A 144,179-nucleotide genomic window follows, 5' to 3' on the forward strand; every position below is an offset into this window, starting at 1 on the left:
ATAAATCAACTCAAACCTTAAATAACTTATAATATTTTGCTCTCCATAAAAATATATCCTCTCTAAATTATACAAGTTAGAAATAAAGTAAATGTTAAAAGAACAAACATTCAAATTTCTTTAATCTTATGTAATTTTATATAAAAAATAAACTTAAATTTTAAATATCCCAAAAGATTTTGCTTTCCATAAAAATATATCCTGTCAAAATTATACAAATTCAAATATGAACATGCTGCATAACAAAACCTGGAAATATAAATAAAATTTGTTCTTTTCAGCAATAACAAATCAAATCATTCAGTTGTCTTTGATCATATGTCATTTTATCAGAGCTGGACGCCTGGCATCTTTTTTTGGCAACAAGTTTGTTTATGTTTGGTGTGAGGTTCTGTGTTGTGGAGATTCTCAGGACGGACTGCAGGTGCTCATCAGTGAGGTGACTCCTTTGTGCTGTTTTGTTAGTCTTTATCACTGAGAAGAGCTTCTCACACAAATATGTGCTACCAAACATGCACAAGGTTCGCGCCGCATGTAGACGGAGCTGGAGCATTTCTGCGGGAATGGAGTGAATAAACTGTGTGGGCCCTGCAGTATCGTACTTTGCCTTCAGTGTGCCATTACACTGCAGCTCAATCACCTCGATCTGAATCTGCACAGGTGCAGTTTCCACATCGACGGCAAATGGGTTGTGAAACAACTCAAAATTCTTTTTTTGTTCTTCAAAGTCACCAAAGCAACGTGCGAATTCAGTTTATCAGCAAAGTGCATATTTGGGAACACCGTTGTGCCGACTTGGTTCAACATTACTTGGCAACAGGGAAAGTGGGGCAAGTTGCACTGGTGCATTTGTGTCTCCCATGAAAGCAGCTTCACTTGAAATCACTTTGTGATTTTGCACGGGTAAAAACATCTGCTGAAGTTTCAGATTCTTCTTTAACTCTTCTGCTTTCTGTATCTTCTGCATTGCATTCAGGTCTTTCAGGTTATCCTGATGTTTTGTCTCATAGTGCCGTCTTAGATTAAATTCTGTAATTACAGCCACATTAGCTCCACAAATGAGACACACGGGTTCAGTAAACATATACTCAGCCTCCCATTGGTTTTTAAAGGCTCTATTTTCAGAATCAACTTTTCTCTTCGGCATCGTGTGGGCTAGCTTCGCAATAACTTGCAGCATCATAAGCTAGACTTGATTAATGCGGTAAGTGTTCGGCAAGGCAGCTGAAGCGCTGCATTATGGGATCTGTAGTTTATTGTGTTACCAGCGCTTCATATCCCCGGGCCATTAATAACAATAATGCAGTATATAAAATGATCTTGCGGGCCGGATATAATTACACGCCGGGCCGGATGTGGCCCGTGGGCCTTGAGTTTGACACATATGGACTAAATAAAACTTGAAAAGATATATTTTTTCGAATGTGATTGCGCAATTCAGATCCAGTTGACGCGCACTACAGTACAGTACATCGAGCCCGCATGCTATTGTGGTTTTGCCTGCGTGCCTCAATAAATCACCCTCCCCTCGCTCTTACTTTTTAATCGTTCATCTAACGAATACACTGAGTATGGCTTTACCAAAACAATCATTGATGGAGAATAAAGTATCCATTATTCATAAAGCTTCAATTGGTGATCTGTCTTTCTGCGTTAACCGCATATTTTTTCATACGTCTCAAACCAAGGGGATGCAAAGGTAAAATGAATCGGGAAACATGCGTACATACTCAGTGCATCCCCTCTCGGGAATCGAACCTCGGTCGTCGGCACTAGAGGCGAAGGCTCTACCATTGCGCAACGGCGTGTTGTTTATCTATTTGAGTGTATGTAGATCGGGGTATATATATACATAGTAGAAGTAGTGTGTTAAAGAAGTTTTGAAAAAGAAAAGGGAACATTTTAAAAATAACGTAACACGAGTGTCAATATACAGTAATTGTTTTGTGAGTGTTAGGAGTGTTGCTGTCATCAAGGATTTGATTATCATTATTTCTTTCAATCAGGTTCGTATTTGTAGGATGTGTTCAAGTTACATTCCATGTTTGTCAATCGTTGTAAAGATAACAGGTTTCATTCATCGATTCGTTTCTTACTGCATCAATAAACAGCTCGTCTTCCTCTTTATCTGAGACGTGACACACTGCATGCACTGTTTTTTTCCTTTAGCGGGACATTGACTTTTTCCACCGTGTGCTTTTTGTTTCCGCAGTAGCTACACTTATGAATATGCTTGTATGTATCACACGCTTCATATTTTTTTGCTGCTTTCTCAATTGTGTAATTCGGTTTTTGTTCAGCACTCTTTGGAACTGTTGCTTTTTGTCTGTGCACTGCGTCATTTCACGTGAGTCGCTTGGTGTACATGCATGGAAGGTTTCCAGTTGTGCTGGTGCCATCTCGTGCGATGTCCACGGCTGTATTTAATGTTAGCTAAGACCCGGCACTTAAAAGTTTCTCTCGCAGTTTCGCAGAGTTTGTGCCAAACACCACCCTGACCATCTCATCTTCCTCTGCATAAGCACAGTCCTTCACCCGTGAATATTAAGCAGCAGTGTTTCTATTGGATTGCCGCTGATGGACGGCCTTATATGGGCAGGCACTAAATTACGATGGTAACTCCGCCTCCCACGGGCATCGAGCAGAAGTCTATTATAGTATACTAGCAGAATACCCGCGCTTCGCAGCGGAGAAGTAGTGTGTTAAAGAAGTTATGAAAAAGAAAAGGAAAAATTTTAAAAATAACGTAACATGATTGTTAATGTAATTGTTTTGTCTTTGATATGAGTGTTGTTGTCATATCTATATATCTATCTATCTCTATATATATATATATATATATATATATATATATATATATATATATATATATATAGCAAACTACCCGCACTTGGCAGCGGAGAAGTAAAAAGAAAAGGAAACATTTTAATAATAATGTAACATGATTGACAATGTAATTGTTTTGTCATTGTCATGAGTGTTGCTGGCATATATATATATATTGTGGTCCCCGGCCAGGACGCCCAGAAGGACCGGAGGAGGGCTTGTGCCTCCTCCAGACCACGAGGGGCATCCGTCCTGGTTATGTTGTGTTTGCACTAGTCTGGGCTATAGCTCAGGGGGAGGAGGAAAAAAATGAAAAGTGCTCACTTTGACTTAAGGCAGAAGCGCAGTCAGCGTATCATAGGCCGGCACAGCTATGCGCGCGCGCCGGGTGCTCGACTTTTGCAGAGCAGGAGACGCCACTTTTTGCAGACACGTTCACGTGATCAGAAGTCTCTGCGCTCTTTGGAGGTCATATATACAGTATATATATGTATGTATGTATGTATGTATGTATGTATATGTGTTAAAGAAGTAACGAAAAAGAAAAAGAAACATTTTAATAATAATGTAATATGATTGACAATGTAATTGTTTTGTCATTGTCATGAGTGTTGCTGGCATATATATATATATTGTGGTCCCCGGCCAGGACGCCCAGAAGGACCGGAGGAGGGCTTGTGCCTCCTCCAGACCACGAGGGGGCATCCGTCCTGGTTATGTTGGGGGCCTCGGGTAAAGGGCTTGGAAGCCCAGCCCTGTAGGGACCTGTGGCCACCGCCAGGCGGAGCCTCAGTGCCTGAATATCTCGGGAGTCCAGCACTTCCGCCACACCAGGAAGTGCTGGGGGGAAGACGACAGGGGACACCCGGATGGCTTCCGGGTGTGCAGCCGGCACTTCTGCCACACAGGGGCGTGGCTACAGGGGAATGCCGGGAAACAGCTGGAGCCCATCCGGGTTCCTATTTAATGGGCCGCCTCCCTCCAGTCATCGGCAGAAGTCGGGTGGAAGAGAACGGAGCTGGAGGGAGGAATAGAGGTGGCCAGGAGAAAGGCACAGAGACTGGAAGTGTGTGGCCTGGACATTGGGGGAATCGGTGCTGGAGGCACTGGGGTTTGCGAGTGCACTGAACTGTGTAAATATTTTGAATAAACGTGTGTTGGGTGAACATAAGATGTCCGTCTGTCTGTGTCCGGGCCAGCATCCACAGTGGCGTAGTCGGCAGGATACTCCGCCTGGTTCAAGGCGGGGACCTGCATTTAAAAATAATTCTGTGGATGGCCCGGCGCAGCAGCGGACCCCACACACTCGCCGCGGGAGCGTTGCGTGAACAACCCCGCGGGAGCGGTTCACCCTATGGACCGCCGCCGGTCCGCATTATGGCCGAGCTTCCTAAGTGCGGTGGAAGGATAATGGCCGTTGCTGGAGTGCAGCGGGCTCCCGCGACGTGCGCCTGGGACGGCAGGCCGCCTAGCGAAGCCATGCCGGGGACGTTTCCCCAGACAGACAGGACCCGGGAGGTAAGTTTCCTGCTTTCCGGCAAAGGGCCATGTGGGCCCGCGTCTGTTTTTTCTTTGACAGGCAGGGGCTGCCCGGATCCTTGTCAGTGGCAGGCGCCTGTCGAACCGCAGCACCTCGTTAACGTAGCAGCAGCTGGGAGAGCTGCTGAGAAGGAGACGCTGCAACCTGAAGAGCCAGCATGCCGCCGCCTTGAGAAGGAAAGAGCCAAGATGGCCGCAGGCTGGATGCCCCGCCCGCTGACAGGCACGGGATTGGCCGGTGTGTCTTGTGTGCCCGCCAATGACGGTACAGAGGCGGGACCAAGGAATGCCAGTCTCGTGCCAAGGAGAGACCCGATTGGGCCAGAGGGAGTGACCCACAGGAGGCAGGCGACGAGTGGAGCTGATCGACAGATAAGCCCACCAGCGTCTGTCTCTCTGTTTTCACCAGCGGCTCAGCGCAAGCCGGAGGGATCCCTTCGGCCCGCCGAGTCGCCTTTGTTACGGTGCTAAGTGGGCTCGCTGTCCAGCTGGAGAAGCTGCAGGGGAAGGCGGTCGCGTCGGAGGAGACGCCGTATGACACAGAGGATCAGCGCAACGCTGGAGCCTGTGGCCCGCAGAGTACTGCGGGGAAGGTAGGTGACGCCATCCCCGTAAAGCATGAGGGGGGATTCGCCGAACACGCCCGTGACTGTGTAAGGGAAGACCGACTTCAAGTAGGCAATTCCCCAATAGCCGACTTGGTGGTGCAGGCTGCCAGCGGAGCGAGGAGAGTGAACACGCATGGGCTGGTAGGACAGGGGCTGATGAGTGCTCTGGGTCCTAGCGCCCTGCGCTCCAAGCCCGCGGCAGTCTCCAGGGACACAGACGGGGCTGGATTTGAGCTGTTGCCATGCTCACACCCAGACCGTCAAGGCATCCAAGAGGAGAAGGAGGAACCGAGGGGTGAATGCCGGTTCCTCTGATAGGAAGGGACGTCTCGCTGGGAGTGAGCGTCCGGAGAAAGGCCATCCTCTGCGGAGGCAGAGGGAATCCCCTGGGCGGCAGGGCGAGCCGCCTGTGAGAGCGTTCCCACTGACATCGAAGGGACGGGCATGGAACCTGCGGCGGAGGAGCTAAACAGGCAAGTCGTGGGCTGTCGGTGGGGGGGAAGAGCACTGCCGGTACAGAGACCGACAGGACGCTCGGGGTGAGTGTCCAGGCAGTGCTTCTGGCCCTCCCTTTTCTCTTTTTACAGGTCCGAAGCCCCGACAAGCGCTGGAGCCGACGTCGTTTGGGACCTGCCCTCCTGGAACGGGCTGCTCCGAGGGAGTGCTCCCTGCCAGGAGGTCAATGGTGCCCCAGCTGGAGGGGACGGCGGGGGCGAGAGCAGTGCAGACCAGATGGGCGCGTTGGCGTCGGAGGGGGTGCCGAAACGAGATGTCCCAGGGTGCCGTGTTGGACCCTGGGGACATAGTAGGACCCTCTCTGGGGACGTGCTGCCCTTTTGGGGAGTGTCGCTCGGACCCATGTGTCTTCGCTAGCGGTGGGGCACTATGGCCCCCGCCGGAACGTCCAGGAGGACCGGAGGAGGGCTTGTGCCTCCTCCAGACCACGAGGGGGCGTCCGTCCTGGTTATGTTGGGGGCCTCGGGTAAAGGGCTTGGAAGCCCAGCCCTGTAGGGACCCGTGGCCACCGCCAGGCGGCGCCCCAGTGCCTGAATATCCCGGGAGCCCAGCACTTCCTCGTGTGGCGGACAGGGGACACCCGGACAGCTTCCAGGTGCACAGCCGGCACTTCCGCCACATAGGGGCGTGGCTACAGGGGAATGCCGGGAAGCAGCTGGAGCCCATCCGGGTTCCTATTTAAGGGGCCGCCTCCCTCCAGTCATCGGCAGAAGTCAGGTGGAAGAGAACGGAGCTGGAGGGAGGAATAGAGGCGGCCAGGAGAAAGGCACAGAGACTGGAAGTGTGTGGCCTGGACATTGGGGGAATCGGTGCTGGAGGCACTGGGGTTTGGGAGTGCACTGAACTGTGTAAATATTTTGAATAAATGTGTGTTGGGTGAACATAAGATGTCCGTCTGTCTGTGTCCGGGCCAGCATCCACAATATATATATATATATATATAGATATACATACATACATGTGTACATATATACACATATACTATGGGGTGCCAAACAGGCAAATAAATTGATTTTGTGAATATATAAAGTCATTCCCGAATATATAAAGTCAAAACTTGAATATATAAAGTCAGCGTCGGTATACATGAAGTCAAAACTTTTTTCTGAATATATAAAGTCAAAACTTGAATATATAAAGTCAGCGCTGGAATATATAAAGTCAAAAGTTGAATATATAAAGTCATCGTCGGAATTTATAAAGTCATTCCTGATTATATAAAATCAACATCGGAGTATATAAACTCACTCCTGAATATATAAAGTGAAAGTCAAAATCTATTGATTGAAACGAGTCTGAACTGAACTAAGTTAACAAAAACGTATTCAGAACAATAAATTAAAAAAACACTGTTCGGTTAATATTTTGAAAATGATGCATGTGCCCTGCCCAGGATTGGTTCCTGCCTTGCGCCCAGTGTTGGCTGGGATTGTCTCCAGCAGACCCCTGTGCACCTGTGGTCGGATTCAACGTGTTGGGAAATGGATGGATATTCCAGCGCTGACTTTGTATATTCCGACACTGACTTTATATATTGAAGTTTTGACTTTATATATTGCAGCATTTACTTTATATATTCCGATGCTGACTTTATATATTTAAGTTTTGATTTTATATATTCCAGTGCTTACTTTATATATTCCGAAATATTCCAACGCCGTCTTTATATACTCAGGTTTTGACTTTATACATTTGGGAATGACTTTAGGCTATATATTCAAGTTTTGACTTTATATATACCGACGCTGACTTTATATATTAAAGTTTTGACTTTATTTATTCCGACAGTGACTTTATATAATCAAGTTTTGACTTTATATATTCGCGAATGACTTTATATATACAAGTTTTGACTTTATATAATTAAATATAGTCATCATTGCATAACTTTTTCTTTACCATAGAAATTTAAAGACTAAATTCAACTTCCATTCCTAACAAAGATATTTCTGGCGACTAAATAGAAGCTACTTATATCCAAATTCGAGCTATTGAGCTGTCGCCTGCCTGCCTGAATAAATCACCCTCGCTGTGCTCTTACTTTTTTACCGTTCATTTAATCATGGCTAGTGGCGGAAAAATTATAAAATGGAAGGAGGATTACACTGAGTATGGCTTTACCAAAACAATTATTGATGGCGAATCAATTATTCATAAAGCTTCAATTGGTGATCTTTTTTCCAGTGTTAACCTCATATTTTTTCATACTTCTTCTCAAACCAAGGGGGTGCGAGGCTAAAATGAATCGTGAAGCTGATCAATGTAATCGGTGTACCAGGAAATCATGCATTGACAGAAGTTCCCCTTTGCTTGTGATTAAATGCGTGATTTTTAACGCGTTATGGAGCACATGCATCGAAGCTTCTCAGCTGTGCTTGTGCAAAGAAAAGGAACTATTTTAAAAATAACATGATTGTTAATGTAACCTTTTGTAAGTAGTGCCTGGAGGATTCAGTGTGGAGAAACTCTAGACACAGCGTGTGTATTAACTTGTGGATTTTTCTGTGAGTATCTGGTGGCAGCGTCACAAAGTCGTAACACTGCGTTAGCTGCGGAGCGCAGCTCAGAGCGAAATGAGATAAATGGGAGGGGAAATGATGACGTGACTCCCCCACCCGCCTTAACTGTCAATCCCCCACTAACACAGTCTCGGAATTTGCATAAGCACAGCCCCTCACCTGCAATTTTAACTTAGTTACAAAGTGATCAAAACTCTCGTTTATATCCTGCGTCCTCTCATTAAACTTGTATTCCGCATTACCCCTGGGCATGACAAATGCCAGCGGCAGCCTGTCTATGAACTTAATTTAAAGTTTAGGTTTACACCGTGCTTTTTTTCCGAAGTAGCAGCACTCATGAATATGGTTGTACATGTCACTCGCTCGCTTATTGTTTCACTGCCTTCTGAATTATATAATGCATGTTTTCTTTAGCGCTTTTTTGAGCTCTTCCTGGTTTTCTACGTACTGCGTTGACAGTCAGTTCACGTGATTACGTGGGAGGCGTGATGATGTCACACGAAACTCCGCCCCACACGGCTTTCGAGCTCAACTCCATTACAGTATATGTAGAAAAATAGCTTCCAGTTATGACCATTACGTGTAGAATTTCGAAATGAAACCTGCCCAACTTTTGTAAGTAAGCTGTAAGGAATGAGCCTGCCAAATTTCAGCCTTCTACCTACACGGGAAGTTAGAGAATTAGTGATAAGTCAGTGAGTGAGTGAGTGAGTGAGTGAGTCAGTGAGGGCTTTGCCTTTTATTAGTATAGATGAGTTTTGAATTTTGCTTTCACTAATGCGGCATAAAGACTTTTAGAAGACATCGCAGAGGCAGATTTGCTGCATTGTCAGGTCACATTATTGTCAACAGCTGCCATTTCTCACTGCAGTGATCTCTATGTGGTCATTCCTCTACTTAATGAATAAGCATTGCATGTTGTGTGATCATAGCACTTTTGACAATAAAAAAATGATTGGCACATGCTGATGCAACACTTGTTGACAGACTGGGAGAAAAATCAAGTTCAAAACATTTTTTAAATAAATTAGCTCTCTTCCCTCATATTTCTACGCCTTTCAATCCAAACATGTGTATCAAGTCTCAGCAGGTGGCAAATCGTCAACAGCCAAGTAAAGATAAACTGTATTTAAAGAGACGCATGTTTTCTTTATGACTGACTCATCTTTTAAAATGACTTCTGTTGTTTACTGATTTTTGCTGTTAAAGCTTTGTCATGTTAAGTCCAATTTTTTATCTATGAGAATTGCTGGACAAAGAAATAATGTTATGTTTCTTCAAGACTTATCTCATAACTCCAAATCTTCTTGCATCATAATTATTATTAGTAGTAATTGATTAGGTTTTTATGTTTTTTTTCCACTATTGATGAAACAAGTGAATTTTCTCTACATCCAGTACTGTACAAAATGACTGTGGAGCTTACATACACCACCTCAAAAAGGTGATTTTTTAAAATATATTTTTGCAGAAAAAGTTTGTTTACTTTATTTGGTGTGAATATAATGAAGCTTCTTTCTCTTACTACTGAATCATTCCAAACTGATGGGATAATTTTGGGTTAGGTATCTGAACACTGTTAATAGTTGGTTTAGGCCTGCCATGCCAAATATAAATTGTGTTATCTTAAGCTCCTACCAGCAGACCAAGGTAGTTAGCAAACAGGTATTACAGGCATATCAGACCACCATTGCAAGGAAAACATTCTTTCAGCGCTACTAGAAAAAGTGTTTTGAATTTTTATAAACTAAGCACCTAGTGCCAGCAGAATATCTACATCTCCTATTTTAAAATTCTTAAACACAGCACTGGTGTCTGTGAGATTATATGTATTTACTTTTTGCACAAACCTGGCAGATATAGTTAACTTACTGCTTCCTTCTTAATATCAGATATTTTACACTATACCTCTCTGAAGTTTTTACTTATTTATTAAATGGGAAAATTTTGTTACTGCTTGCCTTAGCATCCACTGAATTTTTTTCATTTTCTCAACCTTTTAAGATTGTTTTGTTTGTACATCTCAAGTATCCCTCCATGGTTTATGCGCTATAATATTATGTATGACCTCACAAAGAACCTCAGAAAAACTTCTGTGGATCTACATTTCTCCTTCATATTAGCCAAGATCCACTAGACATTTTGGCCCGCCTGCCGTTTGTTTTTTTTTTAAATATGTAGCAGAAGTATGGTGGTTTAATGGAAATTTGCTGCATTAGCACCTGAATGACTTATAATCACCGAAGAAACAATGAATTTTGCTTCATACCAGATGATCTGTCAGAAGAATGTCATGCTAGCTATCTGAGAGCTAAAACTAAAGGGCAACTTAGTCATGTAGGGAAACAATGATTCATACCACTCAATCCAGCTTTAATCAGAATGGTTAAAGAAAATGAGAGTTATTGGTTTAAATTGGCCTGATCCACATCAAAACTTAAAACATATTAATATGCTGCATTAATATGCAGAACCTGAAACAAACTGTTTAGGTTAAAACCTCTCAAAAAGTAATTGTTAGAAAGAAGTCATATATGGAAGAGTGAGCCAGCATTCCTCCATAGCACAGTAGCTCAGTAGCAGCTGATCAATAACTATAAGGAACGTCTGGCTTAAGCATTTGCTGCCAAGGATATGACATCCAAGGGAGCAATTCTTTTTCTCATGTTATGTAAAATAGAGAATATACTGGATGGCACAGAAATACAGTAACTAGAACTGCTTCCTCAGCTCCAGGGAGGATGGTTCAACACCATGTCTTGTCAAATTTGTGTGATGTCTGCATGTTCTTTTCATGTAACAAGTGTTTTATCCAAATGTTCTTATTTCCAACCAGATTATGAGGAAGTCGCTTTCATTGCTGATACCCAGTTGTTCGCTTGTAAATGAGCCTTATGGCATTTCTGCCTGAGATAAAAGCCAGTTCTCCATTGTCTTATAATGGAAAAGGTTGGTTCAGAAAATGGATGAATTAGTCATTACATTTATACAGTATAACTTTTAAGTGCACAAGTGAAAAGGCTGTAGACTACCTTCTGCATAGCCTTATGGTGAGCACCATACCAAGACAAAGCCAAGCGATGATTCTTTTAATGCCAATATAAATCATGGGAGTGAGAGGCATTGCACCATCAAAGAAAAAAACATAGACAGAGTACAAGTTGCATTCTGTATCAAGGTGCCATGCGATTCCTCCTTCCTGCTTACCTTCTGAACTGAAATTGACTCTCCCCCTACAGGTATTGGCTGTACCATAAAAGATTCAAACACAGGTTCTAAAAAGGCAAAGAATATTCTGGTACTGATCAGTCCATGAAAAGATTTATAATTTGTATATACAGCATGTATAGCATGAAGCCAACACAGAGATGATCAATGCAGAGCTTGAGTTCAAACAAAAAGAACAAATTTAATCTAGGAATTTTTTGGTTAGATTTTTATTTCATGATATTTCATCCTAGTAAAAAGGCAGATTGCTCAGGCCACTGCAGCTGAACACCTGATTTATTTTATGACAATATAAAATTGTAATTGACAAAAATAGAAACTAAATGTAAAAAGAGGATGCCAAACATGGCCCTAGTCAGTAGGACCTTGATTATTTGTCCTGAGCTTTTAAATAAAGCGTGTTAAAATTTGCAAATGAGTTGTGGACTGTCCAGCAGTAATTTTTAATTTGATGTTTTGTAATAGGTGCAGGATGCAGTGGTAATTTCAGACACAGAGGAGCCCATGTTAGTTTCCAAATACCTGTCACTTTAAGTAAAATTTGCGGTACAGTACACCCAATATTCCATTTATATTTCTCTTTACAAATCTAAAACTCCAGGACCACAGCTACTGCTGAGCAACTTTTTTTTCCAAGTTACATACATTTTCAGAAAGGCTTCACAAGACCACTGGACTTGTGAATGCGAGTGGGATAAAATATGATCCTGCATTTTTGAAGATTTTTGGATCATTAATAGGCATTTTTATTAGTACAGTACAAGAATACATTAAAGATGCAAAATAGGGAGACAAATATGGCAATTTAATTTTATTAGAAATTGAACTGGATTAGGATTTGTCTTTCTTTGACCACTTTTGCCCTTTGCATGCTTTTCTTACATTAAAATTAAAGATTTTAAGTAAAATGTACTTCTAATTATACATCTTCCTCAATTGTCAGTGCTTATAGAAACATTAATTCAATGAAATTTATACTTAAAATCACTTTGTCATGTTAAAGAGCATGAATATTGAAAGAATACTGTAAGAGATAGGGAAATACACCTATCAAAACATGACTAACTAAAAAACTAACACAAAGAAGTCTGTCAAATAATGACCAACAACAGTTTGGTTTTTTAAGGGAAGAAAAGAGCAGCTTGCATTAATATATTCTGTAAGCAGTTTCATGAAATGAATTGATTGGCCTGATTTATCAAATATGCAATAGCAGTACAAATTCTGTATTAATATAAAATTCTGTATTAAATAAAATGGGTACAATCTACATGCTAATAATTCATTTAAACGTCATATATTCACTAATTATATTAAAAATGCAAAGACAAATAGGTAAAGCTATCCATGTGGGTCTTATTTTTACTGATCACACATGAACACTTGTGTAGTCATACAGATTTACGGTGACCGGGGAACAGTCTGTTAATTGCAAAAAAATATGTTTTGTGGGAATTTCCGTTAAATGATTCACAAATTAACAGTTTTATTATTTTAGATTCATTATATCATGCTAGTTGCGATTCTTTTACGATAGCGATTGATTGCATGGAATACTTACTAATATGTGCAGTTTTTCATGTCTTCTTGCTCCTTTTTTATTCTCTTAAGAGGTTTTTGAAAATGTTACGATTAGTTATTTTCAAAAGAGTATTTTTGAAAGACTTCAGCCTTTTCAAATTCAAAGACAACCCCCGCGGCCACAATTCATTCATTTTTTGTCCATTCATTCAAATGCTGAAAGAACGCAGGGCTGAACTAAGCGCGCCTAAGTACAAGTACGGGCGGGGGTGAAAGGAAGCCGCGCCAAGAATTAAAACCCCTCATCCAGGTCGTAGCTTTGCCAATCGCAGTAGAAGGGCGCCTTCTGTAACTCGGCTTACCAAATCCTGGGCGAGCCTTAAGCACAGAGCCGACAGATAGAAAGCACGAAGTGCTACGTAATCGTTAGCCTCCCCCTCTCCTGGGCGCTTTAAATCTCGACGAACACAAGACTAGCATCTTCTTCCTTCCTTGCACTGAAAAGACGGCGGCACGGTAAAAAAAATCTGCAGCATGCTGGACGGAGCGGCCCGCCGCTGATAGTTCACAGGTAAGGGGAGTGCCTGAAACTTCCGAGTATGTTTTGCAGCTTCCGCAGGTGATACATGTTTGTTTTTCGGGAAGGCAGACGATGTGCATCACCGCCCTTTTTGTATGGGGCAGACGACACGAGTGATCTGGAACATTGCTACGTAGCTTTGTTCATCGTTGTACCGTTTTTTTTTTTTATCCGGGCACTAGAGATTTGCTTTAACAACAAACCTTTTATATCTTTTGCCAAGATACACGAGGAGATGTTTTACGCACACTCAGAACAGACAAGCTAAATGCTAATCTACAGTCATTATCGTAGTATGTCGCCTATGATATTTGTGTAACACTTGTATGCGCTTCGATGCATTCTATATCGCAGTCCGCAGCGCCCCGCCACTGCGCTACCCTACTTAGCGGCTCGTAACCTGACTACCCCATAAGCTGAAAAGCAGAGTGTAAGAAAGGATAATCAACGGGTGCTCCGATAAAACACTGTAAATCGCTGCGAGCAGGTACAAGTGTGTTAAAGATGCGCACGATTTACTCCGCACACATTAACCCGCAGTGAAATAGCCGAACCAGCAAGCGAGAAGCGGCTCTGCCCAAGGGAGAGCCCATACACGAGGCAAGGTTGCACAAAGGGACCTTTAATAGAAGCCTCTTTTTGAGCCGGTGTCTCACGTTATGCTTTGGTTACGAGTATAAAGTTTCAGATGGCAGAGAATATATACACCGTAACTAATTACACATGTCACAAATTTAAGTTAAAACAATCATAACGTTAATTCATACATATTTTTATCAGTTATTCGACAGCAGTTAGTTTCTGCATAGAGTGAAAATAACGAATGCCACTGTTACACTGTTTAAAAACTTTGACTCTAATTTTGCACAAATTCGCAAACGCAGATTTGGTAAAGCCTGAGAAATTATGCAGTACTTCCATCCCACTTCTCGCGCCCGTAGCTGCTAACGGACTGGACTCGACTCATTCCGTTATTAATTTGGTCTGCATCGCAGACTTCATGCTTTTCTCTTAATAGGTGACATGACGTTGAGAGGCTGAATTTGTAAAATATAAAAGACTGGCCAAATAATCAAGCAATTCCATTGTGTTGGTTAATTTTAGATAGTAAATTTCGAATAGTTGTAAACAAGTGAAAACGTAACCATGTTGTGGGTTGTGGCGCTGTACAAGAGTCCAGCGGCTTTCTGCTTGACGGCGCCCACGTGACTTGAGATGGAGCGCGAGCCGTTAGTGGCAACTTCATATGAATGAAATCATATTAGAGAGAGGATGCTGATGGCGAAGGAATAGCGACGCGTCCCTTACAGGATTTCAGCGTCGTCTACATTACACATCCTGTCGCAGTGAACTATTTATGTATTTCCTTTTGGGTGTTTACATGGGAGGCATTCATATCAACAAGTTAATGTACCAACTACAATATAAACATAGGAAAAATAGTTGTGGAAAGTGACGGCAGTGCTTGTGTTATGGAATTATTTGTGCAGCATACAAAAAGGTACTGTATTTTAAAATGATAACGTCTCTATTTTTAAATAACCAAATATAACTAGATATAGTAATATGGATATGATATTCAGAAATAGTTTATCTTTTGTTTTTGAGTGGTGGAATTGTGAGCTAAGATTAAATTCTTTTTTTTTTTTCTTACAAAAATCTTCAGGATTCTTTGTCGTTCTACACATGTGCTTACAATTCAGTTTGCCTAAAATCTGAGCTCATGGTAGACTACAAAATTGTTCATTAGGATTATTTAAGGAGATAAAGGCAATTTTGAGTGAATAGGAGACATTCAAAATTCTGTTTCAGTAGTTACTAAGTTCAGAAATACTTTTCACCTTATTCATTCAGTTCAGTAATTTTTTTGTAGACTATCAGTAAATGTTGATATTTTTCGTTAGTTGTAAAATGAAGCTACCATTAATTTCTAATCAGTAATCCTCATTTATGATGATAATGAAGAAGATCTTAAAGACTACCTCAATTTTAGGCTTTGGTCAAATCATAATAAATTAAATATTAGCACCTTTTGATGTTTTTTGAGTGTAGTACAAATGGCAGGGTGATTAAAAGCTGTTATCCTAACCTGTGGAAGTTTAATGCAGGCTTTTCAGCTTCTCTAAATATGTTAAATAATACAATGTATGATGAGAAAATGCTTTTAGAATTTAGTTTCTTAGTCCTAAAGATTTGCACAGTGTTTCAAATTAACATTCTTAATTGCAATATGATTATCGGTACATTTTAATTTTTGGGACATATAAAATGTAGTTGGCATTAAATGGGACAACAAACGAATGACATGATGACAGCTGAGGATCTGGGAACACTACTCAAAATGCTGAAATATAAGCTCTGGTTGATAGTTTGAATTTAATCCAAGTTCATGGTGTGTGACATTTTAAATGGGTAATTTGTTGAAATTTACAAATAGAATTTAGATTGGTATACAGAAGGCTGTTAATTTTTCTTTGCACTGCAGTTGCACTGAACTTAATTTCATAATTGACGTAACATTTGTTTCTCCCATTAAGTATTCAAATTAACAATGAATAGGCATAGATTGATTTATAAATATATGAGCAGCAGCAAGAGAAGAATCTTTTGAAGTCTACTACATCTGTGTATTTCCTCCAGTAAAGTTGATATCATCAAAAAGTGCACACACAGGCTCTAGCACATTTATTTAGCATTTTGAAATCGGTGGGGCTTTTTTTTTTTTTCCTTTGAGTATTGGAATAATGGCCTTGGTTTATGGGCAGACACTTTTCTAAAATAGTATTCCTCTTCAGAATACCATTTACACTCTCTTGGCTCTTTTGTCTTCTTTGGCTTGTGCAGATGATAAAATATTGTTCTTCTTACACACTACGTTTTTGACACATTAACCATGCAGTTCTTGCTTAATGTGTCCTCAGGATCTGCCTCCTTGTCAGAAGCTATTTACAATTTAACCTGCTCATTTATGGATGTACTTACTTGTTAGTCCTTTTGAACTGTTGTGTGTAATTTGTGTTCCAAGAAGTTTCATTTTCCAATTGTTTGTTTATGTAGACTTAGTAGGTTTCTCGTTCACGCAGTCATTCTCTGTTTTATTTAGTTCTGTTAACAGACTTTGACTTAACATTGCAGTGTAAGGGGCTAAATAAGATTACCATAGGTTATATAATCAAAACACATAATAAACAGAAAATGTCAAATATAAAGTATGTAGTGTTCAGAAAGGCAGGAGTATTCAACCTTGGTTCTAGAGAGCCATTGAAATTTCTGATTTTAACTGAAATCTTTGCACAATTAAATGACCTATGCTCCTCTATCTGTTATCTATTGATGGATGCAGAGTAAATGTGCATCATATAACTTTATTTAGCAGCATGCTGTACATTGAAATTTCTTTGGATGCCACAAGTAGATTTGTCCTCTGATTAGGTTATATACTTTTGATTTTTACTTTAGCAGAAATGGATTTGAGGTGAGCAAGAATAGTTGTGGCCAATAAATCATTTCCTGCTCTTCTGCTGAATGAACCCATTAACCTCTGCTTGTATTCCTCAAAAAATTAACTATTTTGAAAAATATTATATTACACATTTTTTTTTTTATCAATTTTCTGACCTCACTTTTTAAATTGAAGGAAATGCCTGTTTTTATCAGTGTCGGTTACAAATCAGGACATAGTCCTGTACGGGATATAATTGTTACCACATACCACACCCATAATGGGACAATTTAGAGTCTTAATTGAATCTGCACATTTTTAGAATTTTAGTTGGAAACCAAACTACCTGGAGAAACCCCATGTAGACATGGGGAAAACGTGCAAACAGAGCACAGATGGCGGCTGGACTGGAAATTAAATTCAGTGAGGTAACACTTTTAAATACTGTGCCTAGCCCATTAAATATTCAGAAGAAACTACTTTGAACATGAGCTCATTTTTTAAAAATTGTGTTGAAAATAAAATAGATGTCTTTGAACAATTCAATGTGTATAAAAATAGTAAAGAGAAAGTTAACTAAAGCAGAAGTTCTTGACAAGATAGAAACTAGCCTCTGATCAAAAGATTAAATATTAACTGTAGCCATAAAGACTCTACAAGGTGAATCCAGAGTGGCAGTGTATATGGTTGTTGCAACAGGGAGTGTAGCCACTACCTGTGTACCTAATGAATCAGATACTCTAAATATTGGGATGTTTTAAAACAGAAAAGAAATTTTTACTTTTTGAATTGTGCTTGGTTCCTCAGTGCAGAACCATTTTATGTTAAATATTCAATACACATGTATCTATTATGAGGAAAAAAATAAGTCACAAAATTTAAGGAAGAATAACATGTTTTAGGTTTAGTTAAAGAAAGGATGGGTGGAAATATATTTTTGGCTTCCAGGTCACATTATCCGTTAAAACAACCACCATCTTTACTACACTTTTGCAGTCCCACCTTGACTTTAAAATCACTGAAATTTCAATAATCTGTGTATTTTAAACTTTAAAACACAATAGAAACCCAGCCAAGTTGTTAATTGTTTTATGTTTGAAGTCCTTCTGGGCTTACACCCTCAAGTCTCATTTTTGCTATGGAAACCATTGGCAAAATGCATTGGTAGATGGTGCAGGTTTTTCCTCTATGCATTCTGGGTTTATTTTGGAAGGAAGGAGTTAAACTGTTGCTTATCAGTGAAAGTAATATCTGGAAACTATTGTACTAATTGAGGGCAGTCCTCAGATAATGAGCAATCCTGGTGCAATCAGGCCTGTGACAGTGAGACTTTGGGATATAGATACTGTATAGAAAGTTTGTTTTGTATACTGATTTGTTGAAGAGGTAGAAACACTTGTAATAGAGCTATAGTTGTTTTCCATAAGTGCTGTGAAATCACTGTTGTAAAATGTTTGCTTTAAGAAAAGCACTGGTGAGAACTTGGCTAGGTACATGTTGTAAACAGATCACAATATGTAATTTCCTGACACATAACACAATAGGTACTTGGAATAAGCAACTAGACAGAACAGTAGTTTGTGTTATTTTTAGGACCCTCATATCTTACCATAATATTTCTGAAAAAGGTGAAAGGAGATTGACAGTTTGTAAGGCTAAATAGCCTGTTTTAATACACTTTTCTTTGTTCTTATAAAATCACAGATTGCTTCTGGGAAGAGGGAGTAGAAATGGAATTTTAGATTAAAAAGTCTATTAAATAACTGCATCCTTAAAGGGAAGGCAGAGTGGTGCAGCAGTGAGTGTTGTTAGGCCACTGCTTCGTTCCAGGCTGAGGAGTTGTATGTACATAATTTTCCTGCTTTCCTCATACTTCCCCAGAGATGACTTACCAAGTTACCTGGTCTTTTCCTTTGCCATGTGCCAGACTGGTATATACTCTGGCAGTAATTTCTGCCTTGAGAATTTTGCTGCAGAGATAAACTTCTGCATCATTGCAAATCTTAACTGGATAAACAGAAAAAGAAAAGAATGCAGTAGTTTCAGATAAGTAGTTTTCTATGTGGATTTGGTTTAATTTGCACTTGCATTTCAGTCAGTTTTTGTTGCTTTATACAGAAACTACCAAAAGACTCTTATGGCTAGAACTAATTTAGGTTCATACAGTTATGCCTTTGTTTGTATGAAGTGTAATTTCACCTTTTCCTCTAGCTGAGTATCCTCTAACAGTTCCAGAAATATGAAAACGCACTGTGTTTTGTTGATGGATGCTCATCCTACGGTAGTTGTGGGATGTCCCAGCAATTTTAGATTTTTTGCATAATACATGCTATACTGTTTGATTAATTAAATGTTGACATTTTAGTGATTTGTCCATGTTGATAATTAATCCAGCACTTTTATAGTATCTACTGGCATGCGGTGAGGACTGATCCGCTTAATTTCTAGGTAATATCACAAAGCAACTAACATCACCTGTACTTTGATTCCTTCCTAGTGGCAAGTTTAATACAGTGCTTGGGTCTCCTAGCATAATGGAAATAAATACATGTGATGAATCAATCAACTGTACCTAATCCACAAGTGTAGCCATGACATAGGAAACTATGAGTTCCTTGTTCAGTTAATGTATTATTCTACATCCATTTTCCATCCACACCCACTACTTCTGCTGTAGGCTTGTGAAGAACCAGAGCACATCCCTACAGCATCCTACACTGGGACACAACCCCTTCATTGCAGGGAACACTCACACATTTATTCATATTTGCTCATGCCAGGTCAATTTAGAATCATTGAATGTGTATGTATTTGTGATAATAAGAGGAAACTGGAATACATGGATAAAACCCAAACAAACACAGTGACAATTGACAAACTTCATACAATGAAAAGATGGTCTGCAAACTGAAGCCAGGTCTGCAGCTGTTTTTTTATGACAAGAGGTAATTGTAGTGAATGTGACTCCATGGTTGACAGAAGCTGCACCCAAGTGGGATATAGCCCTAGAATATACTGAACAGCGAAGTAAACCGTGATGTATTGTACACTGTTTTCGGGGAGTGTCTCCAGGCCTCATCTCTGCAGCATCTAAACTGCAGATGAAAAAATTTGAACTTGGTAGTAACTTTCAGTTTGCAACTTTGATCAGAGTCTGTTTAGCCCTTGACGTTCTTGAGTACTGCATTATCTCAGTGGCTCTTTCTGTGTGCTGCACACTACTCCTGGCACTGTATTTTGAAAAAGGGTTTAGATAGTTTAATCTTGCTTGTATATCTCTGAGGATAATCTGCTATCATACCTCTTTACAGCCACTAGAGTTTACGTAAGACCAGTGTAGTCTGCCATCCATAGCAAGAGAGAAAGCTCTTACTTGAAAGCTTTTGGTCTAGAGATTTAAGGGTGGTTCAGATCATCACTCTGCCACTGACTTCACATGTGACACGGACTCAAGTCACCTTCCCTCATGTGGTCTGTCCTGCCAGAAGGCCTTGACCCTTAGTGGGGCTAAATTCAGCTGTAAGTTAAAGCTTATCTGTTTGAGTCTCTGGGTGGCATGTAGCAGACCAGAAAACTGATGTCTTGCATTAGGGTGCTTAAGGAAGATATTATGATGTTTATTTTGAATATTTTACTCTGATAATATAGTTCATACTCTTGTGTTCACTACATTCTAGAGTGTGTTTTATGCTTTGTAATATGCAGTAAGTGATTCACAAAGTTAGATTTGAAGTACATATTTTGCAATTTATTTAAGGTTGTTTAATGTAAATATGTCCACCAGTTAATACAATTAGTAGTTTATAAAAATTGAAATGCAACAGTTTTTTTCAGATTGTTTTTCTTCCATTTCTCATTTGTTTCAGTGACTTCACTGTTTAAGTCTTTTTTTGTGGAATCATGGGTGTGTATGTATGATTTAACAATTGACTGATTAAGCAATGCTTCTCTGGGCTTTGACCCACACTGTTTTAAGGAAAAATATTTGCTTATCTGTCAGATAGTATTGGATATACAATTATTCCCAATCTAATAACATTATTTAGATTAACACTAGATGGGTTATGATGATGCTATGAAAAATATGTTGTGATATCCTACACAACATTTTTCCTGTTATTGTTTCAATGTACATGATAAACCATTTTGAAATGGGTTCTCTGATTTATACAGTTCACTGAACTACTGGGTAAGAAAGAGGTATTGGGTATGACTTAATGCTATTTAAAACACTCTTTATCATTCTGCAACAATTGATAGTGTTCATATATGGAAAGAATAGTGTCCTAATGGTTTATGTAACCTAAATAATAGAAGTAAAAGGTGGCATTGTACCTCAGATGGGCCTGAAGGGATCCAATTTACCCAAAGTGCTTGGTATTTGATATATTCTATTTCTGTATAAAGCATAGTTACAGAAATGACTTTTTTCTGAGCTGATTGGCATCTTATCCCCTGGATCACTGCAGCTGTTAAGAGTGCTCCACTTGCCTTGACACTTAGTTTTGCTCAGCTTTCTCTCTTTCCTCCAGCAGCTGATATGTTTTTCATGGGCAGTACCATAAAGTAAACGATTTTGAGAGTCTAGACATTTAGACTTTTATGGCAGTAAGAATGAATTTGGAATATCTAACATTATGTCTAATTCTGAGGCACCAATATCAGAAAAGTCAGAATTTTACTTCTAAAGATAAAGTATGAAAAAAAGACATTTAACAATTGTGCTTTGTCATATTGGTGTCATAACAATAGAACACTGATATGGTGTGCAGATATCTAAAAACAAAGTGATGGTATTAAAAATTAAATCCTTAGTGGCTGTTAAGGAGTGCAGCAGATTGCTGTCTTTGAAAGCAGGGACTGTACTGTTTGGGTGAAATGCAAAATCTGCAGCTCTACAGATCTTTCAGGCTTTTTGAGTCTGATTTGCACTGGTGTCTGTTGTTCCTGAAGCTATATCAGAATTGTTAATCCTGGACAGTCATTTACTTTCAGTATGAACTTTAAAGTTATCCTCTGATATCGTAAAGCAGGAACTTCAGGGAAAGGCTTGCAAAATCCCTGTTACAAAAATACATACCAAATCCTGTAAGCTTGAAAAAGATAAAAACATTTGTATTTTTATACTGTTAAATAATGTGTAATGGTATGTGACTGTGCATAGACTCCTTGCTTTTTGATATAAGAGGGAAATTTTAAAGCTGATTAGTTGAATATAAGTTACAGCCTCATTTTAAAAAGTTACTGTCACATTTTATTTTGTTTCATATTTGGTTTTAATTCCTACAATGTTTACACATATTGATGATATCATTAAGCTTTTTAGAGTTATGACAGCATGTGGCATGATTGACATGTACACATCTGTGTGACATCATGGCACATGGTCATAGCAGTCGTCTTATTTAGGGCTGAGTAGCATATTCAGTCCTCATTTGAACGTTTGTTTTAATAAAGATTTTTTTTTAACATTTCTCTAGCATTGTTTTTCTTTTTTCTATTCAGGGCTGTAATTCAGGGATTTTCACTCTGGGAAACAATGGGGATTAAACTTGAAAAATTGTGGTTTACAGTCAGCAAATGGCCTAGTGGCTATTTCCAAATGATTTGGAACTTTTTTTTTTTTTTTTATGCCTATATTTTTGTGATAATCGGTTGACTGTTTTTTTACATATAAAGATGAAGCCTTGCAGCTGTGTAGTTCCGACTATTTCGTATTCATATGGTGTAGTACTCAATTGGAGACTCTACCCTGTCAGCAGGGTAACTGAAAAATTGTGTTCAGATGGGTATAGTATAGCAACCTTTGGAGCTAACCTGTGGTTATATCTCTGTTCAAGGGTAAGATTGATAACACACTGAGGACTGTCATTTTATTAAAATGTCAGGATGCATTGAATTAGTAATACTAGTATTTTCACATCCTCCTTTCAAAGATCATCTCCCTCACATTAGAGACTCCGGGGTCCAGAAAGAGAATTAGTTAGTTACATTGTATCCTCTGTTTCTTTTATATTTTGCTTGAATTGATTACTTGTCTGTATAAATAAATGATTGCTTTATAGATTATATCCTTGTGTCTCTTTGCATTTTAGCCACGTTTTCTCTTGATAGAAATTGCATGATTTCTGGAGGGTATTAATAAACAATTGGCACAGACTGAGTTTTTTATTTTCTGCAAATTACACATCTGTTTCTTGATGATGTGTTTTTTTTGTTTTTGTTTTGTTTTGTTTTGTTTTGTTTCAAGCCACTTTCACACCTCAGCCAGTTCAGGCACAAATAATAAGCTTGGTCCAGTCCATTCTCGTAAAATGGTGTACTAGAACATAATACATTCTTTTACAGTTATTAATATATTTTGCTTTCTCCATCTCTCCTTGAAGTGCTTACATCTGGACAGAGGTGTCAAACCGCTTAGGATTCCTGGATTGGGCAAGTTGCCACATTTTTACTATAATCTGCAAACCAGTGTCCTTACAATGCTTCTCCTTCACCAATTTAACTGTGCCAAGAAGTAGCTGATCTCTTTAATGTAACAGAATTATCAAACATCCCAGCTAAATCGGGTGCTAATCTGGGCAGTTGCTGTTAAGAGGACACACCCACCTGCTTCATAGACACTTCCTGAAAGCACATGTCGTCTTTGAGCAAATGTATGCACAGATTTTTGATTATGACAAAAGGCAACGCTAAGGTTTTTGACTCTCCATTAATTGGTCTTTGGGAAGTCTGACAAGGCAGCTACTGAAGAACTTGTTAGCTTCCTCTGTTGAGTCTGGGGCTGTGAGTTGGATTTTTAAAGGAAAAAAATTTTGCATGAAGTTGGAACTCGCCAATCTGAACGAAAGCCATCCAGACTGCCTGCTAGCCATTTGACAAGAATCAACGTGACAGTTTGGAGCATCTGTCGTCAAGTGGCCAGGTTGGTGTAGATACAAAAAAAATCAACAGGTTAGTAAAGGAAGATCCAATGCAGAATTCAAAGAGCAGCTTCACCCAGCCAACTTTAGCCTGAAAGTTCCAAAAAGGCTGGGAAATATGGAAAAATAAAAAGGCAAGGAGAATCAAGGGAAGCGATAACTAAGATTTCTGTTTACACCTATTTTTGGGCAACAGAAAGTTCCATTATCTTTAAAGATGCTGTACAGCAGTGATGATTTTCCTGCTTTCCGAAAAAGACAGAGAGTTGGTTACTACGCTTAGGTGAATTAATTTGCATCAGATATGTGTTTTGAGGGTTGTAGTTAATGGTTGTTCAGAACATCAATGTCACTCAGTGAATGGATGGAAAAAATATTGTTTGTGGGACATTGATGTCCTTAATAGAGTAAAGTCATTATCCTCCTTGTTCAAGGCATAGATGCTTTTGGTAAATTAAATCCCATTTTGCCAAGCATTATGGTGCAGTTTTCCACCTTTCATTATTACTAGGTTAAAAATACAGATATAGTGTTGATAGTATGAATTTATGTCACATAATTAAGGAAGCACATAGTTTTCAGTAAAGCCACTCTCAGTTCTTAAGCTAACAGCTGGATATGTAGAGAGTGCATGTGTCTATAAATGCATTGCATGAAGGGTATGCTTCAGTACTGAACATACACACAGATATAATATGTATGCAGTATAGATATAGATTTCTATCATGAATTGGGTACAGAGTAACCTCTTGACACTGAAGCAATTTGTTTTTGCAACTTAATGATACTGCTTCAAGTTATTCTTGATCTGTTCCATCTATCTGTCAGTTCAGGGTCACAAGGGGCTGCTGCTCTTCCAAACAAAATTGTCTGCAAGGTTTGAACCCACCCTAGAATAGGTGACACTAGTGAATTTTATTTTTAAATAACATATTTTTATACTGATCCAATTCAAGATCATAGAGCGTCTGAGAAAGATGTACAAGGATGGTGCTACCCTAGGACAGGTCATCAGTGCATCACAGGTCTTTTTAATTACCAATGCATTTAGTACTAGGGTGTTGTACCGTGTTAGCCATTATGAATGTAGAGAAAAGCCAAGCAAAATGACACCTTTTATTGGCAAACTAAAAAGATTACAATATGCAAGCTTTCGAGGTAACTCAGGCCCCTTCTTCAGGCAAGATAATGGCAATGGATACCACGGAAGGATTCTCACCTTTGCAAGTTTAGGTTGAGGGTTACTCTGTGACACATGGAGGGTCCCAGATGCCTGTAGTCAGTTGAACATATTGATACTGGTGGTTTTGCTTCATGTCTCAAATAGGGCGGTGCAGTATACTGATACTGAAAAAGTACAGAAAATCCTATTTTTTAAAATGATATGGTACCAGGATTTCATTAATTTAGGAACAGGAAGCAAATGTTAGTTCTTAAGCATCTCATGCTCATTTGTTTTTGTTTTAATCTTAATTTCTCATAAATTATATGAGTGATGCATACAAGGGATGCACATGATGCGGGCTTGGGGAACAAAGTAAGACTTGAATACCAATACCAGCCCTTGGACCTCTAAACCAGTACTACAATTTTAATACAGATCCAACACTATTCTGTGATAGTTTTTACTCTGAGCCTGTAAGATTTGTCTCAGCCAGCATGATAGACTTTCTGCAATCATAATTGCTGTCATTGTTGCTGTGACATTAACATGCATTGGTCATACAGCCATCTGTGCTACATCTACCTAATCATCTAGCTTCACAAAGTCCAAAATTACATTATAGACCAACTTGACAGGCACAATCAATATCCATTTGGTGTTTATATGATTGATAGAAGTATTATCAATACATTTTGTGTGCAGTACCAGTAACATTCCAGAACTGACCATTCTTTGACCATGTAAGATCACTGGGGGACCTGATGCATTCTATTCTAGTGGTGCATATGGTCATGTCTATCTGTACATCCTGATTGTTTTGTGTATACTGGACTATTACTGCAAGCTGTTTTTTTTGTTGCACGTACATCCTTTACTATATGTCATAATTGCTTTTGGGATAGCAAAGATGCAATTTTAGAATAAAAACCAAAGAATCTAGGCCATGGCATAATACCTGAGGAAGGGAGAGCTATTAAAAGTCCGTATAAAACACTTTTTTATTTTATTAGAATTTCTTTATTAAGTCATTGATTAGCAATAAAAGCTATGTATTCTTTTATTATGCTTCTATTGTTCATTACAGGATTAGAAGGAGCTTGAGTTATGGCAGCATCCGGTACAAAGCAGAGACCAAACTTTTTTATAGAGCACCAGCTCATTAAAGAACACTTGCATACATACCCATACTTGTCTGTACTGGTTGAATTAAGAATTGTTGGTAAACTATACCTGCAAGTATAAGATGTGAAGGAAAATTGGAATAACTACAAATACCCCATGTCTATGATGTTTAACACTGGAAGCTGCAAGTTGGACCACGCTGGAAATGTTATTGTTGTTGTTGATACTGTGAGTCATCATTTGTACCACGGTGCCACCTTTCTGCCCTTATCTGAATAAAGTCTCTCTTAAATATGGAACTAGTTGATGTAAAACCCTTTGTTGCAAGCACATCTTTTATTTATTTATTTATTTATTTATTTATTTATTTGTTTGTTCGTTTTTTTTGGTTGTCTGATAAAGACTGACACACAACTGTGACATATAATTTATATTTAGATAAGTGGTAACTTTTTTTTTTTTTTAATTTTACTCTCAACAAGTTCCATGAAGTGTCACTGGCTACATAAATACCTGGGGTGACTTAGTACCCCAGCCCTATCATTGACTGTTTCACTGTTAACAGTTACACAAACTTCTTAATTTGTTGTAAATTCCTTTTCTGGTCTTTAGGCTATAAAAGATAGCAGCAGAACATTTTTCTTGCGTGGGAGCAGTGATTTGAAATTGCCCTGCTGGTTGTCCTATATTTAAATAGTTCTGTATGTTTAAAGTGCAGGCTAATTGTGTGTGAGGAGGAGGGAGCTGATGTGTAAAAGATGTTAATTGGAGCCTGTTTCTCATTCACCCTTGATCTCTGCCTTTCCTTTTCCAAATTGCCTCTAATTAGAATAAGATGATGTTCTCAGGGTGCTTTGAGAAGTCTAAGCAGGTAAGCTATTAGAGACTAATTGCGGAAACTAGAGCTTGATGGAATAGAATCCCCAAAAGAGAAGAGACTTGTCTACATCACTATCCCATTGTTTGCTCTAAAGGATTGTGCTGTCCTGCTTCTTTAGGAATATATATTGAGCAGCACTTATGCTTAGTTTTCATGAAATAAAATGAACCTTCTCAGTATTATGTGAACATCTACCCCAGGCCACTAACCTGAAGCTATTTGCTTGAAAGGTTGCTAACCCTTTGTGCTACTGTGTTGCAGGTCCATTCTTCTTCTGCTTTTGCTTCTGTCTGGGTGCTCATTCTGTGCTTTCCATAAAGTAGCAACACCATGGGTAAGCAAAACAGCAAGCTACGGCCAGAGATGTTGCAAGATCTGCGGGAAAACACAGAGTTCACAGACCACGAGCTGCAGGAATGGTACAAGGTGGGCAGTGTATTCCCTCTCCATATCATTTTCTCTATATCATGGCCTACAGTCAAAATGAATCAGTTGTTTAATTTGCATGATATATGAAAGGAAAAAACTAGAAGTGTTTCTCCAAAATACAGTGAAAGATGTTACAGAAGCAGTGTTTTTAAGAGCTGTTCCATTATAGGATGCTTGTTGTCTTAACTAACTCCCATTGTAATGATTTGTTCTTTATCAGTCACTTGTAAAACTGCACATGCTCCCCACATCTATTCACTGTATAATTCAAGGTCATGGGGGTCAACACCTTGCCCAGTAACCCTGAATAAAATTGCTGTTCATCACAAGCCACACCACACTCACTTATGACATTTTAGAGTTGCCAGCTAGCTAACCTGCATGTTTTTGGGTTGTGGGAGGAAAGCCAGGATACCTATAGAAAGCCCACTAAGATATGGGCTGGGGGGGGTGTTCGGGGGCCATGCAAAATGGTTCCTGGACAGGATTTGAACATCATATTCTGGTTCAGTGATTCAGCAGTAACCACTGCACTATGATACCTAAGAACCAAATTATGATGCTGAAATGATGCTCAACATATCCTCGGTGACACCTGAAGAATTTGCATCACTCTCAAAACCTAAGTCAATGAACTGTAAAATTTGAAATGACTAACTTCACAACATATGCAACTGATCAACAACACAAAGGAAACATGCACTGTGATATGCAATTTCGGTACTACCAACCCAACCCTATGTTGGCTTCTATTGACCTGTCCTCTTTACAGTTTTACTTTTGTGTTCTCACACAGGGATTTTTAAAGGACTGCCCTAGTGGAACACTGACAGTTGAGGAGTTCAAGAAGATCTATGCCAACTTTTTTCCCTATGGCGATGCCTCAAAGTTTGCTGAGCATGTCTTCCGTACTTTTGACACAAACAATGATGGGACCATTGATTTCCGGGAGTTCATCATTGCACTAAGTGTAACATCCCGTGGCAAACTGGAACAGAAACTCAAGTGGGCATTCAGCATGTATGACCTGGATGGGAATGGCTATATTAGCAGGGAGGAAATGTTGGAGATTGTGCAGGTATGTATATTACAGAAAAGGTACAAGGATTTGACAACTAATGTTTCTCTGATATGTTAGTCTGCAGTTTGAGATGAATACTGAATAGGGTCAATAGTTAACATTCTATGCTACACATTCCTGTGTTTAATACTCGGCAGTCTCCTTTCAGACAGTTAGAACTGGTGATGCAGCAGTTTCTGGGCTGTCTAAAGCAATAATGAGATATTTTTGGGCTTGCTGTCATCATAAACAAGCACTGTGTATTCGTTGTGGGGGTGAGGCATACCTAGCTTCAAATAGGTCTTTGTTAAAGTGGTTGAGGAATCTTGCAAGTAAGATAACTGATGATAATCTTTTTATTTGTTTGACTGTTGCAGCAATTAGTGGAGAAAATGCAGATGAGATTTTTGGCCATCGATTTTTTTTTTTTTTTATCAGAACTGTTGACCTATTACTAGCGTGACCCCACCTTGCCTAAACTTCTACACTCACTCACACAAGGTCGGTTTAGGCAACTTTCATTCGATGTAAGCGGTAAACCACAGTATCCACAGAAAAGCCCATATAAGCACTGAAAGAATGTGAAAACTCCACAGAGACGGTACCTTGACTGGTATTTAAACTCTAGATCTGTGAGGCAGCAACACTAACACGATCACCAACATTTAGCCCTGTAACATAACTACTGTAGTAAATACATACACTATTATTGTTAAAACAATTTTATGCTCTAGTATAGGTGCATCTAATAAATTTAGACCATAATATATTAAAACAAATAACAGTTAAACTAGAATTTAAATAAGAAAATATCTGCATAACTACTGTATCTTATTACAGATAAACTAGATGAGGCAAAATTATTTGTGTTTATTGCATATATAGCTTCTAGGAGGGCAATAACCTGTTTATCTGATAGTAGTGATAACCAGCCCTGGGGAAAGGAAGAGGAAAGTAGTAAGTCTATTCTTGGAAAACAAGTTTATTTCTGAGTGTTTGTTATGGTGCAGGAAAAGGTCCATCTCTATATCTGATTCTATGCACTTAACTGGTTGACAGCCAACAAATCTGGTAGGTTTATCATTCTCATTGGTCATTGGGGTCATTACTATAGTAATAGCATCATTAAAACTCTATATATTTTTGAGTGTTGACGGTGGTAAACTGTTCTGAAGAATGCAAGCCATGTTTTAAATTAAAATAGCAGTGTTTTATTGAGGGTTGAGATTTCTTCATTCCAGTAGTACATATTAGAGCATTTAACTGAATTTACAAGTTCAAGTACATTACGTGACTTTTAGTCATGGGGTATGTTAGATTTTCCAACCAGAGTTGCTGATCTTGTCAATGTACTGTGTCAATTAAAATGGCTGAAAATCGCTGCCAATGTGAGATTGACCAACTAAGGGCTGATCTTTAAGTGCAGTCTTTCTCGCACCATTTTGTGACAGCCAATAATGTGCTACCTGATGGAGATGGTTATGTTCGAAGGGTCAACAGGTTAATAGGAATGGCGAGTTTAGCTCCAGTCTTGGTCCCTTTTTTTCTTTTTTATCTATTCTATTTTAGCACATAAACATGGGACATCAGACAAATAAACCTTTGTTTTGTGAGGTTCAAAACAAATGTTCCTCATTCTTCGTCAGTACATCATATACAGTGTAATTCTGGATGAACATTCATTGTTTGTCAGCTGTCATGCACATAAAGCCTGCATCATGACTAAAGACAAAATCTAACTTGTCTGTTGCAGACTAATTCTACTGATGTCGCTTTAGGTGTCTGGCTTCATGGAAATGCACCACTGACTTGCTAAGATTATGTAAATGAAAGCAGTTCACTGGAAAGGCACTTAATTTCACATGGGCTTAAGTTGATTTTGGTCCTGTTTTCTGAAATATTTATTATTTACCTGAATATGTGTGTTGTGCTGGTTAGAGCTGTGAGCTTTAGTTTACTAAGCTGTACTTTTGTTTCTGCTGACATATAGTACAAGATGCTTTTAATGTATGCCTTTCAATTTTGATCTAGCAAGACTATGGCCATATTGGAAATTTATGCTGACGTCTGTTATCAAGTCTTCAGTATCGGAGTACTAGAGAAATTGGAGTCCTCTCGATATTCTATTAAATATAATATTCCTGAATCCGCTCTATTTGTTTAAATGCTCAGTTAGTGCCCTACCGTTTAAACTGTCAAGTGATCGCTGAAGTTAATTTGTCTTACAGCAGGAAGATGTAATTGCTGGAAAAAAGTATCTCTGCTAATGGTAGAATTCAATTGAAGGTATTTATTCACATGGGCAACAGGTACGCTATCTTCACAGGTATTTCAGAAATGCAGAACATATTAAGATGACATACTGTAATAGCTCCACCCTGAAGGTGGAAAGATGTTAAAATGCTAGTTTTTACTATTGAGAATCCATAATTTAACTGTGTCTTATGATTAACTGGGCATTTTACAGGTAGCTGGCTGTACTCTTGTAGCAAGATTAGTAAATGTTTTCTATTCCTGATGTAATCTGTTATTTAATCCTTTTTCTTTTCTTGTAACTCTGGCTGTTCCATTAAAACCCGGGGCAGCACGGTCACATAGTGGTAGTGCTGCTGCCTCGCAGAAAGGAGACCTTTGTTTGCGTCCTGGGTCTTCCCTATGTGGAATTTGCATGTTCTCCCTGTGTCTGCATGGGGATAATGTAGTGCTTCTCTGTCTCTGTATTAGTATGGAAATAAGGCATGTACCATGCCTTCTCACAATGGCACATGCAAGACATCAATAGAGCAAAATATACTTAACATCCTTTGCATAAAATATTCACATGTACAACATAGTAAAATGGTTTCAAGTGTATATTTAGAGTCAACCATAGCTGCTAATTATACAGTACATCTCTTTATACTTTCAACATTTATTTAATAACTCTTGCTGCAGGCAGGAGTCAAATCCTGGCCTTCCATGTATTGTTAAAATGTTGGACTCTTGTTTAATAGTTCTGCTCAGAGCACAAACCAGAACATTGATACACCTATTGAAGAACAGGAGAAGTAGAACTACTATCCCTCTTTTGTTTTTTAGGTATAGTTAGAAGCCACGTATAAATTTTAACATTTTATTTATTTATTTTACTGAGGTGTCAGAAAGAAGGGAAAAAACATACACCATAAAGAACATTTTGCCTGGAACCAACATGTACTTTAGGTTGTTCACAGTTCCTGAACCTACCAAAGATGAGAAGTCCTCAAATTTAGGCATTAGCCACATTTTTGCCAAGTAACTAATGGCATCCAGCCCAATTTAGGATTCCCAAAAAGAGGGCAACCATGTGAAGAAGACGTATTGCTAAACAAAATGTGCTCTGCATTTCTGCAAGAATTTGTTTAAATATGATTGCTTCCTGAAGTAGAGAAAAGTGCTAGAGTGATTGAAATATAAGGCAGTTGCTTTTACAGAGGGTGTTTCACAATGTGAAAATGAGCTCCAAAATGAACTCTGTTCTGTTGTTCTCAGGAACTGTGTGTTTTAAATACATATGCAACAACAGGAACACTAGAGTAAAAAACTGAAGAGTGAAAGTGGGAAGAAAAAGACTGGGAGAGAGTAGTTAACTGTCATGGCTGACTCTGGAGAAATTAACTCTAAAATGAGTGTCCATTACTCAGGAATTCCATGTTCTGGAGCACACATGTCTAGTCTAAGCAGAATGTTTTACTCTGGTGTACAGATGGACAGGTGAACCTATGAATATTTATGTCTTTAAAAAATGTTTTTCTTTTTGAATCATTTTAGAATTTGCTGTACATGAATTTACATAATGCATAAAATGTATGAAAAGTTATATCTCAGGTTTACTTTGTAAAATGACACTTATAAACAATGATATTGTAAATGTTTCAACATTTTAAAATGTCATTTTTGATCTCTGAAAAACAGATTTTGCTGATTGACACTGAACAGTGACGGTCCGTATTACTTAAACACAATAACAATTTGAAGATTCTGTACGAAAGTGCAGACTATGATTTTGAGATAGGGTATAAGTGCATAATGGTAGGGTAGCTTGATAGTACACTGGGTATCAATGGCACCATCTCATAGCACCAGAGCCTTAGAATGTAATCCTAACCTGGGAATTCATTGTGGAGTTTACACATTCCTACCTACAGTATATCTATCTGTTGGCTTTCTACCAGATATTCTTATATTTCTTCTGTATTGCAAAGATTTGTGTATTAGGTTAATTGACAACTCTAAATCGACCTAGTTTCAGTGACTTTGTGTGTATGAGTGTGTGTGTGTGCATGTGCACTGCGGTTAACTGGGACTCTGCAAATGGTTGTATCCAACTCTGCACTAAATGTGGCTAGAATAGGCATTGACACCCTTTAACTCTGACCAGGATTAGTTTGTTACATGGATGGATGGATGTATGTTCAGATGAGCTATAACTTTAAAATAGCCCAGTTTAGTTGAATGTTTTTCGACTTTTCACTCTTGAACTGTACTATGTACTGTAGGCTTGCTATGATTTTTCTACTATTATGATAACAAATAAATGTCATCTGTCAGATCACAAGAGCATGTATAATGTAAAATTACTCAAAGACTCTCCAACAAGACTAAATCCAAAAGCAAGATTTTTATCAATACATTTTTGCAACAAATAAATTTAGAATATTTAATGACATATGTTAACGTTGTTTCTCTTTACTTTGATATCCTGAACAAATAAATCACTGTGCGGTAGAATAGCTTGCAATGAATATGAGGACAGTGAGTGACAGTGCTTAAAAGAAGCTCCTCGCCATCTCTAATACCTACAAGATTACATAAGAGAATTTTTTTTGCCTTCTGTCTGGTTAGTACTGGGATGGTTATATACTGCATGCTGCTGGACCAAGCTGGCAATGTTTTGTCAAAGCATACTGTACTCGACAGCTCTTTTCAACAAATGTCTGCTTGAAGACATTTGAAGTACAACACAGTTGGATATTATATTTTACAGAGTACGTTCTACTGGATATTAGTTTTTGACCAGTGAATTCTATTTATCAGTTTTTGACAAATCATGTTAAGGAAACGCAGTGCAATTTGTCAAGCCCAAAAAACAAAATAAAAAAATGACTGTATCAGCAAAATATGAAATATTCTTATTTCATAATAAGAGCAGCATCTATCGTGATCCTAGAAATCCTACTATACTTAAAAGCCCTGCACATGGCCCTGGTATGGAAGCTGGCTGGCTGTGCTGCCTAACATGCTGCCTCTCCATGTGAACACTGACCCCTGGCTGGATGACGAACAGGACTGCGATTATGGATTACAGAGTTAAATTTATCTTGGATTTAGTCTGAGTTTGCAAAATGCAAGGATTATCCTGAGGGCCAGCCAAGGCAACGGTTTGTCTTGACTGTAGGATTTCAGAGTGTTGACATCATGTTAAAGTTTTAAATGTACAAGTGATTAGCAGTTCAGTATCTTAAGTATTTGCCTCCCATTTTATTTAGTTATTGACCCATTGAATTTGCTGTGTTGTACTCTGTGTTGCAAACTTGATTAATTTACTTAAAATTAACTTGCTTATTAATCTCTCTGTGCTGTCCAAGTTTATAGAGCTTAGACTTGGAAAAATGGAGTGTGCTTCTGCCCCAGCTCCTCTCTTCAGTGAAAATCATAAAGCATGAAAGACACACAGTACTAAAAAGCTTTCAGATGCTACATGTACAGTACATTTTGGCAGCTTTCCACTCACTTCACTCAAAATTGAATAAACAGACTAATGTGCCTTTAGATAACTGATTGACTAGACTGTACAGCAAATATGAATAATTTTCATAAATGCCTCCTATGTTAAAAAAAAGACATGATTTTATTTAAGGATTTAATGTTTCTGTAATCCAGTTCATATTAGAAAATGTGTACAGATTAGCCACAAACTGCAAAACAAGTCAATTCACAATTATAAAACGAGGGTCCTTTCTTGACCAACTGGATAGACTGTATCCTTCCTTAAACAAAGTGCCTTTTTCACTTCATGTTTATCAAAGTTTTGTCTTCTAGTATAATCCTCAAGCCTCTTTACACTGATTTAACACAGTTCATATTTGCACACAGCCCATCCTCTCAAATTAAAACATTTTAGAAAGATTTTTTTCATTATCATGGTGACACCGCATATTCTGTGCTATGTTCATTTTCACTACTCTTTTGTTGATCTTTACCATCTACCAGAAATATAAACTCTGAGTTGTTGTACACAAATAAGAATCGAGAAAGGGAGATGTTATATTAAGCAAATATGTAAGTAGTTGAAATGAAATCTCAGCAGCTGTAGAGCATTCCATAGGTAAAGACAAAAAAAAAAAACTATCAAGCATGAAACAGCTTTGTCTGGGAGATGATAAATTTGACAAGATAAATTAATAAACTGGGTGGTAGGAGTGTCGCTTCACAACCCTGAGTCCTAGGTTTAAGTTGTAGTCTGAATAAATGACTCTATTGAGTCTGCACACTCAACATATCCCATGTACTATAGGTTCTTACTGTTTGTAGCCTTGTTTTTCTTCCAGATGCCAAAAGTGAATGTATATGTATATATTTGATGGAATTGTGAATGGACATTTAGCCAGGTAGAGGTAGTATGTGGGTGCAGACCAGTCTATTGCTGGTTATACTCCTGCATATGCAGGGTTAGGTTCTGCCTTATAGTGAATGCTACTAAAATATAATACTGTACATTTGTATACAAAATATAGGTCTTTTAAATATGTTTTGTATGAATGATGTTAATGCATAAAAATGAATGGGCTTGCTCAACAAGGAAATGGATATAATAAATATATAATACACCCAAACACCCTGTCCACAGTATCAGGTTACCACTTTGACAAAAAAAAAAAAGGTAATGGCTGGGTGGAGAACTGTTCCAGAAACTGATGGGTATAGGTCTGGTAAATACCAAGCAGTTTAGGCCCTAGGGATTTTGTTTTGTTATTTTTGGACCCTTATGTTTAGTAGATGAGAAATATTATGGTGTTGAAATTTCCACTTTAAATTTGACTAATATACACATATTAGGCATCCTTACAAAGGATCTGATATGCATGCCACTGACATATATCAAATACATGAAATGTTAACAGACGCCTGCTAGCAATCAAATTTGACAACCATTTTTATTGTTTAACTACTAGACAATTTACAGCGGAAGATGACTAAATCATTTATACTGAAATGACTCTGGTAGTTTCTGAGAATCTCCACATGTGTGTCTATTTACATACAGTAGTAGATGGCTTAAAAACAACCAGTGTGAATAATGTGTCAATTCTCACAGGGCAGAGAAGGCTAGCTATCTTTTGGACTTTCTTGTTAGACCAGCTTCAAGGAGGGAACCATCACATGTGAGCATGTGCTGGACTACTGCATCGTGCCTGATAATAACACTGAAGTTGATGCTTATTGACTGAATAAAATACACATTTTTTTGAATTCTTAATTTGTTCTGAAAACAATCCTGGGGAAGGTATATATATATTCATTATATTTTGCTTGTTTTGCAAGCTTGACTAAGATTTTTTTCTCTCTGTGTGATATACAATTGATTTCAGAAAAAAAAATAGTTCATAAGAACTTGATTTGAACAAATGTTGCAGTATAAATTTTATTAAAAATATAGAATTTAATTTTTAAAACAGTTCTCTAGTAAAAGAAGCATGTGCACAGTTAAGCAGGGGAAGTGGTGTGAGTTGTTTATCGCATGATGAGGAAACCGTTCTTTATCATGCTGTATGTTGCTACATTTAAAATTTTGAAATGAAAAGAAAATGTGGAAAAATAAAATTTGATGGAGTTAAGTTTGTAAAGATTTTATTTCGATCAGAGGGGTCTGCAAACCTTTTCCAAATATTTTTCTACATTCTCCAGTTTCTACTGGAGCAATTATAAGGGATGGTTATCACTTGGAACAGCTGTTACTACTGGTCTATCATTTTATGTTTCTTTGCCTTGTTTGTGGTTGTCACTAAGTTTCTAGGAAGTCTGTTTAAATTGTTGTTTTTATTTATATTTTTGTATTTAAAATTACAGTATATATTCTTTTCCACTTACTGTTTTTTGTGTGTGGGTTTTATTTTTCTGTTTGCTGTGTGAGACCAATACGGAAGTAGTGTTGGTTTTCAGTTTATTTGGTTATTATTGCTGCTGCTGAATGGGTAAAGGAGTGTAACATGCTGATGCAGCAAATTTTGTTTGGTGTGATTACTTTGTAGTGGATTGGATGGTGTATTGATTGTTGGTGTTGAGAATAAATTATAAATTGAAATCCTAATGGGTGTCCCATTTTTTGTATTTGAGAACAGTATTTTAATACAGTACTTTTATTTTCTGGAGATTGTAATATGAATATAGCAGATATTCGTATCATAATCATGCAGTGTCGTTTTAAACCCTTTTGGAACACCTGCTCTATTGCCTGTAGTTTCAGGCCATCATCACGCCTATGTGAAGATTTCCAGTTGAAGACAGGAAGAGTACAAAAAATCTCAGGGAGGTCAGGCCAAGAAAGAGATGACTTCAATAATAGTGTTGTTTGGAATTGGGTTAGTACATGAACTGTATATGAGACCAGGAAGATTATATCTCCAGTAGCTGGTCTAACAGCATGTGTGTAGTGTCTTTCTTTCGTCAACTCTGATTTACTTAAAGGCCAGCCAGGATGCCCCAGAGTCATACCTGATGCTTCAGCTCTTAAAACACTTTGAAGGCTGAGAGTTGTAGGTACTCCAGGTACCTAGGTTATTGAAACTAGACAAGAAAAATAGACAGTGAATATGTGGGAAAAGAAGCTTTCTAAGTTTCCATTTCCAAATGGTTAGTGAGTGTTTACAAAAAGAAAAACTTTTGATTTTTTTAAATAATCTGCCTGAAATGGTTTGGCAAAAAGTAAACCATATCCTAAAAGGAGAAATAAAACTGTTAATTAAGGTAGAGTAAACCCAACGAAATGGTAAATATGTCCATGAATTTAGTTTGATTTGAACATTTTTTTTATCTGAAACTAGGATCTTTTTTCAGTGAAGCTGCTTCAGACTTTGAAGTTACTTTTAAAAAAAGTTTCATGGGCTTGTTGGGTGCTCAGATGCACGGTCTGTTTTCACTAAAGTGCACTGCAGAATCGGTATTTTAAATTTTGGATACTCGAATGTCTTTATTTTTTGTTAAGAGTACACAACAATCACTTGAGTTATCATTTGAATTTTTTTTTTCATTACCAGGCAATTTATAAGATGGTTTCATCTGTGATGAAGATGCCAGAGGATGAATCAACACCAGAAAAACGGACAGACAAAATTTTCAGGCAGATGGACCTGAATAATGATGGTAAGCAAGAATAGTAGTTTGCTCTAGTCAAATTAGACATTTGAGTTTCAAAGGAGTTTTGCGACTTGTTCTGAAATTGGAGAAGATATTTTATTAATTTGATCTGTCTTTTGAGGGGTTCCCTCAGTAGCTATTGGTTCCTCAAAACCGTACATTCCCAATTAATATATTTTTTTAATTTATGAATTTGTACTGGGCTATAAAATTGGTGTTTTAAAGAAAAGGATATTTCTGTATTTTGCGGTTAGGGAAAACACATGTAAATAATAAATGTACTATAAGTGAAGAGATGAAGGGGCAATAGCACAGCGCTTTGAGTAGTGAGAAAAGTGCTGTACAAATGCAAAGAATTATTATTAATAGGCACCCTTTGTTTGAGATTGGGATAAGTGAAAGGGCAAATGGCTATCTACAGAACATAGATACAGTATTTACTATTTACTTGTCTTGCAAAAGGGTCACCTTCTTTGAAAATTAACATTCTGGGGACATTGGTTTCTAATCAGCATACAGTGGTATATGTACTTCTTGATAGCTGACAACAATGCTGTTATTTAATCAAATAATTGTGTTTACAATACTGTTCAGAAAAGGAAATTGATGCATACCATTGTTTAACTGATCATCATGTTCATCTAGAGATTGAAGCAGATATACCTTTGGGTAAATCATAATATAAAAAAACCTTTATGCTTTTGGCATCATATCGCTGTGGCTACTGCCTATAGTAACAGTGGCTTGTACCTGGCCCAGGTTCCCCTAGGCCTGAAACCCATAACAAGCAGGGGCTCGGCTGGGATCATCACCCTATTGTGGAGACAGTCACCACTATGCCTGGGAAATCCCTGTTGTGAATCTTCAGGGAGGACTCCTGTAAGTGTGTCATCCAGAGAGCCCAGTTTCAGGTACAGAAGGGTGATGGCATCATTTAGACCATGCAAGGTACTGATCTAGGATATCCACAGGAAATGAATATTGCTGGATTATAGTCAACTCGGTCTTCTGGCTGATAGTATAGAAGATGATGAAACTGCAGAACTCTCATAAACTAGGCAAATAAGAACTTGCAGGCAAAATTCCATTACAAAAAACTGCCAGGGAACTAAAAAATATTTTGTTGTAATAAAAATTTCATAGTAATGAGATTCTATATTCGTTGCTATAGTGCTTTCTTTAACTTGCGTCAAGGCGTTTGCAATCTTTTCAATAGCTTCTTTCACATTAATTTTAATCTCCTCCTGTCTACAAGTTATGCTGATGAGAATTCTTCTCAGCATTTCCTTGCGATAATACACTTTCAGGATGCGAATGATGCCCAAATCCAATGGCTGAAGCAACGCAAAGATTATCTAAATGTGGAAGCATGCAGTGGGCAGCACAGTCATCAATCAGAAGTCAAATCATCCTTTTCTTCTTGATATTGTGAGGTTTCTGAACTCTTTTGGGATCCCCCCACTCAATGGGGTGACACACCGAAGTGCGTCCCAAAGTGCAATTGAGGCATCTGTCGAAGATTGTTTGTCCGTTGCCAGGGTGGGGCAAAAACAGGCTCACAGCGCTGCAGTGAAGTGTCAGAGAAGCAAATCGTAAAAGATCGTGGTCGCGCAGTAAATCCTTGTCTTGCACCCCAAAACACGAGACTGACTCTCAATACTTTAGCAAAACCAGCATTATTCAGCTTGAAATAGGAACAGCACAGTTATTTATTGTAGCAGGATCTGCCACTGAGCTATACACAAACACAGCAGTCAGGCAGGGCTATGACTAGGTTAGTGGCCAAGTAATCCTGTTACCTGCATTTACAATGTTCCTTCAAATGCAGCAAGTTGCATACATTTGCAACCCGAGATTTTTCTTCTTTTTTTGCTCAGTCTTTTAAGAAAGTTGACAGTGTCGATGGCGAAATTCTGAATTCACTGGCAACATCTGAACAATTACTGCCAACAATATGAACTGTTATTGGTTTTTCATGTCTGTCATTTCTATAGGAGGGTGACAATGAATTAAATTCCAATGAATGTTTTTCAAATGTTGACGAGCAATAAGCAAAAAGTATCACTAAACACCACCGAAGACAAACAGCAACAACAAAAAAAAAAAAAGTACAAGGAAAGTTCGAAGAAAGAAAAAAAAATTACAATGTTTCTGTTTGGGGATCGTTGTGGACAACTGAGCTGCGACCACAGAACTAACTACTCTGTGGATAATTCATTCAGGCATTTCAAGGTCTTTTGGGCACTTCGTTGTAATGAAAGTACCTGCTGAATGTGTTTCGTAGTAACGAGATTTCTATAGACTCGTGTCGTATGGAGAAACTGTTGGGACCATAAAAATACTTTTCATTGTAACGGAATTTTACCTGTATTAACTTTTTGATTATGTTAACGGTGATAATTTGAGAAATGTGAAGGACAAAGGCATGTCACACTTACTTCGCCACCAGGATTTGACATCACAACTCCTAACCATAAGCTAGAAGTGTGGATTGTACAGGTGTCCTCTCCGCATACTGAATCCAGATACTCAGTTGAACAAAGCTAAACACCTTGGCACAAATTTTCAAATTAGGAGCAACTTGGGAAGAGGATGCCTTCCTAATGTGGCTTCATATCAAGTGGTAAGACTTGCTGATGTTGATGACTTTCTGCTTCGCTGGGAGTTCAAAGTCCATGGTAGGCAAATCTATGATGGCGGTTCTGAAATTTCACGCAGTAACCTTAGTAAACAAATAGATGAGGGATTTACTGAGTTTGAAATTAGTAAGTCTGTACTAAGTAGTTAAACCAAGTGTCTTCAACAATTTTCTCATAAGTAGAGATGATCTCGCATTAAATGAACTCAAACAATTTCTTAGGTTACACATTAGGGATAAAAGCAGTACAGAACTGTTTCAGGAACTGAGCAATATGAAACAATATGATTGAAAAACCTAAACAATTTGTATATCAAATAATGGATCATCAAGATGACTGATGATGTAATTATAGAGAAGACAAGTAAATCTACCAGGAAGGATGCAGAAAGAATAGAGCATCTTAATGCTATGAGTAAATATAGGTCAGCCACTGTAAAGTCAGTGGAGGCAAAAGACAGTACACAGGCTGACCAGACTCAGATGAGCCAAGCAAATGACAGGGTGTAAGTGGATAGTGTAGTTATTAAGCAGCTAACAGGTCATGTCTGAACTGGCAAAAAAATTTGAAAAGATTGTGAAACATAAGGATAATAATAATTTGATGGCTATCCAAGCACATAAAGCTCATAGTGCAACTATTGAGAAGCTAACAGCTCAAGTGAGTATGCTAGAAAAATAATTTAAAAGATTGTGAAGAAGGTAACGGCTCAAGTGTCAGAACTAGCAGAAAATTTTGAAAATATTGCGAAATATATGGATAACAATACTCAGTCAGCCGGCCATGCACTTCCACAATTAAACCCTCCGGTATCAAGGGGTAGTCCCAAATGAGATGTAGAGAGTGTGTTGAGCAGGACCCCACTGTTTCCGCTGTGGTCAGATGGGACACGGAGCCGTTGGCTGTATCAAGAGGTGGGAATCTGGAAGCAAAAGTAACAGGTCCCCTCAGACTGAGGTTCCCACAATGTGACAGACCTGTCTAAGGACTATCAATGACTTGCCTTTTGAAAAAGACTTATTTAGAAGATGTGGAATGGAGGCATTAACCCTGCAGACAGGTGGTGATAGCTTGGTTTCCACACCACATGCACTGTCTCTCTCTTGTGTCCCGAAAGTGGCTGTGGATTTTCTTGCCATACTCTTGCTTAACTGCTTTGATGCCCTGGGACCGTTTGCCCTCACTGTCCTGAGGTCTACCATGTGACCTGATCTAAAGGCAGCTTTACAGGGCTTTTAAAAATGCTATTACCTCCATTGTCACCCATGGTTTCTGATTTACACATGGATTGATGATCTTTGAGATAATCACATCATCTATGCAGTTTTTAATGTAGCCAATGAGCGTTGATGCATACTTTAAAATACCTTACAACTATAACCATCAGATAAACTTAAACATGGTCCATCCAGTCTATGAGATAAAAAGAAGAGCCAACTGTTCTTAATATTGACAGGACATGACTATAAAAGGACAGCCCATGGCCAAATGAAAAGTCTCCCTTTTCCTGAGCACATCACTTTGGGTGGTTACCAAAAGTACTGGAAGATATCAAAAACAGATGAAAAGAATAAGGGCATTAGCAAAGTATGGCAATCATAAGAAGGTGATAGAATTAATAAGAAAGGCCAGGGCTTAGAGGGAATCTACAATAAAAGAGTTAATGGAATGTAAGACTGAGTACAGAGTCTGTTACAACTGATAAAATCACTTTGAGAACCATTTAATTTCTACCTTTTTCTCCAACAATCGGAGAGGAAAATTTTATTCAGTAAACTACAATTTTAATATAGTTGAGGAATAAGAAGAGATAGTAGCAATTAACAATTTTATGTAAGAAAATACAAGAATTTGAAGAGGAGTCCTCAAGCTGTGAAGATTCTGATAATGCTTATGATAGAGTAAAGCAGAGTAATCTAAATGGAACACTAAAATAATTTAGTGGTGGAGTAGACAGTCTAACATATAAACAGAAATATGAAAAAGATACTTGGTTTTATCATATTTCTTATACATTAAGAACTGATGTTGGGTGGGGTCAATGAAGGCAGGAGTAGGAGAACTACTGAAGAAATTTAAAATTTGAAGACAGTCAAGGCTTGGTTACATAGATGAAGGGATCTAAAAAAACTGCCTTGATTGTTGTAGGCATGATCTGAAGATAACTTAAGACTTGGTTCTCAACATTGGAGACATAACCTAGTAAAAGCGAGGTTGCCAAATGTCCTGGGGCCTCATGCATGATGCCTTGCGTAGAATTCACACTAAAACATGCTGTAAGGACAAAAGCGGAAATCTGCGTATGCACAAAAAAAAATCCAGATGCATAAATCTGTGCGTTCGCCAACTTCCACATAGTTCCGCTCCATAAATCCCGGTCAGTGTGAAAAGTAACACATGTGCACGCGCTTGCTGCCACTCCTCAAACTCCTCCCAGAATTGCACCTCTTTGAATATGCAAATCCAATATAAATAACCCTTAAGCTCAGCGTTCTGTGAAAAGGCAATGGCAAAAGCACAGGGGGAAATAGAAGAATTTCAACGAATACCAAGTGGAGGCAAGGAAAAACATACTATTTGTTGGTTTAAACTCAAAGTTCAAAGTCGCACAAAAAAAAAAAGTTGTCAGATATCAAAGTCGCCGTGAATAGGCGAGTCGTAACTCACCGTCTGAGTGTCATATGAAAGCTTATTAGGGTACAGAGAAAAAAAAATAGGCACATGGTGGGGAAAAAAGCACGAAATGTCAACTTTAATCTCGAAATTTCCACTTCAATCACGTAGTTTATTTTATCATTAAAGTATAATATCATAAACTTCATCTTAAAATCATTTAATTTACTAGTTTCTCAAATCCCTTCGTAACTAAAGTAGCATGTTAAATGCTTTGTTTTGTATTTGATCTTCTATGTGCTCTATGTGTGTGAATCACTACGTGCTTCTAAAAAGGGCTTTCTCTTCCTCCGACAGGACACAGAATCCATTACATTTGTGATATTACAGCTCTCTGAATAATTAAAATACTGAGATGTATACTTGATATCATTTTCATGATGATAGGAGTTAAAGCATGTTATTAAACATGGGAACACGGTGGCACAGTGATTGCTCCTGCCTCACGCAAGATGCTTGCTGCGCCGTGCGCGACCTTTGATGCAGTAATTTATTTCAGCAGTACTATCTCTTTCAAACGTACTACCCCTAATTCCTGTCCTTACTTTTCTTTCTCCAAATACCCAATCGCCACACAATCAGCTCTGTAATAGACGTTAATCCATCTGTAGGCTTAGAATACCAATTCTTCAAGACTTTTAAGAAACATTTGAAATATCTTTGTAGTACATGTTTAATTATTCTATCCATCTATCCTTCCAGTGTCGCGCCAGCCCCAGCAAGAATACAGCATGAGGCAGGAACAATCCTGCCTCTTGCTAGCGCTACGGCACTGTGTCCTCACGTTTAATTATCAACAATATAGATTATTTAAATGAAGTTAAAGTTTTATCTGTATAATATAATAAACATATATTTTGCTGCATTTCATCTTAAAAATTATATCGTCATCATATGTAAATACACGCTTTATAAAGTGGCTCAGGTTGTGCAATATTATAACTATCGCAAGTTTACAGTGAGGTGATTGTACTAATAAGTACAAAGCGTTCTACAAGGAGCACTTGATGGACTGATTGAGTGCATTTTATAGTACTTCGGATGAAACTGTTTTTGAACCGCGAGGAAAGGCTCTGAAGCGTTTGCCATATGAGAGCAGTTCAATAGACAGCATGGCTGGGGCACCATGTGGTTGATGCTGTTAACTGATAATCTCTTTTCAATCAGCTCTGTAGAGCTGTAATTCCCCACTCAGATACAGTGATAAAAATATTCTGAGTGGTGCAGTGAGAGTAATATGGAAAAAGATGATCTGCTGTGGCAACCCCTAACTGGAGCAGCTGAAAGAAGAAGAAAGTGCAGTCAGAGTAACAACGCTAAAGCAGCTATAGTATTTAGAATAGTTTGACCATTCATGGACCATTATATTGTTACATGTTAATTACAATCAGATGCATTAAACTAATAAACAATATGCGTTTAATTTCAGAGAGAAAGAGAGAGATACATTATTAATCCCAAGGGGAAATTCACATAATCCAGCAGCAGCATTCTGATAAAGATAAAAAAAAACAAAACATTAAAGAGTGATAAAAATGCAGGTAAAACAGACAATAACTTTGTATAATGTTAACGTTTACCCGCGGGGTGGAATTGAAGAGTCGCATAGTGTGAGGGAGGAATGATCTCCTCCATCCGTCAGTGGAACAGGACAATGACCGCAGTCTGTCGCTTCAGCTGCTCCTCTGTCTGGAGATGATACTGTTCAGTGGATGCAGTGGATTCTCCATGATTGACAGAAGCATGCTCAGCGCCCGTCGCTCTGCCACGGATGTCAAACTGTCCAGCTCCATGCCTACAATAGAGCCTGTCTTCCTCACCAGTTTGTCCAGGCATGAGGCATCCTTCTACACGGTGGTGTGCTGGGGAGGCAGCATAAAGAAGAAGAGGGCACTCGCCACAACCGTCTGATAGAACATCTGCAGCATCTTATTGCAGATGTTGAAGGACGCCAGTCTTCTAAGGAAGTATAGTCGGCTCTGTCCTCTCTTGCCATGAGCATCAGTATTGGCAGCCCAGTCCAATTTATCATCCAGCTGCACTACAAGGTATTTATAGGTTTGTACCCTCTGTGCACAGTCACCTCTGATGATCATGGGGTCCAGGAGGGGCCTGGGTCTCCTAAAATCCACAACCAGCTCCTTCATTTTGCTGGTGTTCAGGTGTAGGTTCCGTTCAGTGTATTTATAAAGCCGCGTCAGGGATGTGGATCTAAAAAAGACAGGGAAAGCACACTGGAACAATAGCACTGCTTTGACGCTGGGTGCCGCCAGTTTGCAAAACCGAGCAGAGAACTTGCATACGCCAAACATTTAGCTACCATGAAATGTGCGTGGCTTTATGCCAAGTTTAGGTTTTATACATTGCGATTTGAGCGTGGAAACGGGCTTAAGCAACATTTTTGTGAGTATGCATTGTTTATACATGAGGGCCCCGGTCCAGAGCGTGGTGTCATCCATGAGATTGAACATGACCTATGATCAATGTAACCTAAACATTGGGTGCCATTTGTGCCAAAATGAAATGCATAAAATGACAATTATGAAATAAATAATTGCATGAAAAAGTACCACAATATCTATGAATAAGTCAGAAAATTGTGAAAAAACACAAATAAAAGTCATCTAATTATTATGAAAAATCATCTATTAGAAAATACTTATTATTTTATAATTGCAGGTTTTATTTCATAATGTGACTTTTCCCGAATGGCTCCTTTAATATCAGCACTGTTTATTTCCCAGTGCCTCTGTTCGTGATGATTTTGTCACTTGTCAATCGAGACAAAGATGACCTAGTTTAGCCGGTTCCTATTGGCTAATCCTTTGCTGCCAAATACTTATCCCTGATAATAGGCAAAAGGCTGCCAGAGATCTTTTTTAGCATTACTCACATTCAAACTAGTAGAACAAGCAGAAAAGGTTGGGATGGTTATTTTGAATAGAAAGAGAACATTTAACAGATGATGCTATTTTGAGAGAAACTGGTGATATATTGGAAATGCTCAGAGAAATTCTTCAAAATGCTGACATTGATAAAGAAGTCTTTAATAGTTTAAGAATAGCTGAGCACCGTATTGGCAAGAAAGAATTTACAAAGGCATACATTAATGCTAAACTTCCGAGGCTGGAAATGCCAGATGGCATTCTTCCATATTACCACCTGTGCAGATACTGCATTGAACTTATCTAAACTACCCAGAATCTCTAAATCAACTTGAATAGCATCATGCTGTGGCTGACAGACCGTTCTTTAGATTGGCGGGGGTCCTCCGCGAGGCTAATTGTTTTGCTGATTGTACTCCTTAGAAGGAAACCAGGAGGGAGCTCCTGTATTCCACAAGCCTTAAGAACATATAGGACAATAGATAGTACTTAGGGAGAGTGAAAGAGAGAGCGAGATAGATCGACAGTGAAAGGGTGATCACAGCTACACCGGCAGCAATGACATTAAGGAGGGAGAAACTAACAGTGGGTCTACTTTTACCAGACATTTTCGTAATTGTGGCAGTGAGAACAGAGAGGTTGTTAGGCTTTTATCGGCTAATAAACGTACTCATTGCTTTGTATAGCTTCAGTATGTTATCTGTATACATTTGCAAAACTATCACAACTCTTACTGCATTACACTAAGGTTGTTTTAACAGTGTGAACATGAGAAAAGTGCAAGTAGCACTTAAAGATCTTTGGTAGCATATGCCAGGCAAAAGCAATCAACAGCAAAAGATTAACCAATAGGAAAAGGTTTAGCCCGTTGGTCTTGATTGACAAGTGACTAAACCATCATAGAAGGAGACCTTCTCAAATAAATACCACAGGCATTGTGGAGAGTGCCTTAATCTGAGACTTGTAATATACTTGATGAAAGGAGTGACATCGGCAGGAACAGATCCACCACAGCAACAGCTATTCCCTGAGTATGAAAGCCCTCAGAGAAACCAAACCAATAAAAAGTGTACCCACCTACAGAGATCTGGCCAGTCCCAGGTCTGCACACCTCAGAGGGTACCGCCATTCAAATGTGGAGATTTCCAAAGCTCCTCCAACAGCAGAGGAAGGTAATTATCATGCCACCAAGATGGGCCACCTCAAATTGGGGCTCAAACACTGCCAAACAGCAAGCAGCACCATACCAGTTCCAATCCCCAACAGGCCTGATCCCATTGGCTCTCCTGTGATTTCAACTCTTCTTCATAATGTGAGCTGCCTTCTTGTGGGCAGCTGCAGCAGAACAATTCCCTCGGAGAGCAGAAAGGAGTCGTCTGCCATTTTGAAGCTGCATGAAGTCTTTACGGTGGCTGGAATGCCAACCCTGCCACCAACCCCCAATTTACCCTGCAAATTGGAGGACCGCTTGGAGGGCTGGACTGGGTCTGGTGACTATGGTGAAATTGGTTCCTTGTCTTTGCAAAAGGTCAGGGGCTACAGATTACTGGATCCTGGTTCCAGCGCCTAAAGCCACATTGTTGGATTTGGTACTCGAATATTGGTGGTCCAGTTAAAGAGATCAATCAAATCCTCGTGAGCAGACACTGGAGCCTCCCCTGCCTCCTGCAGGGTCTACAAAAGTGCTGGGTTTATGAATTCTGCTCACAGACTTGTTTCTGTTACTCTGAAGATCCAGCTAAGGTGCAGTAGGCTACCACCTACTAGGAAAATGAGGCTGGACCAGACTGCAAGATCAGGCTGTTTCTTATGAGTTTGCACACAGTTTGTGTGAGGAACTTGCAGAATTGGGTCTGACTGCTGGAATTGGGTAGGAGACCTTCTGTGACAAGACCCTGGAGGTAGCTAAGGGTTGTATTAGTGTAGCTGGTCTTCCCAGAAGGAGTGATTTTATCTTGCACGGTTCCCTAGATATCATTGAGAGAAATTACAGCGTACAGCTTTATGGCAAGCCCGGTCTGTAATAGGAAATGAGAAGCATGGCTGTGAGGGCAGATAAGGGGGTTTTGGTTAGAAGAATCTGTGAGCAAGTGACATACCATCTGTGGTCTAGTGACCTACCTCTTGCTTACAGAGAAATTGAAGTATTACACATATCTGAATCTGTTCCTTAGAGAGTCGCAGTCAGATGACACTGCAGTTGTGATCCACTGGGCTGGCTACTTTGACCAGCTATTTAAAACAGATCCTCCAACTGGAACATTGAACATCTCTGGGTCCTCCAATTACCTGTAAATCATTCGGTCTCTCTGAGATTGCACAGGGTGGTGGTCATTTGTTTTTAATGATACACAGATGTTGCCATAGTACAAATAGGACTACTGGTTGTTGAGAGAAGGACATTCTTTATAAGCTTGTGTACAGCAGAGTGCTTGGGGTAAAATTTTTGATCCTATAGATTTAGAAGTTGCATCTCACCAATTTGTGTTTTGGACTCCACAGCCACCATCGGTCTGTGTGATATGGAGCACTGCTAAAGTTTGTTCAGAGTAAAAACATCTTGCGCTAACAAATATTATCAGCACCCCTGGAATTTTCCCAGAAAATGCACCATTTCTCCCAGAAAATTATTGCAATTACAAATGTTTTGGTATACATATGTTTATTTCTTTTACGTGCATTGGAATAACACAAAAAAACAGAGAAAAAAGCCAAATCTGACATCATGTCACACACAACTCCAAAAATGGGCCGGACAAAATTATTGGCACCTTTTCAAAATTGTGGGTAAATCGTTTTATTTCAAGCATATATTGCTCGGTTGAACTCACCTGTGGCAAGAAACTGGTGCTGGCAATATAGCAATCACACCTGAAGCCAGTTAAAATGGAGAAAAGTTGACTCAACCTTTCTGTTGTGTGTCTGAATGTGCCACACTAAGCATGGAGAACAGAAAGAAGAGCAGAGAATTGTCGGAGGACTTGAGAACAAAAATTGTGGAAAAATATCAGCAATCTCAAGGCTACAAGTCCATCTCCAGAGATTTTCATGTCCCTTTGTCCACTGTGTGCAACATAATCAAGAAGTTCACAACACATGGCATTTCTGTAGCTAATCTCCCTGGATGTGGACGGAAGAGAAAAATTGATAAAAGACTGCAACGAAGGATAGTCCGAATGGTGGATAAACAGTCCCAATCAACTTCAAAACATATTCGAGCTGTTCTGCAGACTCAGGGTGCAACAGTGTCCGCTTGAACTATCAGACATCTGAACGAAATGAAACGCTATGGCAGGAGAGCCAGAAAGACCCCACTGTGGACACAGAAACATAAAGTCAGACTGGAGTTTGCCAAAATGTACTTGAGGAAGCCAAAATCCTTCTGGGCAAATATCTTGTGGATAGATGAGACCAAGGTACAGCTTTTTGGTAAAGCTCATCATTCTACTGTTTACAGAAAACAGAATGAGGCCTATGACGAAAAGAACACAGTACCTACAGTCAAACATGGTGGAGGTTCTAAGATATTTTGCTGCCTTTGGCACTGGATGCCATGACTGTGTGCAAAACATCATGAAATCTGAAGACTACCAAAAGATATTGGGGTGCAATGTAGGGCCCAGTATCAGAAAGCTGGGTCTGCGTCAGAGGTCATGGGTGTTCCAGCAGGACAATGATCCCAAACATACCTCTAAAAGCACCCAGAAATGGTTGAAGACAAAGCGCTGGAGAGTTCTGAAGTGGCCAGCAATGAGTCCGGATCTAAATCCGATTGAACACTTATGAAGAGCTCTCAACTTTGCTGTTGGGAGAAGGGGCCCTTGAGCAGTTTGCAAAAGAAGAGTGGTCAGAAATTCCAGTTGAGAGGTGTAACAAGCTTGTTGATGATTATAGGAAGTGCTCGATTTCAGTTATTTTTTCCAAAGGGCGTGCAAACAAATATTAAGTTGAGGGTGCCAATTTTGTCCAGCCCGGTTTTTGAGTTTTGTGTGAAATGTCAGATTTGGCTTTTTTTTCCCTGTTTTGTGTGTTATTCCAATGCACGTAAAAGAAATAAACGTGTATACCAAAACATTTGTAATTGCAATAATTTTCTGGGAGAAATGGGGCATTTTCTGGGAAAATTCCAGGGGTGCCGATAATTTCACCCATGACTCTATTTGCATGCTTTGCACAAAAATTAGGCCAAGTGAACAATGAGGTCTAGCAAGTTAATTTTCATTTTGGGTTGAATACTTTAATTTTGAAGATCCCATTTTTGATTACACTGTAAAAAGTGTCACTGAAAATTACCCACACAGAGCAGCAGGTTATAAGCATTAAAGGAATATTCAGCTAAAGAGAGAGAGGGGTTCGGAGCACACGCTGATACAGCACATTGCTGCACCCACTACATGACAAACCAACTCAGGATCCTAGATTAGGACCCGAGTGCAGCCATGCAATGGGTGACTCCTCAGCACCACACTAATTTAAGATGGTGTTTAACATTGTCAGCTCGAGTGCCAATTCTGCCACCAACTCCCAGCTTTTTTTACCTGCATGTTGGAGGGCCTGTGTGTAGTGCTTAAGCAGTGGAGCTTTGGAACAGAACACCTGCCTCTCCCTCTCGGTTCAAAAGCTCAAATTTACTTGAGTAAACTTCTCTTTCATGCAATATTTAGAGTTTCCAGAAGTATTTAACAATATTTGACCAAAAATTCTTGTACTTTTGATGTAAACATATACTGTAATTGGATTCAGTGACACTAAAACCTCATATTAGAATGCTTAATCATGTTTTTATACAAAAGATGTTTTTAATCATTACTGTGTTGGTGGTAGAATCATTTTTTCTTATGCATTACTAAGTATTCCTTTAATTGTAAAACTAGTCTTACTTGCATCATAAAACTCCCCTAAATTACAACATGGTGTTCATTTATTTAGTTTACAAGTTCATCAAAGATTCAATATTTGAAGTATAAAAAAAAGAAGCTATTTCCCTCTTAGTGAATGTGTCCCAAATAATAAGCGTTAGTAAATAACTAGGAAATATTTTGATTAGTCCAGTTTTGCCCAGTTGAAATGTAATTAAAAAGTTATACTAAAAAATCCCCAAGTCTAGTTTCTGTCGGAGACAAACTTTATTCTGGTACAGGGACTTGGTTTCCTTGTGTTTTTCATTGCTTTTTTCTTTTCTTTTCCCGCCCCTTCCACTATTCAGGAAAGCTGTCTCTGGAAGAATTCATCAAAGGTGCCAAAAGTGATCCCTCCATCGTACGGCTTCTGCAATGTGACCCCAGCAGTGCATCCCAGTTTTGAACTACCAAAAACTCTGACTGTCAAAATACCAGATGCATGAATGTGTTGTTTTTTTTGTCTAATTTAAAAAAAAAAAAAATCCAGAAACTAGGAAATGGCCGTCACTTCCTGCAGCTCACTTCAGAACAAGCCATGCAAAGCAGGACTATGAAAATATTGCCATGAATCCTGAGAAACTGGTAAAGCAGGAATTAGGGTTGTTTTTGTTTTGTTTTTTTTTTAATTTTTAAAAATGAGAACTGTTTGGCAAAAGAATTTTCATTCAGAACAGATTACTCTTCCTGAAGGGAACAAAACAAAAGTTTTTTATTTTATGTTCCTTTATTAGTTGTTAGTTATATCTTTTACCATGAGTTATTGTTAAAAAGAATGCTGAAGAGATTTGTTTTATTATTTTCAAAGTGCAGTTCAAGGCTTGTGCAGATTGATCATTATGGCGTCAAGAGAACAGACACTTATTTTTTAAGATCGCTAATATGCAAGAGTAGGGTGTGGGTGGCTTAATGTGGAGGAGTTTAAAAAATAATTCTTGGTAAGTGTTTTATGTCAGTCATTTTACACACAAGCTTTCACTCAGTGTTTTATAAGGTCTTTCACTGCACAATTTGAGGGGTGGGAAGTATACCATATACTGTATTGTTTTTGTTGAACATCCATACAAGACAACTTCCTAATTCAGTGTCTTGTTTCCAAACATCTCCACTTTGGCAAATGCATTTCTGCTTCCTGAATTCCATCATAGGGGTTTTTCTTAGCATGTTTATTAAGAAACCAAAAGTAAACATTTAACAACAGTGAACATAACATGTGAAAGTAAGCCCAGTTCAAGAAGTGTTTATACTCCATCCCTTAACACAAGATGATCAAAGCTCTTGTGCAGAGTGTTTAAAACCTGATGCTGCTAGAATTAAAACACAGAGTAATCCTGGGCTTTTTGTGTTCATTCCCATTTAAACTCTTGTGTATAAATCTTTACATTTTTACTTTGTACTTGCTCTTTAAATGCAACACCTCTGAATACTAAGCATTAGTGGATAGAACATGTTTTTCATTATGGTGGAAGTATAAAGAATTAAGTCTGGCGATAACAAACATTGATTGGTACAAATTTGTAAACCAGGAAAATATTACTGGGCCTTTCACATTTAAATCCTTTTCATTTAGAGCTTTTGGACTGCATCTTAATCTAGAGATGGCATTGTACAAACACCACTAAATACCAGAAGTAGAGGTCACCCCGTTACCTAGAGGAAAGTGACAAACTGGATACCCCCGTCTGAACAGAATCCCACCCCCACACTTTATTACTTTGCTTGATGTGTCTTGGTTAGATTTTCAAATTCATAACCGTTAGTTGGCATGTTTCAGGAAGAATAGCCAGACATTTGTAACATATTAATACAGTTCTAAAGCAGTTTATTTTGAATAAACATCGGATAACTTGAGACACCCAAGCTTGAAGTGTGAAAACTTTAAAGCGCCTAAAAATAAATTACACAGTAATTAATAAAAACCCACACACAGTATTTATGGACTGGGTTATAACAGTGCATACAAAAGTGATTAAGAGGACTCTGAACATACAAGGAGGTTGAAATGCTATGTGAATATCTACACATGTGCGTGAATCCCCAAAGTTGACTATGTAATTATATATTTTCTGTGTTTTGCATGGGAAAGTTTTTTTTTCCAGTGAACACAGCATGTTCTGTGTTGTACTGCATGTAAAGAGCTAGATGTCAAAGTAAAAAGAGGTTATTTGTTCAGTTGTGTTGCTGTGTTTTGATAAAACTGACTGCACGCTCTCTTTATGCCATTTGTCTCACAATCACCTCTCCTAAACACCACTAAGGCCCTTTAAAAATCTGCACCATCAAACACCTTCATGCTAAAGTTGTGCAGTCTAAGCTCATCCTTGCCATTGTGCAGAATCCCCTACTGTGTCAACTTCTTTACAATGGTGTCATTTCTAAGACAGAGATACAATTGTCTCAACAGTGTTTGACTTAAACGAGGCATGCAGTATGGACTGTGCCCTTGGTCTCCTTTTGTTAAAGTGTTATTACCACCAAAAACAGCACAGATGTATTCAAATACTGCTTATAAAATTATTAAAGGCAGTGCCACTGTGGAGTGTATACAATATGTACAGCCCTTTGTTCAACATTTTCATTGTATTCTGTTAAGTTAGATGAGCTGTTTTTCTACAAGAAAATCACTTACAGTAGTACTAAAGTATGGGGAAATAAGTACTCAAGTGATCACATATCTGCAGAACATACATAGTATTTTTTGAAGAAAGAAATCAAGACAAGACCAAGATAAAAATTATACAGTATATCTTTATTAAAAAAATTAGAGAGGGAGACAAGTAAGTCATCCTGTACATATGGCTTATCTTCATGCAAGTGTCTTTTCAAAAGCACTCCTCAGATAAAACAAAAAACACAAACTTAGACTTGCACCATCAACTTTGAGTTATTTGCATTTACAGCATACAAAGCTGACTCATGCTCAGAGTCACTTGACGGTGGGTAATTAAAATTTAAAGCGCTACAAAAATACATACTAAGCACTAACTATAAAGGAAGGGAAAAAAAATCCTGTTACTGCCCAGAATGGTAGAAAAAGATTTGAGGCCACCAATGAAACTTGTTAAACAACTGGGGTGTCATTCAGAGTCAGAAGACCACGATGTTCTCCAGGCTCTCTTGGAGTTATTTCCTTGGGTGTCTGCTCTGAGAAACGTACCTTGCCCTAAAATACAAGAGGAAAAAAATAAATAAAAATCGGCATGATATCATTAAGTTGGGTCTTTGCAAGCCTTTTTAAACAGGCACGCCATAATGGAGAATTTGAAAGCCAAATGGTATTAAAATTCCTTTACTGACTCAAAGTTTCGATTTCCATCAAGGGTTTTGAAGTAACACCCCTGAAATTTTGTGAAACAGGTAAGTCACCCACAGTAAACTTTTCTTTCACTAACAGTACATAGACACGAAAGAGAAGGTCTTCATTGACAAGGCAATGTCTACATCACAGAGAGGTATGCTATGGTAGCACTTCAGGATCTCACAAATGACTGCCATTTGATAGAACCAAAGCAATTTTAGTTATTCTGAATATATTTCAGAACGGTGATGAAGTGGTGCCTATAAAAGTCAGTCACCATTACCTATTTCACCAATAACTTGTCAGCTTTCAAAAACTATGGCATTCAAACAGCAACAAGTATTTTGGGTGGCCAAATTTAGGTAGCTGATCAGTACATTTTGCAGTCATATGTACACACTTAAAATCAGCCACTCACCCCACTCAGTTTTTCTACAAGTTTAATACCGAGTGCTCGCTTCAAGCTTTTTCAGTCTGCAAGGCTTAAATTCATTCATTCATTACAAATGAGAGAATACTCATACAGTGCTAATTTGTGTAGGGACCAAGTGTGCGACATCCAAGGTTACAGTAAATCCTGGCTTGTACCTGACCGTGCCAGAACAGCCTTTGGCTCCCAGTACCAAAGGAAAAAAAAAAAAAAGTGTAAAAATTAGAAAAATAGGTCTTAAAAATTATAAAATAAAAAAAAAAAAGCAAAACAAAAAACTTTGCTTAAACCATAACAAAAAGACCAGAATAAAAAAGGTACAAAGACTCTGAAACATAGCTCTGTATTGTTGGATGCATAAAAGACCACAGTACACCAGTGTTTACCTCCTAAGTGACTTTCAAGGGGTTTGGTTTTTTTTTTTGCTTAGCCACTATGCAAATTTGGGATGTCTTCATTTTATTATTCGTTACTTTGATCCAGTTGCCTGTGCAGCAGCTATCAGACGGTAAAGCATTAGCAAACAAAAATTGGCTGCCAAATTGAATTTATGGAATTTACACATGCCAGGTGCTGCAGGCCCATTTCCATCTGACAGCTAGGTATCGGCCCGGCAGTGCTCAGTTTGTGTCTGCCGCCACTGCCAATTGGAGTTGGACATGTGCAACTTGAAATTTCCAGGTTTCTGATAGGGCTTAAGGTCTCCTATTGCCAACATTAAAAAGGACACACATTCTTTCCCCATGCTGTGCAGTACAAGAAAGGGAAGCAGCACAAACTGGCCACCATCATTTTCTACCTTAAAAAGGTAGTGACTGTAAATTAGATAAGGGAAACAGAAGGCAGGATATCAATATTAGGAATGCATTGAGCACATGGTATTACATCAAAAATGAAGATCAAAAAGCCACTTGGCTTCATTTACCCACTGTTGAGAAAGACCACCTCAAAAGCACTAAATTTGAAAAAGTCACCAAGGAAATTAACAAGCCAGCAATATGATGCCCTTCCTGGTGCAAAAATAGCAGGGATTTTAGAAATTCATGATGTCCCAGGCTGCAAGCATGTTACACTGAATGGATCAATGAGAGCCTACCTGCTGAGAAGAGTGAATATGCTGAAGAACTCCACTCGTGAAGCTCCCAGAAAGTGCAGGTCATAAGCTCGCCCTGACTAATTCACTGCCCTTTGTACACACCACCCATCATTGCTACCAACTGAATTATTCAGCAAGGCCATCAGATCGGCCCTCCCTCTATTGCTCATGGCTTCCAGTGAAGCACCAAGATGACGACCAAACTAGAGTATAGACAATGCAAAAGTCTTAGCAAGACTCTGTAGGTAAACATGTGGAAGGACGATTACCGAACTTTGAGAGCCAAGCTGGCCTAACCTAAATCCCTCACCAGTCCTTGAACAACAGGAAGGGCTGCTCTGGCTTACAGAATACCAAGGTCAGGCTCAGAGTGGTTTTGCAGACTGGCGTTCCCCCAGCCCCACCACTAATGCCCTTTTAATGCCATATACTTACTATACCCTTTGAGATAAAGTCACACCACACTAATGACTCCACCTTACCAGACTCTGCTAACCTTCCAAAACTCCTAATGCCCCCAGCCAGACCAGGGTTACAAACCCTGAAAATGCAACAGACTGCAGCCCAGTACTTTCAAGCTGCCTCCTTACTTCGAGGTCTGCCAATGATGGTCTCACCTTTGCAAACACTATACTCTCTCACGTCCAAAGTGAACTTCCCGAGCATTCACATACATGTCATTATTACTGGCAGCAACAGATGTCCATATTCCCCTTTTTCTGTATCACAGTGCTCTTCATCAGCAGTGTAATTTAACGAAAGCTCCTAGCCATTTAGTAAGCTCTATTCAAATATGGGGGTAACAGCTGCGGGCTGCTGCTGCTGCTCCTCCTCCTCCAGTCAATAGGAACTATTCAGGGTAAAAAAAACTCGCTTTGACCAGGATGTGATTGGGTCTGGCTACTCTGTCACCAAACAGCTGTTCACTCATAAGGACATACAGTAAGAGAAGGACATTATTGTATAAGGTTGTGTGAAGTTGGTAAAGGAATACAGATAGTTATTTATAGACTAAAATGTAACTACATCCTCAAAGGGGGCACCACTATGTAACAACTCCCTCAGAAAAAACACACTAAAATGAAATGGCACACTGCCCAGTGCCAAAAGGAATCACACTGTCGAAGTCCAGACAACTACACTACCAAACTTTGTTCACCCCACGGTCCTCATTAACAAGACATCTAACAACAGAATGAAAGTAAAAATTGAGAATAAAGATTACTGAACAAAGCATAGATATACATTAAGTGTATAAAAAAAACTATATTCATCAACAGGCTATAAATAACCATAAGCAATACACAAAACAAAACCTCACCAGCCATACACATATAAACATGAACAAAACACAAAAGAAAGTTGACAATGGCTGTGGAAAGAGAAGCAGTTCAGTTCTTCTGCAATTAGTGAACGAAGTGTAGATGACTGGATCATAATGACAGCACTGGTTGGTCCATAACTGAAGTGGTTGTAACTGGATGAAAAGTGAAAGACAGCCAGCCAGCCAGCATGATCTCCGAGAAAAAGAAAACCATAATTATCTTACCATGCGTTTCTTGAAAATAATAGTTCATGTAAGAGCCAGTCTTAGAAAGTTAAAGCTTCGAGTTAAACTCATATTAGTGTTTGCGTAATTTGAATAGAATATACAGTCATATGAAAAAGTTTGGGAACCCCTTTCAGCCTGCATAATAATTTACTCTACTTTTAACAAAAAGATAACAGTGGTATGTCTTTCATTTCCTAGGAACATCTGAGTATTGGGGTGTTTACTGAACAAAGATTTTTAGTGAAGCAGCATTTAGTTGTATGAAATTAAATCAAATGTGAAAAACTGGCTGTGCAAAAATTTGGGTCCCCTTGTAATTTTGCTGATTTAAATGCATGTAACTGCTCAATACTGATTACTTGCAACATCAAATTGTTTGGATTAGCTCGTTAAGCCTTGAACTTCATAGACTGGTGTGTCCAATCATGAGAAAACATATTTAAGGTGGTCAATTGCAAGTTTTGCTTCCCTTTGACTCTCCTCTGAAGAGTGACAGCATGGGATCCTCAAATCAACTCTCAAAAGATCTGAAAACAAAGATTGTTCAGTATCATGGTTTAGGGGAAAACTACAAAAAGCTATTTCAGAGGTTTAAACTGTAAGACATGTAATCAGGAATTGGAAGGCCACAGGCACAGTTGCTACTAAACCCAGTTCTGGCAGGCCAAGAAAAATACAGGAGCAGTATATGCACAGGATTATGAGAATGGTTACAGACAACGCACAGATCACCTCCAAAGACCTGCAAAAACATCTTGCTGCAGATGGTGTATCTGTACATCGTTCTACAATTCTGTGCAATTTGCACAAAGAAAATCTGTATGGCAGGGTGATGAGAAAGAAGCCCATTCAGCACTCACACCACAAACAGGGTCACTTGTTATATGCAAATGCCCATTTAGAAAGCCAGATTCATTTTGGAACAAAGTGCTTTGGACTGATTAGGCAAAAATGTAGTTATTTTCCAAGAACACCTGCTACCTACTGTCAAATTTGGTGGAGGTTCCATCATGCTGTCTTGAGGGTCGGTTGAATTCAACCCAATATCAACAAATTCTTCAGGATGATGTTCAAGCATCAGTCACAAAGTTAAAGTAACGCAGGGGTTGGGTATTCCAACAAGACAATGACCTAAAACACAGTTCGAGACCTACAAAGGAATTTATGCAAAGTGAGAAGTACAATGTTCTGGAATGGCCATCAGTCCCCTGACTTGAATATCATCGAAAAATCTATGGGATGATTTGAAGCAGACTGTCCATACTCGGCAGCCATCAATGATTCAACTGAACTGGAGAGATTTTGTATGGAAGAATGGTTAAAAATCCCTCCATCCAGAATCCAGACACTCATCAAAGGCTATAGGAGGCGTCTAGAGGCTGTTATATTTGCAAAAGGCGGCTCAACTAAGCATTGAAGTAATGTCTCTTTTGGGGTGCCCAAATTTATGCACCTGTCTAATTTTGTTATGATGCATATTGCATATTTTCTGTTAATCCAGTAAACTTAATGTCACTGCTGAAATACTACTGTTTCCATAAGGCACGTCATATTAAAAGGAAGTTGCTACTTTGAAAGCTCAGTCAATGAATGATAAACAAAAATCCAAAGAATTAAGAGGGAATCCTAAACCTTTTCATATGACTAATTTTCTTTCATAGTCCTAGACAATGGTATAGTCTTTTCCCCCTCTAAGTTAGTAGGAGATTCTTGTTATAACCGAGATACATGGTGTTAATTGTGTCAGTTATTTAAAATAGGTCCCAGTTCCCAAGGACTTTAAGACCCATTTTCAACTTAAAAATGGTCTAGGCATACAGTTTTCTGACTGTTTTGAAGTGGTTCATAAATGTTTTGAAGTGATTTGTAATGATTTGAAATGTAAGAAGATTTAAGCTTTAAACAGAACTTTTTTTTTTGCTATTTCAATTTTCGTCTTTGTGTGTGAACAGTTTTACTTTGAATTTTGACTAAAACTTTTAAAAACGAAGATTTTGTCTGTGGAATCATTTCAGCACGTCAGGCTTTTGTTGAATCCCATTTTTATGCTAGAGTTGCTGAACTTTGGTAAATTTGGAAGAAACGCAGCTACATTTTGTGTTGCAAACATACCAAACGCTCAAATCAAAACATGAATAAATGGAGATGAACTGTAATACCTGGTCTGCTCATGGTTGATGGCTCGTTACTTTCAGAGGTACTGTATAAGCTGGAGGAATGTTGTGCTTGTAGTCAGGAAAAAAATGAAGGGTGCCATGCGTTGCTTTCTTTATGTGAATACATTACTTTAAGCACCAAAGACTGGATACGATGTTTTTAATAAATATACTTTGACAATGTGACATATTTCTCCATGTTTTTAGCTAAAGCCAGATCTTCACGTCATTATAAACAAGTGAAATAGTTTCTTGAATTTACATTTAAAAAAAATAAATAAATTCTTTGAAAAGATAGTAATGCAGTTTGGCACTATGCTTTTAAAGGATTATTAGGTTTGCTATCTTCAATAAACCTCACTAATAATATTGGTGTTAACCATGTTTAAAACTTTAACAAAATCCAATGTCTACTTCATACAACCTCAAAAGTTTAATCAAAGTCCTCCATGCAGAGAGTTTTGAGCAGCTGTATTTTTATTTTATCATAGTCTGGCTTGAACCTTACTTTCTTTATACTATGCGGAAATGTGTTAGATTTTATTTTTGCATAATTTACTCAGACATGTGATATTAACAGCAAAACTAAGACAGTAAGTAGTGCAATTGACAACACAGAATGGCTCAGAAGAGTGAATTTCTTTTGTTATTTCAGAGGTTGCAAAAAGCAGTTTCTACCACAGTGCTCTGTTGCCACCTGGGCATGAGTTTTTGTTATGGGATAGAAGGCTGCTTGCTGCCAGTGCTGATCAACATATTTGCAAAGCAAAAAGATGCAAAGGAATTAAAAGGTGGCCCGGCACTCTGACTTTTTTTGTAGGCTTCAGGGATTCTAGTGTTAAATGGCTTGTGGAAGGTACAGCAAGTGCAGTCCAATTTGATTTTCTTTTTTTTTATTAAATAAATTAAAAATAAATAAAATGATTTAAACCAAACTGAACTCCTTTATAGCTGCAACAAAAATATGCACTGTAATCATACTACTTAATTTTTCTTTTTGCCTCTTTGTTTTAGGAATTGTGTCAACCCAGCACCCTCCAAAAGACAAGTGTTGGTTGTGGTAGCGAAACATGCTTACCCGACACTGAAAATGCTCTTTAAAAATGGCAATTTAAATCCGTTGCTATAATACAAAAAAAATAAATAAATAACTATAGATATGTTATTTCCCCATTATGCTACGTGAGAAAGGAAATTAGATTTTTTTTTTTGCTACGATGAACGATTTTATATTAAAAAAGCAAATCTCAGGATCAAGGATGAAATGGAATAGGATCAGAAGTGAAAGATACTTTTAGGGCACAGGACAGGCGTTCAAAATCTGTTAATACACTCTTAAAGCAAACTACCACACTGCTCTGCTTCTTGGTTGTCATTTATAAAATTTACTCTTATGTAATAAAGGTTTCTTTGGGTGTTCATAAAACATCAGTTTATTCATTGTTCATCTCTGTGCAGTGTGGGAATATTGACAAGATATCAAATTTATGGAATATCAAGAGAAATGTCTCCGTTATGCCACTTCAGACCACTCCCAAGTGACACTGTTAGTCAGTCACATTGCAGAGATGATCAAACATTTTATTGATGCTTTATAAATGTTACGAAGACCCAAGAAGTGTTTAAGGTTTGATTAAATAGTAGTAAATGAGTAATAGATGCATTTTTGCAGTACCTAAACAGTTACCAAATTTTAGAATAATTGGAAAATTATGATAACGGATCATGGATGTGTGCAAAACACATGCAAAAAGAGGACATAGTGCAGCAGTGTGTCTGGAGTAACAATGCCTAAATTAATGTGAGGATTTAAACAAAAAACACATCCTTTTACAATTGAATAGGTAAACCAGCAGGGTAGAGAAAATGTATTTGCAAGGGTTGAAACCATTTTGTCTTGGATGTGTGTGTGCATGCAAGGTTTGCCTGCTCAATTATAAAATTTATCAAAATCACTTTACAGTTAAATAAAATTACCCATGATGACCACATATTGCCCTTAAAGATCAGACACTACAAATGAGATTGTTCATGTATAACAATTCCCACACCTCTAGTTTTCTTTGTAAAGCTGGAATGGAATATTTGACCTGTCAATAAGTGGGTTTTCTGTAAAACTACAATTTTAGCGTTTAGATCCATTAGGTGAGAGAACATTTTCTCTTTAATTTGTGATTGAGACCTTTCACATTCCAGCTCACAAAGTTAAAGGTTTGGTCATGGAGACATTACTTCTGAACTTTTGTTGACATTTTGTAATCTTAAAATTTAAGTACACAAGACCGCTTTGACCTTAATTTCCAATTTTTCCAGGAGTTATTGCCACAAAACCTATCGTTACATTGGCACTAACATTTATGACTAAAAAGATAGATTAGAAATAGCTTGCTCTCTCTCTCTCTCCCCTGCTAGGTTATAATTGGTTCATAAGACTCCTTTTAGTGTCAATGTAGAGAATTTTAAGAGTCAAGCGGAAGATTGCTTGTGTTAGGCACAGATTTCAACTTGTAGGCTTTCACGGCTAAAAGTGTGAATTGATGTGCAAATACGAATACAGAGCCTACTTGGCATTATATTGTGTAATTCTGTTCTACAGTATTATTAAAATGAAAGTTTTGAATTTGAAACTATGATGGAAGCCACCACCCCAGTTATTCTTTGTGCCATGCACCGATCTGTGTAAACTGGAGGCAATTACACTCCCAAATTTTAAGATATGCGCTTGTATTTGTTTAAAATAATTAGGACTTTTTAAAGTACTGCTTATAAATTTGGATGGCAAATGTGTAGGATAGTATCCCTCAAATTAAAACAGCCCTTAACAGAGTGGGTGCTTTGAGCAGGCTGGATTAAGCCGAGGAGGGGAGGATGTCCAGTTCGGGGTACCTTAGATTTGCACCTCTGCTTTTTGCAGACATGGTCCTGCTTACTTCATTGGGCTATGAACTCTGGCACATGCTGCAATTCAGTTGTAACAGAGTGCTAAGTGGCAGAGATGAGGATCAGTACCTCTCTGAATGGCAGGAGACTTACTGCCTCAAGTGGAAGAGTTTAAGTATCTCAGGGTCTTGCTCACAAGTCAGGGAAAAGGGATTACAAGATCGACAAACAGATTGGGGCAGTAAGTGCAGTTGGTATACCGATCTGTAGCGATAAGAAAGTAGCTAAGCCAGAAGGAAAAGCTCTTGATTTACCAGTTGATGTACATCCCTACCTTCAGCCAAGAGCATGAGCTTTGGGTAAAAATCAAAAGATTGGGTTCTTAGGTACAAAGAGCTTAAATTAGCTTTTTTTGCAGGATGGCTTGGCTCTCCCTTTGAGATAAACTTAGAAGTTGCAGACATCTGGGAGAGGCTAGGAATGGAACTGCTGACCCTCTGCATTGAGAGCAGCCACTTGAGAGAGTTTGAGCTTCTGATACAAATGCCTCCCAGAATCCTCCCTGTGGAGGTTTTACAGGTACAACCAGCTGGGGGATGATCCAGGGCTCGCCATGAGATTACATCTCCCAGATGGCCTGGGAACACCTTGGAATCCCACAGGATGAGTCAGCATGAGTTGGCAAGTGTGGCTGGGAAAAGGGACATATGTGCCTCACTGCCAAGACCGTTGCCCTCACAACCCAGTCTAGGATAAAGCAATGTAGAATGAACTTTCAATTTAAACAAAAAGAATAGGTGACATGACTGGAGAGTTTTAAATTATGAAGGGAATCAATACAGTACATTCAGACTATCTAGGCCTTTTTCCCCCCAAACTGAAAAGGGCTGCTGTTCCTCATTGGATAGATGATGTTCCACTTTATTAACAAACCAGTCCAACCTAAACATTACAAAAATGTTCTTTCCCCCACCCCAACACTAAACTACAAAGTAATAAATGTAGAAAGTATAAAAGATACAAACAATAATGAATATTAATATGAACAAAACAGCACATGTGCAAGTGATGCAATCGTTCCTTTGGATTCTGCAGAATCACTTTGTATCACTGACCGTTTCAATTTCACTGCCTAAAGACAGATACAACTCATCACCACTGCTGATGAGGGGGTATTTATGAGATGCCACTATAGGACTAGTAGAAACCGTGTACATACAAAAACACACACCATGTCATAATCACGAAGATCACACATTAGAAGTAACTGCATCACAGTGAATTCCTTTAATCTTTGCATAGATCAGATAAAGTTGATAGCACTAGTATTGTATGATTGCACACAAACTAGAAATTCTAGGTGCAAAATGGCATTGGGTTCAAGGTTTTTGCTTAGACACATAGGTATTTGACATAGAAAGCCAAGTTTGCACAAATATTCCAAGTTGAGAGCAAACAGATTTCCACTGCTGCCTTACTTCAAGAGAGCAGTACTCCCTTCAAAATGAACACTGTCTTTTTCCAAGTCTATGCTGTTCTGTAATGCTAACAAGGTGCATATCAGAAGATTAGATGTTGCTTCTTTTTTCTCACGTTAAGGTAATCAATTGAATTTGAAGGAATAGGCATTACAAAGTAGTATAGTCCAGTTTGAAACCAAGGCACAAATAAATTCTCCATTCTATACTTAACCGTTTTCTTGTTTTTACATGTTATAAAGATCATGAAAAACACACACATCTGTCCATATCAAACCCAAATCTGATGAACCCAGATAAAGAACTAAGAGAGAAGACGATCAGACAAAGTTTAATGACTGAAGTTGCCCGTAGCCAGAACCCATAGCTGATAAGGTGGACGAAGTTGCCATTAGTCCAACCCTGCTGACAGAGCGAGAGAGACGTTGAATGCAAACCATGCTTTGCTAACAAACGGTTACTGACTGATCAACAGTTGACTTAGCAGGCATAACTTTGCTGGCATCCAACGACACTTTGTACAAAACCCTCAGAGAAAACTGCAATACCGTTTGCAACCAGAAGGTTGGACTAAAAGAGAAGATGACCTCCTGCATAAAGTATGCCGATTTCTCCTTCCACGTGTCTGGAGAAAGACAAGTAGGAAAGGAACCTAGCATTGCTCACCCCAAACCATAAGTACACTTCGATTCTGAGAACTATTAACTGCAACTTAATAGATAGTACAAAGCCAGCCAATGTAATATGGCATTGGTGTTAACCTTGTGAAGGATAAGTACTGGCTATTACTAGTTTCTCACCCAAAACGGGCAGCACCTCACACACCCTCATGCCACACCGAGTTCTCTGTCTGGTCTGCATCCAAGTGCTGGTCATTGAGCCAGGGAAAATGCTAGCTAGCTGCAGTGAGCAAATTAACACCACGTGCTGGCAACAGGAACTTTATAACCAGCCAGAGAACCCATCTTACTCTCATGAATTGATAAATTAGGATTCATAAGTTGTGTGATAAGAGATGGCTGCGATACGTGCCTTTTTCTACAGGTGAGAAAAAGTTAAACCAAGTTGTTTACAATTTTGTTTTGTGTTTGTCATTTGTATATATTTTTATACATATCTGTACATTTGCATAAATCCATCTTTTTACCCTTATGTTCTAAATAAATTATATATTGCTCATTTCAATAAGCATGTTTTGGATTTTTGTCAAAGTCAGCCTTCTGCCACATTTCGAATCACAACAGAGAAAGTGTTTATATAAACTTTTGCAGAGTTATGAAAACTTGTTTATAAATTTTATAGATCTCTTCATGTTTCTGGCATCACAGCTGGAATGTGAAACACAGATCCTGTGGTAATGTACATAAGCATGGTGATCCTGTAGAGGGCAGCAGAGTACACATTATAAATCTCTCATTATATATACAGTGGAACCTCGGGTCACAAACGCCTCAGATCACGTACAAATCGGGTTATGACCAAAAAGTTTACCAAACTTTTGCATCTTTTCACGACCACACACTCGGGTGACGAAGAAGCCAGTTTCCCTTCCGGTTCGTATGTGCCGATGATTTCCGGACGTGTTCAGTCTCTCCCTGTGCAGCTTGCGAGAGCGAGGCGGCTGGCCATGGAAGGCTGAGAAAGCAGTTAAAGAATGAACAGGGCTTGTTTTTAAAGAGACTGATTCGAGCGTTGTATTTAATGAAGACTTTTCTATTGGATCTTAATTTCCATTTGACTTCTGTTTACAGCGATTGGTTTCATAGCATGCATTGTTGCAATGTTACTTTTCTTGGTTCTTTATTAAATTATGGATTTTTCAAATGTTCATGTTTTTCCCTGTGCTTAAAACTCATTTAAAAAAAAATAAATAAAAAAGTGTTTACAGTGAGCGGTTCATAAGGCTATAGCGTGAATTCTTGCAATGTTACTTTTCTCTGTTTTTCTCAGTGTTATTCAATGTTTTTACATTTAGTTTACTATTATGCTGTGCATTCTATGGTATATTTACTATTTTTGTGCTTAAAACTCTTTAAAAAATATATATATTTTACATACAGTTCGTACGGTCTGGAATAGATTAATTGTATTTACATGCAATCCTATGGGGGGAAATTACTTCGGGTTCCACTGTATCTATACATATAAAAGGCAAAGCCCTCAACTGACTTATCACCAATTCTCTGGAAAATTTTTAATATCTCTCTCTTTTTTTTATTATATATATCTATATATCTCTATATATATATCTGTTATCTATATATATATCTCTATATATCTCTATATATATCTATATCTATATATCTATATATCTATATATCTATCTCTATCTCTATCTCTATATATCTGTTATCTATATATATATATCTGTTATCTATATATCTATCTATATCTCTCCGATTACCCATTGGCTTCGCTCACTGAGTGCAAAGGGAAAAAATAAAATGTAGTCTATAAGTTATTAAACTGTAAAACATTAACGTTTTAATAAGTAAAGATACATTGAGCACTGGAGTGGTTTCGGGTAAACTACATTTTAAAGACGGTATAACACAACAGGGAATAGTACTAACAGCAGCTAAAATGTATATGGATCATCTCTTGGTAGTAGATCCCTTTTGAAAGGCGCTACACGATGGACGTGGTATAGAAATTACATTTTCTATGTGAACGTCCAAATTTCTGCCTGTGGTAATGTGCCTTACCGGCATTACTAGCAATTAAAGAAATTTCATTTTGTGTCCTCTGCAGTGTTAAAACAGAAAGGCTTTGGTTTGGGATAAAAGGAAAAAAAAGGTGTAAAGGAAACTTGCCTTTTTGTTTTATATAGTGTAGAGAGACGTCTTCGCTGAGGATATGAGCGCCTTTTGGGGACCGTCATGGTGGGTCTCATGTAGACTGGAGAGACGGCCCTGCCATTAACCGGCCGGGATGGCACGGTCAGTCCTCCACTCCTGTGCGTGTCTTTCACGACCTCAATCGTATCCGTGCAAAAGAAAGTGCGAAGCGCCTTAATATTAGTTTGCTGCGGTCCAGAAAAGGGATCCCGTGTTTGCAGTTGTCTGGGCTATAGCTCAGGGGAAGGAGGAAAAAATTAAAAGTGCTTACTTTCACTTAAGGCAGAAGCACAGTCAGTGTCTTAAAGGCTAGATCCTAGTCAGCTACGCGCGCGCGCCAGCTGCTCAACTTTTATAGTCTTTTTGCAGGGCAGGAGATGCCACTTACCCACGCTTTGCAGCCGAGAAGTAGTGTGTTAAAGAAGTTATGAAAAAGAAAAGGGAACATTTTAAAAATAACGTAACATGATTGTCAATGTAATTGTTTTGTCACTGTTACGAGTGTTGCGGTCATCAAGGATTTGATTATCATTATTTCTTTCAATCAGGTTAGTATTTGGAGAATGTGTTGTGTTCAAGTTACATTCCGTGTTTGTCAACCGTTGTAAAAATATCAGGTTTCATTCATCGATTCCTTTCTTACGGCAATAATAAACAGCTCGTCTTCCTCTTTATTTGAGACATCACACACTGCATGTACAGGGTTTTTTTTTCTCTCTTTTTTTACACTGTCTTCCTTTAGCTGGACATTGACTTTTTCCACCGTGTGCTTTGTTTCCACAGTAGCTGCACTTATGAATATGCTTGTATGCGTCACTTGCTTCATATTCTTTTGCTGCCTTCTCAATTGTGCAATGTGTTTTTTGTTCGGAGCTCTTTGGAGCTCTTGCTTTTTGTCTGCGTACTGCGTTCACAGTCAGTTCACGTGTGCTACTCAGAGTACATGCATCGAAGGTTCTCAGCTGTGCTTGCGCTCTCTCGTGCGATGTCCACGGCTTTATTTAATGTTAGCTAAGACCCGGCACATAAAATTTTCTCTTGCAGTTTCGGCGAGTTTGTGCCAAAACACCACCCTGACCATCTCATCTTCGTCTGAATATTTAGTGGCAGAGTGTTTATATTGGATTGCTGCTGATGGACGGCCTTATATGTCAGGCACTCAATTATGTGGGAGGCATAACGATGAGGGAAGCAACTCCACTCCACATGGCGACCGAGCTGCAGGCTATGGCCGGTATATATGTACATAAGTAGGTTCCAGTTATGACCGTTACGCGTAGAATTTCGAAATGAAAACTGCCTAACTTTTGTAAGTAAGCTGAAAGGAATGAGCCTGCCAAATTTCAGCCTTCTACCTACACAGGAAGTTGGAGAATTCGTGATGAGTAAGTGAGTCAGTCAGTGAGGGCTTTGCCTTTTATTAGTACTAGCAAAATACCCGCGCTTCGCAGCAGAGAAGTAGTGTGTTAAAGAAGTAATGAAAAAGAAAAGGAAACATTTTGAAAATAACGTAACATGATTGTCAATGTAATTGGTTTTGTCACTGTTATGATTGTTGCATACATACACGCATACGGGTGCGAGCAGCTGTTGCTGGGGGTGCCAGAATCCATCGAGGAAGAAAAATTAAAAACATTTGTACAAAATCTTAATCTGTCCATTCCTAAATAATTAAATGGGCAGGCTATTTCTTATCAGTGCAATAAGCTGCTTGTTAAAACAGATGACTCCCGCTCTTACGTGCACTTAGTGCTGCGTGGGTATTATGAACTATTGTATCTGTTCAAGTTCTATTTAAAATTTTAAATATATTTCTGTCAACTACAAAAAAATTAATTATATCTTTGGTAGGAATGCAAGTTAAATTTAGTCATCATTGCATAAATTTTTCACCACCACAAAAATTTAAAGACTAAATTCAACTTGCATTCCCACCAAAGCTATTTCTGTCGACTAAAAAGAACCTACTTATATCCAAATAGAACTTGAAGATATATTTTTTCGAATCTAATCGCACATTTTAGATCGACTTGACGTGCACTACATCAAGCCCGCGTGCTATTGTGCTCTCGCCTGCCTGCCTCAATAAGTCACCGTTGCTTTGCTCTTACTTTTTTACTGTTCATTTAATCATGGCTAGTCACAAAAAAATTAGAAAATGGATTACACCGAGTATGGCGAATGAACTATCCATTATTCATAAAGCTTCAATTGGTGATGCGTTTTTCTGCGTTATATTTTTTCATACTACTTCTCAAACCAAGGGGGTGCGGTGGTAAAATGAATCGGGAAGTCTCTCTCTCAGAAGATAACTTCTGAAGCCACAACCTGGGGTGAGCAAGTTCCTTTCTACTGCAGCCACAGCCATGACACACATAAAAAAGATCAATAATAACTCAAACTTGCAATATTATTTGAGAAAATTGCAACCTTTTACTCACCAAAAATTTGGATTATTTGTAAACAAAATCCATCCTCCTCTCTTTCCTCAAAAACAGTTCATTTACTCTGTTGTACAAATTATCCGTGCGCTTCAGTTCCATCAAAAAGTCCCTTTCTATCGCCATCGAAGCTAATGCTGAAAGTCGAACCTGCCCTGTCGTATTTCTGGCATAAGTTTTAATTCGCTTTAGGGCTGAAAATGTCCGCTCGACAGAAGCGGTGTACACGGGAATGGTCACTGCCAAATATACCAATGTAAACAGCTGCCCCATGCTCTCATTCAGATTTTTCTGATGAAGGAAGTCAAGGAGATCAATAGGAGATTTTCCTGCAAAATCCTCCATGGCATACATTAATCAGTTCTGTTTTTATCCGAGACAGATCAAAAACAGCTCCGTGGCTGTTTGTTACAATACTAGCACAAAATTATGTAAAACTAGAGCAAAAAAATGTGAAAATATGCGGGCTATTACTACTTGTGATGGTCAGTTATACCCAGTGGCCAGTCTCAGCAGCCCAGCCAGTAGTGTAGCCTATGCAGGGGTGGCTCTAGGCTCGTGTTGGCCCTGAGCAGAGAAAGAATCTGTGGCCCCTTTGCCCGCCAATGTCAATATGTTATCTTATCCACTTAATACAGTGGAGAACTTTAAAAAACTGCTGAAAACACATTACTTTAACATGGCCTTCTCATAACTTCACTGTAATTAAAATCCTGATACTCTGTATATCCAACTCATTATAATAACTATTCATGGTGGCTCTAAAATCTGTACTAACCCCTACTCTCTCTTCCGTTTCCTTTTCCGGTGTCTACTCAAAGCACCGTGATGTTCCAACGATGATGGATGGATTAAAATCCAGAAGTCTGTATGACCATCAACATCAAGTGACACCGTGAGAACCCGAACTACAAAGAGGACCATTTCATTTATGTTAGGTAGAATGCCCAGAGGTGACTGGGCGGTCCCGTGGCCAGGAACCCCTGCAGATTTTGTTTTTTTTTTTCTCTCCAGCTGTCTGGAGTTTTTTTTGTTGTTTTTTCTGTCCATCCTGGCCATCGGACCTTACTCCTTTTCTATGTTAACTAATGTCTTATTTTAAATTTCTTATTTAGTCTTATTTTTCTTTTCTTCATTATGTAAAGCACTTTAGGCTACTTTTTGTATGAAAATGTGCTATATAAATAAATGATGTTATGCACGGCGGATGGCCATGTCCGTTGCGGACACTGCATAGCCACTGAGTGCTCATGACACGCTTCTATATGCGCGTGTCCATAACTTGAAAGAACGTTATAATACTACATATAGCTTACTGCTCCAACTCTAAACATTAGTAAATACAGAGTACTAATTAACAAGAAACACAAATGTTTTTCAGCCACATTGCCGTCAGCTGTGTTATTTTCTCTGTTTTATATTCAATATATATTGGCGTGGCGGCCCGTGGGATTTGGCCGCCCTGTGCAGTTGCAGTTTGCACATGCCTAAAGCCGCCCCTATTGCAGCCTAGCACTTCAGTTGTGACATTGCGGTTCATTAACTTTGGTCAAGGCTCGTGGCTATACTAGTAGAAGACATATGCGGTACCGTAATGCCATGGGAAAACGTGCTTTTCACCGAAGGCAGAAGAAAGAAAAGTCAACAAGTAACACTGAAGATGCAGAATGATTCGATCACAAACAATAGTAATTATTTTGCACAAGTTCAGTGCTAACTTGGATCTGTCATGCGGGCTGCACAGATTTCTGTTGCGGGCCATGTGTTTGACATGCCTGATCTAGTTGACACTCTGACCACCAGAGGGCGAACTGGAGGGGACTGCCAGCATTTATGTTTGAGCACTACTGCACCCCTGTTGCTTTTGAAATTAAGAGTTGGCCAGTTCAGAACATCAACTGGATGATAACTTACATATAAGGCCGCAAGACAAGCTAATTACAGAGTCTTCATTGTTTGTTAATTTATTTTACATTTTTAAAGTTGTGTTTTGTTTAATCATTTTTTTCAATTTAAATTCCCAGGGTATTTCAGCTAGTAAACTATGTATATATAAAAGAAGCTTTAGCAGTTGGGCACTTGCCGCCAGTACCTGCATAGAGTAGGACATAGTTGCAATGTTTCTGTAATGGTTTAGAATTGTAATAGAAAGTTCACTTAAAGAACCCACAATTCATTCTTACTTAAACAAGCAGCACATGGTACCAGAAGTGGGGACCTGAAAAACTTTTCCAGAAGATTGCCTTGGTCAGATGGTTTGGGAGTGTTTGTAAGATGCTGTGTAGAGGAACAAAAGCTCAGCTGAAGATGCCGATACAGAAGTACGTGTTATAGTGTATCTGTAAGTCAACATGGACAGTGTGAAGCCGTCTGAACCTGTGAATTGGATGGGAAATGTGGACAGAGAATAGTGTTTTTTCAAACAGTGTTTCATGCTGTATGTGCACGCAGTTGGCCCAGACACATGCAAGATGCTCAGAAAATTGTACTGCTGCTAACAGTCGCTGGGCCCCAAGCAATCGAGTTATTGAATACATTAGTATTTGGACAAGCAAATGAAAGGGGGGAGGTGGGGGGGGTTAAGAAAGTTTGAGAGGTTTGATGAATACTGTTTGCCAACAAAGAATGAAACCTACAAGTGCCTTTTCTTTCAAACTCAAAAACAGCAGGGAGAGACTTAAACCTTAAAGGCTAATTCATGTAATTTTGGGGAATTACAAGACTCCGTGATAAGAAATCAAATAGTATATAGCATTTAAAATGAAAAAAACGTAAAGGATGCTGAGACACACGGACCCAACAATAGTGGAAACAATTAGTTTTTCTAAATTGCTAAAACACTAAAACCCATTCTCTGAAGCAAAGGCTCAGTGACCTGAACTCATTTATTGAATCATTCACTCTTTTGACAATACCATAAACAATTTTGACCTTGTGAAACAATTTGCACTACATTGCACCTGTGATGGATGCATAATGGTAAACCCAAATAAAGCACAGCTGTCATAAATTAAAACACAAAATTGATAAGACTTGTTTCAAATGATGTGACACAATATGTCAGTTCAGAGTATACACTGGTTGTTGAAGGTTCATATCAACAATGGACAATGTGACGGATGGCCGGGGCCCATGCCTAGCTGGGATGGCCCTTCACCACATCTGCCAGGGGGACAAGGGTGGGAAGCCCAGTATCTCCCTCTGGATGCTAGATGGCAGCCTCCCTGGGTTGTAGCGGTGCCTTGGACTCCCCCTGGGCTTCATGGGGGTTGGAGTTCCATGCAGCTCTGTGGGGTTCTACAGGTGCCGCCAGGAGGTGCTGCAGCAGGAGCTGCTGGCCCCTTTTGGGCACTGGTTTCACCTAAACAGAAAATGCAGCCGGATGTTGCCAATCAAGCACCTCGAGCACTTCCGGGTACCCAATAAAAGGGAGCCAGCGACCACCATTCAGCGGCCAGAGTCGGGTGGAAGGAGGACAAAGCTTGCTGAGGAGGAGTGGTGGTGGAAGAGAGAAGAGTGCTTGCTGTGACTTTTATACTGTGCTTGGGACTGTGTTGTGGCTGTGGGACACGGGGAAAGACGTACCGTCCAGCTGAAGAAAATAAACAGTATTTATTTTTATACGTAGTTCCTGTATCCAATCGGTGTCGGGTCGGGCACAATATAGCGCCATCTTAAACAGAAACAAATCAGATGAAGAGGACGAGAGCGTGTAAGAAGTGGGGTACAAGGAGGAAGAGGAGTGAGCCAGAAGGAAATGGGGACATAAGGAAAAGCAAGATGGAGTAGTAATTTGATAAAATTTGAGCTACTATCGTAGACCATGTTCTTGTCCATGGAATGACAATGAGGGAAGCAGGACAAAGAGTACAACCCAATATCAGCAGATTCTCTGTGTTCACCATAATCCGCAGATTCAGACAAGAGAACAGGTGCATTATAACTGTCTTTGAAAAGTTCACAGTACTACTGTATACAGATGTTTCAATAGACTAGGAGGAAAGTCCATCACTGCTTATATTGAACTGCATCAATATTTTTGTAACTGCACTTTCATTTTTTGTAGAATTGCAAGACGGCCACAGGAGGGTGGAAGGACGGCTATGTCCAATCAGCAGCAAGAGGCCATTATAGCGGACAGTCCGTCAAAACAATACCATTAGTCTGCGAGAAATACAATGACATACAGCAGACAACACAGACTTTGAAGGAATCAACAGTGTCAGCCTTTCCACCTTTGACCGTGTCATCCAACGCAACAGGGTGCGTGAAGCAAGTGTACAGAGCAAGATTATAGTCTTGCCTTTTTAAATTAATTTTTCATTTCTATATATTTTTGCTCGCCTTACTTGGAAATTCAATTTAGGTTTCCTGCATGTATTTTTAGTTTTACAAAGACATTTCTATCTATTAGCTTCAGTATTAGTAATTATGGTATGGTTAAAGAGCTACTATGGACTTAAGTGTACAGTTCTGTCTCATTGTGACACAAAACTAAACAGGTTTGGATATAATAAGTTTAATGTTAGTGGAAGCTTACTACACTACATGGTTTACTATTTGGTTTTCTTTTTGTGTGACAAAAAGCATAATCAAAAACAGGTACCGAATATGAACAATTTTACAGAATTTTATAATTTGTAAAATATTTTCTGTGTCATTTGTGCTAAACAAATTTGTGCTGACTGTTGGCACTCTTCCTTTTATTGCTCACAATGGGCCAATTTGTAATGAAATGTAGGTGAATTTTAAGATGTCTGAATGTCTACAGCACACAACATATCCTGCTTCAAAGACAATGTGCTTATAATGAATGCCTTCAACATTGCATTTAAAAATCTCAAATACTGGGCTTTGTCATTTTCTACCAGCCACATTGATCTCGGATTCTCTCTCATGCACAAACAAATTTATAGACAGAATTTTACCAACTGAAGGCCTGAAAAGGTATCAAAAATTAGAAAACAGAATCTACGATGTTCTGACAGGTGTGATCAAGACAAATCACAGGGGCTTAGGAAAAACAAGACTTAGGCTTGAATCAGTGTGCAGACCTCACCTAGCTGTACTGGGGCTGGGGGGGGAACAAGCATGTAGTGTCAAGGTTAGGGGCAGTGAGACTTGAATAGCCCATCATAAGAACAGTAAACCCATAATGAGCATAATAAAAGCAGGTAATGAGCGAGTATGTACAGGCACAAAATGACAGAGACAGCATCTGAAATTAAAGAATATATACATTATCTAAACCTGTTTATCCAGAGTAGAATTCCTGGAGCCTACCCCAGCAGGTTTTGCTGCAAGGCAGGAAAAATCCCCAGTATGCAATATGTACAATATGGCTGATGTTAACAACCAAAAGAATATATCTTAACGAGAGAAAGGGGGAGAGAAAAAAAAAAAGAAAAAAAAAAAAAAGGGACAGATATTTTAAAACATAATTCTGCTACTGGAATATTTTCACAACATCTGGTATTTTGAACTGTGAATAGTAACTAAAAAAGACAAAATATAGCATAAATACAAAAATACATTAGTATGTTTAGCTTTTCAGCACTTAGCATACTACCTACTTACCTGTAGGTTAGTAGAGATATTGCCAACTTTGGAATTTTACAAGGTTTGTATCACTTAGTTGTTAAAACGACATTTTTAAAGCAAAAGTGATTGGTCAACAACAATATGCTGATCCTGTATGAGGACCATCAGTCTCTACATCGGCGCAGTTTTATTTTCAAAAATTGGGAATCTCCCCTAGACTCTCATGTATTCTGATATGGGGATGGATATTTGAGGAGTAAACCACAAGACAATGATTATGTACATTAAAGATCAATCAACAACAAATCAAATCAATAATATATTGAACAATTAAAAGTAGTAAAGTTGAAAAAATTGGAGACTGCAGCTGCATGAATAAATAAATAAATAAATAAACTAAAAAGAGGGTGTGTTCAGGTAAAGTACCATTTCCGGTTGATGGATTTGGCCCAAAACGTAATACAGATCTACAATTTTGGTGTAACAACCAGATGCCAAAAGTCATCCATCTATCTTGTTGCGTTTTTGAGTTATCGTGTTTATATACACACACACACAAATTCCAAAAAACAGTATCGTCAGACTCAGGGAGGTCTAAAAACCATCAAGATTCATCAAAATCTGGAGGTCAAATTGTTTATGATTATTATACTTTCTCTATACTTCATATACCTAGTAATTCACCTGCCACTTCACAGATGATCAACAAAAAGCAGGCACCTGAGAAAAACTGAAATGTTACTCACTGGTGATTTTTCTGTCCATATGGTAAAGTTTCTGTTGAGCATACTGTACATTCTGATTTCAGGCATTTGAATCACATCCTCATTTACAACAAGCGCAAAGAAAGGCCGGACATAAATTGCTTTCTATTCCGCACACTTTATGCGCCCACATTCAGCTTGCTGTGGCACCGCAAATGCTGTGTGAACAGCCACCCTCCCTCACCAGCCGCCGTTCACTGGAAGAATATGTGCAGGCAGCTGGTGATGGAGGACTTTCAGGTTTAGAGTTAAAAGGGTTGAAAACTAACAGCAAGAGTATTCATTCAATAACAAAAACAATTTTTTTTTTAGTAAAATTTTATTTCAGTTAGTCCTCCTAGCTACTTTAATATTTTCATTTAGGTTTTGTTAATTTTATTTCAGTTTACGACAATTTTTTTTTTTTTTTTTTTTTTTTTTTAATAGGTTTGTTTTAATTTTAATTTTCATTAACTATAATAACCTAAGTACAGAGTACCCTCCGAGAGCAGCTATGAAAGGGTTAAAGAACTATGATTTCAGTATATTCAAGTGTACATTCAGACACATTTACAGTAGTCCAGATAGTTTACATTATTGTATTCATAGTACTGTCAAGCTCAATGACATATATATATATATATATATATATATATATATATCTCTCTCTCCTTTGGGGTGCGAGCAGCTATTATTGGGGGTTGGGGGGGTGGGTGCCAGAATCCATCGAGGAAGAAAAATGAAAAACATTCTTTGTACAAAATCTTAATTTATCTATCCATTCCTAAATAATTAAATGGGCAGTATCATTGTATTGTATCAGTACAATATGCTGCTTGTTAAAACGGATGACTCCTGCTCTTACGTGCACTTACTGTAGTGTTGCGTGGGTATTATGAACTATTGTAAATTCAACTTCCATTCCTACCAAAGATATTTCTGTCGACTAAATAGAACCTACTTATATCAAAATTCGAGCTATTGAGCGGTCGCCTGCCTGCCTGGATAAGTCACCTTAGCTTTGCTCTTACTTTTTTACCGTTCATTTAATCATGGCTAGTCGCAAAAAAATTAGAACATGGAAGGAGGATTATACCGAGTATGGCTTTACCAAAACAATTATTGATGGCGAATAACGTACCCATTATTCATAAAGCTTCAATTTTTGATCTGTTTTTCTGCATTAACCTCATATTTTTTCATAGTTCTTCTCAAACCAAGGGGGTGCGAGAGTAAAATGAATCGGGAAGCACCGATCGATCTATCTATCGATCGATCGATATACTGTCAAATAATGCAAACAGTACACGGCACGTGTTTCACCCTAATTCTGGGCTCATCAGGCGTACACCTTCACTGCACCCCCTCTCGGGAATTGAACCTCGGACGTCCGTGCTAGAGGCGACGCCACAGGGTGTGGTTCGTTTATTTGACAGTATGTAGATCGGGGTGTGTGTGTGTGTGTATATATATATATATATATATATATATATATATATATATTTTTTTTTTTAATATATTTATTATATATAAAAATAAGTCAGTTAGTTCGGGGCGAGGGGCGGTGGGTATTGGCCCATTAGGTAATGCTTATAAAACTAGTGACTTGCCTTTCTGCGTCTGCAAGGTGGCAGTTCTAACAGGCTGCAGGAAGCCATAATACAGCGAAGAGACATCAAGGACTCAATTGCTGCCATTAAGATTAATGGTATCCACAAAGCTATTGTAGTCTCCTGTGAAACAAAGAATTTTGATGAGTGTTAACACAAGTCCAAGCTAAGCAGACAAAAAAAACCCTTTGCATTATCTGACTACATTAAAGCACACCATGCAGCAACATAAAACTTCAGTCACAAGGAAGACTGTACAACTCACATAGATGCGGGTTGGATCAAAGGAGCAATTGCGTGCAGCTTTAGGCTGTCCAGAGGGAGAAGAAGAGTTGCAATGAGCCAAAAGGCCACGTCCATTATCCATGATTGTGGAGACCAAAGCCAAGGTAAGTCCTACTACGCAGGCAGCGGACAAAAGAAAACTGATCATGCTTAAAACCAGCAGAGCCCATTTCTGGCGAGAAGAAAATAGTCTGTAAGTCATAAGATCAACTTCAAAGCAATTATTAAAAAATAAAACATTGGTATGTTAACAGTAATCAAAATAAAGCTGAAAAATGTTTTGCACTAATACAGCAATTCCATTACGGCAGCCCCACCCCCAAAAAAAAAAGCACTTTTGGATGTGTTCTAGATAAAATCAATATGGAATCAAAAGAAGAACATACTGTTTTCCAATCAACTTAATCTAATTCAGGGCCACAATTATCCTAAGCATATGCTAACAGTAGTGGGTTTAATGAGGAAAACTTACACACACACACACAAACTTGGAACGGTCAATTAACCTAACACATCATTAAAAAAAAAAAAAATTCAGCCAACCTAAAACAGAAACTATTTCATAATGTATCTTTAGTTTCTGCTTTAAATCACTTCAAAAATAATTTTTAAACAAGATCTAATAAGTGGAGTCTGCATCCAACCATAGACAATCAGCACCTGCTTTTTCATGATCAATGCTACAAAACCAATACATCATATGAAAAAACACGAGCATCACCAGATGCCCATCAAAAATGTCACATCAGATTGTTTTCTAACTGACTTTCAACATATTCTTGTATTGTTGAAGTAAACTAAATCCTTTCAAGTTTGCTTTTTAAAATCATTTCTATATACACTGGACACCACAATCTAAAATGATTTTTTACCCCCATTTATAACTGAAACCTGCATTGTAACTGCTGAACAGCTCCACCTCCCCTGCTCTAAAGCCTTAAATGACAACACACTACTAAGATTTGCATTTCTTGCGAAACAGGGCTTCAGTAATAAAACCCCAATATACAAAATATAATGACAGTATTTATATAAAATAATGAGGAAAAAAAAAAAACCCCACACACACACACACACACACACACACACACACACCACTTACCAGTCGTTTTCTTTTAAGGTCTCTGGAGAGTATAATGGCTGCAATCCCAGCACTGATGCACTTGAAAGATTTAATAATAATAATAATAAAAAAAAAAACAACACACCACACAAAACATTATTATTAGATACAATGAAACTACAGCCTTCTTCAAATCACCTAAAATTTGATTACTGAATGCAAAACTGTTGGGAATGTGCATTTGACACACAGGATCTGTTTAATCTTATAACTGAAGACCATTAAACAAAAACTATTTAGAGCCGCCTCTTTATTTTAAAACTTTTATACAAAAAGAGTTCCCCAACATAAGAACATACAAAAATACATGTGAAGGGGTTAATCAAAGAAAAGTAAATACTTTATAGCCTCCAAACGCTGCCACCTCAACATTTCCCCTTTTTAAGCTAATTAAATATACATAGCCAAGGAAGGTACTCCATTTCTTATAGGGTGCTCAATGTAAACACTTTATAGTATACCACAAACTTGTCCGATGACTAAAAAAACTTAAATAGAATAATAAGATATACATTTTCTTACCACCAGCCCAGAGACTACAGCAATGACGTTGGCAACAGCATACCGGATGGTCTGAGTTTCATTAGGCCTAGTAACATGGCGTAATACTGCTCCATGGACAATTGCCCCCAAAATAAACTTGCCATGTCCAATGATGATTAGGCCAAGGCCAGTTCTCATCAAAGGTTTCTCATCTTTAAGACTTCCTGCAATAAAGAGTAAGAAACAAATCTGCTAGAAAGATGCAACCAGCTCCGTGTGAAAATGTGGTCAATTTAGCAAAGCCTCAAGTACAGGCTTACTGCCTTAAAAGTGTACCGTTTCAGAACTGTGTATGAAGTTTACTCTTTTGGGACATTAGTATGAACTTTAATTTTCTGATCCATCATTTGCAGAGTAAAATGTTTAAAGGTGTCCGTTCATTTGCTTTTACAATATCTTCAAAATTATAAACAATAGTGCAGGAACCTTATTTTCAACCATTGACCATCTTTTCGATCCTGTTCAGGTCTGTGTAATCTACTATATAATAAATCGCTGAAGAGTGTGTGTGTGTGTGTGTGTGTGTGTGTATTTCCTTTAAGCATTCTGTCAGGCCAGTTTGGCATGCCAAGAGTCGCCTTCAATGATGGGACATATAAAAGTGGTCATGAAGTGAGCAAGACATCTCGCAATGACAGTTTGAGAAGCAGGATTTACAGGAAAGTGCTTGAGAGAGGAGCGCTGGTCAGAGGTTCAGACACAAATACTGAGGAAAGGCGTTCACATAGGGCAAGAGATATCAGATCTCTCTATTTATAAAAAATAAATAAAATCTTGGAAGGTTTGGAAGGAGATGATACGTAATCTTCTTGGAAGACAATTTGATGTCCCACGAGACAAGGCAGTGAGACAAAAGGACAGCTGCTGTACAGGGTTTTAAATGTTCAACACAAAGTGCAACAAGCAGAACATGCAGCTTGGCAGCAACAGGAAAAAGACAGCAGCTGATCAGACTGCATCTCTTTAGCGTGCATTCACCCAGCCCCCCCCTTGACAACACGAGCGGCAGAGATGCGAAATTGCTGGAGCGTTGCACCTCCAATTTGGTTGGGTGAGGGAAGCAAGCAGGTGGCTTTATATTTTTAAAAAAATATTCTGTTTCCTGCCCGATAGGTAACATGGCTAGTGGATCAATAAACCATCAGTGGCTAAACAGGCTTTCACATCATTCCTTTCAGATGTAGTATATCACAAACCCCCAAGAACAATCCTGGATAAACCTCAACAAAGCGAACACAGTCAAACGAATTAAAATTAAAAACTTAATTAACTATTCTGCAAAGATTAAGCAACATCCCAATGTTTTTGATCCAGTAAAGTTTTTAAATATGCTTCCGATTCTGTAATTGACAGTGTATCACATGTAGTTAATGATTCATTGGACTTTTACCAATTTCTTACAACTACTAGTTAAGCCACTACTTAAGGAAAATCTTCACATTTCTGTCTTGGACAATTTTACTCTAACCAGCTTTCTATAAATCTAGAAAAAGGTTTTTCAGATATTAGAAGCATAAATACTACAGAAACTGTTATGGAGTGATGCAGATGGAAGTAATATCAGTTCTTGTTCTGATTGGATAAATTGGATGATGGGGGTGGGGGGGGAGAAAAAAAAAAAAACACACCCACCACGACTCAGCTGTAGAATGACCAGTAGAAGGGCTCAGGACTGCATCTGGCTTGTCTGACTCCTTGTGTTACAATATGGCTGTGCTTCTACAATTAGCTGATGGACACGTTTTCCATTACCACCTAGTTTCTGCTTTATTCTTGATGTATTAGAATAAACTTTTATCCTCATGTGATAGTTCTCTATTTAAATGAGTGTAATCTAACCCATTCTTCCATTTTGCAGTGTGGTTTGTACTGTTGTATTTTGAAGTAGCAATAATAGGATTTGCCATCTAGCTAAATGAAAAGGTTACTTGTGTTCCGTTTTGTGTATTTTTTGACATTCACTGTACACCCAGCCTAAAGGTAAGGAGATCATGTGTTCACTTCCAATGTCCTGCCCGCATGGAGTTTGTAAACTGCTTTGACTCTTATGCTTTTCTCTCCACTCAGTCTTAGAAAGCTAATGTTTAATGCATAGTGTTTGCTTACTTTCAATTTTCTACTATCTATACTTTGATTCTCATATTTACTAGGATATGGTATAGTCTTTAAACACCCCTGTAAGTCAGAGAACTCTCTTTGCTATACTTGAACAGAGTGCAAATTAAGCAAGTTAGGGAAATAGTCTTACTGCTAGCATGGACTATTAGACATGTTTGCAAATAAGAGATGGCATATAGCTTAACTTCGAGAAACAGGATTTATAAGCCTTAAATAAAACTTTTCTTAAAATTTGGACATAAAGAAAAAGTTCTTGTACATGGCTCCACAAAACAAGTGAAGCTGCATCAGGCCAAGCTAGTAAACAGTTTGTAGGATCAATTTAATGAATTACAATTACAGTGGAACCTCGGTTCACAAACGTTTCGGTACACGTACAACTTGGTTTACAACCAAAAAGTTCGCCAAACTCGCCTCGGTTCACGACCACACACTCGGTATACGAAAAAGCCAGTTTCCCTTTAGGTTTGTACATGTTCAGTCTCACCCTGTGAATTTCCTGTGCAGCAAGTGAGCGATACACACACACACACAGGCGCGCGAGACAGAGGCACAGGCGCTCCAGGCTCGGGAAAGAGACACACACACACGCACACGAGAGAGAGAGAGAGAGAGAGCGCGAGTGAAGGTTAGACACAAGGTAGAAAAGGCTTGTTTTTGTTTTCAGTTCTGTTTACAACGATAGGTTCATAGCGTGCATTGTGGCAATATTAGTTTTCTTGGTGGTTTATTAAATTACGGATTTTTCAAATGTTCATTTTTTTTCCCTGTGCTTAAAACTCAAATTTAAAAAAAAATAAATAAATAAAAGTGTTTATTAGCGAGCGGTTCCTAGCACTATAGCGTGAACTATTGCAGTGTTAGTTTTCTCAGTGTTATTCAATGTTTTTACATTTAGTTTACTATTACACTTTGCATTCTATGGTATAATTAACTATATTTGTGCTTAAAAACAAATATATATATATAATATATATATATATATATATATATATATATATATATATATATATATATATATATATATATATATATATATATATATATATATATATATATATATATATATATATATATATATATATATATATATATATATATATATATATACATACATACAGTTCGTACAGTCTGAAACAGATTTATTTACATACAATCCTATGGTGGAAATTGCTTCAGTTCACAAACAAGTTTCGGAATGAATTATGGTCGTGAACCAAGGTTCCACTGTACAGGATAAAGTTTGTAAGAGATCTAGCACCCCTGCCTCCCAGTTAAAGAGCACAATTGAAGATAAATTACACAACTCATCACCTCAATTAAGCACGGCAACAACAGCTTCTGAATCCACTATCACACTAGAAGGTTCGGAATTAGATTGGCTTTTCTGAAAGTGCTGGAGTCTAAACTTGAAAGGCATGAGCAAAACAACAAGAACGAGCTCAGAGGCAGACAACAAGAGTTTCAGACAAGATATGTGTTGGTTAAAATGTGGAGGCAAACCAAAAGGTCACAAGGCAGTCACTGAAAGTCAGAAGGCTGTAGCCAAAAGGCATTAGGATGTTAGCCCAGCAAAGAGATAGGCAAGAGGAATATCATGCACCACGTATTGCAGTTCTCCTCAAGAAATGGATAAAGGCTGTGCATGAATGCCACCAAGGGAAGGATACACAAGCCAGAAAAGTGACTTAAGTTACTACGGAGACCAAATATTCATAGCTGATGCATACTTAGATAAAGCATTGAAATGGCTTCAAATAAAAGCAGAATGATGGAGCAGTCCTGAGAGACTATGCAACCTTTGATAGCTGTATGAATGCCACGGCCAATGCAGGGTACCATAAAGCATTCAACAGCAACCCAAATATCCATACAATACATTTAAAGCTCCCATATTCTTTACAAGATAGATGGCCAAATCTGGCTTACTAACTTCAAGAAAGTGAAGATAGAAAGACAGGTTTTGACGACCCAACTACTTTTCTACACTGACAGGCTGTTGATGCATCCCATGTATGGAGAGAATAATAATTTATAATAAACATTAATGGAGAAAATGGTAAGTCTCCCCTGAAGAGAGTGTCTAGAGATCAGATATTTCCGACACTGCTGAAAAGGGGATTCAAGAAACCTTGGTCCAAAAAAAAAAAAAAAAAAAACTCCAAACCAAACCAACTGCCATCTGAGCATTTAAATGGCACGGTGTATTTTTCCAGTGACAAGCACACCCTTGCAAAATGCAGCAAAAATCAAAGAATTGCCACACAGAGACAGAATTGACTTTTTAAAATCTAAAGGTCTATGCTTCTGTTGTCTTAAACAGTGGAATCTTGGAAAGAATTCCAAACAAAAAAAAATAAAACAAAATGTCAGATATGTTCTTTGCAGCATCCAGACATCTTGCACATCAAAATGGAAGGTGGAAAAACATCCAGTAAAGCTACTTCTAGTAAGGCCACATGCACAGAGCAGGAACCCAAGAAAGGAATTTGTGCCGTTACTGGAGCCAGTGAAGAGTATGCACTGTATGTGGTCCATGTTAAAGTACAGTAAATTCTAAGGACAGCAAAAGGTATATGGAAACATATGTTTTAATAGTACAGTAACCATTTGTACTGAAAACCTTCAGAGACGGTTAAATCTCCGTGGAAAAAACATATTCATATTGCCGACAACGAAGTCTAGGGAAATCTCGTTACTACGAAGTACATTAAGCAAATACTTTCATTACTTCAAAGTGACCTTGAAATGCTTGAATGAAGTCAGCCACAGAGAAGTTAGTTCTGTGGTCGCAGCTGTTGTGCACAACAATCCCCAAACAGAAACACTGTAAAATAAATAAATAAAAAATAAACTTTTCTTCAAACTTTCCTCATACTGTTTGTTGGTTTTCAGTGATACTTATTGCTCGTCAACATATGAAAACAATCCATTGGAATTTAACGCATTGTCACCCTCCTATAGAAACTGCAGATACGAATAATAATAATAGTTCGTATTAAAATTTTTTTTTTTTTTTAATTTTTGCAGCTCTATTGTGGTGAGAAGAAAAAAAAAAAAAAAGACGTTACCAGTGAATTTGGAATTTCATCAATTGACACTGTCAAAAAACACAAAACAGAAAAAAATCTCATGTTGCAAACGTATGCCAACTGCTGCATTTGAAGACACTGACAATAGCGGTTTTTGTGGTTCAGTGATGCTTGTTCAAGAACCATTCCTATTAATGTGGCACTCATTCAAGAAAATGGGAGGTTTGTAAACTCTCTTAAGTCCTCTCCCAACTGGCCAACTTGCCGAAGAGTGTCCCAAAGTGCGATCACCACGTCTGTGGAAGACTGTTTATCTATTGCTGGAGCAACAGCAGGTTCACAGCTCTGCTGTGGCTCTTCACCGAAGCCGACAGAAAAGATCCAGAGGAGTGATGCAAGGAACATTGTAAATTCACCGAACAGGAGTACTTGGCCACAACCCTTCCTGACTGCTGTGTCAGTTTATAGGAGAGTGGCAGATCCCGCTGCAATAAATAACCCTGCTTTTCCTGTTTCAAACTGAATAAAGCTGGTTTTGCTAAAGTACTAAGACTCAGCCTCGTGTTTTTGGGTGAATGAGACAGAGACTTATAGCACGACCACAATTTTTTTGATTTTTTTTTTCTGTGGCGCTTCACTGCAGCGCTGCGAGCCTGCGGTTGCCCTGCCCTGGCAACGGACAAACAATCTTACACAGACAATAAAATGTATTTTTTGCATGGCCCAAAAAAAAAAAAAAAATCACACAAGAAGTGCCGCAATGGGCTTTAACAGGTCCGGCATCTTGACAGCCTCCCAGCCTTGACTCTAAGAACATAAGAAAAAAAAACTCCCAAAAATCACCCTTGCAGGGGAAAAAAAAAAAAAAAAACGAAACCCTGGGAAAGGCAGTTCAAAGAGGCCCAGGTAGATTGGGTGTGCAATGGGAGTCAAAAAGAAGGGGGTCAATACAATACACAGAACAGAACAAATCCTCAATACAGTATAAAAATAAAATATTTTAGAAGTATAGAGTAGAATTTAACAGTAGATGATATCACATATGATTTGGATTGGTAGTGCTGCTCTCTCGCAATAAGGGGTCCCCAGGTCTACGTTCAGTGTAGAGAACTTTATGGCAGGTGTGATGAGGCTCCACAGAATTCAATGGATGTTCTTCTGAGCGAGCTTTCTTTATTCTCCCTAAATAATAAAAACCATCATTTAAAAACTGCATTTTGTGTTTACTTGTGTTATATTTGACTAATGGTTAAATGTGTTTGATGATCAGAAACATTTTGTGTGACAAACATGAAAAAGAATAAGAAATCAGCAAGGGGGCAAATAGTTTTTCACACCACTGTATATTACCAGCAAAGCTTAAGAGACTTGTGCAAAGGAGGGAAAGAAAAAAAAAAATTGGGGGGCAAAAGACGACATGGAGGTCAAATACATTAAAAAAAATGACTTACAGGTACTAGCAAACTACAATGTGAACAGGTACATCGAACCCACAGAGTTTGGAACCATAAACTCAGCACAAGTGCACCATTTTGCAGATGCCAGTGAAGATGGATATGGCACGGTCACATATCTTTTTTTGACCCATGAAGGAGGTAAAAAGCACTGCTGATTCATAATGGGGAAATCAAGAGTGGCACCATTGAAGCCTGTCAACTCCAAGACTAGAGCTAACAGCAGCTATTGTGGCAGTCAAAATGGACCAAATGCTAAAACTTCAAATACCCTTGCAAGAATCTACATTTTGGACCGACACCAGCACTGTGCCAAAATGTGTTTTAAATGAAACACTCGATTCAAGACCTTTCTTGCCAGCAGAATCTGTGATCAGAGATCATTCTCAACCTTCACAATATAAGTATATCACATCTGCCCTAAATCCAGCAGTTCATGCATCAAGAGGACTAAGCACAGAAGGCTTTCTCAAAAACACCACATGGTCACAAGGTCCAAATTCCTTATGAAAGTCAGAACATGAATGGCCAAAAAGGACAACCGAATGGCTAAATTTCTGAAGATGATCCAGAAATTAAACTCTGTGCCATCACATGACACTTGTGGAAGAGATTACTGATCCCATAAAGAAGATCACCTATTTATCAGAATGGTTACACCTGAAGAAAACTGTGGCAGTTTCTCAAATTTTAAAGACATACAGCTACACTTAAAAAAATAGTTTCTCTTATACTGCAGCACATTTCACAAAAAATGTGCAAGCATATAATTGCGCCCACAATACCCAGCTATGCCAGAAAACTCAGCTATCAGGAAAATCATTTCAAAATGTGCAAAATGAACATACAATGTAAAAGCAAGCGAGCCAAAAAAAAAAAAAAACCAGACGTGAAGGAAGATAGTTTGCTACCTGACCAACCACCTTTCTCCAATGTTGAAGTTGATTATTTTGGTTGTTTTCAAGTTAAAAGGAAGAAGTCTGGTCAAGATAGTATGGAGTAATTTTCGCTTGTCCAACAACCAGTGCTGTCAACATAAAAGATCGCACACATCTTGGACACTAATTCTTGTATCAACACCATACGTTGTTCATTTGCAGAAGAGGACAATTTAAATTAGTTCACTCAGATAATGGAACAAACTGTATTGGGTCGTTAGGGTTAGAAGCAATTAAAAAAATCTTGACCAAGAAAAAAAATTTGCAATGCCATGATGAAGAAAAAAGAAAAAAAAAATCTAATGATTTTCAATCCACCATCAGCCTCTTATCAAGATGGAATATGGGAAAGAAATTAGAAGCATAAGAAAGATTCTAAATTCAATACTTAACTAAGAAACACTCAACAATAAAGTCTCCAAACAGTGATGTGTGAAGCTGATTCCATCACCAATAACAGACTTGTCGCAAAAGAAATTACTCCAATGATTTAGAGGCACACCCAATCACTTGTTACTGAAGACACGACCCAATATGCCGCCTGGATTCTTTTATAAAAATGACCAGTATACACAAAGACATTGGAAGCAAGTCCAGTACATGGCCGATTTGTTTTGGAAAAGATGGTCCAAAAAGAGTATTTCCCGATACTGTACTTCAAAATCATCAACGATGGCTTGCACCAAGAAGAAACTTTGAACCAAGAGACATCGTTTTAAATTATAGATTATGCTGCACCATGCAACTCCTGGGTAATGGTTCGAGTTCTCATGACAATACCAGATGCCAAAAGGTACAGTCAGAGTTTGTGTGCAGACCTAAACCAGCACAATAGACAGACCTGTGAATAAACTGTGCCTGCTTCAAGAAACAGCTAAATGTTTGAAATAAGAATTTTTTAAATGATTGGTTGCAGTGAAATTACTAGAGTATAAGAATAGTTTATGGCTCTTAATGAAATAAAAGTGTCTCTGCTCCTGCTTAAACAGTTAGGGGGCGAAGCACAAGAGCCAATCTTAGAAAGCTAATGTTAAATGTATACTGTATAGCATTTGCTTACTTCCTAAAGAATGTCAGATTCTCATAGTTACGAAGATATGGTATACTCATTCATTCCCCTGTAAGTCAACATGAGATAGAACTCTCTTAGCTATATTTGGGGAACAAAGTGTTAATTAAGCAAGCTCAGGAAATAGGTTTGCAAATAGGAGATGGCATACAGTTTTCTGACCATGTCTAACGGGCTTATGTGATTAACTTGCATAACATGCCTCAAGTACAACTGTATGACCAAACTTGGAGAAACAAGATTTATAAGTCTTAAATAGATTTTTTCTTAAACAAGAACTTTTCTTTGAAATATCAATTTTGTTCTGTAACCGTTTTGCTTTAAAATTTTACTAAAACTTTTAAAATGAACATATTTTTCTGTGAATTTGATCATGTGTCACACTGGTGCTTGAATCATCCTATGAAGCAAACTAATCTGCAGAAGTTTGGTAATTATGGATAACCACAGCTACAGAAAGCACTACACTGTATAAAGAATTCTTATTAAACACACTTGGGAGAGGGTCTCTCTCTCTCTCTCTCTCTCTAAATTGCCTTTCCCATTATTTGTTCCATTTTTCTCTCTTCTACAAGGGGGTGTTGGCTGTCAAAAACCAAGGCTTATTAAAGCCCATTGACGCATCATTTGTGCGATTTTGGGCTATACAAAAAAATACTGTACATTTTTGTTGTTGATTAACTTTTATATCATACAAAGGAAATTCTTTGTTAGTTATTGCTAATGTATCAAATCCACAATATTATGTGGATTGCTACAAGGATCTATACTGGATCCCTTATTATTCTCTTATCTACATGCACCACATGGCCGGAATTTGGAAACAAAGGGAATTATCAACCTTTTAAGAAATGACACAGATTGATCTATCAACAAGGGTATATGACCCAGAGGTCATTAAAACCTATGATCTAGTGTATTAGCACAATCAAAATGATTGGAGTTACAATTTCCTAAAATTTAATAAGAAAAATGGTCAACAAAAACAGTTAGGAGCTTAAAAATAAACTAGACCATCAGGCTTTAAGCCAAAAAGTAAATACACTTGGCATCATTTTAGGTTCGGAGTTAAACTTCACATTAAGCATATTACCAAGCCTGCATAATTTCACTAAAGTATTGCACAAGTTACATCAATCACATGAAAGATGTATTAAGATTTCAGCATGTTTTTGCCTTTAGATTTGCCTAAATTACTGTAATGCACTCTTTCTAACTTGGCTGCAATTTGTCCTAACTGCATTGGAAAGAATCTACCCAACAAAAAAAAAAAAGCCTCCCTCATCAGTCTTCGTATCAATACACTGGATGTTTCTGTCCTTTAGGACTGATTTTTAGAATATGTTTGAGTGCTTGTCCCCATATATTTCAAATCACAATCTTAGATCATCTAATACCAGCCTGCTCAGTATTCAGAGATTGAAGAATTAAAGAACTGGCAAAGCAGCATTGTTTAGGCACACCACAAATCTACCAGGCTACTAAAAACCAATCCTGGAGGTTTCTTTTCACCAACATCCTACCAGAGATTTTACTTTTCTCCTCTCCACGGCCATCTACTCATAGTAGTTGTTTAGATGGATATTTTGATTCTCTACAGTTTTATACAACCAGTTATAAATCATTCTTATTTACATTTTTACTTTGACTCGATTTAGTCACTATTATTGTAAAGCACTTTTAAGCTACTTTTAATGTATGACAATATGTTATATCAAATACAATATAAGCTATAGTAAAATGCTGTCGCTATTTTTTTTTTTTTAAATTGACCCAGCGATTAGCCTAGATGAGATGCATCTCCTAGAAATGTATGTTGTTTGTATATGCAGTGCTCCAGATAGAAAAAATAAAATTGCCAAATGCTTTTTTGGGAGCCATAATCTCTACCACATGCCAAATGTGAAATAAACAAATAATATTTACTTGTATTGTTTATTTGTTTCTTCGGTTTACCTCACACTGCCTTTCCTTTCTCCTGTCGGAGCTATTTGACCTGCCTACTAGTGTCCTCTGCAAGGTCTTATAGATAACAGAAGAATAAATGACACAAATGTGAACAGTGCAAATGTTTACTAATAAGCAATACTTCAAGTCCAGAGTCTTATACACAACATGTGTAAGGAACACTACAAACACTGAAAATGTTTTACACATAACACCACAAGAACACAACATTATAAACAATCATTTCTGAAATAATTATTTCGCAATGAGTGTACAAATAAAGAAATTAATTACTCTTCAAGTTCACTGTCACTAACCATTACAATGTCAGCATCATTAGGCCAGCCAGTATACTTTGGTCTGCGCTTTTGTTGCTGGCTGACAACTAGCACTTTACACTGGGCTCTGGGTCAAAAGGTTCAAGTGTACGGCCCTCTGTACTGATCCTTACCAAGTCTTCCAGTATTTCTACACTTGGGGAGTAGCGCACTTTTGATTTTATTCTGTTTTGTGCTGAAAATCCTCGCTCACACTGAGCTGCAGATATTGGAAGCACCAGCATAATTTCGACTAAGTGAAGCAGATTTTTAAAATCTGTACAGAACGGCTCCTTGTTCAGCATCACTGTCCATAGGTCACCGTAAGTCTTATCCATAAACTGACCACTAATATTTTCAACATTAGCCATGTCTTCTGCACAGCTGTGACATCACAGCCATTGTTTGATAAGAGCTCCCTGTACCATTTAACAAGTGTCTGTCTCACACTTGCCATAGCTATCAATGTCCTCTGGCCATGCATCATGACAAAACACCGAAAATGACTTGATGATTTCTGATCCCTTTGAATGTCCGTGTTGTGTAACACTTGACATCATGTTTGCAAACCTAATACAATTCTTTAACAGTAATGTCAACTTCCCCAAATTCCCCCCCGTAACCTTTAACATTTTGGAAGGTTATGACTGTGTGGCTACTTGCAGCCCTCTCACTTCTGCTTGTTGATGGCCCTTCCTGTTGTACTGAACCTTCAGGCTGAGAACCTACAGTACAGGCCAAATGTTTGGACACTCCTCCTCATTCAATGCGTTTTCTTTATTTTCATGACCATTTACATTGGTAGATTCTCACTGAAGGCACTGTATGAATGAACACATGTGGAGTTATGAACTTAACAAAAAAAGGTGAAATAACTGAAAACAGGTTTTATATTCTAGTTTCTTCAAAATATCCACCCTTTGCTCCGATTACTGCTTTGCACACTCTTGGCATTCTCTCGATAAGCTTCAACAGGTAGTCACCTGAAATGGCTTTCACTTCACAGGTGTGCCTTATCAGGGTTATTTAGTGGAATTTCTTGCTTTATCAAAGGGGTTGGGACCAGCAGTTGTGTTGTGCAGAAGTCAGGTTAGTTGGACGATCATTTATTTTTCAACAGGACAATGACCCCAAACACACCTCCAGGCTGTGTAAGGGCTATTTGACCAAGAAGGAGAGTGATGGAGTGCTGTAAATGGTCATGAAAATAAAGAAAACACATTGAATGAGGAGGTGTGTCCAAACTTTTGGCCTGTACTGTATGTGCTGTAAGAATTTCTGCAGCTTCCCTTCTCTCAAAGCATTTTCCTTCAATTTTAATTGTTACCACACAGCCTACAATTGCAGCAACTGCCTGAGGAAGTATATGAGAATTTTTTGAAGTGTAAGGCTCAGCTTTGAGACCTCTGAAAAAAGGTCATGTAAAATGTGACAAAAGGCAATGAAAGACAGGCTTTCCATTTGCTGAACAATGTGGTTGGCTCTTCCATTTATGTCTATGTTTTTGGACATGACTGCAAGGTGCTCCGTATGATGATGCACAGCAGTGTACTGCCCCTGACCAGTTGCATAATTTGAATGGAGAAAAACTGAGTGCCAGGTAAATGTGTGGCAACCAGCGCCGAGTTTTTACTGCTGCTGGCTGTAGGAGCAGAGTTAGGATGCACAGTATGAAACCCATCAGCTCCCGCTTGCTTTTGGGACTGAAATGATAAGTTTTCCACACAAGTTGTAGAAGGTCAAACCTTTTCAATCATTGGCATTGACCTTTGTGTGTTTAGCATTGCCAGTTCCAGACGATGGAGTAGACAGTGGAAAGACAGAGCATGTTCACCCCTCTCTTTTCCGAAAGGTGCCCCTATTCCCCCTGTTGCACCATCTGCTCCAAAAGCACTCATTTTATGTACCCACCAATTTGGGTTGGTTGGGTCAGCATTCTGAAGCAGTGATTTAATGGTGTTTTGAATCCCTTCTGCATGACCATAATCAATCTCAGCCAAACCTACTAGATGTCTTAGGTGTTCCATCAGATACATAACTACGGTATGCGATGACATTGTCTTTCCCCGAGACATCTGTTCCACAGTCAGTTATAACAGAGATATAGTTTACCTTTAAAGCTTCTTCCAGCTCATTACTTTAATTCATCTGCAATGCAACCTACAAACTCTACACATGCTGTATTATCTGTTGTTTGTCTGGATGTTTTTGACACATCCATACCATTCTTCTTCATCAGCAGAATTTGAGATTTAAACTTTGTGAACGGTATTTCTTCCAGTGCAATCATATATGCTGCTTTGAATTTTATTTTTAAATTCTTTCATCTCATTTTCTGTCACTTTCTCACAAGCACGTTGCACTGCCTTTGCTATGGGGGTGTCACGAGGAGCAGACCTAGTGATCAAACAGTCTCTGGCATTCTTGTGTTTCTTACTCTCACCATTCTTTTCCACAGTTTCCTGTTTATAATGGCTCGTACCACAAATGAATTCTGTTTTACCAGCAAATTTTTGTCCGACTTGTGCACAAAAGCTGCAATACATCTTTCCCTTGTCATACCGTAACCAAGCCACTTTAAACGGTCTTCCTGGTATTGGAGCCGCGGGTGCAGGAAACTTTGCTAACGGGACGGAGTTGTCATCCTTTAATAACTGTACATTTCCAGACGCCGGTGGCTGTACCTCAGATAACCCACTGACTGAATTCTTTGGTTCGTTCAGAAGTAGACAAGGCAGGATTTGGACAAGTGGGCATTGAGAAAAAGTCGGAAATTTGTTTGGCCATTTTGCGTGTTACATGGAAAGTTAGGACAGAATTCGAGGAGTAGTCGTGGCCCGAGTTTCTTTTATTTCAGGTCCCTATCCGCAGCAGTTAGCGAGATGACTTGAGTGGTCATGTCAGATGATGCCTCGCTTGCCTCAGTTTTGCTTTAATCACGTGACAATGTGGAAAGGCAGACGCGGGTAGAGAGTGTTCACACATAATTAAAAGCCGTTTCTGCTGCTTTAAATTTAAAACTTTTCTTAGATTGACAATATGTCGCCACCGGCGACTGGAATGAAAAAACTAGTCGCAAAAGAGAAAATCAAGTCACATTGGCAACCATTTTAGTCGCGATCTGGAGCCCTGATATGTATGCACACAACCAGAACATTAAAACAGTAACCTCTTATACACATACAAAGTTACATCAAATGTGCCCTTATGTTTCAAGTACACCGGGTAAAATGAATAAATGAAATCAATAAATGCACTCCACTCCACGCGAGTAGGCTGCTTGTGCTGATGGACGCATTTGCAAAATAAGAGACGATAATGGAGAGGTGTGAAAGAATTTAAAGTGGGCTGGGATTAAGAGTTTTTTCGCATTCTCCAGGGATTCTAGTGTTAAATGTTCTTTCTCCATCCTTAACAAATTAAGTGCTTCCTGTGGATAATATTTGCTGTAAATCACCATCATTCTTCTCTTCCTAATTTTCATTCAGCTTCTTTTGGGTCATGGTGGAAAAACACGGAGCTAGGTTGACCAGGCTAACCTATCCCCAGCAACTCTCTCTAGTTCCCACCCCTTTACAAATACTAAGGCACTTCCACTTCCTCCTCACCCTTATTCTTAAAAATCAAATGTCTACTGTAGTTCATGACTATAACATATAATCTTAATTCATTCATGCAATGGCAATTCTGCCAATGAACCTAGAAATTTCACTGGAACAAAAGCCCATTCCGGAAGTATGAAAAGCAATTTAGGTTTAGTAAATTGCTTTGCACACTCAGCCACACCAGGCTAATTTACTGCAACCAATTAACCTAATAAAACACAGTAGAATGCGTCAGGAAACAAACTTAGGAAAAAAAAAAAAAAAGAGCACACACACCACACACATATATGAAAACAGACAGAATATGAAAGTTCAAACAGAAAGCCCTGGCCTATTCAACCTTAATGCCTGGAAAGGACAGGCAATAAAGCAAAGAAATATACTTCTGTGTCAATCATATTCAATAAACAATTTGCAAAAAAAAAAAAAAAGTTTTATATTTCTGTAAGAGTCAATCTTAAAAATGTAAAGCTTTAAGTTAAACTTGTATTATCGTGTGCTTAAATCTGAACAGAATATAATTTTCTTCCATAGCCATAGATTATGGTATAACCTTCCCCCCGTAAGTTAATATGAAATAGAACCTTCGCAGCTAAATCTGTAATAGTGGGTGTTAAATCAGTTTAGAATTAGTCCCATTGCTAACATGGACTGAAAGACCCATTTGCAGTTTGTAAGTTGGATAAGTATACAGTTTTCTGACTGTTTAGAAATGGTTCAAACTGTATTGCAAACAAAGAAAAACAAAATATACAATAGAACTTTAAGAACTTTTCTTTGCAATACCAGCTTTTTCACTATTTTTGTGTGAAGTGTTTTAGTTTGAAATTTTACTAAAGCTTAAAAAAAAAAAAAAAAAAAAATTGTGGAATTTCAACACGTCAGCTATTGCCAAAATCCCACAAAGCAAACTAAAGCTGCAGAACTTTAGTAATTTTGGGTGAACACAGCTACAATTTCATTTGGTACATTTTTTTACAGTGAAATCAAAACTTAACCATACTACTTGTAGCCATTTTATTAAACAGTAAACTGTGCTTTTTTGATACAAGAACTACTAGCTTAAACACATCCCTTTAAAGGTATCTGTGTGCTAAGCAGCTTGCAGTAAATGTATTAATTTTTTCTCCTCACGAGATTAACCTAATCATTTGACAGTTCACAGTCATTTGCTCAGTGATAAAGTTTGAATACAGTGATCATTATTACTTTCCACACAATTACATAAGTGTTATGGCTGTAGGGTGCTCACTTCAAATATATAATGAAGTAGAAACGCTAAACACAATTTTTAAAACCAGTAGTAACTGCTTGTTTTCTGACTAGCTTTGCCGATCTAGTATTACACAGAGTTATTCTCACTTCCTTCATAAACTGTAGCCCACAGTGCAAATCATAGGTGGTACTGCCTAACTTTGCAGCTCCTCTCTCATTATCACTGCAACCTGATCTAGAATTAGGCTAAAAGGCTGAATTATTACTCCAATGTTTCTCTGGGTGATCATTTTTAAATGCAGTAAATGAATAATGGGAAAAGTGCTTCAATATTGAAATTAACAAAGTCACATCCACTTTCAAAGACTATGATGTTACATTGTTAGCCAGTTAATTTATATTTTCTTACTACATTTATTGTTTTTAGTGCATAAACGGTATTAGAACCTGTCCATATTACCAACACCAAACAATACTGCTTGTATATGTAACTCCAGACTTAAATCAGAAGCCAGAATGGTCAAGGTGGGTCAAATATGAGGAACAGCTATATGCCAACTACATTTATTAAAAAAAAAAAACCCCACACACGACTTGAGAAAATTCTCAATAATGCAATTGTAATCTGAACTACAAATCTGATTTTAGTTAATAGACTATGGCAATATGGAATAAAACATCCAGAAAAAAATAAATAAATAAATGTTTGCATCATAACTCCTTCTCCATATTTACAAAATAAAGTATACTCTGCTAATTTTCCAACATAAATGCAGTGTGAAATACAACTGAAATTTCACATTTTACTCTGTTGCCAATATAATTACATACATTAAAAAAAAAAAAAAAGTTTTAATGCAAAATATTACCTTCTTGACCTTACATTTTTGTGACCTAAACTTGTTCACTTACCAGTAATTGTAAATAAAATTTGTGTTCATACCTTTACTCAGAAATCCAAGGTTAAAAAAAAAAAATGCTTTTAGAAAAATCACCACTGTAGCCCGAAATGTTCAAATCCTCACACAAATGCACCAGTTCTACTGTATATAAAAAAGGCTTCTTTATCACACGTTTAAAGCTACTTAGTATGATGCTGTGATGTTCCAGAGACTTTCAGCCATCTGCAGTTGGGATTAGAAACTTAGAAAAACAAGAGTGGAACTCTGTCTCTTATTTTAACACCTATTTTATTTCCACTCTCTTCAGTGATGGAAAGAAAGTGCATGGTTCTGGCAAAGCTAGAAGTTACATACCTACAAAGTGATCCGCAGGATTCAGGCAAAAAAAACAACAAAAGACTAAACTTATTCAAAGCACATTGCCAGGGGTGTGGAAATCAAATTTATTTCTACTTGTCCACAGACAAGTAAACTTAGAAAGTCCACTTGTCCGCTAGTTAAATTCACTTGCCCATAAACAAATAAAAGTGGAAAAATAGTTTATTTTTTCTGATCTTTTATTGATACCAAAACTGCCTTCCATTTTAAAACTGAAAAAAGTTCTTTCAGGGAATAGTATTTTTCCATCTTGCTCTAGAACATTATATAAATGATTCCCTTATTTTAACTGGCTAATAAACAATGCCTTCGTTATAGCTACACTAGTTTTTTTCATATATTAGTTACATAACAGAACACTGGCCCGATTCATTTTCTTCCATGTTCTTCAGTTTTTGTCTTACAGCATCTTCTCCATCTCAGACAGCATGGGCTGAATGCTGTTAATTTCTGCATGAGCTGAACTGCATGGTTCCTGGACTGATGGTCCTGCAGAAGTGGAAGCTGACGACTTTTCAGGTTTTTTATGAGTGATGTGCCGGTTGCCAGGTGACAGACAGAATTCTACAGCTGGTCGTGGGTCAAACTCTTCTAAAGAAGCAGTATTGAACAGCCTAGCATAACGCTCAACCTCCGAGCGTTCAGCTTTAGAAAACGCTTTTTCAATTGATCCAACTTTTTTTCTTACTTTTAGACTCGTGTTTCTGACGTACTAAACCCCCAGTTCCTATCCTTTTTCTTTCTGCACATAACCAATCACCACACGATAAACGTATTTGTGAAATTAAAACTAGTTATAAGCTTAAACCTCTGAATGGATGGCATAATTAAACATGTATAACAAACATTTTTTTTTGAAGTTCTGAAAACTCTGAGGTCTAGGTTTATAACTATTTTTAATTTCACATTTTCATCGTGTGGTGATTGGTTATATAGAGAAAGACAAAGGATAGAAACTGGGGGTTTAGTACGTAAGATAGACACAGCAAATACGCAATAAAGAAAGCCTGCTCAGAAAAACCATCCATTGAATTCTGCGTTCGTGTCTCCGACCTCCATCCAGATCAAGAACCCAACATTTACACAATATTTCAGTTAAACCTGTGCGATACCCATTCAAATATCCAGTTTTTTGGAGCCTCGTCACCCCTTCCATAAACTTCTCTACACTGAACGCAGACCGGAGGGCCCCTTAATGCAAGGGAGCCAGCCACGCCACCGCGCAGCCCGCCACCCATGTCTAGTACATGCTTTAATGCATTTCATCGTGAAAAAGATAAAGTATTTATCTTAGTATTCTGAATGTTCATTGAGCAGGAATATCATGAAATCAATGTGCAGCGATTGCTGCCGGCTCTTCCTCAGTGCAAGAGGAAGTCAGTTTAAGAAGCGCACAGTGATTAACAACTTATATAGGCAGGCAGCCAACAACATGGGAGTCGTTGGGATGGGGGACCCAACGCCGCCTCACACGTTGACCAAGCTGCAGGCTATGGACGTATATATGTACGTAAGTAGGATTCAGTTAGCGTTGGGAACCCGGGTACCAAATTTCTTGAAGATGGGCACATAAGTAACAAAGACCGTTGAAAAGTTCAATATGGCGGCCGACAGTGGCATCATACCACTGAAATAAGTATGTAAGTATTCAAAGTTGCACAGTGCCCAAAATAAAAAAAAAAAAAAGTTTTCAGATATCAAAGTCACCATGAATAGGCAAGTCGTAGCCCACCATCCGAATGTCATATGAATGCTTATTAGGGTACAGAGAAAAGTAAAAAAAAAAAATAAATAATAATAATATAGGGACACATGGGGAGGGGGGGGGCTCAAAATGTCAACTTTAATCATGTTTATTTTTTCATTAAAGTAGAACTATATAAACTTCATCTTAAAATCATTTACTAGTTTCTCAGATCCCATCGTAACTAAAGTAGCACGTTAAAAGCTTTGTTTTGTATGTGTTCTTCTATATGCTGTATGTGAATCACTACGTGCTTCTTAAACAAGCTTTCTCTTCCTTCGACAGGACACAGAATCCATTACACTCACGATATTACAGCTCTGTGAATAATTTAAATATGGAGATGTATACATATTTTCATGCTGATAGGGATTAAAGCATGCATTAAACATGGGAACACCGTGACGCAGTGATTGTTAATGCCTCAAGCAAGATGCTTGCTAAGCCGTGCATGACCTTCAACGAAATACAGGTAAAATTCCGTTACAACGAACTTCTAGGGACCTAAAAAATATTTAGTTGCAATAAGATTCTGTATTTGTAGCTATAGTGCTTTCTTTAACTTGCCTCCAGGGGCCTCATGTATAAACGGTGCACACACAGAGACATGTTGCGTAAGAACTTTTCCATGTTCAAATCACGATGTATAAAACCTACTCTTGGCATAAAGCCACGCACTTTTCCACGGTACCTCATACCTTGTCGTATGCAAGTTCTCCACTCGGTTTTGCAGACTGGCGGCACCCAGCGTCAAAGCAATGCTACTGTTCCTGTGTGGTTATACCTTATTTTCCCGACGTGGCTTTATAAATACAGTGAAACTAACTGCATATTGTTTATTAGTGTAACGCTTAAGTTGCCACAGTGGATCATCTTTTTCCATATTACTCTCACTGCACCACTCGGAGTATTTATAATCACTGTATCTGAGTGCGAATCACAGCAGCAGCTGATCGGAAAGAGAATTATCGGTATACAGATTCAAGGACACGCTGTCTCAGCCACGGCAAAACGTTTCAAAGCCTTTCCTGTACAGACCTCACAGTTCAGAAACAGTTTCATCCCAAGAACTATAAACGCACTCAGTCAGTTGCTCCTTGTAGAACTGTTTGTACTTATAAGTACAATCACCCCACTGTAAACTTGCACTACAGTTATATCGCACAACCTGAGCCACTTTATAAAGCGCGTATTTACATATGATGACGATATCATTTTTAAGGTGAAATGCAGCAAAATGTGTTTATTATACAGATAAAACTTTAACTTCATTTAAATAATCTATATTCTTTACTGGGACTGCCGTGAAAGATAGAATAATTAAATATGTACTACAAAGATATTTCAATGTTCCTTAAACGTTTTGAAGAATCTGCGCTCTAAGCTTACAGATGGCTTAACGTCTATTACAGAGGCGATTGTGTGGCGCTCGGTTACTTGGAGAAAAAAAGCAGGGACTGCAGGAGCGGCCATGCCAATATATATTGAATACAAATAGCACATAGAAGATCAAATACAACACAAAGCATTTAACGTGCTACTTTAATTCGTGCTACTTTAATTACGATGCTATTTGAGAAACTGGTTAAATGATTTTAAGATGAAGTTTATGATGTTCTACTTTAAAGACAAAATAAACTACGTGATTACAGTGGAAATGTCGAGATTGAAGCTGACATTTCGTGCTTTTTCCCCCCACTGTGTGCCTTTTTTTCTCTGTACCCTAATAAGCTTTCATATGACACTCAGACAGTGGGCTACAACTCGCCTTTTCACGGCAACTTTGATACAGTATGTGACTTTTTTATTCCCGGCACTGTGCGATTTTGTGAACGTGAGCTTTCAAGTTTCTGCAACACACTATGTCACTCGATCAACTTCCTTTTGTTGATTATACCACGGTTTAATTAAACAAATAGTATGTTTTTCCTTTGTCTCCACTTGGCATTCGCTGAAATTCTTATATTTTCCCCCCGTGCTTTTCCCATTGTCTTTTCACAGAAGGTTGAGCTTAAGGGCGATTTATATTCATTTGCATATTCAAAGAGGCATAATTCTGGGAGGAGTTGGGGCGTTACATAAAGCGCATGCACGAGCGTTACTTTTCACGCCGATCGGGATTTATGTAGCGGAAAAACGTGGAAGTTGGAGCACGCACAGATTCCTGCATCTGGATTTTTCTGTGCGTAAGCACATTTCGGCTTTTGTGCTTACGGCATGTTATAGGGCGAGTTCTACGCACGCCATTATACATGAGGCCCCAGGCGTCTGGAATCATTTCAATAGCTTATTTCACGTTAATTTTAATCTCCTCATGTCTAAAGGTTATGCTGATGAGAATTTTTCTCAGCATTTCCTTGAGATAATTTCAGGGTGCGAATGATGCCCAAACCCAACGGCTGAAGCACTGCTGTGCAATTTGGTGGGAGGAAGTCAATGCAAACATTATCTAAATGTGGAAGCATGTTGTGGGCAGCACAGTTATCAATTAAAGGCACAATCATCTTTTTCTTCTTTCTGAACTCTTTTGGGATTCCCTCCCCACACAATGGGTACGTCACGCTGAAGTGTGTCACGAAGCGCAATTGCCGCGTCCATGGAAAATTGTTTGCCCATTGCCGGGGCAGGGCAACAGCAGGCTCACAGCACTGCAGTGAGGCGCCACAGAAGCGAATCCTAAAAGATTGGGGTCGCGCTATAAGTCCCTGTCTTACACCCCAAAACACGAGGCAGAGTCTCAGCTCTTTAGCAAAACCAGCTTTATTCAAGCTTGAAACAGGAACAGCAGGGTTATTTATTTTAGCAGGATCTGCCACTTCTATATTCAGACACAGTAGTCAGGGTCTTGGCCAAGTAATCCAGGTTCCCTGCATTACCCATCAAGTTTACTTTGGCGGAGTGACACAGCAGAGCTGTGAGCCTGCTGTTGTCCCGGCAACTAAAAACAGTCTTTCACAGACATGGTGATTGCACTTCGGGACTCTTTGGCATGCTGTCCAGTTGGGGGAGGCCCCAAGAGAGTTTCTTGAATGAGCATCACTGAACCACATAAAAACTTCTTTTTTGCTGTCTTCAAATGCAGCAGTTAGCATACATTTACAACCAGAGATTTTTCTTCTTTTTTTTGCTCGGTCTTTCAAGAAAGTTGACAGTGTCAATGGCGAAATTCCATATTCACTGGCAATGTCTTTTTTCTTTTTGCCGCAATCAAGTGCTGCAAAAAATTTAAAGTTTTTTTCCTAATATAAACTGTTATAGTGACAAAGTTAAATTCCAATGGATGTTTTTCAAATCTTGACGAGCAAAAAGTAAAAGATATCACTGAAAACAAAAACAGCAAAACAGTTCGAGGAAAGTTTGAAGAGAAAAAAAAAAAAAAAAATGTAGTGTTTGTTTGGGGATCGTTGTGCACAACTGAGCTGCGACCACAGAAAAAACTGCTCTGTGGATGATTCATTCAGGCATTTCAAGGTCTTTTGGGCACTTCATTGTAATGAAAGCAAGTATCTGCCGAATGCATTTCGCAGTAACAAGATTTCTATAGACTCTTGTCATATGGGAAAGCTGTCGGGACCATAAAAATACTTTGTTGTAATGAAAATTTCACTGTAATGGAATTTTACCAGTAATTTACTGCAGCAGTACTGTCTTTTAAACATACTAACCTCCAATTCCTGTCCTTTTTCTTTCTCCAGATAACCAATCGCCATGCAATCAGCTCTGTAATAGACGTTAAGCCATCTGCAAGCTGAAAACGCCGATTCTTCAAAACTTTTAAGGAACATTGAAATATCTTTGTAGTACATGTTTAATTATTCTATCCATCCTGTGTCGTGCCAGCCCCAGCAAGAATACAGCGCGAGGCAGGAACAATCCATGAATGGAGCGCCAGCTCCTTTATAGCACTGCAACACCGTGTCCTCACATTTAAATTATTAACAATATACTGTAGATTACTTAAATGAAGTTAACATTTTATCTGTATAACATTTTGCTGCATTTCATCTTAAAAAATATATCGTCATCATATGTAAATAGGAGATTTATAAAGTGGCTTACGTTGTGTAATATTATAATTATCGCAAGTTTACCGTGAGGTAATTGTACTTATAAGTACAAAGTGTTCTACAAGGAGCACTTGGACTGATTGATTGCATTTATAGTTCTTGGGATGAAATGGTTTCTGAACTGCAAGGTCTGTACAGGAAAGGCTCTGAAGCGTTTCATACGAGATTAGTTCAAATAGGCAGAATGGCAGAGGCAGCGTGTGCTAGATGCTATATACCGATAATTCTTTCTGATCAGCTGCTGTAGCGCTGCGAGTCCACACTCAGATACAGTGATAAATACTCTGAGTGGTGCAGTAATATGGAAAAAAGAAGATCTGCTGTGGCAACCTTGAATGGGAACAGCTAAAAGAAGAAGGTGCAGTGAGAGTAACAACGCTAAAACAGCTATGGTATTTGGAATAGTTTGGCCATTCTGTGGACCATTATATTGTTATAGGTTAATTACAATCAGATGCCTTAAACTAATAAACAATATGCAGTTAATTTCAGTGTATATGATAAAGCCGCGTCAGGGATGTGGATCTAAAAAAAAAGGGAAACCAAACTGGAACAAAAGCACTGCTTTAACACTGGGCGACACCAGTTTGCAAAACCGAGCAGAGAACTTACTTATGCCAGGGTTTGACTTACCGTGAAAAGGTGCGGGACTTTACGCCAAGCTTAGGTTTTATGCATCACGATTTAAGCGTGGAAACGGGAGTATGCAACATTTTTGTGCGTATGTACCGTTTATACACGAGACCCCAGAACTGTGCCAAGAAAATTTAGGAGTTGGTTCAGAAATAATATTTACTGGGTTAGTTCTTGAGCCCCTTGTCCAGGAGTTGTTTCTGTCATACATCTGATGATTACTGGGATAGGCTCCGGCTGCCGTGCAACCCTGTCCTGCATATCTGGGGTCAGAAGATGGATGGATATAAAGTACTAGTAAACACTTCAATAGCAAAGCACCTTACACTTTCTGGATTCCTGCAATCAAATTTCATTCCAGTTATTTGTGCTTTCTCATTTAATCCACCAACCTACATATTTATATATTAGTGCAGGGTTAAGGGAAGGTAAAGCCTCTAACAGCAGAAAGGTTCAGTCTATGATTGCATCCTGCCATCTGGACATACATCCATAGGACGACATGGAGACACACACACACACACATCATGCCAATTCACATTTTGCCCAAATCAAACACCCCCAGATAATAAAATGTATCCATTAAAAACTAACTCAGAATGTGCAGCAAGTGAGAGAGTCTGAATACTTTGTAGACCCACTTCTCACAAGTTAACTCCAGCAGCCCAGATTACTAGACATTTTCACTTGTCCCATAGGACGTAGGGTGCAAGTCAAACTTCTGTCTTCTGCATGTTGAAGGACTTTTTGCAGTTCTTAACCAACACTTCTTTAGCTTTTAAGAGTTCATTCTTTGTTGGGGTCCGTTAACACTTTTAGAGCAGCCATTTTCAGATCAGTACAAAATTTCGCTTTCCTTCTTTTGTACTTTAATTGGTTAGGAAGATAACCAAGTTATCGTGGGGCGGGGAGTATTGGTTGTAAAGTTTTGTTTATTATGAACAGGTTCTTCTTAAGTTTGCATATGCTGGGTTTATGTCCCAATGTCTGTTAATGGCATTCTCGTTTGATAGCCAAAATTTAGCCTGCTCTCTGGCACTTTTAGTACTGGCCTTAAATCTTACTTGTACATTGTACATAGTGCCCCCTCCCCATAATTTTTGCTATATATTGCCTTTAATTCTTGTAAATCTAAGCATTATCCTCTGATGAAGGCCCCTGGCAGGGGATGAAAGCTCAGGAATAAAAACTACTTTGATACGCGATTCATTCTCTCCCTTTGTGGATCTCCAGCTGCAAATACGCAAACCGTATCACAGACCTTCTCTTCCATGTTTTATTTTTTATATCTATCTGGAGAGGTGCAATAAATTCCAAAAAAAATGCTACAATTGTGAAATTTTTAGATGCATTTAGAAGCCTAAGTAGATATTAATTGATTTAGCAATAATTCAGTTTTACCTCTATTAGCAAAATGTACTGATAAACCCACAGCCTAAACCCCCAACCCCCCTTTTCTGCCCAATATCTGCAACACCACTCAAATTCCACAGCCTTTGACACAAAGTATGCATCACTCCTTAACTAGCCTGGCTACTCTGGCTTCCTGCATGATATCATATAGTCCTCCAAACCCTGAAACAGATTTACAAAGCTGTTAATTCCTATATTCTTTAGAGCTATGCATCTACCCATTTATATTTAAGGGGTATGGAAATGTGATCACAGCTGTGTTGGGAAGGGCAAACTGTGATGTTTCTTAAACAAATGGAGTGCATTACGTTTTCTTATTTAATGGGAAAATATCATTTACTAATTGTGCACTTGACCTGCCTCTTAGAAAAAGAGTAAAAACTAGGGATGCACCGAAATTTCGGCCGACGAAAATTTTCGGCCGAAATAGCATTATCGGTTTCGGACGAAACATAAGAAAACGCAGAAAATAAAAGCCGAAATTGTCGCCACGCCTCTCCCATCCTCCCGTCTCGTTCGCGCTGTCATTACGCATCAAACACGGAGTATGTCGGCGGTTTGGAAGCACTTCAAAGTTACATATGAGGACAGCAAAGTTGCAATATGCAACATTTGCTTTGCAAAGGTTTCAAGAGGGGGTTCAACAGCAAAGACATTTTCGACTACAGGTTTAATACACCACCTTAAGTCAAGACACGCAATTGAATTTGAGGAATACCGTCAAACAACGTTGGTTAAAACTAAGCCAACTAGCACATCAACACCCTCGGTTGCCACATTTTTCGAAAAAAGTAAGAAATTTGCAAATGACAGTGCTAAAGCACGTGACATAACAGAGAAAGTAATGGAATTCATTGCTTTAGATGACGAGCCGTTTTCAGTCGTGGAGGACATCGGATTTCGTAGGCTAATACACCACATTGAGCCGCGTTACACACTGCCAAGCAGACGGTATTTTGCAGAGACCTCTCTACCTGAAATGTATGACCGTGTTGCAAAACCTGTTCATGAGCTCATGACCACAGATATCTCTGCTCTAAGTTTTACCACAGACATATGGAGCTCTGACGTTAGTCCAACTAGCATGCATGCTCAGTTTGACAGCGCAGTGGATAAACGCGGAGTTTAAATTGCAAAACATTCTGCTTCATGCACAGGAGTTTGTCTGCTCACACACTGCAGCAGCAATATCCGATGCTTTGGCTAACATGTTTGAAACTTGGAACATAGACAAGTCTAAAGTGCATGTGATTGTGAGAGATAATGCACGGAACATGATAAAGGCTATGGATGACAGTGGATTAAAGAGCATACCTTGCATGGCACACACGCTGCAGTTGGCTGTGAATGAGGGAGTGCTTAGTCAGCGGAGCATATCAGAAATCACAGCAACTGGGAGAAAAATTGTGGGACATTTTAAGCATTCTCCGCTTGCTTATTCCAGACTACAAGATTTGCAAAAACAGTTTGGGATGCCAACAAAACGACTACAGCAAGATGTGGCCACTCGCTGGAACAGTACATACTATATGTTGCAAGGATTACTTGAACAGAAGCGGGTTTTAGCTGCATACATGACAGATCACGACCTGCCAGCAACTTTGAGTGCACATCAGTGGATGTTGGTGGAAAACATTGTCTCTCTTCGCCCGTTCGAACAGTTAACCAAGGAAATAAGCTCAGCTCAAGCGTCTGTTGCTGAAGTTATTCCACTGATCGCAGCACTGAAGCGCCTGCTTGGAAAAGAGGCGGAAACAGATCATGGCGTAAAAACGGCTAAAAAAAAAACTCTACTGGAGGCTGTTAACAAACGCTTCCAAGACACTGAGTCCAACCCTCTTTACGGCATTGCAACAATATTAGATCCACGCTTTAAAGACCATTACTTTGACGATGAGAAAAGGCAGGATGTACGCGAAATGGTGCAAACAGAGCTTACGGCTCATGAAAACTCTGGTGAAGCACAAGCCGCGACGGGGAGAACAGAGCAAACTGTGCCTGAGAAACGGTCACGTACAAGTGATGAGGCGCACATTCCTTCGCTTTCTGATATGTTTGACGAAATTTTACAGGAAAGCGTCCCAACCCACAGCGGTGTAAGAGCAAGCGCAGCCTCACAAGAAGTAGCAACCTATCTAGCTGAACTACCCATTGGCAGAAGTGATAATCCACTTGACTACTGGCGCGCGAACAAAGATCGCTTTTCATTGCTTGCATGGACTGCGCGCAAGTACTTATCTGCCCCAAGCACCAGCACAGACAGTGAGAGATTATTCAGTGCAGCATCTCATGTTCTTGATGAGAACAGAAATCGTCTCTCCAGCCAGAAAGCTGAACAACTTTTGTTCATAAAGAGAAATCTGCCACTTTTGCCAAAATAAAAGCAGCCCAATTTGATGTTGTTTACAGTTAAAGGTTTGATTTATTTATTCTGTTATTGCAATGTTGTTTTGCACAGTAATTTAAAATTGAAGTAAAACGTTTAATGCAGGTAATATTTTGCACAATTCGTAAAGGCACTAAAAGCTAGCACAGACTGAGTGATTTTATTCAGTGCAGTATGTTCTTCATGAGAAGAGGAACTGTGTCTTCAGCCAGAAAACTGAAAAACTTTTGTTCATAAAGATAAACCTGCTTCTTTTGCTTAAATTAAAAGCAGACCAATTTAGTGTGTATAGTTATGTTGTTTACAGTAAGAGGTTGGATTTATTTATTTTTCTTCTGTTTGTGCACTGTTTGGTACAGTAATTTAAAATTGAAGTAAAAAAGCAGCTAGCATTTTTTTTGCACAATTTTGTTACAGAAAGAAATTTTATTTAGTTTTGTTATTGTTAAACAGCCTTATTACTGTTATTTATTATCAATAAAAGTTTGATTGCTTAATTAATTTGTAATTTAATACAAACAAAAAGAAAATATTTTAAACATGTTTTTTAATGAAGCCATTTTCGGTTTCGGTATCGGTTTTCGGCCAAGTGCATCCAAAAATTTCGGTTTCGGCCCAGAATTTTCATTTCGGTGCATCCCTAGTAAAAACTTAAAGGCTTATATGTTTGAAGTAAGAAGAATATGGGAGGTATTTTTTGAAAAAAGAAAATTAAAATTATAAAATGAAAATGCATTTTCCAAGTCCGAGCACCAAAATGCTGCAAAAATTTAAATTGCAGACAGATTTATTTCATTTTATTTTCAGCCTGAACCGCAATGAAGCTGCAAAAATGAAAAATAAAAAGCAGGGGGGTTCAATGGGCAAGGCTTTGTACCTCGATTTCCCACAATTCTTCGCCCTACGTAGCTGTAGAATACTTCTCATTTCAAGTTTGTTTAGTTCATGCAATTTTGATCTTTTCATCCCCATACTACAAGCTTCAAAGCAAAACCATCTCACAAAATCCGAAGACCATGCATAATTGCAGTTCTGAAGTAATGTGCAATTTAATTACAATATTTAACATGACAGAAACTAGCCTTTATTACATAGTTTACAGTTATTTACACTGGGGTGGAAACAGGATGCTTTGTATTTCTCTAGTATTATCGTGTAGTATCAACAGAGTATTGCAATAGCTGGATTCCCTGCTCTTTGAGGTGGCTTGCTATCCTTAAAAAGGACTGCTTGCCTTTTGCTGCACTAGTCTGAAAAACCCAAGCAAGTGTGCAGAGTTGCCCTTTTTATAACCTCTTGCTATTGATGATGCAATGCCAGCTCAGTCTTTTGGTTACTCACCCCTAAACTGATGTAAACCTGTCTTGTGCCATTGCATAGCCCTTGCTTCAAAGTCACTGTCCCCAGCAGCCACTTCCAACACCTTGCAAATGGTGTACAAACTCGTCAAAACTGGTCTTCCTTCTCGTTTCGGTCATGCAGCTGGTATTGAGGGTACATCAGCAGGGTTTGGGAGTGCGGCGTTTTCAGATGGCACAATTGGGATGTTAAATGCTTTGCTTTTCTTTGGTGCAGCAGAGGTGTTCAGTGCATGTCAGCTACAGCCAAGCAGGCAAACCTCCTGGGGCCTCATGTATAAACGGTGCCTACGCACAGAAATGTTGCGCAAGAATGTTTCCACATTCAAATCGCTATGTATAAAACCTAAACTTGGCGTAAAGCCACGCACATTTCCATGGTACCTCATACCCTGTCGTACACAAGTTCTCCACTCGGTTTTGCAGACTGGCGGCACCCAGCGTCAAAGCAGTACTACTGTTCCTGTGTGGTTATCCTCTTTTCCTGAAGCAGCTTTATAAATACACTGAAATTAACCACATATTGTTTATTAGTTTAATGCAGCAGATTGTAATTAACCTGTAACAATAATGGTCAAACTATTCTAAATTTCATAGCTGCTTTAGGGTCGTTACACTCACTGCACTTTCTTCCAGCTACTCCCATTAGGGGTTGCCACATCGGATAATCTTTTTCCATATTACTCTCACTGCACCAATCGGAGCAGCTGATCGGAAAGAGAATTATCGGTATACAGCATCAAGCACACGCTGCCTCAGCTATGCGGTCTACTTGAACTGCTTCTCACATGGCAAATGCTTCAAACCTTTCCTGTACGGAACTCGCAGTTCAGAAAGAGTTTCATCCCAAGAACTCTAAACACACTCAATCAGTCCAAGTGCTCCTTGTAGAACGGTTTGTACTTTAAGTACAATCACCTCACTGTAAACTTGCATTACAGTTATAATATTGCACAACCGGCGCCACTTTATAAAGCGCGTATTTACATATGATGACAATTTCATTTTTAGGATGAAATGCTGCAAAATATGTTTATTATACAGATAAAACTTTATTTAAATAATCTATATTGTTAATAATTAAAGGACAGGGTGTGCTACGTTAGCAAGGATCTGACTCTCCGCTCACGATTGTTCCTGCCTCGCACTGTATGCTTCACTTAGACTGGCGTGAAGAATAGAATAATTAAACATGTACTACGAAGATATTTCAATGTTCCTTAAATGTTTTGAAGAATCGGCGTTAAAAGCTTACAGATGGCTTAACGTCTATTGCAGAGCTGATTGTGTGGCGATCAGTTACTTGGCGAAAGAAAAGCAAGAACAGGAATTCGGGGTTAGTAAGAGTTGTTTGAAAGAGACAGTACTGCAGGGGTGGCCATAGGCATGTGCAAACTGTGCACCTGCACATGGCCACCAAGCCAATATATGTTGAATATAAAACAGAAAGAGAAAACAACACCACAGCGGCAAATTTCGTCAAAAGTTAAATGCTTGTGTCACGAGCACAAGGCGGCTATGCAGTGTCCTCAACGGACGTGGCAATCCGCCATGCATAAGATACCATATTGACATTGGTGGGCGAAGATGCCACCGATTCTTTCTCTGCCCAGGGCCGCTATGAGCCTAGAGCCGCCCCCGAGTACTGCTGCAATAAATTATTTTTTTGCAGGTCACACACAATCACAGCGTTCCCCATGTTTAACAACATACTTTAACTCCTATCATCATGAAAGTGATATCACATATACATCTCTGTATTTTAGTTATTCAGAGACCTGTAATATCACGAATGTAATGGATTCTGTGTCCCATCACAGGAAGAGAAAGCCTGGAAGCATGTAGTGATTCACACCCATAGAGCACATAGAAGATCAAATACAAAAAGCATTTAACGTGCTACTTTAATTACGATGCGCTTTGAGAAACTAGTTAAATGATTTTAAGATGAAGTTTATGATGTTCTACTTTAATGACAAAATAAACTACGTGATTAAAGTGGAAATTTCGAGATTGAAGTTGACATTTCATGCTTCTTCCCCCAATGTGTGCCATTTTTTTCCCACCTCTGTACCCTAATAAGCTTTCATATGACACTTAGACAGTGGGCTACGACTCGCCATTTCACAGCGACTTTGATATCTGACAACTTTATTTCGGGCACTGTGCGACTTGGAGAAACTCGAAAGCTCAAGTTCACAAACACGCTATGTCACTTGATCAACTTCCTTTTGTGGTTTACACCACTGCTTAAACCAACAAATTGTACATTTTTCCTTGCCTCCACTTGGTATTGGCTGAAATTCTTCCATTGTCCCTCTGCCTTTTCACAGAACACCGAGTTTAAGGGCTATTTATATTGATTTGCATATTCAAAGAGGTGTAATTTTGGAAGGAGATGAGGCGGGACAGCAGGCGCGTGCGTTACTTTTCAACGCTGACCAGGATTTATGGAGCGGAAGAACGCGGAAGTTGGTGGACGCACAGATTTATGCATCTGGATTTTTCTGTGCGTAAGCACATTTCGGCTTTTGTGCTTACGTCATGTTATAGTGCGAGTTCTATGAACGCCATTATGCATGGGGCCCCTGGTGTGGAGATGCAGCTCTATCAGTTTTACTGTTTTTGTTATATTGAACTGGCTCTGCAAACAGTTTTCCAGGTCTGCATCTCAGCTTTGAAGTTCTGCCTTCACCGCTGTCCCACACCACCTCTATGATCTGCCTTGTCCTTTGCGTGCACATTTTTACCACCAGACCTGCTTCTCACGGCTCACTTGGGGTCAGTGGCCACTCAATCTGCCACACATTTCCCCAGCTTCATGATCCTAAAGCTTCACTGATGTCCGAGCAACTGGATAAATGGAGTTTAGCAGGTAGAGATGCAGTGATGGAGCTGTCCAGGTGTCAGCCTCTCAGCTGTCTCCATCCCTGTACTGGTGGTGGAAACGGCAGACCTGGTTACAGATGTGAGCCTCAAGGCTCTCCAGCACTTCTGCCGAAAAGCCATTACAGTGCTCAGTGGTGATGGTACAAAATAATACTACAAAAATACAAAGCATCTCATTTCCACCTCAACGCAAACAAATGTAAAACTATGATGTAATATATGCCAATTACTGTCATGTTATATATTGTAATTAAAATTGCACATTAATTACTTCAGATCAACAATTATGCATGATCTTCAGATTCTGTTAGACAGTTTCACTGTGAAGCTTGCAGCATGAGGTTTTAAAGATCAAAATCAGGCGAATTAAACAGTCGAAGTGAGAAGTATTTTAAACCGATCAAAGTGGCTCTACAGCTACGCAATACAAAGAATTGTGGAAAACCTAGGTACAAAGCCCCCTACCATCAACCCACGCTATTTGCATGTTGAGAACTTGAAAATGCAAAGTGGAAATGCTTTTAACTTTTCACTTTTGCGGCTTCATTGCAGGTCAGAGTGAAAATAAATTGCAAATGCATTTTTTTAAATTTTTGTAGCATTCTTGCGTCGCAGACTTGTATTTTCATTTTATAATTTAATCTGTTTGCAGAAAAATACCTACGATTATACATATTAATGTAGAGAGTAATGAAAAGGTAAAATGATTAACATATGACTTTTCTTTTCAAATAAGGCATGTTTAAAATGGCACGTAACTTAAAGCACTTTGTGATGATGTTATATAAAGAACAACCGACTGCATGAACACAGTTTAGATTAAACAAATGCAAAACAATGAGATATTTTTCAAGGCTGTCACTTCAAAACCAAACACTTTCCAGCATTATGTTTCCTTAGTCTACTCAAAATGGAACTATCCTATGGTTGCTAACACATCTTTTTTAAACAATAGCTGTTTTCCCCCCGACTTCTTCAATTGATTCGTTTCCATGCTTGTTTCTAATTTCAGTCTTGAATATTTAACTTGCGCAATATAAGAGTTTGTTTCGTTTCTTTTTTTTCTCTTTTTTTTTTTTCTTAAAACCATACCCAGTCGAAAAATGCGTACTACAATAAAGTAATATATGATAAGTTTTTAATAAATGGATTTATTCCAGATAAGGTTTCCGTAAACCCGATACCAAATGGACAGTGTTGTAATCCCCTTTCTTACGACGCTGGTCCAGTGGGCAAATCTTGCTTTAAACCCCCAACTTGGTGCCAAAAGAAAACTGAACCGATTTAACTTCCACACATTTTTAAATCCCTGACACAGCTGCTCGCTTTGTCCTCTCGTTTTCCATCAGTAGTTTCGCTTTGAAAATCCAGCCTTGCCAATTTATCGGGATACTTTTTGCAATATGGCCTTTATTTAATGCACACACCTATACCTGAGATACAACATGCGCTGATTATACCCGTGTCCATGTCACGTTAAACGTACATGTCTTCTACCCGCGCATAGGCTTAAATACCTTGTGGAAGAAAGAAAGAAAAGTGACGCCAGCCCGAAGTCAAACGTCGGGCCTGCCCACCCCGGCCTCCTAGTAGTACGGCAGGCCGAGCTTCACCTTACCTGTCGAGCAGGTAAGGCACAGCGCGACAAAAGCGAATTCCACTTACTCGGAAAATTGATCCAAAAAACTGGCAAAATGACTACTCACCTAGTTTACACATCGTGTAGCTTTACAACTTCATGACATCCTTAACACTGTGAACTGACCACCGGGTTTTGTGTTCCACTGAAGACCCTCCCAAAGTGATCGTCTCTCAACAGCCAAAGTTCAGGTTACACCCTTTCTCACTTTTAAAGGTATACGAACTAGTTTTTGCTCTGGGGCAAGCAAAGAAGGAAAATAAGAGTTCCACGCAGGGTGTCACCAGGCAGATGTCTTTCTCCGCACATTCCTAAGGACAAAAGCGGTCATCTCCTGTGGCGCATCCTTTGTAACTTTATGTCATGGTCTCCAAGGCACTTTATGCCATCTTGTCAATTATTTACAGTTGGGAGACGCTAACAAAATGAAACTTTTTTTTAAGGTTATTAAGTTGGATTGACATTAATCAATTGACCAACAGTCAGCTATACGGTTTAGTTTCTAATAAAAGTTTTCTGTATAAACATAGCACGGGCTCTTAGCCTACGTATGTCATGGCACAATTCATATGCGTACAATAACGTATTTACTTATTTGTCTAAAACAGTTGTTTTATTTTTGTATATTTTAAGGTCTCCATAGTTCTATGGTGGCGCAGTGGTGGGCGATGCTGTTTACCGCATTCAGTTTTCTGCGTTCGAATTCCACGCCACGTTGTTGTCGGTGTAGAATGTGCAGTTACAATGCCATACCGTGACTCCAGAATAAGCAAAGGGTTGGGTGTGTGTGTGTGTGTGTGTGTGTGTCCGCAATTCAATGGATTTGTGCGATTGTTTCAATTCGCCCAGTGCTGCTGCCATAGACTCCCCTTCCCAGCCTGTTAGGAATTATGAGGATCTGAAAATGTAGAATGAAGATGTGTATAACATGCATGTAACCAACTTTGAAACATCCTTTGAAAAAATTAATTGAACCTTTACGGCATATTACTGAATTAATCCATCCAGCAGCTTCTAACTCATTCATATAATATATATGAGTTATATATTTTTTGACAGCAACAAGGGTAAAGAAGAAGCCAGCTGTGTACAGAAAACAGTCAATTGTAAGGCAATCCTAATTTTGTGCACTTATGTTTCAACTTGTACCTGCCTGCAATTATCTATGACAGTGGTCTCCATCTCAGGTCCTGAAGGGATGCAGTGGCAGGAGTCTTTCATTCTAACCCTTTTCTTAATAGGTGACCAGTATTTGCTGCTAATTAACTCCTTTTCCTTTCATTTTAATTGAATTATTCTCTAAGATTTGTTCCTCTGAATTTCTTCATTGTTCCTCCTGAATTGCTTAATTTCTTTCCTTAAGTGGCACCCAAACATAAATTAAATATGAAGTGAGTTAGCCCACAGAAGACTAAGTCAGGGCCTCAAACTCCAGCCAATTTCACTCTAACCAATTAAGCATTGTTTGCTTAATTAGGCGCAGTCTTCTTGTTAAGTAAACCCGTTCTTTAATTCCATAGCTTGTTGCTGCTCTCATTGTACAATAGCATTAATTTCTGAAATTGTTGATTTTCTCTTTTATAAGAGTTCTGTTAAAATGTTTTGGGGTCCTGAGCAGATCAACATTCCTGAGACCTTCATCTTCCTTTATTTTCAGATATTGTATGACGGACACAGTTTGCTTGTCATGTTTTGGTTCATTTTTGATCTCATTATTGTTTGGCTGCTAATGAAGGAAAAAGAAACAATCATGGGGTCTGTGTCTTCAAGAGCAAGTCAATTCAAATTCATTCAAAAGAAATTAATTAGCAGCAAAAAACGGTCACTAATTAAGAAAATGCTTAGAATGAAAACTTGCAGCCCTCCAAGTCCCCTGATCTATGATGTACATGAAATGAGTTAATTGCCCTGTGTTACTTTCTCAGTGTTTCTGTATTTGCATTTTGCATTAATTTAATTAGTCTAAACAATGCACATAAAGAAATGGGCACAGTGGCATCATTTTGGGTGATGTTAAATTTCAAGATCCAGCATGTTCCTTGTGCAGGTAAAAGGAGTCCTACTTCAGTGACATATATAAAAAATATTTTAAACTAAAGCATTGTTTACTGCTGCTTGGTTTGGGAGTGGACGCATCTTGGATGGAAAAAAATATTTCTCCATATTCAAACCTAGTTATGCAAATCCAGAGTTACAGGGACTGAAGGCAGAAACCAACCCTGGATGGGATACTAGTCCATCACACAGTAAACTCATACACACACCTACACTCACTCATATGGGACCGGTTTATCTAACACACGTCTTCAAAAGGTAGATTGGAGTTCAGGAGTAAAGGACATTTAACTTCATTGAGAATATGAAAACTCCATAGGCTTGATGCCTAGTCTTCTGGATCTATGAGGAAGAAGCATTAACTGTCTCTCACAGTCCTGGTGTTGCTATTTACTGCCCCTTCGTTTTTTGTAATTTTGAAATCTATGTTACGGTTACTGCGTTCACCAGACATGAACACAATTTCTATCCACTCCTCACATGTTAACCTCTGCGACATGTCAATGGCTGTAAACAAAGAGAAACTTGTAAATAATTCATGAAAGAATAAAGTTACATTAAAACCAAGCACACCATTGTTTTTCTTGTGAAATTCCCAATAAGTTTGATGTGTCACATGACCCTCTTCCTATTGAAAAAACAAAAGTTGGATCCAAAATGGCCGACTTCCAAATGGCCACCATGGTCACCACCCTTCTTGAAAAGTTTTCCCCCTCACATATACTAATGTGCCACAAACAGGAAGTTAATATCACCAACCATTCCAATTTTATTAAGGTGTATCCATATAAATGGCCCACCCTGTAGTTTTAAAAGAAAAATGCATTCCATTTATTTCCAAAATTAGAAGCTGCATGCATCTGTCTATACCTCCCTCTATTATCAGACTTGCATAATCCAGTCACAATACTGGAGTAAAAACTAAGGCTATAAGAAATACATTTATTTACAGAAATATTGTTCACAGTGCCAAAGACAACCAATGGGTTCTTTATACATTTATATAAACAGCTCAGTATAAAGAATGAATTTGTATACAACTGTACAACATTTGAATAGGTAGACACTAATTCAGATAATGTGCTGGTAAGGCTACAGTCAAAATTAAAAATTACAATTTCAATTACAATTAAAAATTACAAAAAGAGAAAACTTTTGACTTGGCTAAACATTGAAGAGCAGTCACAGTGAGTCATTATAAAGACATATTTCCATACGTATGAAGGAATTCCAATAGTATTTCTTGATACATAATTTGTTTGCAGAAAGTTTTCAATGTTAGTGTGTCAGTGAGAGAGAGAGAGAGAGAGAGGATGTGCATCATTGTTCGCAATGGCCAGTTTTGTCTTTATTCTATCTTTCTCTACTACCTCCAATAGGTTAAGAGTGCACCCCATAACTGACTTTAACCTCTTAATTAGCTTGTTGATTTGGTGAGCCTCTTTTGAAATAATGTTATCTGCCCAGCACACCACAGCATAGAAAATCTCATTGGCTATCATTGAATATGATATTCATCATTCAATGAATTCATCAATGAATTTCCACTTGGGATTAATAAAGTATCTATCTATCTATCTATCTATCTATCTATCTATCTATCTATCTATCTATCTATCTATCTATCTATCTATCTATCTATCTAGAGATATGGATGTCACTACCTAAATTAAATGAATGCCAACTCCTAAGATAAAGAAAGTCTGCTCTGCACTATCCCATGTGTTATTAGGTCAGTCCAGCCTGTCACTGATGAATGTGACCCCCACATACTTGTAGTAGTGCAACATCTCCACATCTACTTCCTGAATAATGGCTGGGTGTAGCAGCACAGCGAAAGTCAAAAAACTTGGTTGTGCTGATGTTAAGTTGAAGAAAATTTTCTTTGCAGTAAGAAACAAAGTTCTCTCCCTGGCTCCTACACTCTTTCTCATTCCCATTATCAATACAACCCATTAGTGCAGACTCATTGGAGAAAATCTGCAAGTGACATGACCTGGTGTTATATTTACAGTCTTAGGTGTACTGGTGACAAAAGGAGAGAGGATTGTTCCTTGTGATCTTCCAGTGTTGCTCACATTTACATCAAAGACACAGTCCTTCTGCCTCACCAAAAGCAGTCTGACCAACAGATAGCCCATTATCCAGGACACCATGTGTTCATCCACTTGCATATCTCTGAGCTTTCCGCTTAGGAAGAATGGATAGATGGCATTTAAAGGACTAGAGAAATAAAAAAAAAACACAAAATCCTCACATGGCTGCCAGCCTTATAGAGAAGATAGATACATTTATTTTCAACTCCTATCTTTGTCTGATAGGCAAGCTGTAGTGGGTAGATGTGATCTTTCACAAGTCAACTCATATAGTCCTGGATTTTGTCGTGATATGGGACATAAGAGCCACTTGTGTGCTGTCACTAGGTGGAGAGGTGCCTATCGTCTTTGTAACTGGAACAATACAGGATGCTTTCCACAACAGTGGCATTTTTTTGGAGTTGGTGTGTGGGGGAACTGGTCATTAGAAGGAAGTGGTGGTGGTGGAAGGTGGGAAATTTATTAAAACATTGACTCACACAGTTAGCTTTTTCCACATTCTCTTCTAGCCCTGAGGCCTGGATAGACTGAGTCCATTCATTATGCTCTGTCCATTCTAGAAGTATTTCATGAGTTTGTTTTCTCCTTTAGTTCTGTAAGCTTCCTTTCCTTCACCATTCACTGCACACACTTTACAGCCTTTTTGAATAGACTAGATTTGAATGCTCTGTTCTTCTTATTGAGGGTACGTTTTAGCTCCTTAGAATTCAGGTTTTTTTTTTTTTCAATTGGAATAAAAATGAAGAATATTGTCTGTGTTAGAATAATTTTTTAAACAGTGCTGTGTTATCCAGTGCTTACATGGTTGTGCAAAGTGGTGTAGTTTTTTCCTTGAGCCTATCATTAATTGTGACAATCAAGCTTATTTTATTGGGTATCCATGCTTGCAAGGGGCTTTCACCACCTAGATGGCACTTGGCAAGGTAAGATATCTCAGAAAAGCAACACAGAAGACAGCACCAGACAGTGTCAGAACACCTTTCCATGGCAATATGTAAGAGAAATGCCTATAGACCTTGTTTTAAAAAGTGTTGATCCAGAAATAAAGAATCTGAGAGCAGCAGAGGGAGGGGATGACACAGAGAGAGAGAGAGAGGCCCCTGACGGCAAGGCCACAATATCCCCAGAGGATTTTCTGTTAAACTAAGGATACCTGACCCTTTAACCCAGACAGCAAAGTAGTGGAGGACAGGCAATTGGGGAGGAGTGAGCAGTGTAAAACAAAAAAATCTCAGAAAAGGCTGAAGTCTCAAACAGGAAAAAGTCTGTTTAATGGACTTTGAATAAGGTAGTTGCACTAAGACATTGTCAATATAACTCATAAAGGTAAATTGAGACGCACTCAGGGACAAAACAAAACCCTAACCCTCTTGAGCTCCTCTGGCAGAGTCCTTTTAAAGATGAGTCTAGTGGGAGTGGGTGAGGCATAGGGTGCAAAGCTAGGAAGAGTTAGTCGGGGGTCAAGCAAATTAGATGAAGTAGACAAGCATATAAGTTCTTTGTTTAACGGTCTTCTTTGATTCCCCTTGCTTAGTTCTATTAGGCACACACAGACAATCCTACTGTTGTCTGCAGGCATCCTAGGAGTTGCCCTGGATACCCAGCCCTTTAAGCAGTGCACAGTGCTTGGCCTGGGGAGTGGACGGCAGTATTTAGCATTGTGGCCAGTAAGGCAATCTCTAGACTTATGTTCCTTTAACAAAGACCATAAGAAAGGAATTAAAGCTGTCTTGAGTCAGAGTTTCTAGGAATTTGTCATGGGGTGGAGATGTACCTCTTAAATGCACTGAGAGGCAGAAGAAACTAGTCAGTAAAGTAAGGTATAGGAAGCGAGATGCTTTGGGGGTTATTAGGAGGTGGGCAACAGGGTGAGCCACTTTGTCTGATTGACAGGGACAGGGATACATATTCACCTAGGCATCTGCATAATTATTTTCCTCTGTTACATTGCATTCTCTCTTCTGTGTTTCATTGTTATAATAAACATTTGGTTTTTGATGTCTGAGTTTTCTTATGATCACTTCCAATGTCAAGTAACATCAGCTGAACATTTTTTTTTGTTGTACTCGATTGGATTTGTGTGAACTTACTTGTTATGTATGCTCTTTAGATTTGGTTCTGTTTTGTTTTTATTTGTAAATTGTGTGTAACTGTACTTAATATAATATTAAATATATGAGTAAGTTTGATTTGTTTCTTATGAATGGTAAATATATGAGCATAATATTGTAGAAATGATGCTAAATTTCTAAAATTTAATAAGAACAGATGGCAGCAAGTCCAAAAACATTTTCTAAATACAGAAACATTTTGATCTTGGAGAAAGCACTAGATAAATAAAATGTATTTTTATTATTACTTTCAGAGATGCTAAAGCTTTCAAGGCTTTTTTTTTTTTTTTGTGAGTTGGGTGTGTTCTGTCCATCAGTATACTGAACTCTCTCAATGAAATGAAATACCTCTAGATCAGGGGACACCAACTCTGGTCCTGGAGGACCACCGTGACTGCAGGTTTTCATTCTAATCCTGTTCTTAATGAGTAACCTGTTTTTTCTGCTAATTAACTTCTTTTGAACTAATTTTAATTGACTTGTTCTTGAAGACTCAGACCCCTTAATTGTTTCTTTTCCTTAATTAGCAGCCGAACAATAATGAGATACAAAATAAGCCAAAACAACTGGTGTCCAAAGTACAATATCTGAAAATAAAGAAAGATGAAGGTCTCAGGAATGTCGATCTGCTCAGGTCCTCAAAACATTTTAACACAGCTCTTAGAAAGAGAAAATCAACAATTCTGGAAATGTCTGCTAATGCACCACGAGAGCAGCAACAAGCCACAAAATTAAAGAACTGGTTTAATTAACAAAAAGAATCGGCACCTCATTAAGCAGCAGGTTGGAGTGAAATTGGTTGGAGTTTGAGGCCCTGACTTAGTTGGTCTTCTGTGGGCTCACTCACTTGACATTTCATTTCTGTTTGGGTGCCATTTAAAGAAAGAAATGAAGCAATTCAGAGGAACGATGAGAAATTCAGGGGAAAAAATCTTTAAAAAGCAATTAAATGAAAATGAAAATGAAGAAGTTAATTAGCTGCACAAACAGGGCACTCATTAATAAAAAGGCTTAGAATGAAAACCTGCAGCCATGGAGGTCCTCAGGACCGGACATGGCGACACCTGCTCTGTAAGATAAATTATGCTGCTGCTTTACTTTTTATTGTGAAAATTAAAAGCAATTGTTTAAATCAGGAAAATTGTGAGTAATTTGGAAAGAAAAAGTAGACTTAAATCCAAATGTTTTTGTACCGGTCCAGTTCCCATAATCTTTAATCAGATAAGACTGGCGTTTGTTTGTCTTTAAGAGGTCCAATTGAAGAAATTACATTTGGGGACATTGGCATTAGACATCAAGTCCAGTGGGGGTAGCCTTTAAAAAAGATCTAGTTGTATATTTCGGACCCAGAAAATTCTGTGCCTGCAGTCTTAGCAGCACCCACAGAATTTCAAAAGCTCTCTGGTCTCAGAATTAATCTGAATAAAAGTGTACTATTTCCAGTGAATTCTCAAGCATATAATATTAGATTAGACACCCTACCTTTTATCATTGCAGAACAGTTTAAATACCTAGGGGTAAACATCACAATATCAATCAATCAACATTTATTTATATAGCACATATTCATACAAAAAAATGTAGCTCAAAGTGCTTTACAAAATGAATAGAGAAATAGAAGACACAATAAAAAATAAACATAAGTCAACATTAATTAACATAGAATAAGAGTAAGGTCCGATGGCCAGGGTGGACAGAAAAACAAAAAACTCCAAAGGCTGGAGAAAAAAATAAAAAAAATAAAAAATAAAATAAAAAAAAATAATAAAAAAATAAAAAAAATAAAATCTCTATATCAACAAAATTTTGTCGTCTGCATGGAAAAAATTAAACAAGACTTGCATAGATGGCCAACCCTTCATCTCACACTAGCTGGAAGAATTAACACTGTTAAGATGAATATTCTTCCTAAGCTCCTTTTTTATTTCAAAACATCCCAATATACATTAATAAATCATTCTTTAAGCAATTAGATTCAACAATAACCTCATTTATTTGGAATTCAAAACATCCACGCATCAAAAGAGCGACCCTACATGACAAAAGGCAGAAGGCGGCATGGCTCTACCTAACTTCCAGTTTTATTACTGGGCGGCAAATATACAGGCGATAAGAACCTGGACACAAATAGAAGAACATACACAGGCATGGACCGCAATAGAAGTAAAATCCTGCAGTACTTCTTTGTATTCCCTGCTCTGCGCTCCAATAAACACACGTTATCGGCAATACACTAATAACCCAATTGTGCTCCACTCACTTAGAATCTGGAACCAATGTAGAAAGCATTTTAAGACAGAGAAGCTTCTATCTGTGGCACCCCTGCAAGAGAACCACCTCTTTCAACCTTCACAAACATATGCAGTTTTTAATATCTGGAAAAAATTAGGAATTAACTTGCTTAGAGATCTTTATATAGACTTTCTTTGCATCCTATGAACAATTACATTCCAAATTTAACATTCCAGCTACACATTTCTTTCACTATCTTCAAATCAGGAACTTTGTTAAACAGAACCTTCCAGATTTTCCTCATCTTGCACCCTCATCCACGCTGGAAAAATATTGCTCAATTTTAAGGAATTAGACTCCATCTCTACAATATATAAAATCATTTTACAATCCCTTCCTTTCAAAGATCCAAGAGGACACTGGGAAAAAGATCTCTCAATTAATATATCAGAAAAGGAGTGGAAAGTAGCAATGCAGAGAATTCACTCGAGCTCCATATGCGCAAAGCATACAATTATACAACTCAAAATTATATATCGAGCACATCTGTATCGACTAAAACTCTCCAAAATGTTTCCAGGGCATGATCCAACCTGCGAACGTTGCAACCAAGCCCCAGCCTCACTGGGTCACATGTTCTGGGCCTGCACCAAAAAATTTTTTAATTACCTCTCAGACAGTCTTGGACTCACATTCCCTCCTAACCCATTAACAGCTGTGTTTGGGGTTCTTCCAGAGGGGCTTAAAGTGGAGAAGGACAAACAAATTGTGATTGCATTCACTACACTCTTGGCACGCAGACTTATTCTGATAAACTGGAAGAACCCAAACTCTCCTCCTTTAAGTCAGTGGGAAACTGATGTGTTATACTATTTGAAATTGGAAAAAATCAAATACTCAGAGGATCCGTACAGACTTTTTTCAAAACATGGCAGGATCTAATCAGTAATATTTTAAAATAAGTTTATAAAGCACAGAGAATTTATTAATTTAGGTATGTTTACAAGCCTTAAATTTTACGCCGTTTGGCTTGCTCTCTCTCTCAAGGGTGGGGATTGATCTGTTCTTAACATAATTCTTTTTTTTGTAAAAACTTGATTGCTATGTATGGATTGTAATAAAATTAATAAAAAAAAGAAAAAAAAAAAGATCTAGTTGTGAGCTAATTTGTAAATGAACTCCAGTTATTTTTGGTGATGTCCAGTCTTGCAAGATACACTGCACTCTTAAAAATAATGATGCCATAGTGGTTTTTCAGAGTGATGCCAAAGGGGAACAATTGGTTGCCAAAAGAACCATCCACATGAAGGTTCCAGAAAAAAACCCTTATTTAGATCTGTAACATTTTCATAAATAACAGTGAATAGATGTTAACAGATTTGTGAAGTGCCAATGGGTTCCTGATTTTAAAATGACTGTTGCAGCATATAGTAAGTAACAAAGGCTAAGTTTGTGTTTTCTTGTTCTGTTGTATCTTGATAGGTAGCCTACTGTACATTAAATATTTCTTCTTTCTCCATGAAGGAGAAGCTATACCAAAGCTCAAAGAACCAATTTCAATGTAAAACATCCTTCACAGAATGGCTCTTTGTCAAAAAAATGGTTCTACAAGGAGCCCTACAATCTATTAAAGTGCCATTAAAAAATCAGTGTTTTTAGGATTGTGGCAGTGCTTGACGTGGGCTGGTAGTCACTGGGGCACAATACTGGCCCCTCTTCCAATGTCCACTTAGAATACAGGGGCTTTCTCTTAGTATACCAGTAAGTACTAACCCTGGTCTTCAATCAAGTGTTATTGTATTGTCATAGACAGAGTGCCACCGGTAATTTAGATCTACTTCAAGCACTGGATAATATAAACATTAGTTACAGAAATCTGGTTTAAAGGTTTCCTTGACAGCAAAAGGGATAAATCCTAAAGGCATTAGAATGATTATTTACAAATACCAAATGTCATTTGTTAAAGAGGTCAGTGGATTATGTCTGAAATTATTGGTCCAGATCATAACAGTACTGGGGTGTGTACAAAAATGTGTGTACTTGTGAACAACATGTGATAATATACCAGGCAATTCTTAAAAGAGGCAGCACGGTGGTTCAACTGCTGTGTCTGGGTGTTGACTATGAGACGTTTGAGTGTTCTCCTAGTGTCTACTTAGATTGCTTTCAGGTGCTACGGCTTCCCTCTTACATCCCAAAAATATACATTTTAGGTTTATTGCTGATACTGAATTGCCCAGTGAGGGTGGTCCCTGTCTTGTCCCATTCTGCTGCCTGCCTTGTGCCAATTAGCTGACATTAGCTCTGCCCACCCATGACGCTAAGATTAAAGTGTTTCAAGAATGTAATTTTATGTTATAATTTGACAACAATATATACATTAATTGGTGAAATAATTCATTAGCTTTAATTGTTGTACAGTAGAAAATCACAGGAGTTTTCATTTTTTTAATTCTAAAATCAGGATATTGTCACACAAAAGGGCAACATACAAACCTTTTTATTTTAATCATAGCTGGGTTGCTCTCTCTTGCCTTGCACACATCGCTGCTTAAATAAGCACTGTTTATATTTATGTTAAATATAATTAATGAAAGAAAACATCTGACCGTCCTGTTCCCAAGCCAGGCGGTAGATGGCAGCATATGATTGATTATGAGAAGCAGTATGCCTCTTTTGAGAGAAGCGTGTCTGTGATTGCAGTGTAAAGTGCAGCAAGTCTCAGAATTGTACTCAACTGCAAAGGATTTTTTATTGAAATACAATGGAGGTTTGCATTTACGTAAAAAATATCCAGTGTATTTTTACAAGGGTGTCTAAAGGATTGTACTTTAGAATTCTCCTTCCGCATCTCATTAACAATCAGGAGAGGTCTGAACAGAGAATTGCACATGATTTTGTGATGCAGTACATGAATAATCTCATTATATTCTGCCTTTACACAGTTTCAGGACAAACAGTTATTTAAACCAAAAATAAAGCACAATGCCTCCAGGGATCTGGAAAAATCCGGGACTATCTGCTGTTGAAATCATAAAACTAAAGTTAGATTTAAATACATTACACTTTCAAAAACATTCAAAGTAGTATTGTTACTAGAGGAAAAGCATATCATAGAGAGTAAGTTAAATATGTGTGCTTAAGAAATGTTTGAGGAAGACTGTGGTAGTCAGAGAGTGCTGGAGAATGTTGGACAAGATATTTAAAAATGTTACATAATCCATTCCTTTTTTAATTCACACATTTGTTACTATCAAAGCAAATCAGAGAGCAAACGGAACAAGTGAAGTTCATTTTGCATGTGCCCCTTGACACTTTTGGGTGAGCTTCTCTGTAAAATCTGTTTAACCAATCTAATGCATTATTCATTAATAACTTATTTTTCATTGCAACCAGCGTCTTATTTTTTATTGATTACTTAAAATAATATTTTTGACCAAGTAAGGCTACATTTTAATTTGAAAGCCAATTAAAGGTCTGCAGTGAAATGACAAATGGCATCAGGTCCATTTAAAAGAATCTGCACTGACAGATGGCCACAAGTGGAGGTCAAGAAACACACAGACACCATAGTATAATCTTTTTAAATATTCTATAGCTGTGTATATTTTTATAAAAAAAATATATAGATTAGTTTCGTTACTGTAATGTGTACAGAGTAAACTCCTGTACATGTTTTCTCTCAATAATGAATCCAGGACCTTCTTTAGTTCCAGTCTTTAGTTTTAGAGTGTATCCTATTTAGATGTGGACAGATCCCAGAAAGACTTGAAAATGTACAGAGAGTAAGGCTGAGAAGCTACAGTATCTGGTGGGCAAGTATATGTGGTTTCAGGTCCAGGGGCCTCAAATGCCCAGTGGGTACTGATGAAAATGAAGCCAAGTAAGTCTGAAGCTGAACAGAATGCATTATTGTTGCATATAAACTATGCAATCGACTCAGCTAGTATAAAGACACTACTACATTGTGTTTGATGTCCTATCACATTTTGGTCGAATAATGCACTTTTATTGGATGTGTTTTTTGGTTACTTCTAGCTAACAGTTTTGTCCTGGTGTGTTATCAGGTCCAGGAGCCTGTTGATATGGGATCCATCCTTGTGGGCAATTGTTAGTGTTAATGACATAAGGGAGATAGATCATGTACATTACAGAATTGAAGAGAACACAATTCATAACAGCAAAAATATTTACAGATTTTGTATAATACAGACTATAACAGTGATAATATAGTGATAGCATCAGGTAACTTAACCAACAACCCATACTTAATTATAATAATAAAAGAAAACATGTTCAATTAATTAACTAAACGAGCACAGCATGACAGATGCCTACACTCTTAAAAATAATGATGTCAGTGTGGTTCTTCAGAGTGATGGAATAGGGAAAACATTTTTGGTTCCCAAAAGACCCATTCACATGAAAGTTCCAGAAAGAACCATTATTTATTTAATCCTATATTTAATCCTTACAGTAGAAAAACAAGACTAGATGTTAACAGATTTGTGAAATACCAATGGATTATGATTTTTAAAGGACTCTTGCTTCCTACAATAACACATTTTAAGTCGAGGTTTACTTAATTTGATATTATCCGTCGGGGAAGCCTACCATACATTAAAGATTTTAAATGTTTTCTAAATATAAGGAAGTTTTTCAAAGCACAAAGTACCAACTTCATATGCAAAGTACCCATCCCAGAATGAAACTGTGATTTGTCAAGCAATATTTCTATATTAAACAACACAACCCAGTAAGGAACTATAAAGTGCCATTAAGGAACTCATATTTTTAAGAGTGTAAGATAATAATGCTACATATTGTTGTATGGTTTTGCTTTTAACTTTTGGGGATTTGTCTAATCTGCTTTGTGGAATTTGTTTTGCTCTTACTCACTGATTCTTTTCTTTGTTGATCAGTCAACAACAACAACATTTATTTATATAGCACATTTTCATACAAACAATGTAGCTCAAAGTGCTTTACATGATAAAGAAAGAGAAAAAAGACAAAAGAATAGAATAAAAGTAAGGTCCGATGGCCGGGAGGACAGAAAAAACAAAAAAAAAACTCTAAGCGACTGGAGAAAAACATAAAATCTGCAGGGGTTCCAGGCCACAAGACCGCCCAGTCCCCGCTAGGTATTCTACCTAACATAAATTACCTCAATCAGTCCTCATTGTATTCTGGGTTCTCATGGAAGAATTTGAAGACGATGGTCATGTGGATTTATGGCCTTTAATCCATCAATGTAACAATATCACAATGCTTTGATTAGGTGGTGGTGATGCCGATCACCACCACAGAAAACCGGAAAAAGAACAGAAGAGAAAGTAGGGCTTAGTACGGATTTTTGAGCCACCATGAATAATAATGATAATTAATTGAATATACAGAGCATCAGGATTTAACTAAGATGAAGCTATGAGAAAGCCATGTTAATGTGTTTTAGCAGTGTTTTAAAGTGTTCCACTGTATTAGTCTGGCAAATTCCTATTCGCAAGCCGTTCCAGATTTTAGGTGCATAACAGCAGAAGACCGTCTCACCACTTCTTATAAGTTTAGCTTTAGAATTCTAAGTAGATTCTTATTTGAAGATCAAAGGTTACCATTTGGAGTGTAAGGTGTAAGATATTCCGAAATATAAGATGGAGCGAGATTATTTAAGGCTTTGTAAACCATAAGCAGCATTTTAAAGACAACTCTATATGACACAGGTTACCAGTGTAGTGACATCAAAACTGGGGTGATGTGCTCGGATTTTAATTTCCGAGTTAAGATTCTAGCAGATGCATTCTGCACTAGTTGCAATTGATTGACGTCTTTTTTGGGTAGTCCTGATAGGAGTGCATTACAGTAATCTAGCTGACTGAAAACAAAAGCATCTTACAATGTTATAAGAGGTCTAACTTTTGCTATATTTCTTAAGTGAAAAAATGCTGTCCTAGTAATCTGATTAATATGCAATTTAAAATTTAGGTCAGAGTCAATAGCTACCCCTAAATTCTTTACCTCTGTCTTGACTTTTAATCCTAATGCATCAAGTTTATTTCTAATAACCTCATTATATCCATTATTGCCAATCACTAAAATTTCTGTTTTCTCTTTATTTAGTTTGAGAAAATTACTACTCATCCATTCAGAAACACAAGTGAGACATTGTGTCAGTGAATCAGGAGTGTCGGGGTCGTCAGGTGCTATTGATAAATATAGCTGTATGTCATCAGCATAGCTGTGGTAGCTCACGTTATGCCCCAAGATAATCTGACCCAAATAGAAGCATGTAAATCGAAAAGAGCAGCGGACCCAGGATAGAGCCTTGTGGAACACCATATAGAATATAATGTGTCTTTGAAGTATAATTACCACAACTAACAAAGAATTTCCTACCTGTCAGGTAGGACTCAAACCAATTTAAGACACTGCCAGAGAGGCCCACCCGTTGACTAAGATGACTTCTAAGAATATTGCGATCAAGGGTATAAAATGTGGCACTCGGATCTAGAACAGATGAGAACAGATAAATGCCCTGCGTCTGCAATTACCCGCAAGTCATTTACTACTTTAACGAGTGCAGTTTCTGTATTGTGATTTGTTCTGAAACCCGACTGAAACTTAACAAGAATGGCATGTTTATTGAGGTGATCATTAAGCTGCATAATTACTGCCTTCTCTAGAATTTGGCTTAAGAAAGGCAGGTTAGAAATAGGTCTAAAATTTTCAAAAGCAGAGGAGTCAAGATTATTTTTCTTCAGCAGGGGTTTAACTACAGCAGTCTTAAGATAGTCTGGGAAGATCCCCGTATCTAATGACAAGTTTACTATTTCAAGAATGCTACCAATTAGCACGCCGGATACTTTTTTGAAAAAATGTGTTGCTATTGGGTCAAGGACACAGGTGGAGTGTCTCAGTTGAGAAATTATTTAATATAAATCAGGTAAATCTATCCTGGTGAAAGAATTTAACTTGTTTATAATAGAGTACTGGGGTTTAAGAATATCAGTATTGGGGAGATGTACTATATTAATATTATTAATTTTTTGATTAACAAATACAGCAAAAGCCTCACAAGTTTCACTAGTATTTTGGAGCCATTGAGTGACCTGGGTTTAGCAGATGATCAATTGTAGAGTTTTATTACCATGGGATGTTGTACTACAACATGAGTCTCTTCAGATTGGTGCAGCTGGAAAAATGCACAAGTATTGGTGGAGACTGGTAGTTTTGGAGGAAATGAAGGATACAGAGTTTACAGAGTATTGTGTTACTGTCCTCTTTAGGTTACAAAAACTGAGAGTGAAGGAGTGTCTGGTTGAGCTACATGAGCCTAATGAACATAAGACAGATGTAAAGCCTCGAGGGCACAGCTGCAGTTGGTGGGCACTGTGTTGTTCCTCATTGATGTCTAGTGGTTCATGCACTCTCTAAAATTGACTGAGACCAATGTGAGAAATGTTTTTTGGGGAAATTCCCGACAGCAACTGAGGGGAAAAGTAATTCAATATAAGAATTATCAAGTCAATTAACATATAGAAAACCTCTATAACTGAAAAGGCAAAAAAATTCCAAATGTTATGAGCCAGGTTAATGTCAGTGGGAGATTTCAGTGCACATTCTAGTGCAGATATTTTTTTAAATTGCACTAGATAATTATGAATATGAAATAAAATAGTCCCTTCCTAAACAAATTCTGGAAGACTTTTCTCACCTATCTATCTTAAATGATGAAGTAATATTTGAATTGCAAGCCCTGCCTTGCACCATGCTCTTCTGTGAAGTGATTGGAAGTGGTCATTAGAATTCACTAACTGGTTAATGGTTGAAGTCTCAGTGTTTGGTACTCCCAGTAGATCAGTTTAACAAAAAAAAGTCACAGACATTGGAACTGCTGATGTCTGCACTGGATAAATGGGCTTAGGTTTGCAGTCTTACTTTTGAAATCCAGAAAGCTATTTACTAGAACCAGTTTCCTTTATTCAGCAGGTGTGCTTTTTTCAACCTGGAACTGCAAAAAACATGCCTTCATTATGACCTAAGAATTCCAGTGCCTTTACTTTATATCATAGAAAAGTCATGACTTCTAAACAAGGAATTCAAAAGAATCTTCCAGTTTCCTTAACTGATTCAACAAACCCAGTAAACATGTAGCGTTAGGTAAGGAAAAGGCAGCTCTTGGCAACTGTAAAAAGGACAGCATCCCACCGACATGTCCTCTCAAGGTCAAAGTCAAGGCAGGGTGTATTAAAAATGTGCTTTTATTATTTAAAATAAAGCGCATGAGAGACATAGAGAACACAAAGTGCTAAAGCAAGATATCCCTGTCCCACCAGTATTTCTTATACAAGCTTCCACATCAACTTGCCCAACTCTTAAACACCAATGGAAGAGACACTGAAATGTTCAGCCTTCTCAAGTCCCGTTTCTCACAGATAAACTCTGTCTCTCAATTCTTGGCCTGTCTTCCTTCTAAAAGTAAGGCTTCACCCTGATTCTCATCTGAAATTTACATTCAGGGCGCTCTTGCAATCCAAGCTCAATGATCACTTTGGCGATCAATTCTATCCTCCTCAGGCTGTGGGAACATCAGGACAGAACTTCCTCTTGTTGCTGCTGGTGTTCCTGTACCCCTGTGTCCTATGTAGCCCCTGTAACTTGCTATGTCTCTCAGGCAGCATCCACACAGCCTACTTCCTTAAAGGACTAATATGGCCCCCTTCTCCATTCAAAGCGAATGTACGATATATTGTTTTATATAATTTTCCCATACTAGCAATGTTCGGTCTTAACGTCTGATGACCTACACAGTCCCGCAATAACTTGGACAACATCAGCAATGATGATGATGAAAACAATAATAATAATCTTCAAACTGTAGCATAGAAGAGATACACATGGTGAAATAAAATTAAATGATCAAAATGGCAACAGGGCTGTAGCTCTTGAGTGAATTGCTAATTGCAGATTTAACACAAACTATGATTGTTTCCCAAATGGACATACAGTACATTAAAGCTTGTGTTAAAACTTAGCAGATATCGTCTTCTGTTGTTCACCACTATTTGCTAGATTCGCCCTAGGCATGCCTAAGCAGTTGTGTGTTTTTCTGGATAGGTAGATTGCATTATTTACATACACAAGCAATGGTAAATAGGAATTGTGGGTAAAGATTCCCATTTAAAGATAATTATTACATTCTCAGTTTCACTGAATGTTGTCATTATGCTAAATTTTCAATTTATTTTATTAATTTAAATAACATGTATATGTTACAGTAATTTCTTATTCAAAAAAATATATTTATTTATTTATTTATATACTAGCTGTGTAAGCCGTGCGGGTCCTAGGAACTATTGAAATCGTCAGAAAAAAAATTGAAATATAGAGATATCAGGTAATTGAAAGGAATATTTTGGGCATCTCTCTCCTAGGAGGTTTCATGTTGCCGATGTGCTCACATTGTTTGTGCATTAGCAGCTAAACGACTGTCTTTCTTCAGAGATTTCCTTTTGCCGGAGTGCTTGCCTCACTTGTGTATTAGCAGCAGAAGGAAAAGTAAAAGGGATACTGTATTGCCGATGTTAGCGGCTAAGCAACTTTATCTTTCTACTGAGGTTTTATTTTGCTGATGTGCTGGCCTCACTTGTGTTTTCTGTTTCCTCTGAGGTGAAGCCGTTTATATATAAGATAGATTGTCACCATCATCAAAAGGTTCACGTTTAGCTAGTGCTTTAAATAGATAACTATAGAACAATGTTTGCAGTTTTAGCTATGACATAAGTGTTTCTTATTCTTTCGAGAAACTGTAAAAGCAAGAAATGAAAACTACTAATACAGGCCACTTCCTGCTTATTTTCTGAACTGGCACCCCTCAAGAGCGTATTTTTCTTGGATAGTCTTGTAAGCAGACATTGCTATAAATCAGCATTTTCAAATTGTGAATTCAAGGTCCCAAATACTTTGCTGTCCCCAGTCCTGTTTCCTGGTGGGACAGGCAGTGATGATTCCTCTCAAAGCAAATGGGGTGGTGGGGTGCTTTTTAGTTCACCTAGGGCAGCAAAAACCAAAGAACCAGCATTAATCTTATTGGAACTTTCATATGTATGTTTCTTTAGGAAGCTAAAATGTTTCCCCTATATGGCATCGATATAAAGAACGACTCTATGAGTTTTATTTTTAATAGTGTATTACAGTCCCCAGATATGTATAACCTTTAAACTGACATAATGGTAGAACTAACAAAGTACTTAATTTTTACATGGGGATGCACATCTTCACTGATAATGCATGCTAGTTTTATTTTATTTTTTGATGTTGAGCCATTTTGCCACATTACCTATACCACTAAGCACACGTAAACCAGTATAAAGTAACCAAAAGATGAAAATGACCAAGGAGAGAAAACATACAGTATGTATCTTTGTTTCTGATAGAAAATAAAATCACCTATTGTAACATACTTTAGAGTAAAGGGCTGAGAAGTATTCGTTAGTTAATGACTGCAGATATACCCTGATTGAGAAAATACTTGGATCTGCCATGTAAGAGCCACCGGCCTTGCTAAATCAGCGATGCTGAGAGCACATGTTTAGAGGACGGCACTTTTTGAGGTTTGGGTGGGGCGCACTTTAATTGTGCCCAATTAATGTATCGGGAATCGCTACCAATAAATGCACTAATGGCGACACAGCCCTTCTATTTTCCATCTTCACCGGCAACTCACTAAATCGAAAAAAATGCAACCACTTCTGTGTTTTTGGTTTTCTTTAGTGTGCGTTTTAGCAGGTAAAGATTCGGGAAGCCCTTCTTGGCATGACACGATTAGCAGGAAGCAGACTTCAAGTGATGTCTTTTACCGTTTTCCCTCAATTAAAAGTGGTGGAAACGGAGACGATGCCGCTGCCGTCCATTCAAATTTCCCAGCTAAGTACGTCCCAGAGTATGGGATCCCTATGCAGGCTACCCCGTTCCCGTATGAACTACTCCGCCCTCGTCCCGGAGATCATTATGCAGCAATGCCGCTGGCTCTTCAGCGGGCAATGAACCCGAGGCTCCCGCCGATAGTTAGGCCTTCTCCAGTTGTGCCGCAGCCCCGGCGGGCAGTCGCGGTGTCTTGTTTCGATGGTAAAATGTTTGTGCGGGTCAATAAGTTTCTATGCGGCTTCGGTTGCAAAGACTCCGATTTAATCCTAGGTAAAGGCTGCACGAGCACCTCTCAATTTGGATCAGAAGTCCTCTTTGAATACAGCCTCCAGCAATGTGATACCAAAGCACAAGTAAGCAATCGGTTTCAGGTCGCATTCCTCTGTTAGAGGAGCATATTGTTAAGAGTTTATTTGGAGGGGATTAGTAACAGAATTTTTAGATGTAGATTTTGAAAACCTTTGTAGTTTAACATGAGTTAAGTTATTGCAGATGTGTTGGTAGAGTGGTGCACTTTTCTTGGACAGAGACTTTGTAGTTGAATGTTCTTAATTTAGTATTTTCATTCACAAAGACTGCTTTGGAGCTGTCCTAAAGATGTCTAGTACATGGTATACACTTTACTCCTCATTAGGCCGAGTAGAATCTCCACTGACCTTCTTGAGCACAACTGTTAATGTAACCCTTTATATCTGCCTTTTATTAAAGGTCTTAATTTAACAAGATTATGAAAGTGGTTTCTGACCACTGCTGTATTGTACAGAGGCACCCAGATTAATGTCATCCTTGGTCTTTAATTTGCCTAGCCCACATTTTGTGCTGACATTGTATTAACTGGAGCAAAGAACAGGGCATTTTAGCTTAGATTGATACACATTTCTACAAAGTACTGCAAGATTTTAATTGTATTGTAAGCCAGGCTTGTGTAGATTCAGTTTTTTTTGTTGATGCCCATGTCTATTACTGGGCAGCAAATGCACAATCTTTAAATAGGAAGTTGGGTAGTACAATGACCACCTGCTCTAAGTTTTTGTAGCTTTGCCCTTTGGGTGAATGGATGTTTCGAAATGAGGATGCTTTTGAAATGGAAAGCTTGTAAACGATCAGTAGAATGGTGATTCTCATTGCTATTGTGATGTGAATAGATGGTCCAACTCCATCTTTAATATTTTTGCAGACAGTGAAATTTTCTTAAGTTTTCTATTTACTGGTAATTTTTTTTTTTTTTAAATTTGATTCTGTTCAGGTCGTAAATGGCATGCTTGTTTATAGCAATACACTTTATTATAAGCCTTCAGAGCCTAAAGGGCCTATACGGAGATCTAGTCCATTTTCTGTATCCCTCTTGTGTTCTTATGAAAGGTAGGTGTGTGTGTGTGTTTTATGCTACTTCTCTCAAAATTGGGACCCTCCATTTAATTTTGTCATCTTTGACTTTGCAGGTTACACCACTCCTATAAACTGGCATACCATCCTATTTGGAACCGAGGCACTTATTTTAGGAACCTGAGAAACCAGCACAGCTTCACTCTTCAAACCATGAATGGTTAGTGTATGGTTTTTTTAAATAAGTGCTTACTTGGTAATTGGTGTATCTTTTTGGTCTTTACCAGTACATCTTGTATAACTCGGAGTACATACTGCTTGCTGTTTTGTTACTTGAGCACTGCTTTATGGAAACTGGTCTAAAATATTTGCCTTCAAATACTAGACAAAGTTTTGTTTCCATGGAAAAAGCTGTAAAAACAAATCTATCAAGCTGTAGGATTCTAAGGTTTGTATTTAATTTCTGGCCCTACCAGTTGTAGTGGATGGATATTAAAATTAAAGCCTGCTTATTAATCCAATACATTAACTGTTCAAGATGCTGAAACTAAAGGCTGAATTATAAATTTAAATTTCTTGTGGTCTCCATTTACAAGTATATTCCGATGTCTAGTGGAAAGGATCTTTGGAGCCATGTGAAAGGACCTTCCTAGTTAAATGGGCAGCCCCAGTTGTGAGGTGGGAGAGTTGTTGGTATAAGGTGCCTTTTTGTACTATATAAATTTAGTGGCAAACTTTGAGGTGTTCTCAATGGCAATTCTGTTCAATTTGCCACAGATCTGCTGTTTGTTTGGTGTGTTTTTTTTTTTTTTAATTAAACTTTAAATGCTGAATCTATTGTTTCTCAGCTGACTTCTCTGTCACTTCAACAAGAAATCAATATTATCTTGGCCAGCCCATAGCTTTCCAGGCAACTGCATATTTTGCATCTTCAAGACAAAAGCTTTTTGTTCAGTCTTGTCATGCAACAGCATCCCCAGATCCCTTCTCTTCTCCTAGGCACATTCTGATCAATAACTTGGGGTAAGTTCTTCAGCTGCTGTATGCTTTGATAAAAAGGAATATACCACTAGAACCCAATTAGCTTTGCTGCAGGGTTCAGTAGATGCAAATGTGTTTTTTAATATTCATTACTTTCTTTTCAGCTGCATGGTGGATGGCAAGGATGAAAATTGTGCTTCAAAGTTTGTTCTGCCAAGAACTAATGATACAATCAGCTTTATAATAGAGGCCTTTCAGTTTCACGCAATATCTCCTTGGGTAAATCTTACTCCATTACACTTTCTGACTATTCACAGCAGTAGAATAATTGGTTTCCTCTTGGCCCTAGGTCTATGTACATTGTGAGTTGGCTGTGACAGATGTATTATCAAAAAGTGCAAAATCTTGCAATTATGACAAGGTAACAAAGAGGCAAGTATAATTTGAAAAATCGCACTCTGGATGGAAATTCAAATCCGCTTTAATTCACATCTTTGCCCCCACCCATGTTCCTTGGTGAATCCCAATTTTTTTCTTAGGTGGTATGAACTGGACGGTCATCATGCTCTTTGCAGTTGCTGTGACTCTCAATGTGCAAAAGACACAGGGTCCAAACTTCCCAAAGGTAATACTGTGAAGTCCAGCTGGACTAGTTATCAATTTGCATAATGGGCACTAGTGGGCAAACTACAAAGCTGTAGGCCTAATCCACTTATGAACTGGCTTCAGGTGTCCTAGCATATTGGTAGTCCACTTGTAGAGGCTAAACTGGTCTTGATGGATGTCTTAAATGTATATTTTATTAGTGAATGATGGAACACTGACAAACATGCTGGATTGATGCTTCATTGTTCTGTTTCCTAGAAGTAAAGAGAATGATGAGCAATGGTCCACTGCAGATCTTGGCTTCTGAAGATGAACAGACTGTGCCACATCACTTGTCTGATTTGCATGAAGACTTTCCTGTACAGCAGTATCTGAATGTTGGCAAGAATTTCAAACCTGAAGATGAACAGATTTTACCAAATGACTTGGGAAATGATTTGGAAAACCAGGAGGCATCTTTTGAAATGGTTCATGAGACTCTTTCAGATGAAGAAATACAACCGATCATTAATAGTGATAGAAACCCTCTACTTGACAAGAATGGGGCAGAATCCAACACTTTCCACTCTTTTCAGATACAGAAGATGTCAGAAAGTGAATCAGGCTTTAAGTTCGAGGAGAAGGTGGCAACTGTGGAAAGGCTAGTTCCTAGACTGGATGGAGTGTAAAGGTGGGTAAGCTAATTGACAAATGTTCTCTAGGTGCCCATGTACAGAGTGCTTTATGACTTTGCTTTCGAAAAAAAAGGGGTGGTTGGGTTTTGACTCCAACCCAATGTCTGCAGCTGCATTTTAGGACCAATATTTTTCTCTAGGAAAATAAGCACACCTATGCCTCCTTTATGGGTTTTCAGTATCCTTAAATGTGTCCTTTCCACAAGACTAAATCTGAGAGATAAGAGAAATGCCATCAGGCACAACTTAATGGTTTTAAACTTTGATTTATGAAAATGTCTTGTAGGAAACTTGTGGTTGTATCTAGCACATTTAACAAATACCTTGATGCAGTTTCCTGTTTTTTCACTTTATTGCATTTCTTTGTAACACTTTATACAAAGTTGGAATTTCCCCTTGTAAGCTTGCAAATTGTAATTTAAACTAAGACAATTGTATAATGGTTGGTAATGCTTAGAGCTTTCCTATTTACAGTACCTCCCCAGGAAACCTAAATGTGGATTTACATCCTGGACTTGAATGTGTCCATCTCCAGTATGGCTTGTCTGAATTACAAATTGACCCGCCTGCTATAGCCAAAGACCACCTGTGCAGTATGTTTAATAAAGGGACTGCAGAACAACTATTTGGATTTTTTTTTTTTTTAAACCTCTGTTCCTAAATCAAGTACTGAGGGTTCTGTTTTTAGCACTTTCAGGATCATAATGTGCTTGGAGCACATGGCCATTAAATGTACCCATTGGGAGAATCGCTACAGAAGTTTTGCTAAAGTTTAACCACCTGCACAGTGGCTTTAATGGGCACTGCCATCTTTGGACATGGTAATACTTAAACCAAATTTGTCCTAAATGCTATCCAATATAATGAACAATGTTTGTCAAGTATATAATTTCATGAATGTTAAACTAGAATATTTGATACTGTGATGTGCTAAATGGGTGAGCTTTCACTACTTGTTGACCTCCAACAGTAATCTAATTGGATAAAAATTGCAGAAACATCTTTGACATTTTGGCATGACCAAGTACTAGAACAGCAGAGTGCCCTGGCTCATTCAGAGTTGTAGGGTTGTGGAGTCCAACACGCCAAACCATGAGTTTAGACTGAACTACCTCCATTTTGAGCTCAAGTGAGCGCATGGTACAGCTTTAAAGTGGAGATTCTGGCTCCAAATTTAAGATCTGATTTCATACTATGAAACCAGACTTCAGGCTCGGAGAAACCACTTTAGACTGACCACTAAATAGCAGCAAAATGCAAGCAGACTGTGGCACCTGCCATTTAACAGTTTACATGCTATGATAACATGTGGTGGTTGGTGTGTAGAGGATTGCCTTTTCTCTAGTAATTTTTGCTTTCTGAATTTTGTTCAAAGTTGTTTCAGTTGATGAAGGTCACCTGGCCTTGTTCCAGAAACCTAATGCTGCCACATTTAATGAGGCAAGGAACTGTTGGCTTTATGGCCAGTAATCAATTTTCAGGAGTCAAATTTAAAACCATATTCCTTTTTGACATGGAGTGACTAGTGCAATGTTAGTAGCATAACAGATGCCTAATCTAAGAATCGTAACTCGGAATAGTGGCCCTGCCTTTCTGTCAAAGGACACCTACAATCCTAAATTCTATTGATGAAAAGTAATGTAGGATATTTGAGTCAAATTGCAAACTCTTAGTTGGTTGGCGGTTTCCTACTGAAAACTTCCACTGCTTGGCATTAAGCTCAACTTTAGAACCTTTTCCTGTCCTCCTTTTTGGCTTCACCACCCTCTGGTCACAATTTTTAATTTTCCTTTATTGTTTTGATGCTTTAATTTAGGTTCAGCCCCCCACTACATGATCGGGTTCTAAGGGAGGCTCTCAACATAGTGATTAAATACTGGAAAGCCATAACTTTTCCAGTTTACTTGCAAGTCCACACTTTTTGACATCGCAACCTTTTAAGTATAACCACACATTTTCCTGCAGTTTTTATTTGGATTTCTAAATGTCTGTGTCCATTTTATTTTCTGCATTGAATGGGAAGAATTTCACTGTTTATACAATGAAAAAGTGAAATGTAGCATTTTGACTTGAGCCTGGCTTCCTAATTTTATATTGTCCATCTGACTCCAATTCATGTCTGCTTGTGAAAGCATGTAACACAATCCTGACAGGTTGTTGGTTTTTTTTTTTTTTATGGGTTCAGTCCTGATCATGTAAAGAATGTATCAAAATATATCAAATCTGCAGGTGTAGAATTTGTACATTGTTTTAGTGCTGGGGTGACTCTGAAAGGTTGTGGAGACTTTGTCTTCTGTGAAGTTATTAGAACCTGTATCTGTTAAATGTCTATACTGCTAAAGCAGGGCTCTCCCTGGATCATAAATAGTCAGGATGCAGTTGTATACTTCTAGTTTAAAATGCCACATCGGTCTGGATGTGGCTCTAGATTTATAAATTGAAATCTGCAGACAAGGTTTCCCTGCCTTAGGCTTTCAGCAGTAGGACCCACATAATGTAAGAATTTGGAGGCAGATTAGTAGACTTGTCTGTACTGACTGCAAGTGCAGTTTTATTTTATAAAGTATTCAAATGTAAAACTAGTACTGTATTTCTCTTGTGCCATATATGATGTATTTACATGGCAGCAGGCTCAAGCATCTTCAGTTTGAGGAGAATTTGCTTTCTTCATCAAACATTTTACTTCCTGAGTACTTCATAAACAGTAGGTTTCATACCTACTCTGGCAAGGGGGTGGGGGAGGAAGAGAGAAACACTTTAAGAACTGACAAGTTTCTGAGCAGATAACATGTGGTTTTCTTGTATGTACATTTTAAAAATTGGCTCTAGTGCTTGACAGTTTAATAGGTAAAAATAGATAAAAAGCAACAATTACTACATAATCTTAATGTCTAGCTTAATTATAAACTATGGCCAGGGAAAACAGGAAAATTTAAAATTTCCAATTGGCAGGTTATTCCATGAATCGGGAATTTAGACAGACTTGTGTATAGAAATTGAATCAATGAAGAAAATTCAAAAAAGGTAAAATGGTGAAGTGAATACAATACTAACACTTGACTTTGAGGTTTACTAGGTACAATTCTTAGCCTAAATGAGCAGACAAATCTCTTCACTCGCATAGCCAGTAGTTATAGAAGTTGCTTGTCTTTACAAGTGCTTCACTGAGCAATGGCTCCTTGTTAGAAAATGTTTGAAACAAACGTCTAGTCCTGGCAGTCCTACAGTATATGTCCAACATAATGCAGCTTTCTTTCACTATTGAGTTAGGAACAGACTGCACTAGAAAGTGTTTAACATTGTTATTTAAAGCATCTATTTTATTCATTGACGTTATCAGTACTAGCTTTGAGAGGCTCAGGTAGCAATGGACTGAAGGAACCCACCATTGACCATGGTGCCACTTCTAAGTGCCCTAAGGTTTATTATGTAGTTTTTAATATTTGATATTCGCTTTTCAGTAGTAGTATCCGGTAAGTCCTTTTCTCTACAACCTCTTGAATATCTTTGTAGCATGTGCTTCCCTACTGCTGTCAATCTTTGTGTTTGTAGCAAAGTATTTTAGGCTTCTCCTGTGTGCAGAGATAGTGAGAGGAGTGTAGACTCGGATGTATGTGCAACATCCAGAATCACCTTCAGAAGTGTGTTCTCATGAAAGAGAACCTATTTGACAAGCGTGTTAACTTAAAAGTAATTTGGGCAAGCTTTTCTTGCATTATGTAAAGCCACTTTTTCCCCTAATAAATCAAACCCCTACTCTGGATCACGGCCGTTGCAAATGCATAATATGTGAAATCTGTTTTCAAGAAGGCATGTAAGTGAAATGTTAAAATCATCCTTAACATTGAATAGGTATGTAATAATTTTATATTGATCTTGGAGTATCTCTCAATTAGGGCTGCAACTCCTAATGTTTCTCTTGACTAGCATATTTCATACAAATGAAAATGCACAATGCCAATGGTTAGAATCACCTTAGCGTTACAAAAACCAACACGAGTGAATGTATAAATAGTGTGTATGGCATTTGCCTCAACTGACTATTCCAAAATCAAAAATTCAAATAATGGAATAACATTTGTAAACAAATTACAGCGCACTACTGAGACAGCTAATACCGAAAGCAACCATCTTCCATATACTCTATACTGCAAGTAACATTGTGGTTGATGTACACACATACTGTTTTATTTTTAATTTATTTTTAGCCTGCTGTCTGGCCCTAACTTAAAGCTTCAAGTTTGAAGATTTATTTTTCAATGTGAAATTTTCCTTCACCTTTTTTGTTACATGTACCCTCCTACTCAGCCCAATATTAAAACTGAAAATGCACTCATGTAAAGCTTTAAGCAATCAAGGCTAGTGCTTCTTTGTTTGATTTGTCATTTCTACTTTTCATCAAAAACAAAACATTGGAAATGGTGGGTGTGTTCAAAGTGTTTGCCAAGAAATGTGCAGATAAAGTGTTTGCTATAAAAAGGGAAAATCTCAATGTTGATGTGGTAAGGCCTGAGCGAAGTAAACAACTGCAGACCAGCTGAAGTCTTTCATTCTCGCTGTAGTCATTTTGACAAGAAAAGGATTCTGAAAGGTTTCTGTTTTTCTTGTTTTTTGCCTACAGCTAGCAGACTCAAGAAATAGGTCTATGAGCAGCTGTAGTCCTAATGCACAACTAAAACCCAAAATAGTGTGACATTTAGATTACAGTAGAACATTACAATCTGTTGATAGTGTTTGAAGCTATATCCTGTGGTTGAGGTCAGCTTATATATGACTAGAGCCAGGCTTAGATGAAAAATAAAAGGAAATGTACAGTTTACAATGACAACTGATTCTTCAAGCAGTGGACAGAGAATATTACAAATACAAAAAAAAACTCTTTGAAACAAACCAAACATACTGTATATAGTGAGCATAGAGGCAAACATCGCATTGCAGTATCAAACTTGTGGCTGATTTCATGCATAACCGCTTTCTCATAGGCAGAGTTCCTCTCGGTGTATATTTGCAAAAAAATGTAGATTTCTTTAAGCACAAACTGGATGGAATTGGATAACATCCCTCTAAAATGTGGTATTTTAGAATCAAAATAGGGCAAAAACTGTGTCGGCTCTTTAAAAGGTTGGGAAATTACACTACTGGTTTCTAAAATAAAACCACCAACCTCTTCCTGACAGCAAGGTCTAAAATGAGTAAATTTGAGGAGATAACCTTTGAGAATATATAATATACAATTTCCACTCAAATGTATTTCACACCCTGCTGTGCTTATCAAACAAACCTTACATAATATTTCTCTATTGAGTTAATTTATTTAACTCAGTCAGCTACAGCAGTGATAAGTGATGATTGTCTTTTAAATAGAAAATTGGCGGTGGGTGGACATTCTACAAAACTACAGTTTAATGTCAGAAGAATTACATTTTACTTTATCAAATCCAGTTAACCTTAGAGTCTTTTGTTTGAAATGTATCTTTCTTTAGTATTCTCATAACTGTACTTGCTATGACCTACCTTTTAGCTGGTAAGAAATATGAAAAAATAAGTAGTGGCATCTTTATCAGCAAGATAAAGAAAAAATAGTTAATCAAATTTAAAAACTAATGAATGATGTAATCTGTTTCATTTACATGATATCCAAACTCATTCACTTCTAGGAATATTGCTGAAAAAGCAGTCATTTAGAGAAGGAAGCATGGCATTGTTCTGATGGTTCTAGGAAGACTTCCAGCTAAGTTTAGCAAAAAGCCGTAAAGTAATTGAGACTTTGATCCCATCCATCCATTCATTCATTATCTAACCTCACCGATTTAGAACAGAATCGTAACGAAGCTGGATCCCATCCCAACAAGCATCAAGTACAAGGCAGGAACAAGCCCCTACCTCCTTATAACCTGAACCTCAGTCTTGTTGTGGTGAAGGCAGCCGTGCCACTACTTTGTAACCTAGCCACCCCAATTTTTACTCCTCCTTAATATAAACGTATTGCTGTCCATACACCACAGACCACATTGCTAAGTCAAAAAGGGTATCGCATTATTACCTCATGTTTAAGATCAAATTCAAATGTATTGTTAGGAAAACAAGATTGAATATAACTAACAAATAAGGTGCACTTTTTATCAACAACTTGCAAAAAATCCTCCTGCTGGTGAACGGCATGTCCCATCACTCTTAGAATTTAAATCAAGATTGAAGACGCATTGTATTCAGGGCTGGCACCACCATTAAGGCAAATAAGGCATTCACCCGGGTCGCAGATCATAAGGGGGGTAAAAACCTAGCAAATGGGATAGCTACCGGACAGTCTGTTGGCACTAATAAGTTTGGCCTAGGGTGCAGAATAATCTAGCAACGGCACTACTGTATTCTAGTATTTTAACAATAAATATCCTTTTCAAAGTTGCTGATTGAGCTTTTCACACTGCCAAAATTTCTTCTGGTTTCTTGTCCATAATACAATTGTGGCAATCCTCATGACACTATTTATCTTTTTCTGTCTGTATAGTTGAGAACGTTTGCAATTAATAAAGACACACAAACCTTAAAATATGGGCAGCAAGATATGACTGGTGTTTCACAGATCTAGTGTCCTGAATTTGAATTTCGCACCTGGACTTCGTCCAAATGGAGTTTTCACATTCATGTGGTGTGTGTTTTTGTTTCAATTTTCTCCTGCATTCCCAAAGATGTTCAAGTTATAGTAATTAATGATTTCAAATTAGCCCATTTACTACGGTGAGCTGGCACCCTGCCTGGGGGTTTGTTTTCTGCCTTGTGCCCTGCATTTGCTGGGATTGACTCCAGCAGACCCTTGTGACCCTGTAGTTAGGATATAGCGGGTTGGATAATGGATGGAAAATAGCCCATTCATGAATGCTATTATGTAGATATGTATGACCAGCAGTGGATAGGTGCCTTATTCAAAGCTGTTTTCCTCCTCATGCACAGCGATGCTAGGATGGGCTCCTGCCATCACAATTCAGAACTTTTGAAGAAAGGCAGTTAAGCTCACTAATCAGAGGGTGTCGTAAGGATGCATGTTTATTTACTGTACTTGCTAATCAAGGTGGTGGAGAGTGGCATGATGTTGCATATTGATTATCACGTAAAAGTAAGAATTTCATTTTGCTATGTATATGTGACAATAATGAACCTAGAAACCAATTAGCCTTGAATTAAGTAGATTTGTGGATAACTGAATATATAAACTTAACTAGATATCATATGATTATCACACAGTAATGGACAATAATGTGCACCATAACAGGAGGTCGGGGTGTGCTTGTAAATGAGTTGGCTTCCAGCGAACTGCAAAAGTTCAGAGTTTTTTTTTTTTTTTTAATTCCCTTAAAATGATAAATGGACTAAATAGTATTTTAGTTTTTTTGCATTACATTGCCAACTGGTCATATGTTCTGATAGCTTTAATTGCTGAAGTGCAAAGGACCATAAATTTGGAAGCAATCCATTCCATAGAAAAAGCAGATGATATGAAAATGAAAAGATGGTATGATGTACTGTACATTACAGAATATAAGTTGTATCTTTGAAGCACAACCTGTTTGTTGGTTGTGTATTGAGTTGTTTTTCAGGACACAAACTTGAAATTTGGCACACGCATTTCTCGCCATTATTCGGGTTTTTCATATATAAACATTTACCTTTGCCAAACAATTGGAGATTTTGGGTTGGCTTGGAGGCAGAGAGTGTGGTAAGAACTATTACAGTGTCATTTATTGGCTAGAGAAGAGTGTCATTCAAGGTTTGATGGTTAGATTTCTTGTCTTTCAACCTAGAAATACAGGGTCAATTACTGACAATTCCCTTTACATTTTTTTTTTTAATTATACATTGTCTTCACTGTTTTCATCATGGCACCAAGCCAGCCTGGGTGGGGACATATCTCCAATTACTATTTTTGAAGTTTGGAGTTCTTTGCATAAAGACAAAATCAAGAATATTGCATATATTGTATTTATTTAGTATACATAAGGTAACAGGAAAGAATAGGGTAATCCAGGCATACTAGAAGCTTGTGTTGGAGGTTGTAAATACTGGCTAGACATAGTCAAAGTCACCTATATACAGCACCAACCCTAGAAACAAAGGAAGGCCTCAAGTTGATGTGGGCAGTACAGTTTGAGTCCTTTATGGTGGAAAAGATGGTCATTTCAATGTATCAAATATGTATTCTCCTTTCTAAAGTGCAAACAATGCCCCTCATTTAATGTCTAAAATATAGTAATGTGAGAAAAAGTAGAGTATGTAGCATAATTGACATTTTCACCCAGAGATGGAGGTTGCTACCTTGAGATCTAACCTCGTGGTAGCTGGTCTGAAAATGAATTCCAACCTTGGGTCAGTAGTTATATCACATGTCATCTGGACTGAAAGATGAGGAGCTTGTGACTGCAGGGCAGAAGTGGCATTGGGCATCTTCCAGGGTCCTCTCCATTATTCTAGGGATGGAAACCAAAAAGGGAGCTGTAACAGTGTCACACCTTTATTCTTTACTGCTATGTAATCCCTGTTTGGCAATTGCACAACCCCAGCTTGCTCCCAGTGAGAGGTGCAGACCTGGCCTTGATGTTTTGAATGTGGTAGAGAGAATCCATGTTGCCATACAAGGGGCCTGCACACCCAGACATCAATGCATAACATGTGGGTTAATGTTCTTGTGAGCTGCCACCAATTGGAAAGGTGTGTGGTCTGTAATAAAGGTGACCTCACTACCTAATGGGTAATTCTTCGGCTTAGAAATGGTCCATTTGATAGCAAGTCCATTGTGTTTCACTACAGCATAATGGTCTCCTGATCTAACAATTTCCAGCTCATGGTCAAGACAGTTGGCACTCTCAGTTAACATGGTGCTAAGGCCTGTCTCGAATCAATTGATAGAGTGCTAAAGGAAGTGAAAAGTTAGGTGCAATCAAAAGGCCCTGCAATAGCTCATGAAATGCCATTTCTGCCTTTTGATTTCAAACCATTATATTGGGACTAATTTTTCATGTTAAGTCTGTTAAAGGCACAGCTTTAACAAAACAAGTACAAACCTTTAGTGAGACCCTACAAGTCCTAAACATGTTTGAAATTCTGCGTTGGGCTAGTGCCCTGCCTGGGGTTTGTTTCCTGCCTTGCACCCTGTGTTGGCTGGGATTGGCTCCAGCAGACCCCCACTGGTGTTTGGTCTAACTGAAATCAAGCATTTAGGATATGTGGTTAGATAG

The 144,179-nt window shown here is 38.3% G+C and overlaps 3 protein-coding genes across 7 annotated transcripts; 2 read left to right on the forward strand and 1 right to left on the reverse strand.

Moving 5' to 3' along the window:
* The first annotated feature begins 13,050 nt into the window (after positions 1-13,050).
* Positions 13,051-53,000, forward strand: LOC120518119 (hippocalcin-like protein 1). Of its 2 annotated transcripts, none has more exons than XM_039740723.1 (5): positions 13,051-13,328; positions 27,131-27,295; positions 28,095-28,376; positions 37,634-37,739; positions 51,137-53,000. In XM_039740723.1, the coding sequence occupies exons 2-5, from the start codon at positions 27,200-27,202 to the stop codon at positions 51,232-51,234; spliced, it is 582 nt and encodes a 193-aa protein (XP_039596657.1). In that variant the 5' UTR covers positions 13,051-13,328; positions 27,131-27,199; the 3' UTR covers positions 51,235-53,000. The 2 variants fall into 2 exon arrangements, with proteins under 2 accessions (XP_039596657.1, XP_039596658.1); XM_039740724.1 differs by lacking the exon at positions 13,051-13,328 and adding an exon at positions 14,707-14,838.
* Positions 53,001-53,556: 556 nt separating this feature from the next.
* On the reverse strand, positions 53,557-112,152 carry LOC120518118 (keratinocyte-associated protein 3-like). Its single transcript, XM_039740722.1, has 6 exons — positions 112,013-112,152; positions 78,821-79,005; positions 78,278-78,337; positions 77,156-77,347; positions 76,891-77,013; positions 53,557-53,991 (listed from the first exon to the last, which is right to left on the reverse strand). The coding sequence occupies exons 1-6, from the start codon at positions 112,023-112,025 to the stop codon at positions 53,890-53,892; spliced, it is 675 nt and encodes a 224-aa protein (XP_039596656.1). The 5' UTR covers positions 112,026-112,152; the 3' UTR covers positions 53,557-53,889.
* Positions 112,153-131,126: 18,974 nt separating this feature from the next.
* Positions 131,127-135,572, forward strand: LOC120518011 (zona pellucida sperm-binding protein 3-like). Of its 4 annotated transcripts, none has more exons than XM_039740559.1 (9): positions 131,127-131,715; positions 132,609-132,724; positions 132,805-132,908; positions 133,537-133,711; positions 133,834-133,948; positions 134,019-134,101; positions 134,209-134,294; positions 134,534-134,945; positions 135,424-135,572. In XM_039740559.1, exons 1-8 carry the CDS (start codon positions 131,176-131,178, stop codon positions 134,941-134,943), a joined length of 1,629 nt encoding a protein of 542 aa, XP_039596493.1. In that variant the 5' UTR covers positions 131,127-131,175; the 3' UTR covers positions 134,944-134,945; positions 135,424-135,572. The 4 variants fall into 4 exon arrangements, with proteins under 4 accessions (XP_039596493.1, XP_039596495.1, XP_039596490.1 ...); XM_039740561.1 differs by having other exon boundaries at positions 134,534-134,742; positions 134,851-135,572; XM_039740556.1 differs by having other exon boundaries at positions 134,534-135,572.
* Positions 135,573-144,179: the final 8,607 nt, after the last annotated feature.

The sequence above is a fragment of the Polypterus senegalus genome, chromosome 17, assembly GCF_016835505.1.
Source record: "Polypterus senegalus isolate Bchr_013 chromosome 17, ASM1683550v1, whole genome shotgun sequence".
Lineage (NCBI taxonomy): Eukaryota > Metazoa > Chordata > Cladistia > Polypteriformes > Polypteridae > Polypterus > Polypterus senegalus.

What these genes read in the sequence shown, in the direction of transcription:
- LOC120518119 (XM_039740723.1), top strand. Translation starts at nt 27,200, where the DNA reads ATGGGTAAGCAAAACAGCAAGCTACGGCCAGAGATGTTGCAAGATCTG. An exon ending in AGCTGCAGGAATGGTACAAG is followed by an intron (nt 27,296 to 28,094) that starts GTGGGCAGTGTA and finishes GTTCTCACACAG; the next exon opens with GGATTTTTAAAGGACTGCCC. An exon ending in AAATGTTGGAGATTGTGCAG is followed by an intron (nt 28,377 to 37,633) that starts GTATGTATATTA and finishes TTTCATTACCAG; the next exon opens with GCAATTTATAAGATGGTTTC.
- LOC120518118 (XM_039740722.1), bottom strand. An exon ending in ACCTTAAAAGAAAACGACTG is followed by an intron (nt 77,348 to 78,277) that starts GTAAGTGGTGTG and finishes TCTTCTCGCCAG; the next exon opens with AAATGGGCTCTGCTGGTTTT. An exon ending in CACCTTGCAGACGCAGAAAG is followed by an intron (nt 53,992 to 76,890) that starts GCAAGTCACTAG and finishes CTTGTATTTTAG; the next exon opens with GGCAAGGTACGTTTCTCAGA.
- LOC120518011 (XM_039740556.1), top strand. Translation starts at nt 131,176, where the DNA reads ATGCAACCACTTCTGTGTTTTTGGTTTTCTTTAGTGTGCGTTTTAGCA. An exon ending in AATGTGATACCAAAGCACAA is followed by an intron (nt 131,716 to 132,608) that starts GTAAGCAATCGG and finishes GATTCTGTTCAG; the next exon opens with GTCGTAAATGGCATGCTTGT. An exon ending in AGGGTCCAAACTTCCCAAAG is followed by an intron (nt 134,295 to 134,533) that starts GTAATACTGTGA and finishes TCTGTTTCCTAG; the next exon opens with AAGTAAAGAGAATGATGAGC.